Source organism: Lygodium microphyllum, chromosome 3, assembly GCF_053477565.2.
Source record: "Lygodium microphyllum isolate KBCC chromosome 3, Lygodium_microphyllum_v1.1.10, whole genome shotgun sequence".
Lineage (NCBI taxonomy): Eukaryota > Viridiplantae > Streptophyta > Polypodiopsida > Schizaeales > Lygodiaceae > Lygodium > Lygodium microphyllum.
This window is the reverse complement of record NC_141137.1, coordinates 97,684,439-97,828,617: the sequence shown is the minus strand read 5'-3', so window position 1 is coordinate 97,828,617 and position 144,179 is coordinate 97,684,439. Positions and strand designations below refer to the sequence as shown.

General features: G+C 40.9%; 2 protein-coding genes and 1 pseudogene across 6 annotated transcripts; 1 reads left to right on the top strand and 2 right to left on the bottom strand.

Annotated features, from left to right (window-relative positions):
* Nucleotides 1-1,113: 1,113 nt before the first annotated feature.
* LOC148038650 (uncharacterized) lies at nucleotides 1,114-3,522 on the bottom strand. The gene is made up of 2 exons (XM_087674022.1): nucleotides 1,712-3,522; nucleotides 1,114-1,626 (listed from the first exon to the last, which is right to left on the bottom strand). The coding sequence occupies exons 1-2, from the start codon at nucleotides 3,283-3,285 to the stop codon at nucleotides 1,605-1,607; spliced, it is 1,596 nt and encodes a 531-aa protein (XP_087530148.1). The 5' UTR covers nucleotides 3,286-3,522; the 3' UTR covers nucleotides 1,114-1,604.
* A 17,321-nt stretch (nucleotides 3,523-20,843) lies between these two features.
* On the bottom strand, nucleotides 20,844-22,122 carry LOC148038649 (uncharacterized; annotated as a pseudogene).
* A 29,628-nt stretch (nucleotides 22,123-51,750) lies between these two features.
* On the top strand, nucleotides 51,751-133,303 carry LOC148038648 (RNA-binding (RRM/RBD/RNP motifs) family protein). 5 transcript variants are annotated; one of them, XM_087674020.1, is made up of 11 exons: nucleotides 52,000-52,123; nucleotides 52,231-52,438; nucleotides 52,682-52,732; nucleotides 75,303-75,386; nucleotides 75,558-75,638; nucleotides 76,752-76,891; nucleotides 123,505-123,613; nucleotides 131,405-131,441; nucleotides 131,870-131,929; nucleotides 132,010-132,199; nucleotides 132,840-133,303. In XM_087674020.1, exons 5-10 carry the CDS (start codon nucleotides 75,568-75,570, stop codon nucleotides 132,163-132,165), a joined length of 573 nt encoding a protein of 190 aa, XP_087530146.1. In that variant the 5' UTR covers nucleotides 52,000-52,123; nucleotides 52,231-52,438; nucleotides 52,682-52,732; nucleotides 75,303-75,386; nucleotides 75,558-75,567; the 3' UTR covers nucleotides 132,166-132,199; nucleotides 132,840-133,303. The 5 variants fall into 5 exon arrangements, with proteins under 5 accessions (XP_087530143.1, XP_087530146.1, XP_087530145.1 ...); XM_087674019.1 differs by having other exon boundaries at nucleotides 52,679-52,732; XM_087674017.1 differs by lacking the exons at nucleotides 52,231-52,438; nucleotides 52,682-52,732 and adding an exon at nucleotides 51,751-51,900.
* The last annotated feature ends 10,876 nt before the right edge of the window (nucleotides 133,304-144,179 follow it).

The window sequence follows — 144,179 nt, the reverse complement described above, 5'->3', positions numbered from 1 at the left end:
TTGGTCAATAGGGACTACATTGATATTAGTGAATCGATTTGCCTTCCTCTGTTGCTTCTAGGGATGAAAACCTTACTCCAAGAATTTTTTATACCTAACCCAGTTCTCTCAAGAAGTTCCCTCTAATACTACTAGGGATGGAAGCCTTGCTCCAACAATTTTTTATACCTAACCCAATGCTCTCAAGAAGTTCATTGCTTTGACCTTCTTATTTGTTTGCCCTTTTGTTGTCATTCAAGCATTCTCTTCTCGACCTAGTCAAATTTTTTGCCTTACAAGCTTTGATCACTTCAAAACAAGGCAGCCAACCAGTTTGTGCTGCGTTTTTCTCTTGTTGCTTCTTCAAGGGCACTCCTTGTGTATGTGATGTGCCCCCAACCACCAAAATTAACACCCACCTACAAACTTACTCCTTGTGTATGTGCCCCCAACAGCCAAAATTAACACCCACCTACAATCTTGCTCTATGTGAACTTAAAGCTAACAGCGTTAAGACACTATCAGACTTTATCATCCAATGTTGACCCTCTTGCAACACACTACCACAAAACTTACATCCAATGTTGACCTTTTCAAAAGGTCCCTCCAACTTCTTCATGCACTTAATGTAGCTTTCCAATAAATCAACAGCCAATTGCAAGTCTGGTCCCAACCTAATTTGGCCTCTCCTCTTATTAATGTGGCTTGGCAATAAATCAACCACCTACTATTGAGTTGGGAGTACTTTCAACCTGAGTTTTAGCTTCTTCTCTTTAGCATCGATCAAGGACGTCCTCCCACATGCACAGCAGTCTTTGCTTTCACTCGCATCAATTACATCGTACTCCCTCTTTCATTTGTACAAACTCTTCAGGATGCTTCAGTTCTCATGACAACATTAGAAACCTAAATTCTCTATTTTTATGTTTTCAGGCTTGAAATAACAAGTATAGACTAAGTGCTGCTCCTACTCGACCTCAGTTTACAATCATTTGAAAAACATAACCTTTACAATACAAACATGTCACCATTCTCAGCCGCAAAAACAAGCACTTCTCATCTGCTAATAGATGATCAATAAATAATTTTGTGCGTAGGGTGCGATAGATGACTTGCATTGGTAAAACTAGAGACTTCTTGAATGCGTTTGTATATTATAAATGGGTGACTAATCACAAGCTCTATACAAGAATCAAGGCACAAAAATCTGTAGACAATCAGTCGATCACCGACAGAGAGGTCATGTGTACAACGAAATCAGATCCTTGTCAGCTAATCTTAAGGCAGGAACCATGTACAACACTGCCATGAGTACAACTCTACTGAACATACCACACGGCAGACCTGCAAAAGATTTTTAAGGAAACAGAACTCGATCCATCCCACTTGAGAAGGGTCACACGGAGCAGCAGAACTTCATATTTGTGGTAAGGGGGAAATTTTAGCTTTTCCTTGAAACTCATTCTACTGGTATACAGCTGTACTTTGATATGCCCATTGTTGGGGCTCTGATGCAAAAATCAATTATTGGACAGTTGCTTTCCTGATAAATACCAGATCCGTCTTACAGAACCAAAAACACGAGACATCATTCCCTCAGAGGTGAACCTCGACAGCAGGGTGCATCATTGAATAAAGCAGCACGTCCTGTAAATATACCACCCATTTCAGTAGTAGTCCGAACAGGACAAATGCAACACTGCAGAATTAGGCAGAGACCTTCCGAACTCACTTGACGAGATCACTAACCCAATCCAGGTCCGGTGCTTGCTGTTCTATGTTCTCCCTGTGAACTTCATTGAAAACTTTAGCTCTTAAAGGAGAGCCTTTCCCAGAGCCATGGACTCTCCACTGATCAACTTGCTGCCCACCGGAGAATACATTATCCGAACTTGGTAACTGTTGAAACTGTGAGAGTTGCAAACCCTGGAAAGATGTTGAGAGATTATCCAATGAATGTGCATAGCTTGATCCTTCCCCACACGTGTTTGAAGCATTTTGCATACAGTTACTTGAAATTGTCTTGCCTTTCTCCGGCATAGACCCATTACTTGGAGATCCCAAAGGGGAAAATGGTGGTGAACATAGATGTTGGAGAGTGGATGTGGGCGAGGAGTAACTTGTATCATCCATATCATAATTGCATTTCCCCTTTATCCCCAACAAGCCCGAAGATGAAAGTGTATCCAGATAGTATGGCCTATGACATACTCCACTCAAATCAGCACCTTCACTCAAGAATTGGGGAGATTCCCATGGAGGTGTATCATTATGCTGTTGGAAAGAGACGAGGTTTTCCAACATAGCCCTGTGCATAGAAGATTTAACAGCACGTGCAGACTGCCGCATTGTGTTACCTTGTGAGGAAGAGCTAACAACGGTTGAACGAGGGTCATCAGAAAAGTCACGATTAGAATCTGGGATATGTCTGAGCTGATCGGGGGTATGTGCAAAGAAGCACACCCTGCGTTTACAGTTCACACCATCCCTGCATGGCTGTGTTCTATACCTTGCTGGGTGGAGCCAGCATTCAAAAACACCATGGGCAAATTCACAATTATCCCCTTTCTTGCAAGCTCCTTTTCTGAAATCAGGACAAGGGGAGCCGCAGTACTGAACCCTCCTGGGATCCCTTCTTCTAGCTTTCTCACCTGGATGAGCAAATGGGCACTCTGTCCAATCATGGCTTCTACCCCGCATGCATCTCTTCACCTTGAAATCGTACATCCGAAACTCATCCCCAAGATGATCCATTGCCAACCAGGAATGGGCTACTTGATCATCGTACCCATTCAGAAACACGAGATTCTGCAACGCTGTCAGAGACTCCACACTAGCTTGGTTTTGCAAGGCAGCCATTTTGGCTGGTGATATCAGAGAATCATTCAGCTCACCTCTACTCCAAAAGTTAGGCGCTTGCTTCACAGAAAGCTCGTCAATGTCGATGCTTGGGTTGACTCGGTCCATCATGGGGCTGCTGCATTGACGGCAGGCACCAGCGACATCGTTTCCTACATTAACCGAGAAGGAACTGCCACCACTGGTTGGGCTGGGCTGATGACCTGAGCCAAGCTTGCGGTACTGAGTATCGTCGAAGAGACTATCATGGGGGCTGGGGGAGTAGTGAATGGTAGCAGGAGAATACGGGCCGTCAAGATTCGACATGGGGGAAGAAACAGGGATGAAGCTAAGGTCGATGAGGGGAGGGGAGCAAGGGAATGGAGGAACATTGGGCTCCAGGTCTCGGGAGAGGGGAAAATGGTGGGGATAGGGGAGGCAGGGTTGATCGTAGAGGAGGGCAGGCATGGCGGCAGGGAAAAGTCCCTTGAGAAAGACTCAGACACAGAGACACAGCGAGAGAGAGGATCCGAATAGCAAGCCAGATGAGCGCGAGCCTCGGTTACTAAACACAGAGAAGCAGAGAGTCGGTCGACACATTTACACTTGCCATGCAGTGCACCTCAAGGAAGACCCCTTCTCGAACCGAAGGACCTGTCCGCGCCTTCCCCTCATGTAAATAGCCCTCTCCGCAGCGACTCCTTCACACCCGACCACGGTCTTTCTTTCCCATCCCTAAAGTCCTTAACCATTATTTTTTATTTCCCTATTGTTATTAAATTGGCAATTAAACAATTAAGTACATATCATAAACTCGTCCCATAAAACGACACTTCAGAGATCTTGACGCCTCGCTTCCCGTCCAGGCATGTCGTCCGACGTGGCCCACCGCCCGCAACTTGACAACGATGCCCACAAGTTGACAAGTGGCAGCCCGTATCTAAACCTGGTGGTCCCCGCCTCCCTCTTTCCTACGTGGCGCTCCTGACAGCCGCTCGGCGTCCGCCACATCGCCCAACCACCCTGCGGGCGTGTGGTACGCACGGGCGGGCGTCTGTCGTTTTGGGTGCCTTGCCTTTTCAGCGAAAATCCGACAGCTTTATATCGGGAATGGATTTTCAGGGGCTTTAAAAATTTTCAGCGGCAAAAATATCCCTTATCCCTTCCACGTCAGATGGCCCGTGATCCAGCGCATTTAATAGCATGATTGATATCCCTTTTGAAATCCGCAGCCGGCCCCTTTTTTTGTTGATATAAGTTACGAATGTGGCCCCCACACACCTCTTTGTCTTGGCCCCTTGTAAAAGGAGTCGCCAAGTAGCCAGGTCGCTCGTGACGTGCCCACTTGCAACGCGGCCACGTGGCCCCATTTAGGGCTGGATCAGCAAGGGTATCTTTCAACCGCCCACAAGAAATGTTTTCCCCATCGCCCTCGAAACCAGATTACAAAATCATAAGTACATATTTTCGCGAGTGGTTCCTGGTTTCCCGAGTGGTTTTGTTTTGCCGGGAATCCCATGTGTTCACATTACAAGCGTTCTAACTTCTCTCTATGTAGAATTTTTAAAAAAGGGGGGAAAAAAAGGTTACCAAAAAAAAAACTAAGGTTAAGAGTCCAGTCACGCACAAGTCCCGTTACTTAAGCTTGGAGGGGTTTTGCCATCAAACATTGCGATTACACACAAGTCGAGACTTGTGTAGATGTTATAATACAACACCGAATAAGATGACGGCACCATAGTCGATGATTTTAAAAAAGTAGACAAGTAAATAAACGTTTAGACAGAGAGAGAGAGAGAGAAAAAGAAATATTAATATATATAAAAGGCCAATGTGGCCTATGAGACAGGACCAAAATACATAAATGTCCAATCATGAAAGTGAAAGAAAAATGCATCCCCTAGTATAAGACCAACATTTAAAGATTTATATGTCTAAAAACCGAATGTATAAAATATCTAGCTATCGTAGCTCCTCTCTAAATGTCAAGATCAGCACATGATCCCAACTATGATGTGGTCCCAAGCCGCTCTACTATTATGTCGAGGGGTGAGCACTGAGTCTCCTATGTCTCATAATGATGGCTCTAATCTGCTGACTATAGTATGGGCATGCTCGACAAAGTGCAATGGCATTGTCTGGTCTAGGAGAGAGAGAGAGAGAGAGATGGTTATATGTTTCCACGTGTGAAAACTTGCAGGACTCTTCCTAGCATAACAATTTTTGTCATGCTTGTTCCATTTGCTGGAGTCCTATAATTTTAGGACCGCAAATCAAGCAGCTAAACCACACTGATAAACTTGACTATGTGGACTTAAATAGGTTGAATGGACCTAGCCATGGCTTGGCCTTAAGGCCTTATTTCAAGACCTTTCCTAAATAAGGCCTTAAGGCCATGGCTTGGCCTTAAAACCTTATTTCAAGACCTTTCCTAAAATAATATGTGGTTTCCAACAAAGAAACTAACCAAGTTATGTTCTCAAAAGGTAGGGGGCTTTCAGACAAAACCACTTCCATGAAACCTAAAAGATTTTCTACTTTTTTGTGAAAACCACTGGAAATTGCCTCCAAGAAACCTTCATGAGGATAGCTCCACAAGGGCCTAATCAAAAATCAATTCATAAAATCACAAGGACCTCCCAAAAGAGATGTTAAAATAGTGGAACTCTATAAGAGACATGACATGCAAAAGCCAATTTTGACCTATGTGAATCATCATAACAAAGTTGAACATGTGATTAGTGCTTATCCAATTCAACTTTTACACTCACATCACCTCGACGAGTCCTTAAACTTAATAAAGTTTAGAAAACATGGCATCCCAAAATTCATGCTAGTGTTTCTCTCTCCTCTCATGTTGCCTGCACATTTCATGCTAGTGTTTCTCTCACCTCATCACACTACCTACATCTATCAAGACCACAATGACTTGAATTGGCACATGGACGTGTTACTTTGCTATAACTGAATAAGACAAATTTGCTTATGCATACCCCCTTTGCAAGTAATACTTCAATTGAGTGATTTGACCGAAGGAAAAATAGCACTGCAACTTCAATTGAGCAACCTAGAATATTTATAATTCCTACAACTTCATAGAACAAGTTTAGAGTAGCAAAACAATAGTTAAATTGTGCTATATTTTCTTTCTAGGTGACAATTATAATAGCATTGCTAACACCAAGTTATAGGATAAGTTTAGATAATGCAACTTGAAACCCCCTTTGTCACAACTTCACTGCCTAGTTGTTGGGAAAGGGAGAATCAAAACGATGGATGTATCAATGAAGACCAAATTTATTAGCATTGCCCTAATCCTTGAACATAGTGCATCCATTAACTACTTCCATCTCAATGTGATGCTCCATGCAAGTGTTCAAAACATATGTAAGACAAAAATTTCACTCCTTGTATGTTCCCACCTATCATGTGCATCATTTCTTATTGGCCCCTCCCAATATGTTTGAGATAACTCCTTGTTTTCTAAGATAATGTCTACAAGATCCCCTTTGTGATGGTACAAGTGGGGTAATTTGAGCCCACTATGTCATGATTTATAAGGCATCTTACTCAACATATCTATTTGATAGTAAAAAGATAAGAAAAGATGTAGCATCAAGTGCCTAAAAGTAAGCCACTTGATGTACAAATAATGACAACTTGACACTTACATGACAAAGTCCTTCACCTTTGAAAAATTAAGACTCAAAAAGAAAACTAAGAACCCTCTCACAGTGGTAACTATTTGCAAAGAAAACAATCATGTTCTCTCATCCCCTAAGCTTTGGTGCCTAATTAGGTGGTCCCTTTGCCAAATGCAATGTCCACCCAAAAGGCCCAAATTTGGGCTCATCACATAGGTTCACTAGCTCTAATGCATTGTCACATCAATGTGGTCCACTCAAGAAGGACCAAGGTAGTGGGCTCATCACATAGGTGCACTAATTCCCCTACAAAGCATTGTCACATCAATCTTGTCCACACAACAAATTGGGGGTCAACCAAGGTTGTGGGCTTATCAAACAAGTACATTAGCTTGCTCTTAGATAACCTAATGCATGTTGGAGCAGTAACTATAGTATGCAACCTAGTATGCAACCTCTACATCGATAGGCTTTAAAAGCTCTATTGATTTAATTAACTATGATACTTCTACTCTGGTGGGTTTTTGAGAATTTGTTGACTTAATGAATGTATGTAGGGACAGCAACTAGTTATGAGATCTCATTTTGGTTTTTGTTCTTTTGTGCACTTGAATAAGACCTATTGATCCCTTAGCATCGGTACTTTCAATGCACTTCTTTCTGGAATGTTGTAGGAACATACATCTCTCATCTAGGAAAATCCTAATTCAAAACTCACCTAACAAGAGACTTCATTTCAATTGCCCTAGTAATTTTGGAAATTTTAAACCACATCAAACTTGCCACTTTATATAGTTTATGTAATTTAGCTCCACTTATCAACAACCATGTGAACTTTTTAATGTACTAGTTAAAGTACAAGCACTATTCATCAAACACTCAAGAAACTCATCTTCATCAATTGTGATGCTCAATGTAAAAAAGATTCAACTAAAGGTCTTGGGTGGGCAACCTCAAAAGGTCAAGCCCTAACCACCCCAAAAATAATTTATGCCTTTGGTGGGAATACTTGTCAATTCATGAAAGTACACAAAAACCTAGTACTTCATCCTTGAGTTCAGCAAAGAACTTAATGTGCCAAACTAGATAACATGCTATTTTTATTAGCAACCATTTTTGAGTTGCTTAAAGTGATTGCTACTTCATTTGGACATGTCTTGTAATGGCACTCAAATACCCATTATCATAGTACTAGAACTGTGTTGCACATTGTTTTTGCTTCATGCCTCATAGCATTTTGGAACAATGCCAAGTAGTGCAAGCTTATCATGACAACTAACAAGTTGTCAAAGTAGTAAATTTGTGTTTTCTTCCACACATCCTAGTCATAGAAAAAGTGTAAACCCTTTCAAATAATGTCCCTCTAATGGGTATTACTCGTGTATGCTTGATTAACTTTATTAAAATGTTACTGTAGCTAAAGTATGCTTTTAAACTTTTTCATCATGAACTATGAAATAAAAGACATGTGGCTTAGTATATATGCCTTCATTTGTATAGGGCAACAAGATAGTGCATTACTGGATCTATTATTAGAAATGTCTCGATGCTTACAAGCAACTTCATTTATTCATTATCCTAATGTTATGATATTTTATTGCAACCATAATAAGTAAAAGAAAGTAATCCAAATGCTAATAATCCAATTCTGAATGAAAACATATTGATCATAGGAAAAATTCATGCTAAGCAAAAATATTGATTTGTTTTTTGACATAGTGTCTCAATCTCACTCTAGGTTCATGTTTTGTAGTTTTACATATCAACATAGTTTGATGTGGTTGCAACCTCCCACATGTAGCAATAAAATGCCAAGATCTTATGAGAGAACGATCAAAACGTTTTTAGTTATTCTAAAATTTGTTATTGATGGTAGGAGGCCTTCAATAGGATTGCATGCTCATATGTTTCATGTAATGTATCCAACATATCACCACATAACTACGGATAAATGAGGTTCTTGAGATGCAATATCTTTCAACCTTTTTAGATAAGTCTCAAAATCACAATCTCGTTAGCATAAATCATGTATCTTTTTTATGTGATCTATTGACCATGAACTTCTTTCCAAGATTTTTCCAATGTCTCCATGAAGTTCTTCTTAAGCACATCACCTATTTCTTGCTTTAACTTCTTTTACATTCCTCTATCTTGAAATACTTGAGATCCTTGAAATGAATCTAAGGCTACTTCTAAATTCACGACCATAGAAGTAGCAATTCACTTAGACACAACCTCTATGTTGTGTGAATGTTGATTATGAAAGTTTACTACCAAAGCGACACATGAGATTCACAAAAACACTTGGAAATTTTCCAAATTATTATTTTCTAAATTAAAATTTACATTAAATTTAGTTGTATTATGCCAAAAAGACATGGAAAAGCAAATAAAATATTTGCAAATCCTTGAGAGGAAGGTTTTTGTGTCCACTCCCAATTTCTTTCCTTTGTATAGGCCCCCAAAACTTGTTTTTTATCCATCATGGCTCACAAAATGAGTCTATTGCAATCATGAGCATATCCATTCTTAGCCCATTGTCCATGCTTGACTTTTTAGCATGCCTTTACTTGACCCATCACAAAAAATATGGTATTGGCACTTATATATTTTTGCATGCTCTTCCAAATTTGGAAAGCAATACAAAAGTTTGAACTTGGAAATGTCTTCAAAAAAGGAGAAAAGCTAACTACATCCATCCTATCATCAATGCTCAACTCATAAAGCTACTAATTTAGTGTGTAGCATTTGCAACAGAAGGGCCATGTCCCAGTAATCATGTTCAATGGAAATCCTTTTTGGGCATGGTCTTCATCAATTATTTGGAGATAGCATCTAGAATTTTCTTGCTAGTTTTATACAAAAGTAGCTTAAAACTATATAGGTATGTATATAACTAAATCATATGCAGCTATATTTAAGTAATTATAATGTCCTTGCATCTAGAGGTTTTGAAACCTTTAATATCTCCTTTCATAGGGGTGTCACTCGAACTTTGCCATCCATATGATAGTAAACCTTAGAAGGTTTGTCAATTTGAGGGCGCATGGGATTCTTCGATGCAGTTGAAAATATAAATTGATTCCACTTACTTGCAATGTGTTAGAAACCTATGCATGACAAAAGGTTCACCTCTTGTTTGTTGCCATTCTGATGTGTATCATGGTCTTATCGGCCCTCAAATCTCATTATTCTTCCTTATATGTTTTATATAAGAACTAAAAGTGGATAATAGACATATATGTCACGAGATGCTTTAGATGTTAAGAGCCAATTGATAGCACAAAATCAAAGGGGCATCGAGTACCTTAAACTAGCTAGTAGGGGAGAAACATTTGATAGATTGACATGTCTCTTACAAAGTCCTCCACCTTTGAAAACTTGAGAGCTATAGCCATTGGTTGATTACAAAATAACACACAATTAGGCTTTCTTATCTCTCAAGTTGTTAGTATCTAAATTTGCTAACCTTGAGTCAATGTTATTATCAATTTAGGAGGACCAAGGTTGGAATCATATCAAAGGGGCACTAATCCACCCTTCAATATTTTGTTGTATGAGTTTCTATGGTAGTATGATCAACAACCAAGCTCATGGACTTATCATGTAGATATAATAATTTTCAAGGTTAATGTATTACTTGCCACAACAATATGGTATCCAACCTATAATGGGTAGGTATTAGAGACTTTGTCGATGTTATTACTACATAAACTTAACAATTTGGTAGGATTTCTATTTGATTGTCTTTTTGGTGTACTTCAATAGGACATATCTATCCCTTAATCATCAATATTTTTATATAATTTACTCTAGAAATTTGAGATATCTTTCCCCAAGTTATTCTAAGAAAATATTAATCCAAAACTCAGCTAACAAAAAGGGACTTTTTTGGAACTATTAATAGATTATCTTCATATGGGCAAGGTACATGTCTAGCAAACTTGAATGGGTCAAAGTTGGGAAAGCTTGTAAGAAAATGGATTCGAAATCTCTTCAATTTTACCCACATTTGAGAAAATCAAAAAACAAATTCTTTCAATCTAAAATGCAAAAGAACTTACAGTCTAGTGATTTTTTTTCAAAGAGCTCTCTGAAAAAATTGATCATGATTTGGCAATAAGATCCTCAACTTGAGAAGTTCCCATATTTTTAGCCTGAAAAGCAACAATTTTCTTAAAAGAAAAACACTATCAACCACGTTTGATATTTTAGAAGGTTTGTCTCCACTTAATGTGAAGTAGGCGTGCCATTCACCATACAACCATTTTAAGTTGTTATCATCAATTATGATGCCTAGCATAATTAAGGTTCAAACTAGAGCTATGGAGTGGGAAACCTCAAGCTAAAGCTTCATACTTTATATTTTTAATCATAAGAGTACATTGTCTCTACCTTATTACCATTTTCTTTTATATTATGATGTAAAGATGCTTGTAGTGACAAATACTAATTGTTTCTCTATTGAAAGCTTGCACATTGATTGCTAATAATGGTCTCTTAGCAATAATGCCAAGTAGTGGATGCCAATTAGGATAACTAGCAAGTTATCAAAGTAATATGTTATTATGATCTTCTACAGAAAAGAAGTGTAAACACTCTCATTGGGTTATGATAATGTTGATATAAGGGGCCTACACTACAAAAATGACAAGTTGTTGACACAGTTAACTCTACTAAAATGTCATCATAGCTAAAAGAAGTGTATCATGTGTAGATATCCTTTTGATTTTAAAGGCAACTTAGAGTCTAGTCTACAAATGGAAATTGATGAGTTGATTTCAAATGTTTCCCTTTTTTTCAAAAGAAGGGTGATATTGTTGAGTGTTATTGTGATGAGACGAATAACCTTTGTTAATAAGAAAGTTAGAGAGGAAATTAGAGATTCACCAGATATGATGCAAATGCAAGCAAAAGCAAAAATTTTGAGCAAAACATGCAGCTCAAATGACGAGGAAAATGGGAATGAAAACTTTCAATTTTCTTCTTAAATTTTAATTTCATTTTTTTCAGTTTGGGAAAAATATAGAGACAAAGACCTTGTTGAAGCATTAGTGGGTGGGTAAGAAAATGTCATATTCAATTTATGAAAGTCATCATTGACTTGTGAGGCATGGAAGAGAACTTCAATCCAAATAAAGGGTGAAATTTTCAAAAGGGCTTACCTTTTATAAAGAAAGTACATAAATTTCTGTTTGAAAATCACATGCATTTGACAATGATATTTGAAGACATGATACGAATACATCCTATACAAGATAGAGACCACTTGGCACAAATTTATCATGTATAGAACAAATGCCACCATCTACAGGACATTTGGTAAGTTTCATGTTAATTCATACTATATATTGATTTTCCACACTCGACACTACATATTCACGTTTTTTGAAATTCTCTTTTATCTTTTGGAATTCTTAGTAATAGTTACTCATGCATATTACATTTTATGACATACATCAGTGCATGTTACATTTTATGACGTACATGTATCTTTACATGCCATTGTACTTGGTGCATATTTCATTTGGTAACGTGCATGTAACTTTCCATTCAATTATGCATTCTATGACCTACATGTACGTACGTGCCAATTTTGGTTGACCTCCACTTGTCTAGACAAATGTACATGGAAAAACTTTGGTGATGTACCAAGTTCCAACCTACCTCCAAACCCAATTATCTACCAAATCAAGAAGAAATATCTTATTGTGACAAACAGCAAGCATCATAAGATCAAAGTAGTTGGGAGTCAGAACATTTATAGGAACAACTTGATAATACACATATATCCACTAATTATCTAAAGTACACATAACCACTTAACATTTTAGAAAAACATCTAAAATTTCTTCTATGGGATCATTGCTAGACATGTTCTATGCTACATAGTTCACTTTCCAAATAATCAAAGCTTGCTCAACAACATTCTCCAAATGAACATCTTGTATCATAAAGATGTCCAATCAATATCTTAATATAGACTCCACATTGACCAAGAAAAGGTCAACATCACGGACCACAATGAACGAATGACATAGCCATTTCCAAATTCAAAGGCTTTAGGACACGTAGATATTCGGGTTCAAAAATATGAAACAAAACATGAATTCATATATGCAATACAATTAGCTTTTATGATAACTACATGTTGATTAGTTTTAGAAGGTGACAAAAATAATTATAAGAATAGTAACTACTAAAAATAGCAATCGACGTTTCAAATGCTAAAAGTAGATAGAGAAAACCAAGGTGGGGGCCAAGAAATATATGGATAAGCTCAAAGTTATTTTAGATTCTAGTGCTTCTAAAATAGAGTATTGCAATCAATTTCCATGTTTCATGAACTCTACTATCAATTTTAAAGAATCCCACAACACCCAATCAATATTCCATTTAACATCCAAGTACCAAGATCACTCACATGAAAATTATAAGTCCACCAATAAAATCAATTGTCTTCATGATAACTAAAAGTCTCATGTTTAAAACTCACAAAGTTCATGTAATTTGTGTACACCTATGAGTGAGTCTATAAATCTTGGAATAGCCATGATTTCTGAATCTAAATCTTGTTGGCATGCTATAAAGACCTATGGTCATTTGAATAGGCACAACATGAGTGAAATGGGTTGGGGCCACAAACCCATGTAACCCTATGCATTTAAAGTAAAAAAGTGTATAAAGAGCTCATCCATGGTTGTGCAAACTTTGTGAACTTCTAGTTTCTTATCTTCTTCTCCTTCTTCCTACTCTGTGTGTGTGTGTGCGTGCGTGCGTGCGCACGCATGTGTGTGTGTGTAGATAGAGAGAGAGAGAGAGAGAGAGAGAGAGAGAGAGAGAGAGAGAGAGAGAGAGAGAGAGAGAGAGAGAGAGAGAGAGAGAGAGAGAAAGAGAGAAAAAAGAAAAGGAAAATGTATGGAGTAGAAAAGAGAGCTTCCAATGATCAACAAGCATTTCTTGCATTCTCTTGTTCTCTTTTCTTGTCTGCTAGCATTCATAGGAGCATGAATGAAGTAAGAGGTAGAGAAAGACCATGCGATAGAGCCATATGAGTGAGAGGAAAATGTGCCAAAAGTGAGTGATGCCCTTGAATGAATAAGAATATTATGTTTCCCTCTTGAGGTCATATAGTACAACATTTAAGTTTTGTTCCCAAGACCGGTAGAAATCATTCACTCAATGGAGCTCTATTTCCTTATCAATTCAAGGACTAGCAAGTAATCATTGCTTAGAAGGATTAAGCAATGCTCTACTCTCCTTCCCAATAGGGATAGCTTGTAAACCTATTTGGGTAGAGTGGGAAGGCCAAATTGGAACATATCAGCATTTATTTTGAGATTTACATGCTAGGTAGCATCACCATGACAAGGCCACCACAAATCGCTTAGTGATCACCATAATTGATGGTATGATCACCATGATTGGAAGGCATAGCATCTCTATTATAGGGATATGATTACCATGATTGAATAGTCTCACATTCACTAGGACAAGCTCTCAAATCTAGGTATGAGTTGATTAAGTCCCCCACCATCATAACCTATACATTGTAGGTGGAGGCCACCCATCACTATCACTTTATTCTTTATTCTTTCTACGACAATGAAATAAGGGAAGCTAGGTCACACATTGTGATTGTTGGAGTTCTCACATACCGTCTTGCTCTCTTTCTTACTTGAACCTCCATAGCTATTTCTTCCTCTTACTTTTGCTTGTGCTCTCACTCTTGCTCCACCATTCAACTGGTATTAGAGTAGGCATTCAAGGAGCTTAGTTGACATTCACTTCAACTCGGGAAGAGAGCTTCATTCAAGTTCTCATGGTAGCCACTCATTAAGATATGCATCAGTCCCATTGCGTCTTGAATCAGACACACCTTTCAACCTTAGTCTGGACCTTTTCGCAACTGGTTTTAGCTTCAACAGGTGGTCATTGAGCTTTAGAGTAGCAATAGTGGGTTGTAAGATAGCCAATGTGGTTTGCACCTATTTGGCTACCCCTATCTCTTACATACTTTACCACTTCTAGCTCTTGCTTGAGCTCCAAGACTATTGGCTACTTATTTGGCATCCTCCTTGGCACTGAAGTCTTCCATTTGAGTAGTATTTTTGGAGTAGTTAAGGTCAAAATTTGACTTATTATTCAAGATAGACCTATTGTATACTCTTTGGGCACCAAGTATTTGATTATTTAATGCTCTTCTAGATGCTTATGGGGCAAGTTTGTGATGCGCAGTTGATGCTTTGATGCTTGGAAAAGGATTTTGAATTCCTTAGAGCTCAAATAGCTTTGTCATTGAAGGGTTGTTTACTATCATACCATGTGGACAACATGCACACATTTTGAAGTTAAATGTCTGCAAGCAATTTGGGGATGCTACATGGATGTTTTGATGCTTTGCATTGATTATTATGTTTGGATATGCTTTCTTGAGCTCTAATCTTTGGATTTGAGCTCAGTTAAATACATACTTGTAGTGGATATTTGCTTCAATGGTTTCTCATTTACAAGGTTGAAGACTTGTTGTGGGTATATGCTCCTGAATATATGGCTTCATGTCTTTGGGCACTCAGATGTTATGAGACACATATATTGAGATTTGCTTTGCTCTTAGACATTTTGGATTTGCTTTCATAGGATCTCTTTGATATTTCTCATTGTAGAGCTTGGTTTATTTGAGATAGTGGGAGTCTCTTATCCATGTATATATGCTCTATTGGTTTCGGTCTACACTATCCTTGCAAACCTTGATGATTGCAAGCTGGTTTTAGCGTTGGTTTCCACACTCAATATTTTCTCTTGTCAGATAGGTTTGTCATCTTTGGATGCATTCTTGGTTATGTACTTGAGCTTCACTATTCATACGTAGTGAGTTAGTTGCAAATTGGTGGATCTATGTTGCTTTGAAGATCTCTTATGCATAGTTGGCTTATGTACATGCTACTCTTTTGCTTGAGGTTGCATCTATGTATTTGATAGCTTTGGGTTTCTGACATCATTTGGTACGTTGGTGGGTTATGCCTTTTTTATTGCAATGGCAGTTTCATTGTATATCATAGTTGCTACCTTGATATCCTTGGTAGTGGGAGCTTTGCATTTTTGATATTTTGCCTACCATTATATACTCATTTGTTGCATTTTTATGAACAACCATATTGAAATTTAGTTTTGAGTAGTTTCGTTGAGAGCAAACATTTGTATTGCGCACTCTAATGCTTCTTGCTTATGGTGGACAACAATGTATTAGCTCAATCTTCCTCATGTTGCATGCCTTTTTGGCTCAGTTTTGGGGTTGATTTACTGCTAATCCGATAGCTCATACTCTCTTTGCGGCAGGTGTTTCAAATGCCTCCAATGATAATGCTACCTTTAACATAAAGAAGTTGGATGGTAATAACTTATAGCATTGGAAGACCTAGATTTGGCAGGTATTGGTGCAAAATAAACAACTTAGGCCATTGAAAAGCAAGGGAATAAAGCCAAAATATTGTTATAAAGATGATTGGGATGAGCTTGATAAGTTATGCAAGTCCACTATTATCTTGTCTTTGTCTAAGGAGCAAGTTTATTTCAATGTTATTGAGACTAAGGGTGGTGCTTGGTAGTATAGAATAAAATATGTTATCTCTATATAAGCAAAGTCTTGCATCATAGTTATATTTGTTGAAAAAGCTTGTGAACCTTTGCATGAAGGAAGGGATTGCTATGTTGTCTCAGATGAATGAGTTTCATTGCATTTTTTAGCTAACTTACTTTACAGTGCATTAAGTTTGAGGATAACACTAAGTCTTTATTCTTGCTTGTCACACTACCTACATCTAGGGATATATTATGTACCGCTATAAGCGCTAAATCTCTTGAAGATAGGCTTAAATACTCTGATGTAGAGGGACCTTTGCTTATAGAAGAAGTGAATAAGAAGAACATTGATGCAACCTATACTTTTCATGCACTTACAGTTAGAGGCAAACGTGATGATAAAGGATATAATGACCATCATAATTGTTGAGGGTTGATATGACTGTGTTTTTGGCTATTTTTTGTTGGATTTTTGGGTGATTTTTTGTATGATTTGAATACTAATTGATTGATTTGGAAGTGTTTGGGAGAGTTTCAGACAAGGTTGAATAGGTTTGAGAAGCTCGTGATGTTTTTCAATGGAGATATGATGTGTTGAAAGGTTCTGTTAAGTGTCCGATAGGTTCTGATTTGGTTCTGTTTTGTTTTGTTTTCTTTCTGTATGAGAGGCTATAGTGATGATTGATGGATTTTGAGAGTGTTTGGAGACTTATTGAATGATTCTTGATAGTTTTGAATGGTTTTAGTTGAGCTAAATGCTTTCTGGACGACCTTCTGTATGGTTATATAAACCCTTTGTTGACCTTCTGTAGAGCCGTTGTCTTTGTTTTGTTTTTGCTCTATATGCCTCTGTAAGTGTTATGTTGGATGAATGTGTAGATTGGGAAAGTTTTCTAATCTTTGAAAAATATGAATACAAGTTCAAAATAGCTCAAAGAAGCAGAATAAGTAGCTGTTAAAGACTCAAGTGAAGATTAAAGTGATAGTGGCATTATTGAGTTGCGAAAGGATATTGTAGTGGCTCTAGTGTTTCATAGTAGACATACCTCTTAGGAGAAGTATCCACAACCAAAGAGGGTTATGGATGATTATTCTTCATTATTCCAATGTACCATTGAGAGAGAGCATATATGAGAGAGATAGAGAGTGAGAGATAGCCAATTCTTCATGAAAAACAATGTATCTATGAGTGAGAGATCATGAGTGGGACTATGAAGATTATGAAATATGAAATCTATGTGATGATTTCCATTCAAAGTGGAGCATTATTTTGTGTTCTCTTGTTATTTTGATGGTTTTTATGAAGAATATGAAGAATGAGTTGAAGTTCTATTGTGATAAATCAATGGGAGAATTGTTATATGATATGATGTGAAGATTAATGTTGTTTTTCTACTTGTGGTGGATTCAAATACAAAGAACATGCTTGTTGATGATACAAGATAGATTTTCTTGTAGTAGGTTCCCCATTTTTGTGGTGTTTTTCTTGGGGTTCCAATAGTAGAGACTCGTAGCCCAATAGGGGCAAGTCTAAGTCTTGTATGTAGTCATGCAATAAATCATGTGGTCCTAAGTCCTCTCTTACTTGTCATTATTGCGGGTAGCACGATCACATAAGGCCACAATGCCATAAAATATGCATAGAAAATACAAAGGGAAAGTACAAGATAATGACAAGTCTTCTGATGATCATATTGTTTCTAAGTCCACTGTTAAGATTGAGGATATAAATACATTGAAGTACAATTTAGATGATTATATACTAGTTGCTTCTTCACTTGATGTTATGTTCGCTTACTCTTAGTGTTGGCTTCTTGATTCGAGGGCTTCCTTTCATGTGATTTTGCATCATCATTGGTTTTATACCTACTATACCATTATAGGTTTAGTTAGATTGGGTGATGATCATGTATATGATCTTGTGGGCATAGGTGATGTGAGATTGTAGTTTGGTACTGGTAATTCATTTGTGTTGCATGATGTACATCATGTCTTGGCTTTGATTGAAAGCCTTATCTCAACTAGACAATTGGATGATGATAAGTATTATGTATCCCATACCCTATCAGTCATTAGGTGGTGCAAAGTATTTTGTTAGAAGTCAGAAGTTTTGTCTATATTTCAATGCTTTTTTGCTACAATTGAGAACCAGTCTGGGCATAGGCTAAAATGTCTACTATTTGACAATGGAGGTGAATGTATCTTTGAGCAGTTTTGTGATGAGAGGGGTATTAAGCATTAGTTGATCACTCCTTACACCCCACCCTAGAATGATGTTGCAAAGCACATGAATAGGGCTATTATGAAAGAGTTTGCAGTATGCTTATTAGATAGGTTTACTATAGCATTTTTGGATTGAGGCAATTACTACTGAAATTCATTTGATTAATCGATTCCTATGCACTATTCTTAGTGGTAGAGTCACACAGGAGGTATGGATCTGGTAAACCTCCCTTGTATACACACTTGCGAGTCTTCAATGTGAACCTTTCTACCATATTTTCAAAGGTAAATGCAATAAGTTGGGGATATGAAGTCTGTTAAATGCATCTTTCTTGATATGGTGATATAAGTGAGATGGAATATCACCTTTGAGATTTGCAAGCTTGAAAGGTTATCTGCAACCATCGTGTTGTCTTTTGTAAGGATATGATGCATATAAGACTAGAGTAGGTAGTTGAGGTACACAAGGTGATGTTCATGAGGAACCTCCTATTACAATACAACTTGCCCCGATTAGGCAGTGTGTAGCTATTGATGATGTAGTGATCCAAGATTCACATGTTGTGTAGGATCATGATGTTCGACAGAGAAGATGGATAGTACATGCCCCATGATTAGTTTTGAGACTCTCTGCTAGAGCCTCATGTCCTCCTCATCGTTTTGAGCCCTCTATGCATTATGTGTTGGTGATAGATTCCGATAAGCCACTTACTTGTGACAAGGCTATGTGTAGAGGCGATAGTTACTCTTGGGAGAGGGCTATACAGTCTAAGTTTGATTCAATGCAAAAAAATCACATGTGGGACTCAGTTTCCTTACCAAATGGTAAATATGCATCACTATGCAAGTGGATGTATAAGTTGAAGAGTACCCCTAATCTCGATAAGTTAGAATATAAGGCCCATTTGGTTACAAAGGATTTTAAATAAGAAAGGGGAGTTGACTTTGATGAGATATTCTCTTGTGTGGTCAAGATGAGTACATTGCATCCACTGAGGCTTGCGAGGAGGCCCTATGGTTAGCCCATCTAGTTTATGACTCCTACATTGCAATTGTCCACTACTGAGGTTGAGTGCATTGCACCCACCACTAAGACTTGCAAGGAGGCCCTATGGTTAGCCCATCTAGTTTATGACTCCTACGTTGCAATTGGCTCTATGAGTGCCATCCAATGGGGATGTAATGCGGTCTTTCATGAGAAGATCAAGCACATTGAGGTCCGTTATCACTTCATCAGAGAGGGTAAGTGAGGACAAGTATATAGACCTTGTCAAGATCTCCATATATGAGAACCCTTTAGATATGCTTATTAAAAGTTTCCTAGTGGAATGTTATGCTTTCCTTAGGAAGTTGATGGGCGTAAGATGAGATGATGTCTATTCCTCAGCCTATTGTACTTATATATGCACATTGTACTTTGCCACTTTCTTCTTGTTCTCTCCTCATTCAATCACACTCGCCTTTAAGTGGGAGGTTGTTGGGGTTTAAAGTTTATACATTGCAAGTGGCAGTCACCTATCATTCTCAATTTGTTATTTATTCTTTCTATGACAATAGAATAAGGAAAGGTAGGTCACACATTGTGACTATTGGAGTTCCCACATACCATCTTGCTCTCTCTCTTACTTGAATCTCTATAGCTCTTGCTTCTCTTGCTCCTGCTCGTGCTTTCACTCTTACTAAACCTTTCAAACTTGTTAACTCAAATTGTCAAGCTCAACCTATTGGCCTTAACTTATCAACCTCAGTCTCTTAAAACATATCAACTTGAAACTTGTCAATCACAAGCTATCAACCTCAACTTGTCAAACTAAAATAGCTAGACTAAAATCATCAACATAAACCCCAACTTGTCAGCCTCAAGTTATTGATCCAAACTTGTCAACTCTAACCTATCAACCCAAAACCATCAACATAAACCTATAAACCTAAACTTATCAACCCAAAAAGACCAAAACTCGTCAACATCAGTTGATCAAATCTAACATGCCCAACCAAATTTCACAAAGCTAACTTGTCTCAAAACCTAGTTTGCTAAGTCATTAGGGGAAAATCTGTCAACCTTGCGGGAAAACTTGTCAACCTATTGGAAAATGTATCAACTTGGTGATGCTTGAACTTGTCAATCCATTGATACAAAACTAATCAATTCGCTAATGCATAAATTGAACTAGTCAATGAAACTTAAGATCTTCAAGAGAAACTACTCATTAGGGGCATCTTGGCAACAACAACCGATCAATACAATGAACCACTAACTCATAAACCTATGAAGTAGTTAGCTTATCAACTTGCCAATAAACCTATCATCAAGAAAGATCGTCGAGATAGATTAACTTATTGAAACACAAAATTGTCAACTTGAGACTCAAATGTGTCAACTTGAAACTTTTTTGTTGCCAATTCACCACAAACTTGTCAACCAAATAGCTTGGCATTAACTCATCAACAAGGGAAATTTTCAGCTTGTCCACTTGGCAATTGAAACTTAGGGTGTAATCCATTGTGAGCTAGATATGCATTGATTGACAAGCCATCAAATGTTAGCCCTCAAACTCAGGTTACTTGTCTTTGAGATCACACATTGTTTTGCGAGTGGTGATAAAAAAACAAACATTTCACACAACCCGAAGTGTCGTAGTGACTTTGTCTAAGTATATGAGAGTTGTTGTGACTAGAGGTCAGCTCCAATCTTCCATCTTGAAACAGATCTTTCATCACACGATCTAAAACTCCCGGAGGACAACTACAATTGATTATGTTATTTTTTGCATGACAGCCACTTCACATGTAGCAAAGACTTTCGTAAAAATTGCCTCCTTTGAGAAAGTGAATGCATCCAATAAAGCATGCAGTTGAGATGCAAACCTCATTTCTTCACCATGATAAAAAATCTTCCAAGTTTTTTGCAATTATTGGCATAAGTGACCATTTGTCAGCTTCCATAGTTGACACATTCTCAAACTCTACCATGTCAATAGAGCTCTCAATTAATCTACTAGCCCAGATATAGTGATAAATTGAAAACCTTTAATTGGATCATCTACAAAATACCAGTCAGGGGCAATCTTCATCCCATCAAGCTTTAACAGCAGCATCTGCTTCATAGTTTTCTTTGGGCTTGGTAGTGATGAAGAAGAACCTTCCTCCTACACACATTCAAAGCCTGACATTGGTGTGTGATAAGTTAGTCTCATTGTGAATCTCACTTTGCCATCAAACTCATGCACAGAATCTGGAAGTGAGATAGTCAATTTTGTTACAAGAAGGTTGTAGAGCCCCTCCAAATGCATTAACTTTACTAGCACTTGGGGTCCCAATGCGATCTGCTTCAAAACTCTTGCAATATGGACCTTTCAAACCTTGTATGCCTTTATACACCTTGCAACTTGGATTATGGATAGGTATAAATGCCGATCTAACACTTCCACCATTGGTGGAAAGAGCAATAGCAACTGCATTTAGCAGAAATATTGCCTCTAGAGCATCAAGTACAACCTCACTCATGCTTATTGTGCAATTACTAAGAAATGTTTTACTCTAAACCAAAGTTGCAAAAAATAAGTCTCCTCTCCAATCATCTGTGCCACCATGTCCATCAACTTCAAAGAAAAGCTCCAAGTGATAGTTTTTTTAAAACATAGGCAAAGTCATTGTGCACTACATACAACATTATATGACCATCGACAATGGCTACACTTGTAGCCATGTAGCCATGTGTAACTCTACTGTGCCATTTTCTACAAACTGCCTCACTGTCTAAGATAAGTCTCTCCCAAGATGATGCAATTGTGAAGTCAACAATTCCTCCTTGATCATCCAGGAGCAAATCTTTGGATTCTGAGACAAAGTCCATGCCAGTTTGCTCGTCTTGTTTGGGTACCACATATCGGGCTGTTTTTTTTTACATTACTAGAACTCTAAACACTATGTAGCCATTCCAGCTAATAACTCATCAACTGATGCTAGTGATTCACACTGCAAGAATTTCAAAAGATAATTGAAAGTGTTTTTCAAATTTCTACAAGAGCATGTGCCAATGACACCCTCCAAATGCATCAAGCTAGTAGAAGCTCCCTTCATAATTCTCTAAACAAAACATTCTCCCATAGATCCCCCTTGAGTTTTCTCTTGTTTTCTTCATATATACATGCCTTGTCGCAATGAAATGTGTCCTAGCAAGAATATGTAGTTGAAGAACTTTTTGCTCCATCACACATGATTTGAGGAGTAGTGCAAAGTCGAATCTATGCATGCAATTATGCAAACAATGCCCCACACAAAAAAATGAATGCACTGAAATAAATAGTGCCTAGCCTATCTATATATGCTCGTGCAAAATGCAAAATGCAAACACAATTTGTTGATTACTTTAGATCCTTAACCTCATCTCTCATCACTCACTAAGAAAAAACATATTGTATTCCCCTCCACCCTCCCAAAATCTCACAATCTCTTAAGAAAATAGTGGTCCTCAAGATGTTCACCAGAAAAATAATCCATCTCACAACTGAAGGCATCCTATACAGCCCTCATACTTACCCAACCACCTTTCCACTCAACCAGAGATTCCTATTTAGGTGGTAGAAATCCCAACTCTTGTGCATGCAAAGAATAGGGAGTGCGCAATGAAGGTGCTCTCTCAAGTGCACGTGTATTTAAAATTTATTGTATATAGCTATTGTGAGCATCATGCCATGCTAGTGCTCAATGGTGGTGCAAAATGTGCATCAACCCAACCCTTTGCATGGAAGTAATTGATAAAATTAGCAGACAACCCTTGAGTGTAGTGTATTCATTGACAAGTGCTCGTGAACCCATAATCCTTGTGATGTGCAAGAGTATCAATAAGAAAACATACATGTTCAAGATATCCAGAAGCTATCAATAATCTCTAGCTCCAACTTGTCCAAGAAAACACCAATCTCGACCAAAGCTATCGAGTTTTCACACTCTAAAATCCAAATAAAATGACAAAAACAATTCATGATCTAGAGAAACCCAAAAAGCTTACTACAAAACAATAAAACAAGCATTCACCCAAAAGACTAAGCTACAAAAATCCTACCTATCCAATGTTTTTCTAGGGGTTTTCAGTTTACGTGAAAGTACTTGACAATGTGTTTAGGAAAAGAAAGTAATTAGCTTGATTGAGCACAAACATTTATTAAATAACTTGTATTTCACTAGTCACACTTCTTAGAAGAAAGAGCGAAAGCCTAGTTAAGCACAAGGCATAGCTAAGGTTTAAGTTGCGGATTGAAATTGAGTGCAACCATTACCAACTAAGATAAAATAAATCTAAGGAGACCATCAATTATAAATGTTGACGTCCTCGTAGGCAAACTACAAAGACCCATGGACCGCTTATTGGTTCAAGCATTTCAAGCTAAGCGTTATGGCTACCTCTCGCATAGCCATGCGCACTCTTCCACACACCAATGTAGTGAGCTTACCTTTGAAGTCGATCGAGTATCTCCTCCCATGAATTCGCCGATGGCTCCACAATTCAAGATGCAACCACAACCAAACTCTATCTCTAAGCTTCGAGCTTTGACCTCCATAGCCATGTATGCAAGAAGGGGAAAGAGAAGAAGACGATGATGAAGAGAGGAGAAGAATAGCGTCTCCACGGTCCCTCACACTTTCTCTCACAATCCCTCTCTCCCTCTCTCATGCATAAGAAGGAAGTAAGAGCAAAAAGCAAGAAGAGAGCAAGTTTGGCCACACATAAAAATAAGCTTCTTTTTTTATTTCTTGACTTATATACATGTCCTTATCCCTTCCTTGGATGGCCATCCCCTTTTTGGTATGGCCTTTGTCCATTCCTTGGATGACCATCCCCTTTTTGGTTTGCCATTCCTGTACTATACTTTTTTTCCTCCTTTCTATTAGCATAGGCCTCAGCCTACACCTCTCATTCTTTATAATTTGCACGGGAGAGAGCTCGACACTCTTTTACAAAATGAATTGCAATGTGCTCGATGCTTTTCTTGCCAGCATATCATGATGCACTTACTATTCTGTACTTCCTTTTACATTCAAGACTTTTTCCAACACTTCATGTCTTCATATTTTTCTGGGTGCACCTTTCTCCTCTATCTTCCTCTTGCCTCGGGGTTGTCTTCCATTTCCAAAATTCCAACTTTTTTGTCTTGGTCTTCTGAGGGTATAAAATTACCCCCTTCCTAACTGGGTGCCAGTCCCATGGCACACGAGGATACAAGCTGAGTTTGCAGAGGATTGATGACAAATGATGCTTGGGTTTGTTGGGGAGGTAGCCCACATTGGGCATGCTCTCTGAAGTGAGTTTGGGAGGTTGTTAATGTGGCGAAGATAGATGATTGGTCGACGAAGGCCTCTATAGAGGTGTTGGTTTTCCGCATCCCCTCTTATAATGTTCCTAAAAAGAAAAAGAGTGCGCTTCCTGGGGGGTCATGTCTACCTTACCATGCAGTGCACTATGCAAGTGATGGGGTAGAATTGGGAGATGGACCTAAGGTGTTATCCCGCACTTGAGGACCCAATTCGTGTAAATGGAGGTGATGTGCATGACTTAGGAATACATGTCTATCAATCATGTCCTTCCCTTGATGTGCCCTGAGTTGTGATGTGGGGTAGGGGCTAGGGTGGTCCCTAAGTACAGTGCTTGTGACGCTCATAGAGTACAAATTTGTGACACTCATAGAGTACAAATGGGCTAATTCATTGTCGTGTTTTTTTTCTTTCCACTTCTTGCCTTCTTGTCCTTTTTCTTTTTCTTTTCTTTTCTTTCTTTTTTTTGAATTATAAAGGGAGCACACTAAGAAGCATCCCGTTCATGAGCAGGGGCCAAGTTGCGTGGCAGCTTGAGGGCTTTGCTTAGGAAGGCCTTGCTCTACAAATACCCCTTCAAGTTAGCTCTTACATTGAGTGGATTAGATGACAAAAATGGATGGTTACACCCAATGAATCTATTGTCACTCATGTCTCCTAAGAGTTTTATACAAAATTTTGGCAAGAGGGTGGCTCTCATCATGAGGTGCACCATTGCATAGCTATCTATCCCAGTATTAATATCAAAAAAGAGGGGCAACGATCGCTCTTCCTCTACAGTAGGTTTTTTTTTAAATAATATTCACAATAGATAGAGATAGTTACATGTGGGGGGGATCGAGGCATGATGAAAAGTCTTTGAGGAAACCTGCTATGGTTGGGCAGAGGTCCCTTTCGGTAAAAATCAGGTTTTCTTCAAGGGTTGGAGCATTTATGTCATAGATCATAGGGAAGTCATACCTAGCATGCATCTCCCAGTTGAACTCAACTCCAATCCTTCTTGAGTAGGGCATGTAGGTAGGATCATCCTATTCATGCGATAGGGTTCTGCAGAAAGCCATCCAAGCCTCTAAGTTAGTCCCAAATGTTTCTACATCACTTAGGCTGAGCCTTATATCCCTCTACCCTTTGGGCTACCTCCATTACCTTATCTTCTAGTAAACCGTAGGTTCCTGTGCTGCCACCTCGTGGAATGCCTTATCCATTCCTCTAGCCATCTCCTTTGTAGCCTTACTGAAAGCTTAATGATATCCTCCACCACTCTTTGAGATAGCATATTATCCAATGTACAAGTGAAGGTGAAGGAGAACTCGAAGGGGCAGCCACGGTTTTCCATTGCTCCCACATTGCAAGTTCATGGCCCTAGCTGTTGACAAGGTCGCATTCCTCACTTTGAGAGATGGCCACATGTGAAACATGCAGCACCTTGACTTGGAGCTTCCTGCAGGTGCATTCTACCTATTTTCTACATTTGTGCATCATTTCTACTATCTGTTCATGTGGCATACCTTCTTCCCCTTGCTCTTCTGGCTGTACTCGTGGCTGCAAAGGGGGGCTTGGTTTCTGCACTTGTTCTTCCTCTTATTGGTCTTATTCAAAATCAAGCCCTTCTTCTTGAATTGGCTCCATTGGCTCTTGTTGATGGCTCATTACTCCTCTACTCCCACCAAGCTGGTGCTAGGCTTGGGTGCCTTGGCATGGAGAGACACTGGGGGGAAGAAAGTAAAAGAAGAAGAAGAAGAAGAAGAAGAAAGAGAGAGAGAGAGAGAGAGAGAGAGAGAGAGAGAGAGAGAGAGAGAGAGAGAGAGAGAGAGAGAGAGAGAGAGAGAAGAAAAGCATAGAGAAGAAAAGGGGAGAGATAGAAAAAAATAAAAGAATTTTTTTAAAAAAGAGAATGAAGAGAGAGAGAAGAAGAAGGAAAAAGGAAAAAAGAGGAGAGGGAGAGAGAAGGAAAAGAGAGGAGAGAGGGGGGAGAATAAAAGGAGAGTCTTAAAAATGTGTGTTGTTGCTCTAGAATTCTTATCTTGATAGTCGCGGCTTTGCTTTCTGCCAGGAGGCATTCACTCTTAGAATGGGCTAGCTCGTAAGCTAAGCCTTTGACTCTGTCTTCGTTCTTGGCTGCCCATTCCTCTACTTTCCCTTTCATGTGCTCTAGCCCTTGATTTTGGTACCATGCTAGGGTGGCGATCACTTGCTCTTGTTCGTGCCACAATGTGTGCATTTGTTGCTGCTCGTGGTTTTTGCATTCTACTTGTTCCCTCAATATGGCTTACTCATGGAGAGCTACTTGAAGTTGGTTGTGCAAATGTACTAATTTCTTTGTGGTCTCCTCAACTCTTTGGGTCCTTGATGCTTGTAGCTCCACCCTTGCCTCTTTACTTTGCCTCTTCAACTCCTTTATTTCAGCTCTAGATGCCTATTTTCCCTAGAGTTGAAAGACACGTATGTTTTCTAGGGAAATGCAGTTCTCTCTTTCTTCATCGTATAAATACTTTAGGATTTCTTCTCCTTCCCTTGACTTTAAGGCCTCTTTTAGTGCAATTATCTCCTTGTTTATGATGATCATCACCTTCGCTTATTCTACCCTGTAGGCTGCAAATGCAATCTTCTCCTCTTCTAGCTCTACAAAGCACGACCTTTTTCTACTCGGTCATCTTGTCGAGCTGGCTTTGAAGCTCTTTTACCAATTCATTATGATCTTCAATGTTTTGCATGGCTAAAGGCACAGAAGTCTTTGACACTTCTAAGTGGGGTACCTTCAGCCCTTGGTGTGATTCTGCATCAGTTACTATTGCTGGCCTCTTCATTCCTACAAGGGGGACTCCTTCGCTAGATGCAGGCACAATTTCTTGCACTTTGCTTACTAAGCACTACACCCAAGTCATGTTGTTGCTTTCACAACTGCCCCTTTAATAGTTCCTTGTGTCGGGGTGGTTGTAGGGGTGGCCATGACTGGTGGGGTTGGGTGTTGAGGGACTTTACACTTGTCTTCCACCATTGGTCTTTAGTTTTTGCACTTGTGCTTGGAACATCATCTCATGTTGGGCTCATCAATTGCCAATTCTTGAGATCAGGAGGGTTGCTCCATTGATCTCTGAATGGCCAGGGCAATCTCCTCCTCCTCCTCTTGCCTTAGTCATTCTTCCTTCTCTTCTTATTTCTTCATGCGCTCTTCTTCAAACCTTTTCAATTCCTCCTCTACCCTTTGCAGCTCTTTGTTTTCTTCAGAGGCAGACTGGGTTCCTCTTATGGGGATTTTAAGAGTGATCTTTTTTCTCCCTCGTGGCTCGACAACTCTGAACCTTGCTACTCACTGACTATCCTCTTGTTCAAGGTTTCTTGCTTTTGAGAGGGTTGATCAGACTCCTTTTCATTAACAACTCTTTCTGTATTGTCCTACTCTTCCTTGTGGAATTTTTCTTCCCCCTGTTCTCTTGCTGAAAGTGAGATGGTCAAGCTTGTTGGGGTGGGGGAGGGATGCTCCTCTTGGCTAGGCGACAGCTCAAAGGTCTCCTCTAATACTTTTCCTTTTGCCTCCCCCATAGCTTCCTGAATATTGGCCATTAGTAATCCTCCAAAGTCTATAGTTAAAGCCTTAGAAGAAGGTTTTTTCCTCTCTAACTCTGATGTGGTAGCCATAGACTTCCCTCCTGCTACCCTTGGTGCTATGGCTAGTACCTTTGCTGATGCTTGGATTGTCTTTTGGATGTTGGCATTCCAATTTACCTCATCCCCAAGGCATTTGCTGCAAGGCTCTCCAGCAATGGTATGCCTATTCTATTCATGAGAGCGTTATATCTTTGGCTTGAGAAGAGGGTATGGACCATTTTTGCCTGTAGCTGGATGGTAGGGTTAGGAATGTGCGCCATGTTGATCCCATCATTTTTGTAGATCTTCTTTTTGTCCATTCCCAGCATCTTGTATACGTCCCTCTTTGGCCTCTTCTCCAGCTTCTCTACTAGTCCTAGGGTCTTCTCCACAATTTTTGGATTAAGGGCAACTTCCACCCTTCTAGAGGTTTCTCCTTGCCTAATGGTTACCATGCTGCTATTCCTTTGGACATCAAAAGTTCTCAAAAATTCTGTACATTTGTTGTGATCAATGTCTTGCCCCACGCTTTCTAGGTATTTGGCAAGATTACATCATTCTATCATTTGTGCCACTCCATCCTCAGATGTCACCATCCCTCCCAAATTGTGGATATCACAATATTTTAATTGATTGAATGCTAAGATTTCCATGGCTAATCCATATCTATTGTGCTCCTCCTTCGAGAAGGGGAGTCTATTGCCTTTATCCTATTGATCTATCATTTAGGATCCTATTGCCACACAATAGCCCACAATTAGTTCTCTTTAAAGGGTATCTCTTACACAGAAGGTAAAATGACTAGAAAGATTAGTGTCTGATTGATGAAGGATATAACCCACAAAATGAGAATTCTCACACCCATCAATCCACACAGTTTTACACATTCATTCTTTCCTTTAAAATTCAATTTCTATTTTGAGTTTTCGTCCATTTTTCACTTTTACCCCCTCCCCCTTAGAAAAGATGAAAATCCTTTCTAGGATTGTGAAAATCAAGGTGTATGGGCATTCACTACGTCCATGGTGTGCCTCACTCGCTTTCTCAAGAGCCACTCATAAAACTTGGGGTTATACTCTAGAGTCACATAATGGTTCATATCCTGTGTGGGTGAATACCTACTTGCATGATATAAGTTAATACATCAGTCAAGAGGTCACTAGAGTTGAGTCTACTTGCAATGTGGAGTTAAATAGGCTTTGGAGGTGTACTCATCGCTATCATCCAAGAGGCCATTGGGGACTTGGAAAGACAGGAAGTAATAGCCTCCTTTGTTAGAATCTTATCCAAGTATGGGTGAAGCATGATATTGTCTTCAAATGACCGATTCCTAGTTATGCCTAACACTCTAAATGAGGTTGGGGCCACATAGGTCTGGTTATACTCAGAAGTCTTGATGGCACATCATAGCTCCACATTGGTCATGATTTGATAACCTTCTTGAGCCCATGGAAGGCACAAATTATACCACTTGCATAAGAAATTGGACTCAAACTCAACTAGACATTGGAGTTCAAAAAGTTCCTGGGGTGGCATAGGAATTTTGATTTTCTTATAGGAGGTGATTAAGCACTAGCTTATGGCCTCTTCTTGTGAAATTTCACTACCAATTGTTTCATCTGCAATAGTGGAGGTCTTACTAAAGATGAACTCATATTTTTTCCAAGAACACGGCAAGGAATGTACCTCGCTTGCTATGGGTTTGTCAAGTAGGCCTAGGTCCAAACGTTCATAACTTCTAGCAAACAACGTGAAAGTTGAGTCTAGTTGTTAGATGCATGTTACCAAGTCATTTCCTATGTCCATGGCCAAATTGGAAGCTACTTCAAGAATGGATCATCATGGCTACGATGGCCTAAGTCTCACTAGTGGTTTGGGTTTAGTGGAACAATACAAGTTGATGCATGGTACTTCCACGCTTGAGGATTCTCAATGGGTGCGGCAAGCTTGGTTCGAGAGGTTTGGAGTTTGATTGATGCTCTGTCATCATATTTTGTAGTGGTAATCAACTTAGAGTTATTAGGCAGGGGGTTACTCTAGAGCAGTTGCTCGTGGACTCTTCATTGAGCTTTGGGTCAATAGACCATTTGAGCACTCAAGGATTGAGCACCCTTCCTTTTGGATATTCTCCTCCCTTGTTTTGGTTGACGTTTTTGAAGCTTGATTTTTGGGGTGTAAGATTAAGGATTATACATAGCACTTGGAGAGTTTAGGCAAAGACAGCAGGGTGCTACCCCAATAGTATCCTTGGGCTCTCAGCAGCATGGCTTTTGGAACCCAATGCTGCTCAATCATGAGTGAACTATAGGATTGTGAACTCCTTCCCTTAGGCCTATAGTTTGAGGCACAGAGATGATGCATTCCCAATGATTGATGTTTGTGAGATTGTGGTTTATGCTTGGGGACCCACTTGAGTGTTTGGACTGTCACTTTGGGTGTGGTTCCCAGATGCGACTGTGAAGGTACTATGGGAGTACATTGTGATGTACTACCCCCTCCTTAGGGTTGACACTACGTTTAGCTACCAGTTATACTATAGAATTTGGGACAACTGTGGTGCCCTTACTGAAAGCCGTTATTATTCTAACATTATCGATTGGCAAGGTGGATGTGCTGCAAGTCATAGTCGACATTTGAACTTATTTTTTGAACACATGCCCGAGTAGTGATTCCTTACCAATACTTTGCTTGTTAGGTAGCATGTAAAAGATGATGGATAGACTCTCAGTCTTGATAGAAACCATTAGTTTGCATTTTCCCAAGAGTGGATAGGACTGCCCTCCAAACGGTCTAAGTTTTGCATTGGTTGGTTGCAATTAGGGTTGACCAATGGCAGTCCAATGTTCATGCATTAAGACATTTGTGTGGTTTCAAGTTTCGCATTCCCTGTTCTACTAATATTACGAACCTTAAAAGGTCCCAATCCGTTGAACTTCATTTTCTGCTTGTGTCCCTTGGACACAGTACAGCAACACTAAGTCTCCTCACCCAAAGTCTCGTTGTTTGACGCATTTGTCAAACCAAATCTTGTATCGTGCCTTTTCGCAGGATTAGAGCATGAGTTGCAATGAGATGAATCTCAGATAGGTATCCAAGATCTATTAACTGATTTGTCTATGTTTCTTGGCCCTCCCATCTTTGTTGGGCTACAATTCTCAAGCTTGGAACAAACAATTCCACTGGCAAAATAGCTTTGGTTCCATAGGTCAATCTATGGGACAACCGAACTGTGAGATTACTTACTCCCACAAAAACTTGGCCATGGTCCTAGTATCATTTTTGCAAGTTGCTTGAGCTTGCGCCCACTTGGTAAGGTAGCCTAAGGCAACAATGATGTACTTGACTTGGGAGTATTGTGCTGCAGGGTTGATTGGACCAATGAAGCTAATTTTCCACTTCTTGAATGGTTGGTGCACGATCAATAGGGTCAACTTCATTTTTTCCTTACGAGTAGGGACTTTGGTCTATTGGCACTCATCGCAATACTTCACAAACTTAGATGCATTGTGGAATAGCATTGGCTACCACAATTAAGATTGAAGTACCTTGCCTCCTATAGTATCTCCACCAAAGTGCCCTCCAACAATCCACACACAGGCATCCTTGCTGCCGATGGTCTCGTGTGTGCATATGTTTGCGCGAGCCCCGACATGTGCTTGTCCATACGTGAGCTGCTAGCGAGTGTTCACGCGTGAGGACACGCCTCTGACTTGTCCGTGTGGTGGTGTGTTGCAGTCAGCCGTTCACACGCAGTCATTATCAGCTGTTCGCACGTAGCTCGAGTACCAACTTTTCATTTCAAAACCCGAAAAACACAAAAAAACAAACATAAAACACAAAAAAAAAAAATATCATTTAAAATCCAAATAAATTGCCAAAAAATTTCCTAAAAATTTTCCAACATTGTTGAAATCATTTCCAATATTTTTTAAAGTGAAAATTCAAGAAAATAAATTGCAAAAAATTCAAAACTTCAAAATTCTTTCAAAAATACATGCAAAATGAGAAAAAATCATTAAAAAATAGTAAAAATTCAAAAATACTTCCAAAAAAAATTCAAAATATTTCACAAACCCCCTTGCCCCTTTTGCCAATAATTTATCAATTGAAAATACTTCCATAAATGGCCAAAGTATTATTTGCAACCAAAACCCTAATTTTAATACCTCACCTCATAAAAATTCATTTTAAATTCCAAAAATAAGATAAAAAATCATGGATAAATTCAAACACATTGTTGACACTTGTTGGATTGCTGAAATCCCACCATTACACTTCACAACATATTCATGTGTCATATATCCCGTTTTAATCATTTAAAAAAAACAAAGAAAAGAAACAAGAACGAAGAAAAAAAAACAAACAAAAATAAAATAACAATTTCACCCAAACACTAATCAACATTGCCTATACCAAATGTGATCCCCCTAATATTGCTTTGATATTTATTTAAGGATCCATCCCAAAGTAAGATAATAGTCAACTAAGAGAGAAAAAATTTACCTAAAAGCCACGTCCCTTGTTGTGACTCGACACTCCACTATGTCAGGACTGTGAGTCATTTTTTATGTCTAAGTTTTGCCTAGAATCCTTGTTACATAATCCTCCGATGCACTTTTTATGATGTACATGCTTTTGGTATGTCTCAAACCCTTACATTCCTTGAACATATGTGCAAAATTTGCAATTGGTATGAACCAGCTTAGATGTACATTCTTTGAGCTGGTGCTTGGCTTCGTAGAGTTTAATATGTCTACGGAAATTTTTGTGCTACACATGTGCAAAATGTCACTGCTACACAATGGCCATTGTATGCTATTGGGATTTGATATATGCATAGACTCAAGGGTTCCATATTCTTAACCCCCCTTGGGAAATATGTACTTGGAGTCATAGAAAAAAAAAAGGTCCTGTGTGAGCTGCTTAGTTGTATGCCCCTCAAAGAGAAATCTACCAATTTTGAGGTGGTAACACTTTAAAAAACCTATGAAACACTCGACATTTTTCCACTCACAGCAATATGAAGGGTATACTTCTATAAATACAAGACAAGTAGTTACATAGATATCATGAAATTTCTCATTCTCAACATGTGTTTTCTTGAGCACATCGTGCATTTTGTGTTCACATATACATCTCCTTAAGAGTCCATCGTGTCCTAACCGATACAAATGACCTGTAATCAACTAATAAGGTTGGACCTTCAAGATTAGTCTTTTTAACCTAGCCTTTTCTATGGGTTGTTTTGTCAGTCCGTTCTTGAGGATGTGGACTATGTCATCCACCCAATATGGTGTGAGGTTTTCTCTAAACAAATCTCGTTCACTCGACATTCTAAAAAGATGTGCTTTTGCTAAGTCATCATTGATTCCTTGTCCAACAACTTCTCTTGTGGTATGCACTACATATGATCTACCATATCATGTTGTTTGCCCTTGTATAAGATCACAAAGAAGTCAAATTCCAAAAGCAAAAGTAATCATCACCATGCAATGTGTCCCGTTACGTAGGGTTTATTCACAAGATAAAGCAATGATTGATGATTCACAAAGAAGGTAAAGTGTGTCACTAGAAGATAGTGTCTTAACTTCTTTATGGTGAATACCATGGCTAACCCTTCCCTCTTTGTTGTGGAGTAGTTCATTCTCAAGTCGGCCTTCTCTCTAGTTTCTTGCTTCTTTTCAGGGTAGCGAGACGAGATGTACCATGGATGGCCACACATTCAACATGCGATGGTTTCCTAGTTCTGAGCTCCTCCTAGGCCTCTACCTCTTCCTCTACCTAAGGCCATGACTAGCGCAAGTCTATAGTCTATCAATATGGGATTACCCTCTTCATCATAAGAGACATAAGGTTCAAGTAAGAATCTTCCTCCATTGGTTCCTCCACAAAGTGCACTAGAACATTGCTTGGTGGATGGGTGACAATAGGTCCTGGCATTCTAGGGATTCGCATTGGGTTGATGTCTATCCTCCAGGTAGCTGGCTTTGAATTGTTAGGTGCAGGGAGAGCCAAAGGGGCTCCCCTTCCATTGCCTAACTCTTGGATAGTATTGTTGAGTGTAAGGTTGCTAGTAAGGCAATGGTCTTAGCAACCAGCAGTGCATGGTGTCATGCTCGAATCGTCCGCAATTGGCATAAGGCCTTGATCTGGGATCAAGACATTCAAGAGACAAGTGGTTCCCTCCACAATGCACACACTACACGTGAGGTTGTATTGGCATTTATATTGACTCTTGCAATGTGGCTAGCCCCAATTTTAGGTTGGCTATAGCTTGGGTTTGGTCAACACTCTTTCCTTTTTCTTATTCATTGGGGGCTACCTGCTCATCACTAGTTACTATAGCTCTCTCGGCATTTCTAAATGCATCGATACCTTGTTGCATAGCTCAATATCTTCTCTCCCTGAGTAAGCCATCTACTCGTATGGCCTCCTCAAAGACTCTTGTAAGAACATCCCTTTGCATATTCGAGCTAGTTGCAAGGGTCTTATAAAGTTATTCATTTTGCGGATTCTGTTAATAAACATGGTAGAGACCACTCTCTCATTGGGTTGCTCAACTATAAGTATCCTCTTATAAAGGCTCCTCGCATGTGTGATGTACTATCGTGTGTCCTCTTTGTCTTTTTGGTTGACATTCACCAACTTACTAATGAGGTTATCAAAGTATCCTACCTCTAAGAATCTCTTAATGAAGAGATCCTTCAATTGAGTGAAGTTATTACATTTAACATTGTCTAGACTAGTGAACCAAGTCCGTCCCTTCTCTCTCAAGCAAAGACAAATTTAGGCTTATGCTTGCTGAGCAGGGTGTGTGAGGTTGTTAGCCTCGCACATTGGCTCAAACTGCTTAATGAAGCTGTAGGGGTCATTCCCTGCTTGGTATTTATCGAGTTGCTTTGCAACTATGGGTATTTTCGTTTGGCTCTTGGTATTTGGGGTAACTCTCGACTAGTAATAATGCAGCCAAGGCTGCCCCACTTTGCTCAACACTAGTATTGTCTAGCAATATTTTTGTGAGTACCTTGCTCACTATAAGGTTAGCTTCCAAGGCTCTCTCCCTATATCGACATTGCCTCCCGTTCTATTCCTACACGAGATGGCTAGGATCCTATGAACCTCAATGAGCTCTCTCTCCTAATGCAACCTCTATGCCCTTTGTTCCTAGTTATAACTCACAATGTATTGCAATGTTGTCCTTGCCAATCTCCTCTCCTCCTCAAGGTCGGCTATGACATCGACTACCGGTCTCTTCCATGGTGTGCTATCCTCATCTGTTGGTTGTATTGTCTAACAAGTTGCCAGATGTCATCCGGGTACTTTGCATGTTAAGGTCAAGGTTGAGGTCAAGATTGTTCTCATTCCAGCTTGCACCTGCCATAGTAGTTGCCTCGTGTCCCATAATGCTTCTATGAGGTCAATTAGGCTGGCTAAAGCTGTACCCCTAATCTTGGCTATCTTTCCTTTCCTCAGCAATTTGAGATGTGTGTGTTTCCCCTAGGTCTTTGTTCCCAATGTCTTGGATCACTCGTTTGACTCTCGAGATTATACTCCTACTGATGGGTTGATTCTTAGCTTAATCCCCCTTAGCATGTTCCTTGTTCAACTTGGGTCTCTATCCATGGTAGTAGAGCCAATGGTCAATTCTTTCAGTCTCCCCCCAAACTGCTAGGTCAAGGTCAAGGTTTTTGAGTGCAAACAGTTTTATGGTTTCACTTATTGGTCTAGACTTCACCTGGTTTGTTGGTCAGCTGGGGCAGCAAGCTCTAACAAGTTCCAAAATGGTCAAAAGTCAATCAAAACAGGGTTTTGGACAACTTGTCCAAGTCCTAGACTCGGCTATCTGAGTATACTCCTTAAGGTATCTAGCCATGCGAGTGACCGGACACAAACAAGGGCTGCCCATCTGAGCATTGAGTGGTCACCAAGTGGTTAGACAAGTCGAACGTCCGAGTGGGTCAATCCGAGTGGTCGTCTGAGGCCGAGTGGTCAGACGAGTCGAACGTCCGAGTGGGTCTCTCTCTCACTAGCCCTCTCTCAATCTCATTGCATGCAAATGAGCTCTCTCTTCCCCTTTTTCACATGTTGTATTCTCTCTTTCTCCCCTCACACTCTATTTTCCTTTGTGGACACAAAAAGTCTCTTTCCTTTCTTCCCCTGGTTCCTAGTTATCAAGAGAGTTATCCTTTCCTTCTTTTTCCTTATTTTCCAAACCTTAATGTCTTGAATCTGATCAAAATACACAACTCTTATTCTAACCAATACAATGAAAACTTCCTAGATCTAAACTAATCCACAAAACAAATTAAATGGCCTTGCTTCATACCTAAAACCAAGTACCATTTCAAAGATGAACACTTACTTCATCACTTGATTTGGAGCGCAGAAGCACTCAAGCTTGAATTTGTTGGTCTCCGTGTAACATAACCAAAATGTCATCACCCTCGTAGGTAAACCACTAAGACCCTCTCACATGGCTGTGCACACTCTTCCACACACCAATGTAGTGAGCTTACCTTTGAATCTGATCAAGTGCCTCTTCCCATGAATCCCCTAATGGATCCATGATTCAAGAGGCAAGCTCAAACAAACTTCATCTCCAAGCTCCCCGATCTTTGACCTCCGTAGCCATGTGCACAAGAAGGGGGAAGACAAAAAGATGATGATGAACGGAGGAGAAGAAGAGCTTCTCCACGATCCCTCACTCCCCCACACACACTCTCTTCCTCTCTCATGCACAAGAAGGAAGTAAGAGCAATAAGCAAGAAAAGAGCAAGTTTGGCCACACACAAGAATGAGCTTCTTTTTTCATTTCTTGACTCATATGCATGCCCTTATCCCTTCCTTGGGTGACCGCCCCATTTTGGTCCCTAGCCTTTGTCCATTCCTCTACTCTACTTTTTTTTTTCTCATTCCTATTAGAATAGGGATCAACCCACACCTCTCATTCTTTACAATTTGCACGGGAGAGAGCCCAACACTCTTTTACAAAATGAATTGCAATGTGCCTAGTGCTTTTCTTGTTAGCATATCATGTATGCTTACTATTGTGTGCTTCCTTTTACATTCGAGGCTTTTTCTTGCACTTCATGTCTTTAGATTTTTCTGGGTGTGCCTTTCTCCTCCATCTTCCTCTTGCCTTGGGACTATCTTCCATTTCCAATTTTTTGGCTTTTCCATCCTAGTCTTCTGAGGGTGTAACAATAAAGATGAACAAATCTATGGAGACCATCAATGACAAAACAACCAAACAAAAACTATAAGGACAACACATAAAACCCTCAAGAAAACAACAACTAATTGATACAAAATCAAATTGACCTAGGCTTTATAAACGCTTTGTCAAAACATAATCAAACAACCTCACAAGTGTGTAATACGATAGAGAATGAAGCACTACTAAGAGATGTACCACACGAGGAATTGAAGGTAACACTTAAAAAGCTTTTGAGCTACTTCCAATAAGGATGTTAGCAAAGCATCGTCAATAGCATTAGAATATCAATATTGCACCTTGACCAAACAAAGAAAGGATACATTAGATAAGCTTTTGGATTAGACCTTAACTACCTAGCGAGAGGAAGAGAATATGCAATGAGGCATGGATGACATAAGATGATTGTTGCACAACATGGACATGCTAGATCTTTTATTGATTTGATGACTAACTCAGTGAGAACTTAGTACATGGAGGTTGTTAGATAATTTGTATTCCCTCCACATCAAAATGCACACAGCCAACTCGTTGTTGGCAAGACTTGGAGTTGCACCAAGTTCTAGGGGCTATGCAAAAATATCATTGATCGCCAAGCAGAGATATAGGTATAGAGTAGTTGATGACTTATATAGATTCGTAGAACAATTTGAACAATGTATGAGGTGCATAACCTCACTCCTGATAACAAGAGGCCTAGGACTTTGGTCACTAATTGAATGACAATCGTAGAACATGGTTCACAAACTAGATGCAAATGAAAAATGTGCCTTTCCAACCTCAAGGACCTATTCATCACATGGTTTGTCAAAGTGGGATATAGGGATAACCTCATTCTACAACTCATGAACCTGTAGCAACAAGAGGAGAAAGCATGCACAAATACATCTCCAAGGTTTGAAGCTTTTTTAAATGAATCCCTCTTGCTAAGGGGCCAAATCCCACTGCTATCTCAAAAGCATTTGTCAAGGGGATATGGTATGAACACATCCTCGAGGCCGTGGCTAGTAACTTGACACTTGATAGGTTTGACTTGAAAACTATTTTAGATAAGGCCATGTGCATGGATGATTTACATAGAGAAAGAAATTGAGACAAGAATGACAAAATCAAAACTAATGCTACATCATCAAGAAGTAGCATAGAACTAAATGTAACACAAGACCTTCTAACTACATTCAAGCAATACCAGACTAAACTAGCAAGGCTAACAGATGCATTGAAGCAACCATGACCTTATCAACCAAACATTCAATCATCCATTGTGGAGGCAACCACCTCCTATTCAAGTATTCCTAACCTCCATGAGTTTGCATGAATTGTGGACATATTGGACATCATGCTTCTTATTGCTAAGTGCCTAGATGCTTACCGTATACAAATGCATTCAATAATAATCCATACCCATAATAGAACAAGGCAACATATTACCCTAGGCCATAGCAATTAGCCTTGCCATCTTCCAACAAGTAGAAGTTGGCAGCACAAATAATAGAAATCAATCCATTTGGGATACCTTGTCCATGCCTCTCATGCTCTTTGAGGTAGAGATAATTCATGATGACAACACAATACCAATATTTGTCAGTGCCATAACAAGGGTCTAAAGGAAGAAAGCTGGTGTCAAAATCCTGGGACCATCAATTGCCAAGAAAAGAATGCTGAGAGTGCCACCACTACTCCTTGCATCGAGAAGGTGAGGCAAATGAATATTCCAACATGGAGTGATACTAAAAATAATTGACGAAGTCAAGAGAAGTGTTGAATTCTATACTTAGTATGAGTGGCATAGGGTTGTCAAGCATTGTAGTCTTGTCTTACCCTAAACAAGGATCTTAAACCAAAAGGTTAGCCTTTGATCCACCTGAAGCTAGAATGGACCAAAGCCTCACAATCCCCAAACATACTAGCAAATAGCCAAGTCATTGGTTTCACTATAAGGATGTGGAACCCAATCTTGTTTCCTCATTGGCTTTGACCAGCATGACAATGCCACTTGGATTGTTAATGCTAGTCCCCTAGACCTCTAGAGAGCATGTAAACATTGGATAGAGGATGGGGTGGGACTATAAGAATCACCATTCCACGTGATTCATAGAAATAATACAAGTGTGGAGGCAACTGTCCCTTCTCCAAGAGCCCTTAGAGTTAACACCTTTAGGAAGATGCCGAACATCACACCTTCTTCACATGGAGGTTGTAGGTGGCTTGTCAAGAAAAGGAATCGTAGAGATAGGTGTCAGAATAAGAATAATTGATCAATCAATGCCAAAGGCATGGGAAAATCCTCCCATTGAAAACATGCATTTTTTCTGATTGTGGTGGCTATAAAGTTTAAATACTTGGTGTACTAAAGGATTGGCCCATAAAAATTGTGGGGATTAAATTCACAACGAATTCTGTGGTGATGAAGGGAGTGGATTACAAATTTCTTTTAGGCTTCCGTTGGATGAAAAACACCCAACTCATCAAGGATTGGGATAACACAATGGTTTTCTTAGGGAATCAATGGAATGTAGTAAGGATAAAAATGGAGAGTTGGAAAGCCATGCCCATTGATCTCAACATTGTATCCAACGTTCTTAAAAGAGACGAAAATTATATAGCCATGTTGAAGTCCCTCAACAAATATATCCCCTACCTAGATGACGAATAAGTCTATATGCACATTCTTGCCATGCTCGACTTACAATTTATAAGACAAGAAGAGTACATAAAAGAAAATAAGACATTAAGTCAAGCTAGCAAAGATAAGCTTACTACACATAGTCGATCCTAGCACATTTGACTTGATGATACATGCCCTCGTGGTGAATCCCATACCTTCATCATAAGATTCGATGTCTGTCATGTATCACATGGTGGGGGGACTTGCTTGAGCTACTACGTTGCTTGCAAAAAGAAGCTCACTCAAGAACACAAGAAGAGAGATGGAAGCCAAAAAAATTTCTTGCTAGTTTTTCTTCCTTCTTCCTCACACAATATAGCATACACAAAGTATAGATGATATACAACATAAAGGGAAACAACCTACTAAGTGAAACATGAGGGGAGTGAGCTTGGAGTAAAAGCACACAAGCAAAAGGAAGAGATATGGTGGAAGGAGCAACAACGAGAGAGAGAGAGAGAGAGAGAGAGAGAGAGAGAGAGAGAGAGAGAGAGAGAGAGAGAGAAGATGGGGAAACTCCAATAGTCACAATGTGTGATTGGCCTTCCCTTTATTCAAATGTCATCAAAAGAATAAAGAATGAAGTGACAATGATGGGTACTCACCACTTGCAATGTATAGGTGTGCGGGTAGTGTCAATGTAGTAGTACATGAGTGGCTAGGCATAGGTGCCTTTACCTCCAATAACCTCCCACTTAAAGGTAAATGTACCCTTGGTGAGAAGAGAAAAAGAAAAAAAGTGACAAAGTACAAATGTACATAACTACAATAGGATGAGGAAAGATATCATCTCATCTAACACCCATCAACTTCCTAAGGAAGGAAAAAAAAAAATGAGAGACTTTTCGTCAATATCTACAATTGGTCAGTTGAGATCTTGACAAGGTCAACAAACCTATCCTTAATAACCTCTCGAATGAAGTGGGAACTCACTTCAATGTGTTTCATCTTCTCATGGAAAACCACTAGATAACACTCATAAAATCTAAATGCAATGTATAGACCACATCTATGATACCAAGGTCATTCTAACTAGAGAGTCTCTTTGCAAGCATCAGTGGCTGCAACATACTCGACCTTGGTATTAGATAGGGTCATGCATTTTTGCACCTTGGACATCTAAGAAGTAGAATTTTTGACAAAGGTAACGATATAGCCAAAGATGGACTTCCTACTATCTGCATGTCCTGCTGCATAATCAGAGTCAGTGTACCCCATGACTCTTGTATCTTGGCCACCACAACATATGCATATAGTTGTTGTGCCCACCAGGTACCTCATGATACCCTTGATGGCATCCTAATGCCATCTGCTAGGTGTAGCCATTTAGCATGCCACAACTCCTACTACAAATGCTATGTCAGGATGAGTTGCTATCATAGCATAGATTAAACTACCCATGGTGGATGCATAAGAATATTGGCCAGCTTGGCCTTTTTCTCATCAGATTGTGGACAATCGGCCTAACTAACCTTTACATGAGAAGGTAGAGGATAACCGATGGGCTTACCATCTTGCATATGAAACTACTCAAGGACTTTCTAGATATACTCCTTTTGTGAGATAAAAGAGCCCCTTAAAGTAATTATCCATGATATGCATCCCAAGAATGTGTGAGGCGTGCTCCATGTCTTTCATCTTAAAGCTCTTCTTGAGCTGAGTTTTCAAGGCATCCAGCCCATCATGAGCTTACCCAATAATAAACATATCATCCACATACATTACCAAAATCATAAGGCTACCATCATGAGCATTCTTTGTATATAAACATGGATCCATAACACTACGACTATATCCCTGTGAATGCATAAAAGCATCAAACTTGTGGCACCATTTCCCAGATCCTTACATAAGGCCATAAAGGCTCTTTCTCAAATTGCACACTAGGTGTTCCCTGCCTTGTTATTCAAAGCCCTTAAGCTACTACATGTAGATCTCATCATGCATGTCTCCATGTAAAAAATGTGTCTTTACATCCATTTGATAAAGGTGTGAGTAACCAATGCTAGTACCAAGCATAGGGTTGTCATTTGACCACCACCAGGAGAAAAGACTTCATCAAAGTTAACACCATATTCCTACTTGAAACCCTTAGCTACCAATCTAACTTTATAAGTAGGCTTGGGGCATCCAAAGATACTTTTCATCTTATATATCCACTTGTACATTAACGTCTTTTGCCACTAGGCAAAGGAACTAAATCCCATGTATGGTTAGTGTGTAAGGAAAACTCCAATTGCATAGCCCTATCTCATGGGTGACTATTATCCCTATACATGGACTTATCATAAGAGAGAGGCTCACTTGCATCTATCACTATAACATAATCCATGGAGGGCGCAAACCGCTCAGCAGGCTGACATCTAGCTCTAGTAGAGCATTGCAAAGCATACTGATCATGCACAGCTAGCGGGGCCTGCACCACTGGAGCACTAGCTATTGCAAGCTATCTAGCTAGTTGTATGGGAGTAGGAGGCTTCTTCTAAAATATCACCATACATACCTCAACCATCTGCTTATGTTGCTTATGCATATTATTCTCATGGAAAATGATATCATGGCTATGGATAACCTTGCAAGCCTATGGATGCCATAGACAATAGCCCATCTCACTTGCATTACCATAACCAAGAATGATGCATTTCATGGACTTAGAATCCGGCTTATTGTACTCACCCTTGTGAACATGGTAGAATGCCTCACAACTGAAGATGCACAAACAAGCATATGATGGAGGTTTCCTAGTCCAAACCTCCTTTGCAACCTAGCAATCAATAGCAGTGCAAGGGGACTAGTTAATCAAGTGTACAATAGTAGTAATTGCCTTAGCCCAAAAGTGTTGTGGTAAGCTTGCCTACCTAAGCATACTATGGACATGCTCTTGAATCATCATGTTCATGCGGTTGGCAGGCAATACCATTCTAGGGAGGGGTGTAGGGGACAATCAACTGATCCTTAATACCCCACTCACCGCAAAATTGCTCAAAAGCTTTTGAGACATACTTACCCCCATTATCAGATCTTAGGCATTTCAGCCTATACCAAGACTGGTTCTCAACAAGATCAAGCCAACATTGAAAGGTAAACAAGACATCCGATTTTTGCTTAATAGGTAAGCCCAAACCTTATGTGAGTAATCATCAATGAATGTGACAAAGTACTTTGCGCCACCTAGCTTGAGTATATTTTGACAAAGCATCAGTCAACTATGAAGCATCCAAAGAAGAAGTTGCCAAGATAAGATCATTAGATACATCAAGCTGCACCACATTAATCTCCTCAAACTTGACATTGGACTTGCTAGACACAATGTTGTGATCATCATCCTTGTCTGGCACTTTACTCTTTTTCTTTTCCTTGCTCTTGTCTTCACGCATTTTATGGCACCGTGGCCGAATATGGCCTACTTTTCCATAATAATGACAAGTAAGACTAACTTATGGCCCATGAGACTTATTGTGAGATTGTCCATGTGTCTTAGAATAGGACCTCTTAGAGTCTCTACCCCATTTCCATCTTGTTGGCTTCTCATAGTCAATGCATAGGATGTAAAAAGCATCCACATTCTTTCTATTCACCTCTTCTACCAAGAGGGCACTCTCAACATCTTGCAATTTCAACTCATCTTTAGCATAAAATATCATATGAAAAGTGTCCCATGACTCAGGTAGTACCAAGCAAAAATAAAGAATGCAAAGCATCATTGAACTTAATTTCTTGCGAAGCTAAATGGATGATGATGGAGTGAAACTCATTCAAGTATGTAAACATAGAAGTCCCTTCCTTCATATGAAGTTCCATAACTGTTTTAGCCAATACGTTTGAGATGTAGGACTTTGCTTGTCATAAAGATTCTTAATCTGTGTCCAAAGCTAATATATAATATGATTTTCAATTACAACATTGTAGTGAACCTACTTAGAGAGTGATAAAATGATTGTGGACTTATATAGCTCATTCAATTCATCGCAATCCTCGGCTATCATGTTTTTAGATTTGACACATCAATTTTTGAGTAGTCTAACTTGCAATTTTTGCACTAAAACCTACCATATCTATGTCTTCTAGTATCTGTAATTGGTCTCATCCAATTTCTCAATATTAAAGATAGCACTATTGTGAGAACCACTAGCATAATGAGATCAAGAAAGTACACCAAAGGGCAAGATAGGCTAATGTAACACCTTGCAAATCAACCCCAAAACCACTATTAAATCAAGTGGGAGATAGGAGACACTACCAAAGGAATGATCTGTCCACAAACTGTAAGCAAAAGATTGTTAAGTCTAGATGATTGCCCTCAAATAGAGTGCACAAAATTGAAATGACAAGTTGTTGTAATAAACTGCAGCAATCTGCTAATAACCAACTATGAGCAACCAAGAAGGAAGAAGCTAGGAATAATTGGCACTAAAATTGTCACAATTGCAATGTGTTAGAAACTATACATACAATAGGCATACACGTCATGCACATGGTAGGTCTTAAAGGTAAATGAAGAGAACTACCATATGCATAACCCACTGAGTAAAAGCTCAATATATAATCCAAAAGTATATAAATACCACTAACAATACCTAGACAGACATAAGTACTAGGTCCCAACCCAAGAGGTCAAATTAGCCCACCATAGGGTAACTACATCTCATAAATATCAAGAGAGCATGTACATGTCACAATGAGTCCCACTCTCTCATTATAATAAGCTCAAGCTTAACTACACAAACCAAAAGCTCTATAGTACATCCAAGCGTCAATGTGGCTCAGTACATAAAACCGAGTAGCTTCACACTAAAGCAAAATTCAAAAGCCAAATGAGCAAGCAAAGCTCAAAACATGATGTGAATGACATCTGAGTATCCAAGTTACATGAAGCATAAGCTGAGAGCATAACAATCACCAACCAATAGATTCTTCAAGCTCGTAATTGGATAAGCCATTGAAGTAAGGAGCTCAAATCTCAACTCAAAAACATGCCATAGCATATCGGAAAGTATACATAACAATAAAAGTGGCAATACATCCATTGAGTATCGTATAAAGCATCAATGAGCATTAGGCATAAGCTTTTCATTGATAAATGCTTGTTGTCCTATTATTATAGCACCGAAATAACAGTGAAATCTAAGCTATTTCAAGCTAAGTTAGTCCCAAAAGCATAACCATATCATTTGGGCACCAAAGTAGCATCCTTGAAGCATCAAACATGCATTATATGGAACTTACTATTTGATGTTGAAACCAGAATAATTATGTTCTGTGTGAATCATAGAATACAAATTTGCATAGAATCAACTCTATGAGTGCCCAAATTTGTAGCTCTCATTACACTCTTTGTTTTAGATATAGAACGCCTAAATCTGATACCATATGCAAAAGTTATGGCCAAAATATGACAATGTTGTCAAGCTACTATAGCTCTCCACATGACTTCTACATCATGCTCTGTATCCACTCAAAATGGATGAAATGGCTACTCCTTAGCTCAATATATACACTCAACAAGGTTGAGCAAGCCTTGGGAAGCTCCTCAACAAGCTTCAACTCAAGGTTGAGGATCTTCCCAAGGCTTAGTTAAGCCTTGTTGAGTGCTTATTATTGAGCCAACCATTTGAGGAGCCAACCTTGAGTTAAAGCATTGAATCCGAACTAAAGCAAATGATAAAGAAGCTCCTCAAATGGTTGGCTCTAATACTAGTTGGAGTGAGCCTAGAGTGGAAGCACATGAGCGGAAGTAAGAGCTATGGTGGAAGGAGCAAGACTGAGAGAGAGACACACACAAGATGTGGGAACTCCAATAGTCACAATGTGTGACCAACCTTTTCTTTATTCAAATGTCACTGAAAGAATAAAGAATGAAGTGGTAGTGATGGGCATCCGCCACCTATAGTATACATGTGTGTAGGTACTATCAATGTAGTAATGCACGGGTGACTAGGCATAAACGCCTTTACCCCCAACAAAACAATGCATAACTGGCTTTACTAATTGATTGGAACTATAGTCATACTAGTTGTAGGTAGGTGTAACTAACCAAATATAATAAATGATAAGTCAATGGCCATGTGAGGATGATAGCGACTACTAACATGCTAAGTGTAACTGTGTGGACCCATCTAACTAGGTGATCTATCATCAATGTCTACATATGTTGAGCTTCCATCTCAATACTTCCCCTCAAGCTCAATTGCATTTCTGTAACTCCAAGTAAGCTTCAAAATTCTTGAAGCTTCTTTGCACCCAATGCCTTTATGAAAATGTCAGCTACTTGATCTCATGTGCTGACATATACCAAGTTGACACTTATAAGTACCTTCTTTGTCACAAAATAGTAATGCACTTGTTCTAACATGGAATATTAGGTTCCTAGCTTGTTCCTAGCCAACTGTATAATGCTCATGTTGTCACATTGAATGAAATTTGGTTTATATCCTTGCACATTCAAATCACCCAGTAACTTTTGTAACCATATCACCTCACATGCCATCATAGCAACACATCTATACTCGGCCTCTATACTCAATAAAACAACCATTGGTTGCTTTCTACTACTCCAAGTGACGACTACACTACTAAGAGAAAATATGAATTTGGTGGTAGATCTTCTATTGGACATGCTACTAGCCTAATCTACATTTGTGGACCCAAACACATGTACATTCTTATTTGCTTCATAAATAATTCCATAATGCAAGGTGAACTTCCCATACCTCAATATGCATCTAACCACATCCAAATGAGGCTTCTCAGGTAATTATATAAAGCCACTTATAAGTCCAACATCGTAGCTCAAGTCTAGCCTTGTGATGGTCATATAGATCAAACCCCCTACTATCCTCTAGAACATAGTAGGGTCTTCTATCTCATCCCCAATATTAGCACTCAACTTTATATTTTGCTCAAATGGCACTAAAAGAGACATTTGTTATATCATACTTGGATAGCATATCCAAGCTAAATTGCTTTTGGGATAGCCATATACCATCAACACATTTGATTACTGCAATATCACGAAAGTACCTTAGCTCGCCCAAATCCTTCATCTCAAACTTTTACTTCAAAAGGCCCTTGGCATTAGTAATTCCACTATCACTATTCAAGTCATCCACATAGATGACTATGACAACCAAGCATGCATCACCCTTTCTCACCTAAATTGAGTGATCTACATCAGAAATATAAAAGCCAATGTTGAAAAGATACTCTCTAATCTTGTCAAACCATGCTCTAGCTACTTGCTTCAATCCATAGAGCACCTTCTTTAACCTACACACATATGTGGAATGCTCTAAATCCTCCTTACCTATGGTACTGCATGTATATTTGCATAACATAGTAATACATACATAAAGCTGGGAAGAACATAAGACAAATAGAAGTATTAGAAAGGATCAAAATATATAATTTGCAATTATGACCACACAAATGCAAATCAGAAGACATATGCTTGAATTTCTTGGGTTCAATATCTCAATAATAGGAATTTGCATCAACCCTACAAAGATCAATATATTCCAACAATTCCCATAGATAACAATGACAAAGAAACTCCAAGTTTTCCTAGTGCTAGTCGCATTGTCTGCAAGGGATTCATTCATAACCTAGTAGCAAAAGTGAAATCTATTAGAAAACGACCAAAGATATGTGTGGATACCTCATAGTGAGCAAACCTTCGTAAATATTAAAAAAGAGATGCAATCAACAATTGAATTGAGTGATCCAAATTTCAACAAAGATTTCAAATTACAAATAGACACATCCAATGTGGGCATAGGAGCAATTCTATTATAGTGAAATGAAGATAAGAAATGGCAACCAATGTCATACATAAGCTGCTCGCCAATAAAAGCAAAAGAAAAGTATGGTACAATAGAAAAAGATCTCTTGGCAATAATTTGGGCAGTGAGCAAGGTACATCCATACCTACATGGAAAGAAGTTCACGATAGAAATTGACCATCAACCTATAACCCTAATGATGCAAAAAGCACATCCCCTAGGAAGATTATTGCAATGGAGCTTATCCATATAAGAGTAGCATTTCTTATCAAATACACAAAGGGCCACAACAATGCCATAATGGAGAGCCTTTTACACATTCCAAGTACAAAATACTTAAATATGCAACATTGTCATCAATAAAAACATATTAATAGCATTAGAGTTAGCAAATCCACACATATTTGATAACATTTACAACATCAAACAAGAAACACAAAATTGAAAAGCTTTCACATAGTGACAACTTTTGGTATTACATACAAAGAGATCAAACACCACACTCCTACATGTCAACCACCTTAGTCACCATATATATGGAATGCTATGATACAAATCCAATGTTTGGGCATTTAGGATTCAATAAGCTACTAGCTCATCTCAAAAGTAAATACTATTGGCCAAGAATGCCCAACAGAATAGCACAGTTTGTCAAAGAACACATCATGTTAGCTATACAAAAGCCCTTCCACAAATCATGGCCAGTTTTGCAAACCATAAAAGTCACAACACCATTTGAAATAGTAGGACGGGACCTCATTGGTCCATTCCCAAAGTCATTATCAAGAAATAAATACATTGTGGTACTAATAGATTACTTAATAAGGTGGTGTGAAACACAAGCTCTATTGGACCGCAGCATAGCTTAATTCATGCTATAGAAGGTCATTCTACATCACCCATGCCCAGGAATCCTATTATATCGAGGACAGTAGTTTAGAAGTTAAGTCATGGAGGTATGTTTTGACTTCCCCATACTAGCCGCAAACCAATAGGCTCATGAAAAGGTTGAATAAAACAATAAAGCAAATGTTAGCAATGTACACTGATATGTTACATCAGAAATGGGATGAACTATTGCCTTTTATAACAAGAGCATATAGAACCTCAATCCAAGAATCCAGAAAGTTGAGTCCATTCAAAGCTCCTTATGGACATGACTTCATATTCCCACTAGACATCAGTGCAATGCAAATCCAAACACAAAGATACAAATGATTAGTTCTTATCCATGTTAGCAACACAACTGCTTTTGTGCTCAACTCTTCATTGAAACTTGCAACAAGCACAAAATAGGCAAAAGAGGGTTTATGACCAACATTAGAAGCATAGATATATGAGAAAGGAGACTTAGTGAGCATCTATTTTCCAATTCGTAAATGAGAGTTGTTAGAGTCTTTCATGAACCGCTAGTTGGGCCCCTATCAACCCCTATCAAATCACATAAAGGATTAGAAAGTACAAATACAAGGCAAAACACATGCAAAAAGGAACAATCTTAGCTAAACATGTACAACGAATAAAGCCCTATTTTGGACCTTTTATCAAGGACAGTCATGCACAACAACTCCCAACACTAGAAGCAATAGGGAAAATAGGCAATGGAAACCTAAGATGAACCTACAAAAGAAATAAACACCAGAGAGTATTACATGTGTAGAACAATGAATGGAGACGACATAGAAACAAAGACACTGATAAATAGAAAATACAACATACATCAAGGCAAATTGGAAGAAGGTGAAGCAACACACAGGGTGTATTTTCCAAGAGAGATGCACAAATTAGAAGTAGAAGCAAAGCAACACCAACACATGGTGCCAAATCCCATAGTGATAGCCACAAACAAACCCCACTGTGGGAGGAAACAGGAAACGAGGCAAATATGTCCATAGATACCAAGTGCAAACTCAACTTTTCCTCCACACATGGCTCATCCTTCTTTTTTGGGGGAGATGTAGTGTCTATTTGGCTTAGTAGATGCATGGAAATAGAGCTTATTCATCAACCAACAACATCTCAAGTGGGACATGTGTTGACATTCAGCACATGTCCAATCAGTTGTAGCAACCAAACAGCCTTGATGTAACACGAGATGTATGAATGGCAGAGAATGAATAGAAATGGGGTGCTACCATTTTGCCGGAAAACTTCTCTCTATTAATTTCTGTGCATCACAATATATTTCTACATTATCTAAAATTGGCTACTGTATTGGACAACAAACTCTCCCTAGGAGTAGAGAAGGTTTGAAATATTCCTAGTAGGACATCCAAATTGTTCTTTTTAGCAACCAATAAATTTGTGTTATCATTTGCAAAAAACTGGGAGCCAAGTTACTTTCCAGTAGGGAGACCACTCTAGTGATGGGGGCAACTGAGATATCTAAATACCGGGGTTTATGCTTGTGGTTTTAAGATAATTGCCGAGGGGCAAGTATTTAGATATCTCGGATGCTCACTAGGGTTGGGTGTAACATGCCACCAAAAGGTTGACTAGTTCATGACCAAGGTCAAAGGCAAGTGGGGACTATAGGTGGTTCCTTTCCACACAAGATGGTTATCTTGGATTCCATGATGGTCTCTTCGATTGTATTTATTGCTAGTATTTTGGCATTCACCACTGGAGCATGGAAGGAAGTGGAAAGGATCTTCCTTTATGTGGAAATCTGGTGATCGACATGCATGGTGTGCCATATTGTGGGAAGTCGTAACAATGGATAAGCTAGAAGGGGGCATGGCCACCCCCACCCTTAAGGAGAAGGCCCTAAAAGACTCATGTTGAGTCTAGGCAAGAGATTTTAGGAAGATCATCCATGGATAGTGATGATTAGACATTGGATGGAACATTGCAGACTTCCTGAGGGCCTTTGGGATGGAATTTGATGGCAGGATGTGCTTATGGCATAGCATGTCGATATCAAAATCCCACAGTTTGAGATACTTGGGTGTCTAGTTGGGGCATGGACGACCTCCCTAAATGACACGAAATGGGTTGGCAATAAGGAGGGGAAGGGAGTTGATTCCTTAGGGCAAGTCATATGGACTTTTCAGGGAGCATATGAAGAGAATTCTTATTTGTAGACGACTTAAGATCTCAAAAGGCCTCTTCAATAAGGGAATTAGAAGGTAGATGGACGTATGGGGTAACAGACAACTATGTTTCCTATCCTTGGAAGAAGTCACTCATAGATGGTAGATGTATGACTGTGAAGCTGATTGGATGAAAGAAGTGTTTGAAATAAAGAGGCATGGCTAACCCATAGCCCCCTTCCTGAGAACCTACCGTCCTTTCAAGTCAATGGCCTTGAAGGAAGGGGAGTACCTATGCGACGCTACTAAGAGGAAGGATTCTAAGTGCTATGAAGGTAGACACACACTTAGGCGTGCCAAATATTGGAAGAAGCATTACCCAAAGGTCAAACTTAGAACATGGGAGAAGAGGGTCTAGAGACGCCTCCAAGAGATCAAACTTTTATCTCTAGAGGACCTTGCTAAATGAGTTTTCAACTAGGCAAAGATTGGCAAAGGCAAGAAACATTTCCACCATGTCCCCTTATGCAATAGGGAGGAAGAGACATTGGTGTACTTGTTTTGGAATTGTATTGAGACTAGGCCTCTTTGGAGGGAGTTGGCAACTTGGGTGGATAGGGCGGGTTTCCACGAGGTTCTCTCTTTGCAACAGTTAGTTTTGTTTGGAGCCTAGGGTAAACTGAATGAGGCATCTTTGGCAATGTGGGATGTGATCCGTGTAGCTGGCATCTACTCTATGTGGAAATTCAAGAATAATTGGATATTCTAGGGACTTAAAAAGATTTTATGGGCTAGATGTGGCCAAATGTAAACAAGAAATTTTGGGAGACTTGAGAGGGCTTGGGAAAAAGAATAAAACGTTAAAGGCCTTGTTCGAGGCTAAGAAGGCCAATAGCTAGACTATGACTCGTCTCTACCATCAGGTCGATTGCTGCAAATATTTTCATTCTTAATTCAAACGCACTTAAAAAAAAAAACCCCTCTCCTGAGTCCATTGCCGGACAAAGAAGGCTGTGTGGGTGTGCAGGATATATGGATGGTAAGATCATATCGCTAATGGTGAAGCCTGGTTTATGATTTGATGCAAATCCGTCCACCTCCAACACCGCTCAGTTTACGTCGTCCTAAATGTTTTCAGTATCCGCTTTGGTCCAAAGGTTGATCACAACACACAGTAGCGCCAATAACAGTTGAAAAGTGGCCTTCCTTTCAAGCTTGAAGATGACAAATGTGCCTGTTTACACGGTTTGTGACGAGTCCAGGTGAGTTTTCTGTTGATGGCGATGATGACGATTGGCCTCCTGGTGAAAACTGGCTCATGATTTTGATGCAAACTTGCAAATGATCAACATTGGCCTGGATTTTTCAGCCTGTTAGAAGTTGGCAGTATTCTTTCTGTCTGCAAACGGTGAGGGATCAGACTGTAGTCATGCCTGTTGGAGAGTGGAAAGGGCGATCGCAGTATATAATGAGACCTCTTTCCTTCTCTGAACAAGAACTTCTGTAATTGATTGGACCGAAAAGGAGTGAAGTCAAGGGATCAAGCTTACTTTCGTACTTAGTGGAATTTACTTAAGGTTTGAAGGATCAACCTTAACACCGTGCTTAGAGGAATTAGGTTGCATGGCTGTAAACTCGTGGAAATGAATATGACTTATTATGAAATAATGATGACAATCTTATGTAGCCCTGCGCTTGGCCTCTAGTTTGTGTCTTCTTCTTTGAATGGCTGTGTCTCCAGCCTCTCTGCGCCTGTCATCAATGTCCTTTTGTTGCTGCCATAAAACAATAATTAAGAGTTCGTTGCTTGTCTACAGCAGTTGAAGTAACCGAACCTTCCTTTCATACTTGGCTTGAAGCTTGTTGCAAAGGTAAAGTTCTGCATGGTACAAGGCTATCTCTGTCTGTAATTTTTGGAACCTTGCTGTCCTTGGTTGGTGCTTGCATCACTCGTAGATGAAATACCTACATCCTTTAAGGATACACTAGTGAAAGAAACAACCTGCTTTAGGTTTTCTCAACCAGCGAAAGAGACAACATGCCTATAGGCTCTACAGAAAATGCACTAGGGAAAGAAACAACTTGCTTTTAGGTTTTCTAAACCAGCTGATGTCATCATCACTACTTTCCTAAGATCAGCCTTCCTTAAGGTCTCATGCGTCTGGTTTAATTTGACAGAATAAATGTGGTTTATCTTGAATAAAGCAGCTTGACATAGAAATTCTGCCTTGTGGTGGATGAGACCGCTCAAAGACTAAGACTCAGCCTGTGAACAAACTGAAAAAAAAATGCATATATAATGTGCGCGACCAAATTGAGAGTACACGCAGGCAATTACTCCACTTTGCGCTTTCTGACTGATGTTGTAATGTTTAAAATAATTGTGCAGTTTTAAGCTATTCACACGTACATTTACATTTCTGACTGCTAAACTGCCGATGATTAGGACCCCTACAAGTTTTGAAAAAGTCAGTTTTGATATTAGCCCATGCTGCCAGCCTGAGGGTAACCTAATCCTCTTTAAGCAATTATAGGTGCCCTATCCAATGTCAAAAGGCCATGTGAATATAAATTGATAACACCTTAGCTTTTTACATGGCCAAGCAATTTGGATAAAGTGGTTCAACGATTTCTCTGACATTCATGTGTAAAGTTTGGGGATTTTTGTCCAAATCGCTTGATTCAACCTCAATTTTGACAAACTTCAGCTTGCTGCCCCAACATTTTTGCATGTAAATGCTTGAACAACACCTACATCGACACTTACATCGGTTGTAACCTCTTTCCTACCTCATTCTACTCAATGTGTGCAAATATGGCACATAATAAGAACACGTTGTTTAGGATGCTTTTTGCTGATGACAAGTTGGATGGTACCCACTATTCCACTTGGTTGTACATGATGAAGCATGTATTGGTCACAAAAGGATTTTGGGAAATTATTATGGGTTCAAAGGTACAGCCACCAGGCCCTAACATACTTATAGGTACTTATGCTTCTACTTCAGGTGGTTCTACTGCCACTTCCAACTCTTTAGGAGTTACCACTGTTGCTCCTCCTATTGCCAATTAGGTATGTTGGGATTTGTGTGATGCTCAAGCACTCTCTTTGATTGTTGTTTTGATCAAGAGACTCATGATTATGCACACCCACTCATGTCGGATTGTGACAAGTGCTTGGGATGATCTTGCATCTCTTTATTAGATTAGGAATAAGGTACGTGCTGCCTATTTGAGGAGGCGATTAGATTTTGAGAAGACATATGAAAGGGACAGCATGGATGTCTATCTTACATGGATTACAGATTGGCATGAGTAGTTAGTGAACATTGACGAGGGGATATCTGAGAGCTATCTTGTCTCTATTGTGCTCGACGAACTTTCACATTCCTATTAGATGTGTGCTACCACCTTGTGATTGGTTTCTTAGGGCAATGGGCATCAATACTCTTTTGATGGGTTGACTATACTTCTATTGCAGAAGCAGTAGAGTCATCTCAACTACTTAGTTACTACCTCAAATGATCAAGCCTTTGTATTCTCTCATCATAGAGGCAAAGGAAGTCATTATGTTCTTCATTTGGCCTTTAGAAAGGCAAGGATAACTCATCATTCTCTTCTTTGCACAAAGAAGAGGATAAGCAGAAAAAGAAGAGAGAGAACTATTACCGCAAGCCACGTCATGAGATCTTTGAGTGTCACAAGTGCAAGGTTATGGAGGAGAAAAAGAAACAAGCCTCATTAGCTGTTATGACTACCACATCTAGGGCTCCTAGTGGTGCGAAGGATGAGGCTGCTCATCTTGTAGAAACTTTTAGTTCATATGTTTTTGTAGTGTTTTGTTCTTACAACCCCACGATACATGATGTAGGCCTTTTAACAGAGGACAGTGAGCAGCATTGGTATTTTGATAGTGGTTCTAGTAAGCACATTACCTCATGTAGACATCTTTTTATTTCTTTGGTTAATGCTACATAGGGGGGCATTGTTGCATGTGCCAACATGCTACTTATGTAGTCAACAGTATTGGAAAAAACCTTATCATTGTAGTAAATGGGGACATTGTCACCTTAAAAGATGTTTTGTATGTACTCGGCATTCAAAAGAACCTATTATTAGTGTTAGTCATTGCTTCTATGGCTTTGAAGCTTACTTTGTTGAGCCACAATGTGTGGTTCAACCTTAAGGACAAACATGACGATCATGTGATTGTCATCAGTGATACTTTATACCATGGCTTGTACAAACTTGATGTTTATGATAGACAACCATGTTTGGATGCTATGGTTGTGGATGCTTCTGCCTTATTTGCTGTTGAGTTATGGCATGCTCAGTTTGGACACTTGAATTTCAATAGTTTGTCACATTTGTATAGAGATGATATGGTATATGATTTGCTCAAAATGTGCGTCTCATAAGCACATATGTGTTGAGAAACCCTTCACCCTTCACCCTTCACCCGTAGTTTGCGTTTTTGCGTTTTTGCATTTTGCGTTTAGGGTTTGTAGCCCCAAAAAGGGATGCCATCCTAGACTGACTATGCCTATATATAGGCCACTCTCTCATTCATTCCTCACGGTTGATTCATTCAGTCCATCACCTCTTCTCTCCAGCCTCTCCACTACCCTTACACCCCTTCAGGAGGACATTGCGGTTCGTGGTTCGTGGCTGTCTTCACCATCTTCCTTGTGCTACGGCACCCTTGTTCCCTTGTATCACATTTACTCCATGATTCGAAACTTCATCATTTCATTCATCAGAGTTTCTTCTCTCGTCTCTTCTCTTCTCCATGTTTGCCGAGTTTCCTTTGTGTTCCTCCCCGCCAACCCTACTGTCTCGTTGGTACGTCATCTTTTGACATGGTATCAGAGCTGGATCTGCTCAAACAGTGGCAAAGATCCTCCACTCTAGTGAAGGCAAAGACTGGTGGCGGGTTCGGCATCCACTTCTCTTCTTCTTCTGTTGCATCAAAATCTCGTTTCTGCAGGTTTCACGTGTTTTCAGCTTGCTGCCCACACCCCTTTCGTAGAGGACATTGCCGTCTCAAGCTGGCCATTGCTGTCTACAACAGTCTGGCGCCTATTTCCAGCCTATCACACACTGTTCGGAGCTAATTTCAGCATATTGATTGCTGTTGCTGTCTTGCCTGCGTTTTTAGTTTTTCTCTCACTTCCTGCTTGTGTTTTTGGTCTCTCTCTCACCTGCTGCTTGCGGTTTTTAGTCTTTCTTGCTCCTGCAGGTTGTCCTGCCTGCGTTTTTAGTCTTTCTCTCTCCTGTAGGTTGTTCTGCCTATGTTTTCAATATTTCTCTCCTGGAGGCTGTCCTGTTTGCGTTTTTAGTCTTTCTCTTGTTGCTTGCGTTTTTAGTATTTCTCTCTCCTGCAGGCTGCCCTGCCTACGTTTTGTCTCTCTCCTCACCTGCGTTTTTCTACTAGTTGCAACCTCTTACTACTAGTCGCATCCTCCCACTAGCAGCTCACTTTCAGTCCTTCCACTGGTCTCCTACCCCTTGAGGCAGACATTGTGGTTTGTGGTTCATAGTGGTTGACCTCTTCTTTCTTTAGCAAGGCACATTGGTATTCGTGGCTTCTTCAATAGATGACTAGACTACTAGGTGCTTCTACTGTGGCATCATTGTACACACCACTGATGCTTGCTGATTTCGACCTTTGCTCCCCATCCCCTTCGGAGTATATGCGTCTTCCACCAGGCACTCCTTGTGTCACCTCTCCTTTTTGGGCCACAGAGATCGTTCTGCATCAACTATCAGAGTACTATGCTCAAGGCAATAAGACGCATCTGATGCGCACTAAGTCCTTTCGAGCACATGTGGGAGCTCTAGGGCACCCTAGATACCTTCTTCGGCACGATCGGCGGCACTTCCTTTGCCATCAGACATTTCGGAGTCTATGATCCATGAGTTTTTGGATTCCCTATCTACTTCAGAGGGGGATTTAGAGAGGGATGTTATTTCTTTGCCCTCAGAGGGGGCATCTACTTCTTCGACTTCAACGGGGGCCCCTCCACCTCCCACCTCAGAGGGAAACCTACTCCACATGAAGTTCTTCCCCCATCCTCTACTTTCTTAGGGTGGCTATCTTTGACTAGTCATCTCTTCTATTGATATCCAGGATCTTCAGGTACCACCTAGATCGGGACCTCGGAGGTTCAGCCGTGACTTGGTGACGAGGCCTTCGTATTCCTTCCTGCATGGATGCACAGAGCTGGTGGCTTCTCTCCCGAGGTTGAGTTTTGGGTTCTCCAGTTCACTTTGTCTACTGGTCTTTACTGCAGGTTCCCTTTGCGGTGGAAATCTTGGATCTTAGGGATCCTCTACATCTTTTCCCTTCTCTACATCTTCTTGCCTTGGTCACTTGGTCAGCATGGAGCCACCTCCCGAGATCGAGTACGGCATATCCTTATGGTTCTCGGCACCACACAAAGCTCAATATTTCTCCTATGCATTGCATGTTTTTATCATCTTTGTACTAGGATGCTTGGGCAAGTGAACAATTTTTCCAGGAGGGACACTGTCCAAGTGGCACATGCTGCATGAGCATTCTTCAGCATGTAGCATTGCATCTCCACCTCACTCTTCTCATTTCCCTTTTTGGGCCTGAGAGGGGGTGTTGAGAAACCCTTCACCCTTCACCCGTAGTTTGCGTTTTTGCGTTTTGCGTTTTGGGTTTGCAGCCCCAAAAAGGGGTGCCATCCTAGATTGACTATGCCTATATATAGGCCACTCTCTCATTCATTTCTCACGGTTGATTCATTCAATCCGTCACCTCTTCTCTCTAGCCTCTCCACTACCCTCACACCCCTTCAGGAGGATATTGTGGTTCGTAGTTTGTGGTTCGTGGCTGTCTTCATCATCTTCCTTGTGCTACGGCACTCTTGTTCCCTTGTATCACATTCACTCCATGATTCAGAACTTCATCATTCCATTCATCAGAGTTTCTTCTCTCTTCTCTTCTCTTCTCCATGTTTGCTGAGTTCACTCCGTGTTCCTTCCCGCAAATCCTACTGTCTCGCTGGTACGTCATCTTTTGACAATATGTTGGGGGGGGGGGGAGTGTTTGCTTGGCAAACTGCATAAATTCAGCTTTCCCAAGGATGGGAGTGTGGGTGCCACAAGGAAAAAGTAGCAGTGCATAGTGATGTATGTGGTCCTACGCTTACTTCCTCTCTTAGTGGATGCATCTACTTTGTTAACTTTCACAACAACTATAAATTGACTACTCTCCACATTGACAAAGAAGTGGAGTATATGTCAAAGGAATTTATAGCATTTCTTTCTTCTAAGGGCATTATTCATCATTGCAGTACACCTAATACATGGCAATAGAATGGTCTTGCCAAGGGCAAGAATAGATATCTTATGGAGATGGCTAGATGTATGCTTAAAGGAAAGTTTTTGCTAGATAAGTTTCGGTTGCATGTGTTCATACAGCTTGCTATGTGTTGAATCGCTCATCTACTCCGGTATTAAAGACTATCACACCTTATGAGGCATGGAATGGTAGAAAGCCAGTGGTTGCACACATGTACTTTTGGATGCCTTGCCTACACAGGTTCCATCTCAAAAGAGACAAATTGTAGATAGAACAATTAAATGCATTCTTATTGGATACAATATTGAGAGCAAAGACTCAAGGCGACTTGAATCCCAAACACACCCATTGGATATTCCTATCAAGGAGTTCACATGTATAAAAAAGACCCATTGCCATGCAAGCCTTTGTCATAGTTTTGATCACAATGGATATTACAAATGTTTTGAGACACTACACTCTTCTCAAGTTAGGCCATCCTCATAGTTGCTAAGCCTAGTTTCCCACTTGTCATCTCTAGCTTGGGCTGAACCACTCTTTGGATTTGAGCCCCCACAAAAGAGAGAGAGAGGACCACCATATGCATTAGTTTAGAGCTAGCATATGAATTGTCATTCATAGCCAGTGTATATGAGTGAGTATCTAGGCATCATACATCATGGTTGGAATGAGCTTGACATTAAGATTGCTTTCTTACATGGTGAGTTGAATGAGGAAGTCTATGTTAACGAGATACCAGGGTTTGTACAGGATGGTATGGAAAAGAAAGTCTGCCTTGTGTGCACGGGCATGGTACAAGAAGATTCATTCTTACTTGATGGGCCTAGGCTTTTAGAATAGCCTGACTAAGAGCACCCTTTACTTTAGACAAGAGGGCCATGATCTCCTCATTTTGATCTTGTACGTTGATGATATGCTCTTGATTGGGGGTGATGATGATATGCTCTTGATTGGGGGTGATGAGTAGAAAATTTCAGCGTCTAAGGCTGATTTACTGCAAACATTTACCATGATAGATCTTGGCCACTTAGACTACTATCTTGGTATCCAGTTTGATATTGTTGAGGGGGGTTGTTTTTTTTGAGGTAGTCCGAGTATATTGGACAGTTACTGTAGCATTTTCAATTTTGAGGTACTCTTGTTGAGTTAGGGTTCCGTTTCTCTCTTGAGGATGCTGATGATTCTTTTGATACTTCTCTTTATTAGTAGGCAGCTGTATGTTTGATCTATTTGTGCAACTTGAACATTCAATATGCTATATCCTAGTTGAGCAGATTTATGTGTAATCGAAGCTCATGACATTGGCGAGCAATTAAGCTTGTCTTGCAATATTGCAAAACCTCTAGAGTCTACTTCCTTGCATGCTTTAAGAGATAGTGATTGGGCAAGATGTTTTGACATAAGAGTGTCTACTAGTAGACATTGTTTCGTACTTGGTGATGCTTGCATCTATTGGCTTAGCAAGAAGCAATCTAGAGTGGCCACTTTGAGTTGTGAAGCTGAATACAAGGCAGCTTTTATAGCTACAGTTGAGTGTGTTTGGTTCAGATGCCTTTTATTGGATGTGCATATTGTGCTTTCGTGACTACATGTATCTACACCGACAATTAGAGTGCATTGGTAGTTGTACGAAATCGAGTATTTCATGCAAGAACAAAGCACATCGAGGTGCATTATCACTATGTCAGAGAGAGACTCCATGTAGGGGAGATTGATTTGGTCTATGTGTCTACATAGGACAACATAGCATACATACTCACCAAGGCTCTATCTAGAGAAAAGTTTAAAGCTTGTTGCAAAGCTTTTGGCTTACTTTTGTGTAGGGATTGATCAGTGACATCCTTGTTTTATTCAGGTCATTCACTCTAAGGGGATTTGTCATACTAGCCACGGGCATGTTTTAACCTGCGTGCGAGGGTTTTTTTTCCATGTAAACATATTTACAGTGTGTAGGTCTCTATAACCTTAGGGTTGTACCTTGTGCATTCATTCTTGTGATTCATGTTCAGTGAAAGTGCTCTTGCATACTTCTTCGTATGTCTATTCTCTTTCTCTCTCTCTACTCCACTTCTTGTCTATTAAGCTACCCATTCTATCCAACAAAAATCAGATCCCCAACCAAGGCATAAAGTACTGAACGATCATGGACAATCTGATCAGAAGGTGCTTGCTTTGAGCCAAGAAGATCTAGAAAATATTGTCTATGCATGTGAACAATGGATTGGGGGTGTGTAACCATCTATTCATCAACATTTTGTAGTCTCACCTAGTTCTCCCGAGTAGAGGATGCATGCAAACCATACAAGGATTTGTGGGTGTTAGTAGTCTAGTCAACTCATGAGTGAGTCTAGGCATGAGTTTTAGTGGACAGGCATTCTAGATCTTTTAGGTATTTTTTCATATGCCATTTTGATGGTGATTTATTGCTGGTTGGCTTGATGCATTTATTGCATTGTTTTTGGCCTATATATTCAAGCCCCCTCCTTTGCAATCTATTATTCATCATCTGCAAATTCTAGTGTAGGCCCTATTGGAGAGAGGGAGCTGGTGCTAGTGCCCATGCAGCCAATGACTCATTGTTGTATGCGATTGTTTCGTGTTTGGTACATGGATTCCATTTCTCAAGCACTTCTTTGAGTTCTCCCTTTGCAATGTTCCTCTATTTTTTTGTTTTCTTCTGTTTTCTCTTTTCTCTCATATTGTGCAATCTATTCTCTGTTTGCTGCAATTGGGCGATCAGTTTTTGGGACTTTTTAGCCTTCAAATCCTTGCATTTTGCTATTGCGATCACTTTCTAGGTTGTGTCAATTGCATTTAATGTTGTTGCTACTGGCGTTTTGATTTTCAGCCTCTGTGTTTTCTGATTTTCTGCATTATTCTAATGTTGGCGACTACATTTAATGCCTCTTTGACTGTGTTTTGACCTGCAACATTTGCGTTTATAGCACCTGTCATGAGGACATGTATTTTTGAAACCTCACTTAACATATAGATTAATTTTTAATCACATGGTTAAGTAAATGTTGCATATGTGAGGTGTAACTGGGGTTAGAGTAAATCTACGAGCCTGGGACCCGAAGAAATCATGAGATGCCAAGGCAAAATTTGCTTTAAGTTATGCCGCACAGGTACTTGGTGGTATCTGGTGTCAGTTGTTGGCTTGGCCTAGGTCATTTATTTAGCCATAAGTGCTAGTTGGTGACACTAGGGAAGTGGTGTTTAATGGCACCTAACACCAATCTGATGGTCAAAGATGGCACAGAGACACTCGGGAATGGAAGTTGCCTAGCAAATTTAATTATTGACTAGTCGGATTATTTTTCAAGGCACCGAAATAATTATTAGATTAATTTTTAGTGTTTAAAGACTGAAAATTAATATTTAATTATGGCTAATGTTGGAGAAACCATTTGGGAAGGCTGCCACTTCTCAAAAATGCCTATGCAAGATTGAAAAACTTCTTTAGAGGTTGGAGAGAGACATTTTTAGTGTACTTACCCTGCAAGAGAGAGGGAGGAGACGCTGCTGGTCTGATTTGCAGCCATTGGAGGATCTTCTGAGGCAGCTAGGGGCAGGAGAAGACCAATCAACAGCAGGTGACAGCATCTACAAGTTGTTGAGATAGGGCAACATCGGTAAATGACAGATTTTCTTCAGTTCTTTGCATCTACAAGCTGTTGTGGCAAGGTAGCAGCTGCATTTGATTGATTTTTAGTCATTCTTCGTGACAAAACTTTGAATTTTCTCTCTCTACAGCTTTCTCTCTCATCTCCCAGCCATTTCACAGCCTTGCTATGAAGATCTCAGCATTTGGACCCTTGGAGGCTGAGAAATTGCAAATTTCTATGTTGTAAACTCTAATTTACAGCAGAAATTAGAGTTTAGTAGCAACCTTGGGAAGTGTGCCGGGAATTGGAAGCTCTAAGACTTGGATTCAAGAGGGTTGAAGGTGAATTTCAACTAAATTCAAGTGGAGGACTAGCCAACCATTGATTTTGGGGCATTTCCTTCGTCTATGAAGTGGGTGAAGGCCAATTAAGTGCCTGAATCAAGGGGCAAAATAGATTGAAGGCTTGCTGGTCACTTTGGACAGCAAGGGGAGTTTGAATTGTGAAGGGGATCGGGAGAATCCCATTGTAAATCAACTTCTTCTTCAATAAAGCTAAAGAAATACCGAAAGGGGTGCCAATTTTGGGGCCAATCGGGTGTGCATTGTGCAAGATCAGTAGGTAAATTTGTATTTTCAGATTTGCATTGATTGTTTGCTGCTGTAATTAAGTTGTAATCAGGGATTTACCACCCATCCACGGAAGGAAGGCTGATTACATGGTTCCGTTGCCGAGAGACCATTCAATCCCTTGATTAGGTGGGCCCAAAGCACTTGATTGCAAGCCAAAGCTTTGTGCTAGTGCTGATTTTTACTCTCAGCTGAGAAATTACAGCAATATGTCTCCAGTGAGATGGATTCAAGCAATGATGATGCCTCTTAGTATGAACGTTCACACGGGAATGAAGGAAATGCAATGGCTAAGGCTCAGTAGACCATGGACAGCAAGCTGAAAATGTTGCTGTTGGGCAAGATACACGGCCTTCAGCGCATAAGGAGGTTGCTGACTAGCAAAGTGAAGAGGAATTTGATGACCAGTTCAAGAATCGGATGAGGACAGCAACAAATCTCTTTACTGAATTGGCAAAGGATCCTCAATTTACCCGATTTTTGAATGCTCCAAAGAAGGACAACAAAGGCTAGAAGAAGAAGATGTCCTCTACACCTTCGGGACAGCAAGATGCACCGAAGATAATGCCAAACCCTTCATTTGAAGCTCCCAAAGATGTTAATGAAATAAAACAGTTGGTACCTACGGGGCAAGGAATGCAAATGCAAGGCCATCACGGGGTAGCCAAGATATTTTGGTGGAAGCACGATTTTTCATGCTATGGTTGGACAAGGACCGCATACGAGAATGTTTGGCACGAATCCCTATGGTATGCAACAACCAATGCATGATGTGCAAGGCTCAATGTATTCGTGTATGGCTGGAAATATGCAAAACCCTATGTATGGCAGCATTGGCTTGGTGCTTGGGGCACAAAGTAACATGTTTGGTACTGCATCTGCACCCTTGAATGCTTATGGGACTCAAGGAATGAATGTTGGTCATGCAAATGCTCCGTTTGGCATTGGTTTTGATGTAAATTCAGCAAATGCACCCTTTTTACAGCAGCCAGTGTATGACAACTTGACACCCAAAGGGGCAGCAAAAGACTCTGATGAGGGTGGAAAAAGAGTAAAGTTTGAGTCCTTCAGTGGTGTATAAGAGGTTGAAAGCTTTGACTTTCATTCAGCAGTTGGATGCAGCCTATTCAGGGGGGAACTTCACAAAGTGCTCAAAGATTCGAAAGGCAGCCACCTTCTTGAAAGGGAATGCATTACAGTGGTGGTCCACTCTTTTGATGCAAGGTAGAGCACCGTCAACGTGGGTACAATTCAAACAAATGTTTGCATCGAATTGGTTGACAAGTAGCTTTGAGGTGGACATCATGACAGCTTGGAATAAGCTGGATGCTAAGGAATGTAAGAATTTGGAGCAATATAATAAGAAGTTTTGGGATGCATTGTTGCCTATTACTTCTTATTGCCCTGTACCCGTTCATGAGCAAGTGAAAAAATATGTTTGTGGGCTGCCCAAAGGAATCAAGGATTTTCGCATTAAATCCATCGTGTCTAGCATGTCTCAACTTATAGAGACTATTGCTACAGTCGATGCTTTGCTATGTGGGAAGGATTTGGGCTTCTTAGAGAGTGGGGAGAAACCGAATAAAAAGTTGTTTAAGCCTGAGAAAAGGGGCAGGTTTGAAAATCAGCCTGAATTGATGCTAAAACAACAAAGAAAGGGCTCGAAAACATTGGCACAATGTTTGGGAATTGATGGTTGCAAATAAATGTTTTATTTGTGAACATGAGGATTATATTGCAAGGGACTATCCCAATAGGTAGCAAGCTGGAAAATCGGAAAATCAGGGAGATTCTAGAGGAAAGAAGCCCAAAACATCAGTGGGATTGGTGCCGATGTTGTTAGTGATCAGCCCAATGATGATGCTACTGAGTTGTGCAGAGCATGGGGAAAAATTAGGGATCAGCATGCATTGATTTTCTTTGATAATGGTGTACGAGCCAATTTCATCTTTGTTGACATGGCTGCCCGTCTAAGCATTAGAGAGGATGAGATGGGACCCATGGGGGAAGTTGGAATGGCATGTAAAGGCCATGCAGAGCCCGTCACACTGCTCATTGGAAAGCTTCGATTGCATATACAAGGATATGTGGACAACGAAGAGTTCTTCATTGCTCCACTTGAAGGTTGTGATGTATTGCTTGGTATGCCATGGTGTCATTGTATGCATGTAGTGATTGATTCTCGTGCAAAAAAGATCACTATTTAGCATAAGGGAAAGGTACTCACACTTGATGTAAAGTTGAAAGGTGAAGCTGTCCCTGTTGTATCTATAGCTGCCATTTCCAAAGTAATGAAAAATCATATTTTAGTATACTTGGTTTTTACTAAGGATAAAGATGATAGTGAGAATGTTGGGAACATGTCTAAGTTAGAGAAGGATCGTAGTGCGCATGTCATTTCTGAAAATGTATGTTGATTGCTTCTCTCAGTCACTTCCGGGGCAGCTACCATCTAAAAGACCAGAAGATCATGGCATAAATCTTATCCCTGGAAGTTGCCCACTTAATAAGCCACCCTACAGAGTTAGTGCAGCCCAACAGGAGGAGATTCTGAGTCAGGTAAATGAGCTGCTAGAAAAAGGGTTGATTCAGCCGAGCTCATCTCTTTTTTGTTCTCCAATGCTTTTGGTAGAAAAAAAGGATGGTTCATGGCGTATATGCATTGATTATTGTGCTTTGAACAAGATCACAATAAAGAATCGCTTTTCGATTCCTCGGATTGATGATATTATGGATAGATTGCAAGGGGCAGCCATATTTAGCCGTATAGATTTGAAAAGTGGGTATCATTTGATACGCATTAGACCAGAAGATGTATCTAAGACAACTTTTAGGACATCTTTTGGATTGTATGAGTTTTTTGTTATGCCTTTTGGATTTACGAATGCTCTTACCACTTTTAATCGGATGATGGATCGTATCTTTAGGCCACATAGAGGATATGATTGTCTATTTAAAGAATGAGGCAGAGCACAAAATACACTTGGACATTGTGTTCAATGAACTGCGTGACCATAGACTGGTTATCAATGATAAGAAAAGTGAATTCATTTTGCTTGGGCATATTGTATTGGCTGATGGTATTTGCATGGACCTTGCAAAGGTTGAAGCAATACGATCATGGCCACTTTGAGGAATTTCTATAAGATCCGCAGCTTCTTAGGTTTATATTCTTACTACAGGAAGTATGTATGCGGGTTTGTTGAAATTGCATCTCCATTTTATGCCTTGCAGAAGATGTTAGCAGAGTATTTGTCAGCTCATGTGTGAGTCTGAGCTTGATCTGGGCTGGGCATTTTTATTAGGTATTTTAGGTATTTTTCTGGTGTGGCATTTTATGCACCAGTCGGCCAACATTAAATGCTGTCCGACCAGCATTATTGCTCCCCACTTTTTCAGCCTATTTATACTCAGTGGCTCCTCCTCAGTCAGTCACTTCATCTTCACCATCTGCAGACTCTGTGGAGAGAGGAGCCAGTGCCAGTGCCCACACAGCCAGTGACTCACTGTTGTATGCGACTGTCTCGTGTTCAGATATATGGATTCCATTTCCCGTGCATACATCTGAGTTCTCATCTGTATCGTGTTCTTTTCTTTTCTCTTTTTGTCTTGTGTTTCAGCAGTTTATTTCAGCACATGTTTATGCTTCCACTGCTGCTCCACTTCTGACATGGTATCAGTTTTCAGGATTTGTGTTTCTGCTGTGTTTTCTTGCTGATTTCAGGACTGTTTTGTACCCCTGCTGATTAGACGATTGCTGTCGCAGCTAGGCGACCTGTTTTGGGGCTGTTTTCAGCCTGCGTTTTTTGCAGTTTTGCCATCGCCTGCTGCCTCCGCACCCTCTGCTGCCTACTCACCCTCTGCTGCCTGCGTTTTTCATCTGCAGCTGCTGGCGACAGTTTTCTACCTGTTTTTCTCCAGTTTACAGCTTGCGTTTTGCTGATTCAGCATCTCTCGTGGCTGGGTGACTGTTACTTCAGGCCGTTTTCTCTGTTTTTGGCAGTTTTTGACTGATTTTTTGACTTTCTGCAGCAGAGTTTGTCTTCTATTGATCAGCTTTTGGGTTATATTGCATGTGAACTCTCTTTTTCTGTAGTCTGTGCTTGTGTTTGGGTTTGTGTTTCCTCTCTAAATTCCATCTCTTCTCTACTTCTCTTCTTCTCCTCTCCATATGGCTCCTCCGTGCACTTCCCCTGATGATAAGTTACATGAGACATCCTTGAGATTACAGGGGCGGCTTCCGGCACATTATGGAGGTGAGGCTTATGTAGCTTCAGAGAGGGATGACGGGAAGAAGAAGTCGAAGGCCCAGTGTTACCACTGTGGCAAGAAGGGACATTTGCGGAAGGACTGCAAGAAGTTAGCGGCTTCCAGGAAGAAGGAGCAGAAGACGAAGCGGGATGCTGACTCTACCGATGAGTCCTCTCCTTCATCAGACTCCGACTCCGCTCCTCCGACCAAGGTGAAGTCCAAGGTGCGGAAGGGCTCCTCTTCTTCGGATCACGGGAAGGGCTTGGTGGCCCCTTCCTCGGCTGCTTTCTAGTGATGGTGATGAGGTCATCCCTCACGACTCTCTTGTGCCAGAGAGGGAGTGTGAGCGGGTGTTCAGATGGGGCAGCCGCACCTCATCTATATTTTTATACAGGTGCACAGGTTCCAGAGAGGGACGTCCCTGACGTATCGACTTCAGTCTGGCGGAATCAAATCCTGGAGCTGGGATTGACATCCAGGTTCATGATGAGCTGGTTATCTGACAGAGAGCGGGAGGCTTTCGTCTGGAGCTCACATGAGGGGACACTTTGGTGGTCTGGCCAAAGGCGGGAATTCATGGTCACCTATGTTCAGAGGCATTTTTGACAGGATGGTCTTGTATGCTCCTGCAAGACATTGGTGATGGACACAGAGACATGCTATGATCTTCTCTATTTTCAGGTGTTTGGTACGATCGACATCGACATTAGGTTCTCTCCGAGGCACCTTGGTGGTAGCTTGATCACCCACTGCTTGGGTATCCATGGTTCTACTGGGTGGTTCTATGTTGTATAGTTTTTGATCCCTATTCATTGTACTATTGTATTGTATCAGATCACTCATGATCTGAGAGAGGGTGTTAGCAGAGTATTTGTCAGCTCATGTGTGAGTCTGAGCTTGATCTGGGCTGGGCATTTTTATTAGGTATTTTAGGTATTTTTCTGGTGTGGCATTTTATGCCAGTGGAGCATTTTATGCACCAGTCGGCCAACATTAAATGCTGTCCGACCAGCATTATTGCTCCCCACTTTTTCAGCCTATTTATACTCAGTGGCTCCTCCTCAGTCAGTCACTTCATCTTCACCATCTGCAGACTCTGTGGAGAGAGGAGCTAGTGCCAGTGCCCACACAGCCAGTGACTCACTGTTGTATGCGACTGTCTCGTGTTCAGATATATGGATTCCATTTCCCGTGCATACATCTGAGTTCTCATCTGTATCGTGTTCTTTTCTTTTCTCTTTTTGTCTTGTGTTTCAGCAGTTTATTTCAGCACATGTTTATGCTTCCACTGCTGCTCCACTTCTGACATGGTATCAGTTTTCAGGATTTGTGTTTCTGCTGTGTTTTCTTGCTGATTTCAGGACTGTTTTGTACCCCTGCTGATTAGACGATTGCTGTCGCAGCTAGGCGACCTGTTTTGGGGCTGTTTTCAGCCTGCGTTTTTTGCAGTTTTGCCATCGCCTGCTGCCTCCGCACCCTCTGCTGCCTACTCACCCTCTGCTGCCTGCGTTTTTCATCTGCAGCTGCTGGCGACAGTTTTCTACCTGTTTTTCTCCAGTTTACAGCTTGCGTTTTGCTGATTCAGCATCTCTCGTGGCTGGGTGACTGTTACTTCAGGCCGTTTTCTCTGTTTTTGGCAGTTTTTGACTGATTTTTTGACTTTCTGCAGCAGAGTTTGTCTTCTATTGATCAGCTTTTGGGTTATATTGCATGTGAACTCTCTTTTTCTGTAGTCTGTGCTTGTGTTTGGGTTTGTGTTTCCTCTCTAAATTCCATCTCTTCTCTACTTCTCTTCTTCTCCTCTCCATATGGCTCCTCCGTGCACTTCCCCTGATGATAAGTTACATGAGACATCCTTGAGATTACAGGGGCGGCTTCCGGCACATTATGGAGGTGAGGCTTATGTAGCTTCAGAGAGGGATGACGGGAAGAAGAAGTCGAAGGCCCAGTGTTACCACTGTGGCAAGAAGGGACATTTGCGGAAGGACTGCAAGAAGTTAGCGGCTTCCAGGAAGAAGGAGCAGAAGACGAAGCGGGATGCTGACTCTACCGATGAGTCCTCTCCTTCATCAGACTCCGACTCCGCTCCTCCGACCAAGGTGAAGTCCAAGGTGCGGAAGGGCTCCTCTTCTTCGGATCACGGGAAGGGCTTGGTGGCCCCTTCCTCGGCTGCTTTCTAGTGATGGTGATGAGGTCATCCCTCACGACTCTCTTGTGCCAGAGAGGGAGTGTGAGCGGGTGTTCAGATGGGGCAGCCGCACCTCATCTATATTTTTATACAGGTGCACAGGTTCCAGAGAGGGACGTCCCTGACGTATCGACTTCAGTCTGGCGGAATCAAATCCTGGAGCTGGGATTGACATCCAGGTTCATGATGAGCTGGTTATCTGACAGAGAGCGGGAGGCTTTCGTCTGGAGCTCACATGAGGGGACACTTTGGTGGTCTGGCCAAAGGCGGGAATTCATGGTCACCTATGTTCAGAGGCATTTTTGACAGGATGGTCTTGTATGCTCCTGCAAGACATTGGTGATGGACACAGAGACATGCTATGATCTTCTCTATTTTCAGGTGTTTGGTACGATCGACATCGACATTAGGTTCTCTCCGAGGCACCTTGGTGGTAGCTTGATCACCCACTGCTTGGGTATCCATGGTTCTACTGGGTGGTTCTATGTTGTATAGTTTTTGATCCCTATTCATTGTACTATTGTATTGTATCAGATCACTCATGATCTGAGAGAGGGTGTTAGCAGAGTATTTGTCAGCTCATGTGTGAGTCTGAGCTTGATCTGGGCTGGGCATTTTTATTAGGTATTTTAGGTATTTTTCTGGTGTGGCATTTTATGCCAGTGGAGCATTTTATGCACCAGTCGGCCAACATTAAATGCTGTCCGACCAGCATTATTGCTCCCCACTTTTTCAGCCTATTTATACTCAGTGGCTCCTCCTCAGTCAGTCACTTCATCTTCACCATCTGCAGACTCTGTGGAGAGAGGAGCTAGTGCCAGTGCCCACACAGCCAGTGACTCACTGTTGTATGCGACTGTCTCGTGTCCAAATATATGGATTCCATTTCCCGTGCATACATCTGAGTTCTCATCTGTATCATGTTCTTTTCTTTTCTCTTTTTGTCTTGTGTTTCAGCAGTTTATTTCAGCACATGTTTATGCTTCCACTGCTGCTCCACTTCTGACAGAAGAAGGATATGCCATTTAGATGGACAGGAGTGGAAATTTCAGCATTTGAAAAGTTGAAGAAAAAGATGACTTTAGTTCTTGTGCTTGTGTTGCCCGATCTTAGGAAGTCATTCACAGTTCAATGTGATGCATGTGGTAACAGCATTGGTGCTGTTCTTATGCAAGGCGGCCGAGTTGTGGCTTATGAAAGCTGAATTCTCCACGGTGTAGAAAAGAATTTGTAGGTCTATGAGAAAGAGCTCTTGGCTGTAATTCATGCACTATCTACATGGAAACATTATTTGTTGCGGGTTGATTTTACAATGCAGACAGACCATCAAACTTTGAGGTACTTTCTGACGTAGACAAAGTTGTTAGAGAAGCATATGAGATGGGCAAATTTTCTCTCTATGTTTTATTTTTAGATTGTATATATTGATGGTAGAAAGAATGTTGTGGCTGATGCACTGTCACGTAAGCCACAAATTTCAGCTGTCAGCATGGTTTATCACACTGAGTTGGATGCCATGAAAGAGCAATATGTTGCTGATTCGGACTTTGCTAATGTTTATGGTCAACTGTGCAATGGCCAAAGGCATGGTCACTTTGTGCTAAGAGATGGATTTCTGATGATGCATGGACGACTGTGTGTCACAAAGTAGTTAAGGTCTAGAGTTATTATTGAAAATCATGCTTCTTCGTATGTAGGACACAGAGGTATTGATGCCACAGTCAAGGTAGTGGAGTATTTCTTTTATTGGCCAGCTTTGAGACATGATGTAGGATAGTTTGTTAAGACATGCATCGTATGCCATAAGGTAAAGCATGATAGGCAAAAGATGCTGGGTTTGTTGCAACCCTTGCCTATTCCAAATAGGCCTTGGGAGAGCATTGCAATGGACTTTATTTTTGAGTTTCCTAAGACACCTACAAGGAATGATGGGATATAGACTATCATTTGCAGGTTTAGCAAAAAAGCCCATTTCATTCCGGTGAGGAAGAAAATAAAGGTTGATTATATGGCACGATTGTTTTTGCAGCATATCTTTAAGTATGGTTCTATTTTGATGGTCGTTATTGTATGGACTATGATGAGTCATTATCATTATATCATTGTATTGTATCAGATCACCCATGATTTGAGAGAGGGTATTAGCAGTCTAGTTAGCTCATAAGTGAGTCTAGGTAGGAGGTTCAATGGTTTAGGCATTCTAGATATTTTAGGTATTTTTGTATGCCATTTTGATGGTGATTTATGCATTTATTGCTGGCTGACCAGCATTAAATGCTGGCTGAATTGATGCATTTATTGCATTCTTTTTGGCCTATATATTTAGGCTCCCTCCTCCACAGTCTATCATTCATCATTTGCAGATTCTAGTATAAGCCCTATTGGAGAGAGCAAGCGGGTTCCAGTGCCCATGCAATGAGTGACTGACTGTTGTACATGGCTGTCTCATGTTTGGTATATGGATTCTATTTCGCGAGCATATCTTTGAGTTCTCCCTTTGCAGTGTTCCTTTGTTCTTTTGTTTTCTTTTGTTCTCTTCTCTTGTGTTGTGCAGTCTATTATAGTAGTCTTTTATGCTTTTATGCACTCACTTTTGACAGTGGGACTGATAGGAGTTATCCTATAGTCCCTTTGTCAAGGCTTCCAGGTTGGCTTGGTGATAAGAGCACAATTGAAAGTGCTTAACAAGATCAACCAAGGGTATAGACAATTGAGCTAGGAAAGCATCATCTGGAGACTTAAGCAATAGGGAATGAACCAAGACTAGGCAACCCTTTGCACATTTTGAATCAACTATTCAAAGTAGGCCAAGCAAAAACCTATCAAGCAACTGTTCCATGTATTCATTGAAAATTGCGTGGCTCAAAAAGGAGGAATTAAAGCATAAATAAAACTCGCCTAGATATTTTGCAAAGGGGCTATTGGGTTGTCAAGCATGCCAAACTGCAGAGGAAAGTGATTAGATAGAGTATATTGTTGCAACACCCTCATCTCCAAAATCTCCGGTAAGAAAGCATTATATTGCATAGCATATATATGATCCAAGTGACTCCTTGTCCCAATATGTTGAGTTGAATGAAAGGTAAATCCTGAAACAGATAGATAGAGCCAAGACCAAAGATCTTGTTTGAGAACTACCAATGCAAAATCATCCCAAGCTAGACCTTTTGGTGCATTTATCCCTGAGTGGTTAGAGGTAGACCATGGAGGATCAATACACATATTAAAGTCACTCATCAACAAGCTCTGTCTACCAAGGAATAGGCTTGCTTTTAGGCGATCCCATAAGTAAAATCGATGTGAGGCAGCATTAGGTGCACAGATCCCAACCAGCCATAAAACTTCCACTTCAAACATAATTTCAATCACTAAAAAGCAACCAAACACATCAATTTTGATGAGAACCGGCTGAAATCTTTCATGAACAATCATGAGGACACCAAAGTAGTGCATTGTAGTGCCATGAGCATAAACCAATTTGAACCCATGGCATTCAACAATTCTACATGCTTTGTTATGACTCTTATGCTTAACAAGACATAACACATCCCATTTATTCTCATGCAAGTCATGCTACGTATCATGCTATTTGCTACAAGAGCAAACCCTATGAACATTCCAAATGGCTATCTTCATATACTAGCAAAATGCAAATCAGTTTTGAGGTTGATCCTGCCTCAATCAAATTTTTTTTTGCCAATGCCTCGAGCACCCCATCATCCAAAAAATCAGCTAGCACTGCAAACACTCAGACTTGGATGAAGAGGGCTTATCCTCATTCTTAGAAGCTGACCCCAGGTAGTGGCAATCCCAAGGAGTAATCACTTTACCCTGCTTATTGAATGCAAGACGTGCAGGCAGGTCCTGGGATTGCTTAGCATGCGACTGCAAATGTGCAGGAGGTTAGAACCAGAAGTAGCCATAGTAGATGCATTTGACACATCTGAATACTTATCCTTTCAATGCACATCTGTACAGAAGGGCTCTTGGGAGCCTACTGATGGATTAGCTGGCTGCTCAACATCAACCTTCTTGCCTTTTTTATTCTGAACATTAATCCCTCCAGATTCCTCAAGGACTGAAGATAGCACAGGCTGCTGCCCTTAGCCAAATCTCTTTAGACAGGCTTCTCATTAATAACCGGTGCATCAACCATCGTGCCAGTGTCCATATTATGGTCAGCCCTTACATCCATTTTTCCTGGGCACTCAACCACAAAGTGGGCAAGCTTGCCACAGGAGAAACAGTGACCAGCAAAAGTGCCCTATTTTAAGTCTAAACCACAATTGATGCATATCAGTGCAATTCAAAGGCAACCAATTGGGTCTTTTCTAGTGCAGTATCCCACATCATACATATCTGATTTCCATTTGCTGCCCTCATACTTGAAGGCATCAAAATAAGGCCAATAGTTGCCATTGCATCCTTTAACAAAGACCAATAAACTGTTGGCAGTTTTCAACCTCAACCCATGACTGACATTCTCATTTAAGTAAACATTGAAAATCAGCAATGGGCCTCTATGGCACCACATGCACCAGCCCAAAAGATCGTTCTTCACTGATTTTAGCATGACCTCATAGAAGCCCCGGGGACCCACAAAGATCTCTTTCAGACAATCTTCATGTAGAATGGAGGTCAACCATTGGCGAATCCAGGAAAGCATTGGAATCTTGGCATTGATGATTATTTTCAACATATTCACCAAGCAAGGTGTCGGCAAATTCCAATAGGTGTTCCCAATCTAGATCTTGGGAATCATCATATTGGGGTAGCAACCTGTGTATAGGAAACTTGCCATGGGTTTATCTGTAGCATGCTTGGTGCGTTTAACAGCTGGCTGTACTTTGGTGCATGGTACCATTTCCTCTTCTTCAGAAGAATCTGGTCCCAGTGCCGCTACTGACTGATGTATGAAGGACACATCAATCTCAAGCATTGAGGTCTGAAAACTGGAAAGCTAGCCTGATGCTCCATAGGTCTCTGTGTCTGCCCATAGCTAACCACCAAGAACTGTCTATCCATGAACCCCAATTTAGTATGACCTGTAGCTTTTGATGTGCCTGGAGTTCCCTGTGTTGCCTGCAGCACCTGCGTACCTGTCTGCAATGGCAGTTATTGACACGCCCACAAAGCCTCCTATCATGCTTGCAGTTTCTGATGTGCACAGTTCTGCCTGTCACACTTGCAGCACCTGCATATCTGCCGCAAATGCAGTCCCTGAACACTTGCAAAGCTCTCTCTCTCTCTCTCTCTCTCTCTCTCTCTCTCTTGCATCAGATGTAGCATCAGACGTATGTTCCAAGGTTTTTAGTTTGATTAGTACCGTACTAACATCAAACAATACTAATTGGATGCCATCAGACGCGATCACCATGGCCATAGTTGCATTCATACTACGTACGGACTGGTTTGTTCCATATGGTTCATACTGTACAGTACAGTACGTATCTGTACCAATTCGTACCAAAAAATAGACTACTTTTACTCATGAAGATTGGACAATACAATATCTTCCAACTTCCAAGCCTTATGTTTATTATCATATTTTCAAGCCTTTCTCACACTCTCTTCCAACTTCCAAGATGAATACACAATTCCAAGCCTCTCTCTCTCCCTCTCTTTGTCTTTCTCTCCCCCCTTCCCCCCCAAATTGCCAAGCCTCTCTCTGTCTCTCTTTCTCTCACAACACACACACACAAGAATGAAGAGCCTCTCTATCCATCCACCCTACACTTTACTTTTTTGTATGATGTATACACTCCCATCTATCCACTTGTAGCATGTTGCACGTGTTACGCATCAGGTTTTGCCTTGTTATCCTTGTGTATTCTTCTTATTAACTTAAGTGACATTGCTATTTTAGCTCTAAACATGTGCTCTATCACCTATAGTCCAAAATGACCAAGGCAATTTTTTATTTCATACTAATACCGTACCGTACCTTATAAAATCTTAAGGTACCAATTAGTACCATATTTTATCGTATCATAATGTGTCATACCTTTCGTACCTAACAACCCTGACCATGGCTGGCTGCTCTGGTTTCTAATGATGAAGGCTCATGTATATGCATATATGCATGCATGTAGTTGGTCTGGGATATGCCATATTATGCATTATTAAGGGCTGTTATAAACTTAGTTTTGTGGTTGTCACCTTCAGAGTTGACAGAAAAAGGCTGCTCCCAAGCTTGTCACATAACACACTTTTCAACTTTGCTTTATTATGTTCATTTGAAAGGTGCATTTTCAAGAAAAAGCAACTTGTTTATACTTTTCTATTTTAGGCCTATGTTTTAATATACAGCAAATACTTAGAGCAATTTATGAAATACTGCTTATCCCATTAGTTTGTTACCTACCTGTCCGGGAAAGTTTGGTGTGATCGTTATGTGTTGAAAGAATTCATGAGTCCATTTTGTGATGTTGTTAGGTACTTGATTGTGAAGAATGTTCCTGCTCTTGGATGCATTGAGGAGCTGGTGAAACTTTTCGGTTCTTATGGGCCTATCGAAGAGTAACTCCCAATACTGTTTTGATGTCCTTGATTATTAATAAACAAGACAAGAGGCCTTTGAATTGCAAAATGTTATCTACTTGCATATTTCAATTATTACTATCGTTTGGAGTTCTCACTCTACACAAAACAGCAAAATAGATCCTTATCTAGAGGAGCTCATCATTGCAGATACAGATTAATGGACGAAGAAGATTCTGAGGCATTTACCGACATATATTGGATCAAGTTTCTAAAAATTAATAATGCCAGGTATGCATCCATCTAAATTGATCATTTCTGGTTTATGCTTTTATAAGGTGTGCCAAGCTTACTGTTAGTCAAAACATCTACAACTCCACATGTCTAACATGATAACTCAATGCATCACTTTGTAACTAACAACTTCAGAAACAGATCTTCTGCTAGGAGGAAAAGGCTATAGGTCTCACTAGGTTTTGAAGATTTGCATGCCAAAAGCCTTTTATAGTTGGATGTCCATCAAGAGCATTCTTTAAGCATTTGCATGCTATTATACCAAAGCAATGCAAGTGTGAGAATGGCCAGTTGGTACTGGATTCTGTCCAACTGTTTGAACTGTGTTATTACTTGAAGACTCAAGAGACACCAGATCTGGGATGGCCTTAAGACGTTTGAGATAGAGCTCTTATGATGCTTTTCTCAGTCATGGATGGGGTGATGGTAATCATTGCGAGTGGTTGCATGGTCTTTCACTCTAAGCTAGTTGTGTGCTTTGAGGACTATCCATGCAGCCTGGCTATTTAAGCTTCCAGTCACTCTGTGACCATTTATCCCCACTGTAGATATCTTGCAATGAGAGCTGCTGGCCACATGCATTCAGTGATTGGAGATCATCAGCGGGATGGCTGCTTGGCAGGTCCAGAAGAACAAGATGTAGATAGATGTTTTAGCAGCAAAGGACTCCTACAGTAGGAAGTATTTTGGGGATTTGGTTTGATATCATTTTCTTCTTGACGGGACACATGAGGAAACTCTAGGAGACTTGGAGAGGAATCAAGATGAAGGAAAATGTGAGGGCCCTTTTTGTGCATTTTGAAGCCATGCCCTTTCCTCCTTTGTAGAGGACCGGAGATCCATTGGCTTTAAAAATTAGCAATAACTGGCCTCCATCTTATGTATGAGGTTGGTACACCCATTAGAACAGTCAGCATGGGAGCAAGTGGTTTTTTTAAATCTTTAGATCGATGCTAGTTTTTGCAACAAGTAAGGGCTAGCAGAGTCACGGTAGCCCCTTAGGTTTTTTTAAAAAACAAGGATCTTTTTTGAGGCTGGGGGACAAAGGTCGTTCCTCAAGCAACCAAACATCAATTCCAGTTTCTGAAATTCGATGTGTTTTGTTTGCAGGTTTGCTAAGCGAAAGCTTGACAACTTCAACTTTTTGGGTAACTTGCTACAAGTTTCTTATGCACCCAATTATGAAACACCACTAGATACAAAAGAGAAATTGGAAGACAGAAGAAAGGTAGTTCTCAGCAGAATCAGATGTAAGTACTTTATATATGGATGCTATATAACAAATGGGGGACTTCTGCATGCTTGACATATGAGTTGCACCACATGTAGTGCAGTGGATGTCAAATGTGGCTGTAATTTATTCGTGGTACATCTTCTATTTGGTTAAATGTATTATGAAGGTTGAAAATCAAAGCTTAAGGACTCAGACTAGCAGTCTGAGAAGCATTGCTGATCAGACGAAGGTTGTAGCAATGACTTGTTTGATTTGTCAGGTTGATGCTACCATAGTGGGCCATTAGGTAGATGATGTTGGTGATTACTGTTTTAAACTAATCTCTGACTATCTCTAAAATTTTGTCAGGAGATTTCCTGTGAATCAGGCCTAAACAAACAGTAGGACAGGGACATTGAAGAGGTTTGAGTATGCTAATGGCATCTCTCCTTAGATCTCCTCCATTTGGGAATTACTAAGACTGGCTGTGACAGAATTTGTACTGTACTTATTGATTTCCTATACCGCAGGACAAGTATAACAATGGGGAGGCAAGACTGGTCTCTGTAACAGCAGAAGTCCAATCATTCCTGGTTCAAAAGCTAGATAGCTTGCGATATAGGAAAGCTTCTGATGATTCTACAAAGTTATCCCTGACAGAGTGCTGCTAATAACTCATATCCAGGCAATACTGTCATACATACATATCCTCTATCTCAGCCAATTCAAAAATGCTTTTGGGACTCCTATCATTGATAGATTATGTATCCAATCATATGACTAGCATAAGCTTCACTTAGTATTTACCAGTTACTCACCAATGCATTTGCAAATTTGCCTCTCATTGATGAATTGATGGCAAATGGGGAATTCCTGCTGACACACCAGCATGGAAGCATATTGAGGACATGAGGTCAACCTTCTGTTAGAGGATCATCCCCTATATGGGCAGTGGGTAGGCAGAGGGTCATTGGGCAGTTGGGCAGGAGCTGCAGGCAGGCAGACAGTTTTCGGGCGGCATGGGCAGACTAGTGGGCAGTTGGGCAGGTCTGCTGCAGTCAGACAAGGCAGGGCACCGCGTGGCAGTGCAGTCCGCCAGTTTCAGCTTGGCTGACTTGCTTCTTTTCTTCTTTTCCTGCAGCCTATATATGCTTCCCAGCCTTAGTGGTCATGTAGTCTGGAGAGTGTGATGTCAGGTTGAGTGCATGTTTCAACACACTCACTGTGTATATGTTCTGCTTTCAGATTTCAGTCTTCAGCACTCAACTCTTCTCTGCTCTTTCTCTTTTTTTAAATCTGTAATAAGTAGTTATATTATATCAAATCACATGAGGAATAAAAAAGTCATGGCAGGGAAATAGAAGAAATTACCTTATGTCAGTAATCAAGTCCTCCCTGGGAAAAAGGCCAGCTTGCTGAATGAGATCTAACTGTCAATGTCCCTTGAGCCTAGCAATATGTCCGTGGACACCAGAGGCCGAGTCAAGAATGGATGCATTCCGGGTGACCCAATTGTGCCAACAGCCCCAAAATCTGAGAAAGTGGAACAATATCTCCATATGTTGTTGTGCAAGAGTGCAATATCTTGCCTTAACAAAGACCAAGTTAGAGGGGCACACTGATAGCCCAACCACAACTCTCCAAATATTAGATAGGAGGGTTCAGATTTTCCTTGCTAAAGGGCATGAAATAAATGTGTGATGGGAGGATTCCACACTGGTAGTGCAATAAAAACAATGGCCATTTGAGATTCGGCACTTTGAAAGTGCTGAGGAAAGGGGAAGTCTGCCCATCAGCACTGTGGACCTTACATTTGAATGGAGTCTTGGTTAGCTAGCCTTCCATCACAGTCATTTTTCTCCAAACCTTAGATTTATGCAGGCCCCAAACAACATTTGCTTTAGTGACTAGCCAATGATGATCTTTGATCATGAGATGATACACATGATTAGCTGAAGACTTTTCAAGATTGAGCTTGTCCGCAAGATTCCAATCTTGCCAAGGTCGATCAAAATCAAGGGTGGGAAATGGCTACCTATTTTGCAATACCATCAAAATTAGGCCCCATAAGTTAGGATATCCACGAGGGATCTTAAAAAGTCTCTTGATTGTGTAGAAAGACATCAATACATTGTGGCTCACTAGAGTGGTGTGACATTAATGTGACATTAAAAGTAATATTTAATGTTACATTAAGGTCATAAGTGTGAAATGTGACATTAAAAGGGATATTTAATGTTACATTAAGGTAAATTTAGGGGAACATGCACGAGAGTGACCGTCCGGGCTCTTGGGCGCCCGAACGGGGTCAAGGGGAGCCTAGAGAGTAAGGGAGTCCAGGAATAGTAGGACTCCAGCAAGTTGACGGCTGGCAAAGAGATAAGATTGAGGGCCAGCACTTATCTAGGCGTGGCTGGGAGGTGAAGAACACTCGTGCTTCCATCAGTTTTCAGAATCTGAGCCCGTAATCTAACATTGGTATCAGAGCCTATGTTTCTGATCATTAAGAATCTGTCAGGCCGTCATTCAAGAAGCGGGCCATCAGTAAGAAGTGTTCTGTTCCATCGCTTGAGAAAGTGTGTCGTCTATCCTGTCCCGTCGCGTGCAGTACTTCCGCCCTGCCCCGTCACACAAGAAAACCGTCACGCGACCTGACGGAGTATTTCCGCCCTGCCCCGTCACGTAAGAAAACGGGCCGCGAAGAAAAATTAAAAGGAAAAGCCACATCACGTCACATTAATGTGACCATTTCCTTGCGGGCAGGAAACGATTACACCATATCAAGGCGACCCGTCTCGTCACGGACAGAAAAGAATAATAAAAAAAAACGTAAGGACGAGGGTCACGAAGACCAACCAGACCAGCGCGAAGACCAACTAGGACCAGGTGAGCAGCCACCAGCATCCGCGAGGACCAGGAGTGGAGTCGCCAGCATTCGCGAGGACGAACCAGCTCAGACGTGAAGCTGCCAGTATCAGATTGCTATTGACAGATAGGACTGCTTCTGAGGCGGATAAGACTGCGACTGCTGTGAGACATGCAGAAAACTTCATACATAACTGAAGCCACAGCCTGCCATAAAAATCAGGGAAGTATTTTATCTTGTATGCAAATTTCTTATTTTTGCTTTCCAATTCCAGTGTATTAATGGCAGAAAAAGGGAAAGAAAGGGTAATGGAAAGTTCTAGTTCTGGGGATCAACCTATGGTAGATCCCCATGAACCAGACATACAAGAAGAACAATGGGAAGAATTTTTTGCCACGAGAGAGGAATTTGATGATCTTTCTGCTCGTGTGCAAACTCAGGGGGTTCAAATGGAGTTTTTAACTCAAACACTAACTGAAATAAAATCTCAGTTAACTTTATTGTTGAAAAAAGACAAAAATAAGATAGAAATCTCGGATGTCCCATCCTCATCGAAAGATTTAGATGTGACTATGCGAGATCCTAAGGAATCCCAAACCTACCATAAATTGAGGGATAATCCGGTTTTAAAGGATATGAAACCACCTCAATTTTACGGGGAGGAAAAAGATAGGAATAAAGATACAATCTTTAATTTCCTCCAGAAATGGGAAGATTTATATAAATTAAAAAATACACCACCACATCTCCAAGCATTGGAGGCCAGTTTAACTTTGGGGCCCAAAGCATATAAGTGGTGGCGAACCTTAAAGGAGGCGAATAAAATACCTGAAACTTGGGCTCAGTTTGAATCTGTATTTTTAAAAGAATTTCTTCCTGAAAATGAAATGGAAAGAAATTGGGAAGATTGGGATTATGTCAGACAAAAGGGACGACCCCTACTGACATATTTGGAGGAATATCGTGAGATAATCCTCAAACTAGAAGGAATTGATGAATTCCAAAAAACAAGAGGATTCATTAGGGGACTGGATAAAGCCTGTAAAAAGGAAGTAAAACGGAGTTTACCTAAGACGCTTGAAGAGGCAATTAAATTTGCATTAATTTATGAAGATAGTATGCGTCCAGGTACACTCACCAGTCTCACTGATATGGAGCCCAAGTCTAAGGAATTAGAAACCTCAAAATTTGTGGGCAAATTTAAAAGAAAAATGCCATTTTTCAAAGGTAAAAAACAACCCTTTGAAAAGAAACCATATATGAGGCCAAAGCTAAGTCCTGATGACTTTGATAAGGCCAAAAAACAAAAATTGTGTTTTAATTGCCTATCCCCTAACCATGCTGCTTGGAATTGCCCTCAAAAGAAAAAGGGGGAAGACAAAGAAAAGGACAAGGGCAAGGGAAAAGAAAAACAAATCCATGTAGTGCAGACCTTAGAATTAAAGGGCCATGAAAAGTATAAATCTTTAGAGGTCTTGCACATGGATGTACAACATAAGTGTTGTATGTCAACTTCTTTGTGGCAGCCTACTTTTGGGCCACATGATTTACTTAGAGTACATGGATTGGTAGCTGGAAAACGGGTTAGAGTCATGGTTGATGACTCTGCCACACATAATTTTATAAATTATGCACTTGTCAAAAAATTAAAACTTCCCCAACAAAACAGTGAGCATCAATACGTTGTGCGTATGATGCAAGGCCAAGACAATAAAATATGGGATACCATGGTATCCAATTTGGAAATCGAGATCCAAGGATATAAATATAAGCTTGATTTCCAAATAATGAATATGGAAAGAGCTGATATTGCTCTAGGGAGGGAGTGGCTATGGGGATTGGAACCATCCTTAAAACGTAGCTATCACCATAATACACTGGAATTTGAAAGGGATGGTAAGACTTTTGTCATTCAAGGTGAACATGAAGTATCTGATAATCCTTTGCTGTGTTCTACTGAAGTTCAGAAGCTGATAAAGAAGGAAGTTTGTGAGGTATATATGCTATGGTCTTTTCCTATACAAAATACTTTTACTTCCTGTAATATAAAGCAACAATTTTCTTATGTTTGCGAATTGAATGTAAATAATGAATTGAACAGTTTGTTAGATGATTTTAAAGATGTGTTTCCTTCTGATTTACCTAGTGGCCTTCCACCAGATAGGGGTGAAATAAATCACCCAATTGATATAAATAAGGACACACACCCAATTTCAAAACCACCATATAGGTTAAGTGAAACACAGCATCAAGAAGTTGAGAGACAAATTAAGGATTACCTGGATAAAGGGTTTATTCAACCCAGTAATTCACCTTGGGCTTCACCAATTTTATTGGTAAAGAAAAAAGATGGTTCTATGTGACTTTGTGTTGACTATAGAGCACTTAATAAAATAATGGTGAAGAATAAATTTCCTATGCCCAAAATGGAAGATCTTTTTGATCAATTGCAAGGGGTAAAATTCTTCACAAAGATAGACTTAAGATCAGGTTATCACCAAATAAGAATTAAGGCACAAGATATTTCCAAAACGGCATTTCGTACTAGATACGGGCATTATGATTTTTTAGTGATGCCTTTTGGTCTCACTAATGCACCAGCTACTTTTATGAAGCTGATGAATAGTGTTTTACGGCCCTATCTAGGACATTTTGTAGTAGTCTTTTTGGATGATATCTTGATCTTTAGTAAATCAAGAGAAGAACATTTGGAACACTTATTATTAGTATTCCAACTGTTAAGAACACATTCCCTTTATGCGAAGAAAACTAAATGTGAATTCTTTGCACAAGAGGTCAAATATTTAGGGCATATAATCTCGAAAGAGGGAATCAACATGGATCCAGAAAAAGTAAGGGCAATTATTGAATGGCCATCTCCACGGAACCTGGAAGAGCTGCAGATCTTCCTAGGTTTATCTGGATTTTATCGTAGATTCATTCGAGATTATGCCAAAATAGCTGTTCCAATGACAGACCAACTTAAAGGGAAAGGGAAAAGTTTTAATTGGGGAACAGACCAAAATGAAAGTTTTCAAAAACTTAAGGTAGCTATTGCTACAGCTCCAGTATTATTAATAGTGGATCCCAATAAACCATTTGTGGTTGAAGCTGATGCCAGTGACAAGGCAATAGGCGCGGTCTTATTACAAGAAGGTCGACCAGTTGCTTTTGAAAGCAAGAAATTAGATCGTGCAAAACAGAATTATTCTGTTTATGAGAGGGAGCTGTATGCAATAGTACATGCAATGAAGAAATGGAGGCATTATTTGTACGGTGCCAAACTTTTGATTTTATCGGATCATGAAAGCATTAAGTGGCTTAATGATCAACCAGATTTACATGGGCGTAAAGCCAGATGGGCCGAACTCCTCCAAGAGTTCGACTATGAAATAAGATATAGAAAAGGAAAGTATAATATAGTAGCTGATGCACTCAGCAGAATGCCCATCATTAATGAATTGAGTTTCACTCAGTTCACTTCCAACTTGCTTGAATCTTTAAAAGGGAAATGTCAGGTTGATCCGGCATATTCCAACATATGGGAAGCAATAAAAAATGGGGATCCAAATGAAAGTGCTTCTACTGAGGAAGGAATATCTGAAGATGTTCAACTAGGAAATGGAGCATCAGGGGTTGCTCAAACTGGATTCAAGTGGAAGAATTTTACCATTGATAATGGTTATTTACTCTACAAGGGTAGGGTATGTGTCCCGAAAGATATAGAAATAAGGCGCCAGATACTCTTTGAGTGTCATGATACCCCTAGTGCGGGACATCCAGGAGTTAATAAGACTTATAGTCTTATTAAAAGGCAGTTTTATTGGCCTGGAATGAATAAGGACGTCCTTGACTATGTGGTCAAATGTAATAAATGCCAGGTTAATAAAGCTGAAAAATTAAAAATGGGAGGACTTCTCCATCCATTAGAAATTCCTTCGGGAAAATGGGAGAGTATCTCCATGGATTTTATTGTTGCTTTACCTAGAACACAGAGGGGGCACGACTCTGTGTGGGTAATTGTGGATAGGTTAACCAAAATGGCTAGGTTTATTCCAACTTCAACTGATGTTAAAACACCAGAATTGGCTAGATTGTTCGTAGAGAACATATACCGATTGTATGGCCTTCCCGCAAATATAATTTCTGATCGGGATAGAAAATTTGATAGCCATTTTTGGCGTGCGGTATTTAGGAAATTGGATACTAAACTTAGCATGAGTACGGCGGATCATCCGCAAACAGATGGGCAAACTGAAAGGGTTAACCAAATTCTTGAAGATATGCTTAGGGCATATGTGAGTAAAAGGCAAACTAATTGGGAAGAGTATTTACCGATAGCAGAGTTTGCATATAACAGTGCCAAACACTCTTCCACTGGATATAGTCCGTTTATGTTGATGTATGGGTTTCAGCCCAGAGCTCCTTTTGCAGTAGGACTGCATAAGGAAAAGGTTTAGGCAGCTAAAGACTTTTTGGAGGACATGAATAATATGTTAAAATTTGCTCAAGAAAATATTAAAAAGGCTCAAAGTCGAGCTAGAGCATATGCAGATCCTCACCGAAGAGACATCTCCTTTAAAGAAGGAGAATTGGTATATCTTAAGGTGCCTGAACAAACTAAAACTATGAAAAAGGGACATTGTCCAAAGCTTTCACCAAGGTATTGTGGTCCTTTCATAATACTTAAAAGGGTGGGAGAATTGGCTTACAAGCTCCAACTACCTGCTGGTAGTGAAATACATCCAGTTTTTCATGTAAGCAAACTAAGGAAGAAGCTGGGTGATTTGGATAATCTAATCTTAAAAGATGATATTGAGGAGTTATTCTATGACCAATCTAATCCACATGAACCAGAAAAAATATTAAATGTTCGTAATAGACGAACGAGGAATACTATTTATCAAGAATGTTTGGTTAAGTAGAAAGATTGTTCAGAGGAAAGCTCAACATGGGAGCGAGTAAGTACTTTAAAGAAAAGGTTTCCCGATTTACAGTTAGACCTTCCAAATATCGTTTTCGAGGACGAAACCGATTCTTAAGGGGAAGGAAATGTGACATTAATGTGACATTAAAAGTAATATTTAATGTTACATTAAGGTCATAAGTGTGAAATGTGACATTAAAAGGGATATTTAATGTTACATTAAGGTAAATTTAGGGGAATATGCACGAGAGTGACCGTCCGGGCTCTTGGGCGCCCGAACGGGGTCAAGGGGAGCCTAGAGAGTAAGGGAGTCCAGGAATAGTAGGACTCCAGCAAGTTGACGGCTGGCAAAGAGATAAGATTGAGGGCCAGCACTTATCTAGGCGTGGCTGGGAGGTGAAGAACACTCGTGCTTCCATCAGTTTTCAGAATCTGAGCCCGTAATCTAACAAGTGGTATTAGCAATAGAAGACAAACCAAATGCGCCATGTGATTAAATTTTGGTTGGTCCTCATGTTTCCCATCCCAAGAGAGTAACTTTGACATAGCCGACAATTCCATTTGAAAAGAGTTAGCAGCCAAGCGATCCCTTGTTGGATGCTAGCATGCCTTCTAAAGAACTATCTTCCATGAGTATACCAAATGAGTCACCAGAAAAGAGGAAAGATGTCGAGAAATGAGCATTAGTGTTGAGGATTTGCCACAACAAGCTTGAATGCTGGTATTACCATGTACTAGTTCCCGGTCCTCTGAAAAAATAGACGATAAAGACCCAAGGGTGACAAGCAGTGCAAGTAGTGCGAAAAAGTGATCTTAAAAGTGATCAATGAAGAGCCACCTTATGAGTCTTAGCATCTAGAATAGCCCCACCACCCATGCTTTTCAAGGTGCAAACATAGCTCCAAGAAATCCAATAGATAGTTGCATGCAAGGAGTCCTTTTTCCAAACATGAAACAGATATGCCAAGTAAGATCATTCAAGGTGGTGATAGTTGAAACCAGCCTTCCTTCTATGGAGGGGGGTAATCCCTTGGGCAATCCAAAAACCCCTGGCTGTCAATAATGACCAACAAGTCTTCAAAGCCTTCACTGACTCCTTGGGTAAAGAAATTTGCCCCAAATTTGAATGTTGGCTGGTCCCTCACTTGAAGCTTGCTAAGAATCAATTCTCAGCCCTAAAAATTCAAGTCTTGAGGCTTTAATCTCTTGGCATGCTTCTCAAGGTTGTTGTCAAACCCTAATTTTTGTTGTAAAATTAGGGTTTACAGTAGAGAAAAATACAATTTCTTAGCCTCTAGGGATTAGAATGCTGAGATCTTTGGAGCAAGGCTAGGAAATGACTGGAATGACAGAGAATGCTGAATAAAGAGAAAATTCAGACTTCCATTATGAGAAAATGGAAGATGGCTGAAACAACCCTCAAACTATTGTCACCTACTACTGTAGTCTCTTCAGGGCATGTCATCAATTTTTGAAGGGTCTCTTGTTGGTTGGAAATGGCATGTCATCCTCCTCCATCCATTTGGCATCCACCAGTGAATAAATTTGAAACTTCACCAAATACTGTTTAGAAACCTTATCCTCGATCTTTCGCTCTTTGTGTGCCAATATCTACTCAAGTATCAATATCTCATCCAACTCCTCAACCTCGGGCTGAATTTCAGTATATACATCCTCTGGCACATCACCATGAAAAGGCCTTAGTAAGCTCACATGAAAGGCGTTATGTATTCGCCAGCATGGAGGCGATTTCAGCTTATAACTTACATCACCGACCCTCTCTAATACTTGGAACGGTCCATAGTATCTCATACTTAGTTTTGATACAATCTCTCTTTGTCCTTCATCCTTTTTAGCCTTGTCTTTTCAAAACGAAGCAATACATAATCGCCCTTTGCAAACTACAAAGCACATATATGATGATTAATTGCCCTCTTTTGCTTATTGTGTGATCTTTGAAGTGCATGCTTAATCTTCTGTATTCATGCTCTCCACATAGTGATCAACCTTAAAGATTTTATCCTTTGTGTGCAAAGTAGGGGGTACTTTCTTACCACCCTCTACTACCTTAAAAGGAGCCTTACCAGTGGAACTATGCATTGTATTATTGTATACAAACTCAACCAACGGCAAATGCTGTTCCCACTGTGTTTTGTGATCTAATGTTACATTAACACAACAAATGTTAGAAAGTACAAGAACATTTAATGTTACATTAACATTACAATTAAAGATAACATCAATATAAAATGTTAATAATAAGTTAATAACCAAGAGAGAAATTTTGGGATTTCGGCTACTAATGATTGTCTACCATAGCCTCAAATTGGCAACTCCTTGGGCTCCTTCATCAGTACAATCCGAAACTTGATGCATACGTATCACCCCAACACATAAAACCTGAGCACAAGTATTGGTCTAGAAATGTACCTTCTTGTCATACACACCACTAAAAAAAATGTCCTCCGTGCATGTCCCTCCCACTGGCAGTGTCCCATACCACTCTAAACGAGATAAACTAATGATTGTCTACCATAGTCTCGAAGTGGCAACTCCCTGGGCTCCTTCATCAGTACAATCCGAAACTCGATGCATACGCATCACCCCAACACATAAAACCTGAGCACAAGTATTGGTCTAGAAATGTACCTTCTTGTCATACGCAGCACTCAAAAAAATGTCCTCTGTGCATGTCCCTCCCACTGGCAGTGTTCCATACCTCTCTAAACGAGATAAAAGCATACATGTTAGGCGTGAATCATCATGATTGTGTGAGCAAAAGTGGTTTTATGCATGTCATCAGATCTTGCATCCAATGATTAATCGTAGGTTGACGCTTTGATACCAATGGAACATCCCCTTAGGATCCAATTTGCACATGACATGATGCATGCAATATCCACAAATAAAAGAGATTCGATATTAGACTTACCTTCCAACGATAGGGCCAAATAGGCTCAGCTTCAAGCCCGGGAGCTAGCAACACTTCGAATCACAACCACATCCCAAGGGTTGGCATCCCATACCACTAGCCCACACCATTTGATGTACAGATGCGTTGGCCAACGGGCCAAGAGTCCAAGAGCGGTGATCATAGAATACTATGCAAAATAGGACCTTGAGTCCTATAAATAGAACTTGGCCATCTTAACCCGAAAGTGTATTTAGTGCATATGCACTAAGTCACCTCATAACCGTTGTGACCAATGCTACTAGCGCCCATACGAAAGTTGAAGAATATAAAAGCAAGTTAGTGCTTTTCAAAAAGTCGTCAGGCCTCCTTGGAATCCTAGCTCAGAAAAAGCTGGTACAATTCTCTCTCCAATTGAGCTAGGAATGTGCTTTGTTGCTGTGTGAGGTGTCTAAAGAGTAGCCGTACATGTGTGTGGGTAGGGGATTGGATGGACACCTCTTTGAGGAGGGATGAGCTCTAGTCTTAGAGAGAGCTCATTGTATGGATTGTTACTGTGGAAAAGGTGCACGTGCTGCTATATGTAAGGCCTCACTCAATTGTTGTGTGAACTCAAGTAGTGGGATATGGGGGTCTTGCAGTTTGAAGATCTCTCTTAAGTAGATACATGCAGTCTCTTTGAAAAAGTAATACCTCAGGTGCTTGCAAACTATATGGGGAGTCTTCCCTTGTGTGTACTAGAAATCCACTATGAATGAGAGGTAAGCATGGTCCACTGCAACTCCAATAGGGTGTGAGGAGGTTGTGAAATCTTGAATATGCAGAGTAAGCATTTGGATGGGGGGACAAGTACATAATCTACCATGCTGGCATCATGTTGATGTCTAAAGAGAGTAGCACGTGAATGCATCCGACATAGAATGCTTGCCTAGGCAATTGAATATGGCTAATCCATGTGTCGTGCTGCCCATCTCAAGGTATTTCCAATTCTTCGTGTATTCTGAACCAACCTTCCTTCCTCGAAAGAGTAGTAAGGACCTAATTAACACTTAATTACAACATGAAGCAAATTCACTTAAAATGAAATATACACTTTACCACTTAATCTTGGACAGCCGACACCCGATGGGCCCCAAAACTTGCTGTCCCTTGCTGTATTTCTTTAACTTGTATTGCAAGTGAATGGAGTACAATTGGGATTCTTCAACCTTCTCTACTAATTGAAGTGCCTGTTGCTGTCATTAATGACCATCAAGTCTTCAAATCAAATTGCCCCTTGATTTGCCAGGGGATTGGCCTTCACCTGCACTCCTTAAGAAATAAATTAGCCCCAAATACAATGCTCACTAGCTGGCCTCTTGAATCCTCCTGAAATACATTGATTCCAACTCTGAAAATTCAAGTTCGAAGCCTTCAAATTTGGCATAGTTCTTGAGGTGGCTGTCGAACCTTAATTTTTGTTGTAAATTAGGGTTTACAGCAGAGATTCAGCAAAATCTCCATCTCCAATGGGTAGACTGCTGTAAGACTTGGAGCAAAGCCAGGAAATGGCTGGAAAAAGAGATAGACAGCTGTAGAGAGAGAAAATTCATAGATTTGTTGTGATAATTTGCTGAAATTGAGTTGGAGATCCAGTTTTCTAGTCACTAATGAATTCGCCAATAGCAAAGGGAGCATCAGAGGTTGTAATCTTCAAGAGTGAGTGCATCAATTGCTATCGTTAACTTCCCCTAGTGAAGAATATGTAGCCGTCTTTACCAAAATGGTCTCCAATGGTCGAGAAATTGTCCCAAAAGCAAGCAGTAGCAGCAGCCCAATACCTCTTTCCAATAGCTCCAAAATGCAAAAACATGATTTTCTTCTCCCTTCAATTTTAATTCAGCTTTTCCAAACTTGCATGGGCAAATTTTGCCTAGGGGCAGCCTTTCAAACAAAACTTTCAGCATTACCTAGACCATTAAATTACTTTTCAGAATATAAATTTGGAAAGTTAATTTAATAATTATTTTTGTGCAAAAAAAAAAACTAACTAGTCAACAATTAAATGGCTAGGCCAATTCATCTTGAGTAGTCATTAAGTTGGAATTAGCATTAATTAATTAATTAATGTCAGTTCCCTAGTATCACCATGGATATTAATGACTAATTAAATGTGCTAGGCCAAGTTTTGACACTTGGTACCACCTACTACCTGTTAGCCATAACTTATTACAACTTTTGCCTTTGGAACCAAGTGATATCTTAGGGTTTTAGGTTTCACATTGCGAAATAATTGACTTGCACCTCACATGTGCAAGTCACATTTACATATTTGAGTAACTTTTAGTCAAATGCCAAACAAAGTAATAAAATTTCATATTCTCGTGACAATCGAGGCAATTTCAATCTATAAGAAACATCGTTGATTCTCTCCAACAAACACTTAGAAAGGGCCCATAGTATCCCATACTCAACTTGGGATACAAACTCTCCTTATCTTTCATATTTTTTGACCTTGCCTTTTCAAAACACAACTCATAATCAATCTCTGCAAATTGCAAAGCATGTCTATGGTGATTAGCTGCCTTCTTTTTTTAATCTTGAGACCTATGAAGAGCATACTTAACCTTTGCATAGATTGCATCTATGTTTTCTATATATCTATCAACCACAAAGATCTTGTCCTTTGTATGCAACATAGGGGGTACTTTCTTGCCACCTTCCATGACCTCAAATGGAGTTTTACCAGTGGAACTATGCATTGTATTATTGTATGCAAACTCTACCAAAGGCAAATACTGCTCCCACTGTGCCTTATGCTCAGATACATAGCATCTCAAGAGATCACGCACTATAGGATTTCTCTCTTTTAGTAGACCATTTATTTGTAGATGGAAAGATGAATAACATTTCAACATGATATCCATATTTTCAAACAATTGCTTCCAAAATAAACTGGTCATTTGAGGGTCTTGATCACTGATGATTGGCTTTGGCATGCCATGATACTCAAATATATGCTGCAAAAATAAGTGTACCATATGATTAGCCTTTATCTTCTTCCTCACCGGAATGAAATGGGCTTGCTTATTGGACCTCCAAATATCGGTTCATATCCCATTATTCCTTGTATGTGTCCTAGAAAACTCAAAGATAAAATCAATAGCAATGCTTTGCCAAGACCCATCTGAAATAGGCAAGGGTTGTGATAAATCTAGTATCTTTTGCCTATCATACTTCACTTTTTGACATATCATGCATGTCCTAATAAACTGCTCAATGTTCTATCTCAAAGAAGGTGAATAAAAGAAATGCTCCACTGCTCTAACTGTATCATTTGTCCCTCTATGCCGTGCATAAGGAGCACGACTCTCAGTGATCACTTTAGGTCTCAACTACTTTGTGACACATAGTCATTTGTGCATCATCAGAAAACCATCTCTAAGCACAAAGTGCTCATGCCTCTGGCCATTGCAAAGCTAATCATTTATATTTGCAAAGTCCGAATTGGTAGCATATTGATCTTTCATGGCATCTAGCTAAATGTGATATACCATAGTGAGAGTCAAAATTTGAGGCTTATATGACTATGCATCAATCACCACATTCTTTTTTCCATCTATGTGCATAATCTTAAAATGAAAGATAGATGAGAAGTTGGTCCATCTCATGGGCTTTTCAAACAACCGAGTGAGTCAAGAAATATCTCAATGTTTGATGGTCATTATAGATACATATGGGCGTACTCTCTCAAGGATATGGGTGATCATTCTAGATATATGTGGGTGATTTTTCAAGCATGTGGATGTACTTTCTCAAGCATGTGGGTGATCATCCTAGATACAGTCAAGAAATAGCGCAATGTCTTTTTGATTGTGGATGGTCATTCTAGATACATGTGGATATACTTTCTCAAGTACAAGTCTGATGCCTTTACATGCTTGGGTGCTATTGGTGCATAACGAGACTGCTTGTTGTATAGGATGTATGAGGAGTGACAGTGGAGGTGAGTTCATCTTCCATGAGTTTTCAGAGTTTCACATCGGCGTACCTCTACCAACTTCCCTTTACAGAATGGTATTGTAGAGCATAAGAACTAGACCATCATGAATATGGTACGCTCTATCCTTTTCACAGTAGAGCTTCTTGAGCGCCTTTGGGTCGAGGCTGTTAACACTTCAGTGTACATTCTCAACCGGTGCCTGAATGCGATTGTTTTTTGGAGGACTTTGTATGAGGCACTTTTTGACTCTTGGCTTGTAGTTCCCCACTTTAGAGTCTTTGGAAGTCGTGCTTACATACGCATCCTTGATGATAAGATAGGCAAGCTTACTTCTTGAGCTGATCTCCTGATCTTTGTAAGATACTCCTCTGAAGGGAAAGCCTATCATTTGTTCGATCCTCAGATAAACAAGGTGATCATTTTAGGAGAGAGAGTGTGTTTGATGAGAGAGATATTGTGCATTTTTTTGCACTGGATTTCGAGCCCTTTTCTCACATTATTCCCTTGGAGATAGTGCTTTCAAAGTCAGGTCTACTATTCGCTCTTGACCCATCCGCAGATTCTTCAGCTCCGAAGTCCCGCTTCGTGAGACCTGTTGTCTCACTAAGATCGGCAAATCATGTGGGATTTGGGGATCCTTCCACCAGATTTCACTCTGGAGAGTCCTAGAAGATCTACTTGGCTTGCTTCCTCCTCCTCCTCCTCCTCCTCCTCCTCCTCCTCCTCCTCCTCCTCCTCCTCCTCCTCCTCCTCCTCCTCCTCCTCCTCCTCCTCTTCTTCTTCTGCTGCTCCTCCTCCTCCTCCTCCTCCTCCTCCTCCTCCTCCTCCTCCTCCTCCTCCTCCTCCTCCTCCTCCTCCTCCTCCTCCTCCTCCTCCACCACCACCATTACCTAAAGGCTAATCATGGCATTGGATCCATATTGGAGACACATCACTCCAATCAAGGGATACGAGGGCTCTGGCGGTGCAACTATTGTGGATTGGAGAATTTAGGGAGTGTAACACGCGTGAAAGACCACTTGGCATGCGTTCCCAACAAAGACATCAGGCCTTGTTGTCCAGACTACAGTTTCCAGTCGTTCATTGATGTTGATAATTATTACTCAGTAGTTACTAGAGTCTAGAGACTAGTACACAGTGCTCAGTGCTCACTAGACGTTGGAGTTTTAATTCATTATTCACATGACATAGTTACATGTATCATTGTATCTTAATTTCACTTATTATGCATCTTGATTCTTGTTCCATTGTTCTTGATGTCAGTCTCCACTGTTCTTGATGTCAGTCTTCACTGCTCTTTAGATCATAGATGATTTAGGAGTTATAAATTATAATTCATTTGTTGCCTTCAGTTTTGAAAATTGAGTCTTAATTGTGTTAAGCTGTCTTAAGTTTCAACCATTGAGTCTTAACCCTTCAATCTTCACTCGTGAGTCGTGACATGTGTAATGAATCATGATTTCAATCATATAACATGGACTCAAAAGTTTTGTATGAAATTTGGGTACATGTTATTGTAGGCATTGATATATTTACATATCCACATAATACTATATTTATTTTAGTGTACAATCCGAAACATCGTTTCCCCGTTTCCAAAATTTGGCTGAAACTCCGAAACTCTAGTTTTTCTCGTTTCCGTTTCCCCCGTTTCCGAAACTCCCCTATACTATGGTATTGACTGAAATGAGACTTCGACTTTGGTGGATTGTCCGAGCTAAAAGAAAGTCATCAGGACGAAGTGGATTTTTAGGACTAAGCTAAAGGCTAATGGGATTTTAGACAAGTACAAGGCTCACCTTGTGGTACAAGAGTTTTGACAGAAGCAAGGCATTGACTATGAAGAGACCTTTGCTCCTACTGTCCAGTTGATATCATTTTGTCTGTTGGTTACACTTGCCGCTCACTACAGTTGGCTGGTTTATTAGATGGATGCCAAAAGTGTCTTTTTGTAAATAGTAATTTGGAGAATGATGTCTATGTGGAGCAACCATCCGGATTTTCTTTTGTTTACTAGAAAGATAAGGTCTTTCACTTGTGGAAAGCTCGTTATGGGTGGAAGCAAGCATTGTTGTTTTAGTTCTAGAGGATAGATGAGTTTCTTAGAACTCATGGATATCCCTTATGACCCAAACTTATATGTACTTATCACTCCAAAGGGGGTTAACTCTATCCTACTATACGTAGAGGATTTATGACAGATGACTCTGAAGAAGACCATAAAAGCCAGGGAAAGCAGTCGGGATGAATGAGCACGAGTGATTCCTTCACCTCCCAGCCTTGCCTAGTATATTGCTGGCCAGACCATCGTGATCCGATTGCCAGCCGTCAAACCTTGGTGAGTCCTACTATTCCTGGACTCTCTTTGGTTCTAGGCTCCCCTAAACCCCGTTCGGGCGCCCAAGAGCCCGGACGGTCATCCTCGTGCATGTTCCCCTTGATTTACCTTAATGTCACATTAAATGTCACTTTAATGTCACATTCAATGTTTGTGACCTTAATGTCACATTCAATGTTTGTGACCTTAATGTCACATTAGATATCACCTTAATGTCACAATTTACTTTTTACCGGCTCAAACTTTGCTGCCATAACAGAAATTAAGGGTCAACTTTGTGCTACTTTTGACATGATAGACCTTGGTTTGTTGTCTTACTTTTTGGGGATGGAGGTAGTTAGATCTGGGAAAAGTATTTTTGTGTCACAGCAAAAGTATGCTCTCTAGTTAGTAAACTAGTTTGCACAGATTAGACACGGCTTGTGGCCACATCTCTTGATCCCACAGTCCATCTCTGTAAGGATACCCTAGGTCGACGAGCATACCTATAGATTTGTAGTAGGGAAAATTTTTTCATTGATTCCCACTAGGCCAAATTTAGCTCACTTAGTTAGTAGTTCATTGCATGAAGGATCTCACATTAGATTGCATGTCTTGATGTTTTGAGATATTTTGTGGTATATCTATTTTTATGACTTGACTTATAGTTCTGATTTATGTTTATAGGGGTATACTAACTCTGATTGGGCAAGTGATCGTGACACCTGGTGTTCCCATGGCGGCTATCTCTTTACCTTAGGCATGACACCCATCTCTTGGGCCAGTAGTAAGCATGAGATGGTGGCGGCTTCCATGACTAAGACTGAGCATAACACTCTCTTTGATAGTATTATGGAGGCTATCTACTTGAGGAGCTTACCAGGAGTGCTTTATTTTCCATGCGACTCTCCTATCATTGTCTACTGCGACAATCAGAGTACCATTGTCCTTGTGGGCAATCCGCTCATCATCACAGTACGGATGTGGCATATGGGAGTCCATTCCACTTCACTAGAGAGTAGGTTGAGCTAGGCACCATTTGCTTAGAGTTTGTGCCTTCATCAGGTAGCTTTGTAGACATATTGACCATGGCGGTCAATTGGTTGGTGCTTTAGTACTTGCTATCCAAGATTGGCTTGGGTACACTCTCCACTACTTCTTTATCAGCTTGATAGGGAGAGGGTAATTTCCTCAAATTTTCCCTTTTAATTTGGGAGTGATTTTTTCTCTAGACTGAGCATAACACTCTCTTTGATAGTATTGTGGGGGCTATCTACTTGAGGAGCTTACTGGGAGTGCTTTATTTTCCATGCGACTCTCCTATCATTGTCTATTGTGACAATCAAAGTACCATTGTCCTTGCGGGCAATGCTCATCATAGTACGGATGTGGCTTATGGGAGTCCATTCCACTTCACTAGAGAGTAGGTTGAGCTAGGCACCATTTGCTTAGAGTTTGTGCCTTCATCAAGTAACTTTGTAGACATATTGACCATAGCGGTCAATTGGTTGGTGCTTTAGTACTTGCTATCCAAGATTGGCTTGGCTACACCCTCCACTACTTCTTCAGCTTGATGGGGAGAGGGTAATTTCCTTCAATTTTCCCTTTCAATTTGGGAGCGATTTTTTCTCTTGGTGGTGACAAGATGTTGCTTACAATTTCATTTTCAGACATTATGTATATTATACTTTTGTATCTTCATCAGTATCATTAGGATGACATGATTGTAAAAGGGCGTGTGGACAAGTGAATAATTCCCTTGTGAAAACATTGTCCAAGTGGCATGGTTGCATAGTATTTTGCATGAGCATGATTACACTTGCATTGCCTCTTGTATAACTCCAACACATTGATATTTTGTTTTTGTAAACTTACATCTGTGTACATTTATCTCTTTTCGGTCTTTTGGAGTGGTTAACTCTAGATCCACCATATTTGTGGCATTGCACGTGGTAGTCTCCAAGGTAGTCTCCCTTGCTTACTTAGTTTTACTAGCTTGCTTTCCACACATCTTTTTTACTTCTTCACATGCTCACCATATTTGCTTCATACACTTTTAGCTTGTTCCTTTGTCATTGATACCCAGTAGTGGTAGGGAGAGCACGCTTGCTTTGTGAAAGCCTTTGGGTCTATTGTCAATTACTTAATTAATTGTAACCCATATTTTTTGAAATAAGAACTTAAATGAAAAAGAAATAAAAAAAAAGATTCGTTGTGATTCCATCTATCTTTGTAGGACTTAGTGGGCCAACTGGGCAACCAACTTGCATCCGTGATTCCAAAAGTGACCATAAACGGTTCTCAAGCTGATAAAAAACTAGGCTAAAACTGATCCGAATTTTTGTCTCAAAATTGAGGCAAAGTTCATGCCAAATTGACCATAAGCTGATGCAAAAGTATAGTTCCCGTGCCCGGGTGGAACTCATAATTTCACTCATACTCATTTGCATACATCTCATAGTGACTAGTACATTAAGTAGTGACCTCATAGCAAACATATTGTCAGTGCAGTACCTTGGATGCATGCTGAATACATCCGAGATCCAATATATATGAGAGCCGTCCATAATTGGAGGAGTGAAAGTGCTACGTCCCTCTTGAGCATCAGGCAATACTCCGGACCCTTGCTTTGTTGAATTTGACGGAGCCCAAACTAAAGTCGGCTCTAATTGAAAGGCATCTAGATAAAGCTGCAACAACTAAGGATGGTCTGCCAAGTTATCCTGTTCCATCCATTTGGCATCCATGGTGAATAATTCTGAAATTTCACCAAGTATCTCCTGGAACTTTACCTTTGACCTTTCTTTCCTTATGTGCCAAAATCTGCTCGATTACTAAAATCTCATCCAGCTTCTCAACCTCAGGTTGAATTTCAGCAGACATATCCTTTGGCACATCACAATGAAAAGGCCTCAATAAACTGATATGAAATGCATTGCGTATTCGCCAATGTGGAGGTAATTTCAGTCGATATGCCACATCGGTGATATTCTCCAATACCAGGATGGATCCATAGTATCTTATACTCATCTTCGGATACAATCTTTCTCTTTCTTTCATATTTTTTTCAGCCTCGTCTTTTCAAAACGTAGCAATACATAATCACCCTTTGCAAACTGCAAAGCATGTCTGTAGCAATTATCTGCCCTCTTTTGCTTTTCTTGCGATCTCTAAAGTGCATATTTTATCTTTGTATAGGTTACATGTAAGTTTTCCGCATAATGATCAGCCTCAAAGATCTTATCCTTAGTTTGCAAAATAGGTGGTACCTTCTTGCCACCGTCAACTACCTCAAATGGAGCTTTGTCCGTAGAACTATGCACTATGTTGTTGTAAGCAAACTCAACACAAGGGCAAATATTGCTTCTACTGTGTCTTGTGGTTTGAAACATAGCACCTCAAAAGATCTAACACTGTGAAATTTGCTTACTCAAACTGACCATCTATTTGCGGATGGAAGGATGAGGAGAATTTCAGCGTGGTATCTATATTCTCAAACAATCCCTTCCAAAATAAATTGGTCATCACGAGGTCTTGATTACTAATGATTCACTCTGGCATACCATGATGCTTAAAGATGTGTTGTAAAAATAATCGTGCCATATGATCAGTCTTTATTTTCTTCCTCACCGGAATGAAATGGGCTTGTTTGCTAAACTTGCAAATGATAGTCCATATTCCATTATTCCATGTAGGTGTCTTAAAAGCTCAAAAATAAAGTCCATTGCAATGCTTTGCTAGGGCCTATCTAGAACAGGCAAGGGTTGCAACAAACCTGGCATCTTTTGCCTTTTATGCTTTACCTTTTGGTATACGATGCATGCCTTAACAGAGTGTTCTACATCATGCCTCAAAGTTGGCCAATAAAAGAAATGCTCCACTGCCTTGACCGTGGCATCAATACCTCTGTGTCTTGCATACGGAGAAGCATGGCTTTCAGTGATAACTCTAGGCCTTAATTTCTTTGTGACACATAGTCGTCCATGCATCATCAGTAATCCATCTCTTAGCACTAAGTGTTCATGCCTTTGACCATTGCAAAGCTGATCATAAACATTAGCAAAGTCCGAATTAGCAACATATTGCTCTTTCATGGCATCCAACTTAGTGTGATAAACCATGTTGACAGCTGGAATTTGTGGATTACGTGATATTGCATCAGCCACAACATTCTTTAGCGTCTAGCTTATTCCAAGCTATCATGATGTTCACCTCAAAGTTACTTGTCAACCAATTCGATGCAAACATTTGCTTGAATTATACCCATGTTGACGGTGCTCTACCTTGAATCAAAAGAGTGGACCACCATTGAAATGCATCCCCTTTCAAGAAAGTGGCTGCCTTTTAAATCTTTTAGGACTCCGTGAAGTTTCCCCCTGAATAGGCTATATCAAAGTGCTGAATGAGTCATTTCAAATCTTTTAGGACTCCGTGAAGTTCCCCCCTGAATAGGCTATATCAAACTGCTGAATGAAAGTCAAAAGCTTTCAGCCTATCTTGTACACCACTGAAGGACTCAAACTTCATCATCATAGTCTTTTGTTGCCCCTTTGGGTGTCAAGTTATCATACACTGGCTGCTCCAAAAAGGGTGCATTTGCTGAATTTACATCAAAACCAACGCCAAACGGATAATTTTCATGACCAACATTCATTCCTTGAGCCCCATAAGCATTCGGGGGTGTAGATGTAGTACCAAATATGCTACTTTGTGCCCGAGGTATCAAACATATGCTACCATACATAGGGTTTTGCATATTTCCAGCTATATCCGAATACATTGGGCATTGCACACTATGCATTGGTTATTGCATACCATAGGGATTTGTGCCATACATTCCCATATGCAGTCCTCATCTGACCATAGCATGATAAATTGTGCTTCTATCAAAATATCCTGGCTGCCCCATCATAACATGCGTGCCCGACTATGCAAAATCCATTGGATTGACACTTCCGTGATGGCCTTGTATTTGCATTCCTTGCCCCACAGGTACCAACTGTTTTATTTTATTAGCATCTTTGGGAGCTTCAAATGAATGGTTTGGCATTATCTTCGGTGCATCTTGTTGTCTTGAAGGTGTAAAAGACATCTTCTTCTTCTTGCCTTTTCTGTCCTTCATTGGAGCATTCAGAAATTGGGTAAATTGAGGATCCTTTGCCAATTCAGCAAAGAGATTTGCTGCTCTCCTCATCCCATTCTTGAACTAGTCATCAAATTCCTCTTCACTTTGCTGGTCATTAGCCTCCTCATGCCCTAAAGGCTGTGCATCTTGCCCAACAACAACATTTTCAGCTTGCTGTCCATGGTCTAAGCCTTGTTCAAGGTCAGACATTGCATTTTCTTCATTCCCATGTGAATGTTTATATCGAGAGGCATCATTATTGCTTGAGTCTATCTCATTGTATGAAGACATATTGCTGTAATTTCTCAGCTCAGAGTAAATATCAATACTAGCACAAAGCTTTGGCTTGCAATCAGGTGCCTCGGGCCCATTAAATCAAGGGATTGAGTTATATCCCGGCAATGGAACTATGAAACCAGCCTTTCTCCTTAGATAGGGTGGTAAATAACCTGATTAAGCACTATTTACAGCAATTAACAAATTCACAAAACTGAAATGCACACTTCACCATATAGTCTTGGACATTGGACACCTTGTTGGCCCTGAAACTGGCACCCCTTTCGGTATTTATTTAACTTGATTGAAGAATAAGTTGATGTACAATGGGATTCTCCCAATCCCTTTCGGTATTCCAACTCTCCTTGCTTTCCAAAATGACCAACAAGTCTTCAATCTAATTTTCCCCTTGATTCGGGTAGTCAATTGGCCTCCAGTGCTTTGATGGAGATGAAAAGGGCCCTAAATTCATTGATTTGCTGGTCCCTCCACTTGAATTTGACAGAAAATAGCTTTAGCCCTATTGAATCCAAGTCTTGCAGCTTCCAATTTTTGGCATGCTTCTCAAGGTTGCTACTAAACCTGAAATTTTGACACAGATTAGGGTTTACATCAAAGAAATTTGAAATTTCTCAGCCTTTGGTGATCTCAATGCTATAATACTTGAAGCAAGGCTAGGAGATGAGAGAGAATGCTGAGGAGAGAGAAATTTCAGACTTTCTTTGTGAAGAACTGAAGAAAATCTGTCATTTACTATTGCTGCCCTATCTCAACAGCTTGTAGATGCAAAGAACTGAAGAAAATCAGTCATTTACTGTTACTGCCCTATCTCAACAGCCTGTAGATGCTATCACCTGCTGTTGATTGGTCTTCTTTAGAAGGTCCTCCAGTGGCTGCAAATCAGACCAGCAACATCTTCTTTCCCTCTCTTGCAAGCCGAATCCACTAAAATACCTCTCCCTAGTCTCTAAAGACGTTTTTCAGTCTTTCACGGGCATTTTTTACAAGTGGCAGCCTTCCTAAATGGTTTTTTCAGCATTATCTATAATTAATTATTAATTTTTGGTCTTTGAATATTGAAAATTAATCTAATAATTATTTCGATGCCCTGAAAAATAATGTGATAGGCCAATAATTAAATTGGCTTGGCAAGTTCCATTCCCAAATGCTCTGTGCTATCTATGACCATCAGATTGGTGTTGAGTACCATTAAACACCACTTCTCTAGTGTCATCTACTGACACTTATGGCCAAATGAATGACCTAGGCTAACACCTGGCACTAGATACCACCAAGTACGTGTGTGGCATAACTTATAGCAACTTTTGCCTTTGACATCTTGTAATTTTCTCGGGTCCCAGGCTCGTAGATTTACTCTAACCCTAGTTACATCTTACATGTGTAACATTTACTTAACCATGTAGTTAAAAATTAATTCAGATGTTGAGTGAGGTTTCAAAAATACATGTCCTCATGACAAGCACCTTGAATCGTGGAGACATCGAAGGATTTGAAAAAGAGAACTACAATAATCGGATTCTACGGTAAGCTCACTACATCATTGTGCGAGAGCGTGTACGACTATGTGAGAGGTAGCCATTGCCACTCGCTTGAAACACTTGACTTGATAAGCGATCTGTACGGTCTTGGCGGTTCCTAGTGATAGCGACGATAGTTGATGTATGCTTTACATGACTATCATTTGGTACATCATTGCTATGTGGGATTGGTCATGCTTAGTTCACGCATTACTCTGTCTTGGTGGTTAGAACAATGTTGGGTTTTGGCATGTAGATGTATTCCTCATGGTTTTGTTACTAGTTATAATTTATATGTGTGGATTGTAACTATAGTTTAAGTGACATGAATTTCACATATAGAGGGCATGAGCATGGTTAAGCAATAGGTGCACATGTTTGACTACGATGCTAGTATATGTTTCCAATACCGACAATGGATGCTTTGGTACATTGCAATGCAATTGAGGACAATTACAATGCTAATGTGACTTGCATACGTGAGGTGCAAGTTAATTATTGCATAGTGTGGGATCCAAGACTCTAAAATATCAGTTGATGCCGAAGGCAAAAGTTGTAATAAGTTATGCTTGATAGGTACTAGGTGGATACTCGGTGTCAGATTTTCGCCTAGACCAATTTATTGGTTGCTAATGTTAGTGGTGAAATTAGAGACTAGGCATTAATTAATTAAGTAATGTTGGTCTAAGGGCTAATAACTGCTCAAGGATACTTGGAAGATAATTGGCTTAGCTAATTTAATTATTGTTTGGTGAGATTAATTTTTGTGCACTAGAATAATTATTAAATTAATTTTTAAAATTAATAGTTTTGAAAATTAATTTAATAAGCTAGATAATGCTAGGAAATGGGATTAGAAGGCTCCACTTGGCAAAACTTACCCATGCAAGTGGAAAAAACGTTTTTTAGGGCGGATGTGTCAGACTGAAGCAATGTGGAAGCATATGACCAAGATAAAGAGTGAATAGAGAGAGAAGAGGGAGAGACAAAGAGATAGTAAGACACGGAAAATCTGTAGTGAAGTAGGTTGTATAAGGATAGAGATATATACATGGGTGCGGAGAGTATCTCTGCGTATGTCTCTATCTCGAAGATCTCACTCTCCGTGAACTCGGAGGCAATCTCCATGATCAGCAGCTTGGAAACCTTGAGATCAAAACTAAGGAAGTGTGTGGAGATTGGGGCCAATAAATAGCCAACCAAAAATACAAGAAATAATGCAGGTTGGCTACATTAAATGTAGCCGACTGCAGAGCTGATGTTTGACCTGCACTGACCGATTGCAGCAAACTGTCTGACCTGCCCTATTGTGCCACGTGGCACTTGCTTTGCCTGCCACGTGTTGACGTTAGTTGTACGGACTGTCTGCCATGTGACTTGTTAAGAAATACCCTAACACAGAAACATAAACAGAAACCGTACGACAAAGCACAGATTGATAAAAGAACACAGTTAGGGTTAGGGTAACTCAGAGACAATGAACACAGTGAATAAATGAAGTGATATAACTATTGAATAATACGATGCTCATGCAGCAAACACACTTTGCAGTGAATGAATACTGAACCTCGAACTCCTGTATCTCAAGGATCATGACAGGGGTAATGAGTTGGAGAGTGTGTTATACTCCGAACGGATCTTGAATCGCAACAAGGCAGCCTCCGGATGTTGAACATCAACAAACGTAGCAATGAGAAGCTAGATCTGATACAGACAGCAGTGAGGAGAGAGAAAGACTAAAAACGCAGACATGACAGCCTGCAGGAGAGAGAAAGACTAAAAACGTAGGCAGCAGGTGAGAGGACTAAAAACGTAGGCAGGACAACCTACAGGAGAGAGAGAGACTGAAAAGGTAGGCAGGCTGTACGACAACAGGTCTGCACAAGAACAACAGTCGCTTGACCGAAATCAGCTCCAAACTGCGTGAAGAGGGCTGCAAATTAGGTGCCAACTGATGGAGATAGTAATGGACAGCTTCGGTTGAGATGTCCTCCGCGAATGGGGTGTGGGTAGTAAGCTAAAACACCTGAAATATGCAAAAACGAGATTAAAAGAAGAGTGGAGGACTGGTTGCCAATTTATAGAAAATTAGGGTTTTAGATCCTCTCCCACTTAACTCTTTTGATCCGCTCCCCATTTTAGGGTTTTGGCTAAAATAAGCCTAAATAAGCATGTTTTGGGGCTGTTTAAGTGATTAAGTGCATTTCTTAGCATAACACCCCCTCTCAGGTCCAAAATAGGGCTAGAAAAGTAGGCTAGCCTAAATTTTGATTTACCCCAAGACGTGCCATTCCAAAGTAGCCAGGGCATCGGACAAAGGGTGCGCGTCGGTTGCCCAGTGGCCTACCAAGACTACAGAGGGAATGGTTATCTTACCAAGGGAGTCCAAGTGATCACCTCAGAGAGGCGAGGGCATCGGACCAAGGGTGCACGTCGGCTACCCAAGGGCCTACCAAGTCCTACAAAGGCGGATGGATACAACAATGGACTGTGTTGGTTGTATTTTGGTTTTTTTGTTTTTTTGGTTGGAAAAGTGTTTTGTAAATACATAAGGAATATAGGGGAAGCGGCCGATTAAGTGACAGATAAGAAAGAATAAAGAGATTTTTAAACCTAAGTCATTCACAAAACTAGCAAGCCAATCCCTCACACTGACTAGGATAAGTGCCTAAGGATGATAAAAGTGTGTGTGTGTGCCAATCATGTGGTGAATATATGTAGAGGCAAAAAAGATGATGGTGGGCTTAGCAAGACAAGCAAAGCAAGCAAGCAAGCAAGGGTAGGGAAACTGCTTGTTAGGAGAACTGACATGTGTTTTGCAACAAATATGGTGAATCCTAGAGTTGACCACTCCAAAAAACCGAAGAGGGATAAATGCACATAGATGCATGTTTACATGAACAGAATGCCAATGCATGGGGTAATGCAAAGGGAGATGCAAGATGACATGCTCATGCAATATGCTATGCAACGGTGCCACTTGGACAGTGACCTCGCAGGGGAATTGTTCACTTGTCCAAGTGCCCTTTTACAATTATGTCATCCTGACAGTGCGGATGAAGTTACAAATGTCCATAATACAATACAAAAGAATAAATGAATGTAATGTCTAAAAAATGTAAGCATCATCATTGTCACTATCAAGAGTAGAAGCCGCCCCCTCTCAAATTGGAAGGGAAAGCAAGAGAGAAGCACCCTCTTCCCGTCAAGCTGAAGAAGTAGGGGGAGCATGTATCCAAGCCGATTCTGGGTAGCAGGTACTAAAGAACCGGCAAGTTGATCGCTTCGGTCAAAATGTTTGCAAAATTATCTGATGAAGGCACAAACTCTAGGCGAATAGTGCCTAGCTCAACCAGCTCTCTGGAAAAGTGAAAGTGGACTTCCACATGCCGTGTCCGTGGTGTGATGATCGGATTGTCTACAAGGGCAATGACACTCTAGTTGCCGCAGCAGACAACTGTGGGAGAGTCACATGGTAAATGAAGTGCCGCCAGTAGACTACTTAGATAGATGGCCTCGGTGGTGCTATCAAAGAGAGCCCGGTACTCAGCCTCGGCTGTGGAAGCCGCTGCTGTCTTCTGCTTACGGTTGGACCAAGAAATGGGAGCCATGCCCAAGGTAAAGAGGTAGCCGCCATGGGAACACTGGGTATCAGGATCTTCTGCCCAATCAGAATCAGTGTACCCCTGCAAACATAAACCATAAGCATATTTCAGGCCATAAGAAAAAGTACACCGCAAATAATGCAACACACAAAGACATGCAGTCCAATGTGACATCCTAGGTGCTGTGAAATACTGACAAAGTATACTAACTGAGTAAGCTAAATTTGGCCTAGTGTGAATTAACCAAATAAGTTTTTCTACAACAGAGCGATAGGTATGGTCATCGAAGGGCTGTCCTAGGGTATCCTTCGACAAGTGGATAGTAGGATCAAGAAGCGTGGTCACTGGCCATGTCTGATCCGTAGTGTACTGGTCCATGAGCTGAAGTGCGTACTTCTACTATGACACAAAAATACAGCCCCCAGAATGAACTACCTCCATCCCCAAAAAATAGGACAACAAACCAAGGTCTGTCATTTCAAATGTAGCTTGAAGCTTAGCCTTAATTTCTGCTATGGCAGCAGAATCTGAACCTGTGATGAGTAAGTCATCAATGTATAGCAGGATATAGCTAAACCCCTCTACAGTAGATTGAATATATAAGTTCGGGTCATAAGGGGTAGAATGATATCCGTAAGTCTGCAACAAGAACTCATCCATCCTATGGAACCAAGATTGCAGTGCTTGCTTCAGCCCATAAAGAGCTTTATGCAAGCGGAATACCTTATCCCTAGGGTTTCCAGAAGGAAAACTTGGTGGCTGCTCCACATAGACCTCCTCCTCGAGAAAACAATTTAGAAACACACTCTTGACATCCATCTGATGTATTGGCCAACCGTGGTAAGCGGCTAGCACGAGAAGCAACCGAAAGGAAGTCAATTGTGCAGTAGGTGCAAAGGTCTCTTCATAATCTATGCCATGCTTCTGTTGAAATCCTTGCACTACAAGGCGAGCCTTATACTTGTCTAAAGTCCCATTGGCTTTTAGCTTAGTCCTAAAAATCCACTTTGTCTCGATGACTTTCTTCTAGCTTGGACGATCCACCAATGTCCAAGTCTTAGTTCGGTCAATACTCTCGAGCTCCTTCTCCATGGCCGCTCACCATTGAGGGTGCTGAAGAGCCTCCTGCCATGTATTCGGCTCAGAATGTGCTATATAATCAGCTGTAGACGACGACGCAAATGATGCCTGAGAAGCAAGTCGGGCAGATCTTCTAGGTCCCTCCGTAGTGGAATCCAGTGGTAGGATCCCCGAATCTCGCAAGGTCTGCTGGTACCAGCGAGGTAACGGGTCTCGTGAAGGGGGCCTAGGAATTAAAGAATCTGCAGGAAGGTCAGGAGCGGAAAGTAGACCAGGCTGAGTAGGCACGATCTCCGATGATGTGGAAAAAGGAATCGGATCAAAATCCGGTGCAGAAGATTACACAATATGCCTTTCGTCAAAGATGACATCTTGCCTAAACCTTGTTTGTTCGAGGATCGAACAAATGATAGGCTTTCACCTTAGAGGAATATTCCACAAAAATAAGTAGATCAGCTCGGGGAGTGAGCTTTTCTATCTTGTCGTCAGACTCTGAAGTGGGAAAATAACAGGCCGAGAGCCAAAGAATGCCTCATACAGGGTCTTCTGAGGAAGAGTTACAGTTGGACACCAGTTAAGGATGTATACCGAAGTGCTAACAGCCTCGACCCAAAGGCACTCAGGAAGCTCAACTGAGAACAACATAGAGCGTGCCATTTCCATGACTGTTCGGTTCCTACGCTCTACAACTCCATTCTGAGAAGGGGAGTTGGTAGAGGTGAGCTGGCGAGAAATGCCATGCTACTGTAGAAACTCGGAGAACTCGTGGGAGATAAACTCACCACCGCTATCACTTCTCATGCAACCGACACGACGACCAGTCTGGCTATGAACCAGCAACACCTAAGCATAAAAGTATGTGAAAGCATCGATTTATGCTTGAGGAAGTACACCCACAAGTATCTAGAATGATCATCCACTATAAAAAAGAAGTACAGTGCGCCATTCAAGGCAGTAGTGGATGTCGGTCCACAAAGATCAACATGAATTAATCTAAGAGGTGCCTTAGCTCTATGAGAGGACTGTTGAGGAAATGGGGTACGGTGCTGCTTCCTGAGTTGACAAGCTTTACAGATATCTCGAGCGAGCTTCAGGTGTGGAAGGCCCTCAACCAGCTCACAGCGTGACAACTCATAAAGTGAGTCATAACCAAGATGCCCTAAGCGAAAATGCCAAAGACGCTCATTGCTCGTAGGCTTGTGAGAGATGGCTAAGGCTTGGAAGCTATGAAACACGGAGCCCTCGGCTGTCGGCTAGGTCAGAAAGTGTGTCATGTGGTATAGGCCATTAGGTTGTGCTTCATCATGAACAATCACTAAACCAATTAGAGAGTCAAGCATCTCGACTGTGATCGTTGTAAAGAAAACCGCTCACCCCAACCGGCAAAGCTGTTGAACAGATAACAAGTTCATCCCAAGTTGAGGGACATTGTCTAGCGTAGCCAGATCCGGACCCTTACCAGTGGCAAAATTGATGCAACCTTATGCCTGAATCTTGACTGAGGAGTTGTTACTTGTGCGGATCCGCCCCGGCTGCAGGAGCTTGGGTATGGAAGATGTCCTCTATAGGAGTCATGTGATGTGTACCTCCATTGTCCACAATCTAAACAGAGCTGAAGTGCTTGGTTGTGTCGAGTGGGCCTCTGCGGTAACCTTGTCGGGAGGCAACTCACAGATATGGACGAGACTCGCATCTGATGTCTCTATGGAGACAATGTGGGCCTCTGCAGACTAGATAGACAAACCCTTTGGAGTTGAGAACGTTGTCGACTGAGATGGCTGTGCAGTGGCAGTGTGAGTATGACCTTTAAACTGCCCCTTGCCATCACCCTGCCTCCCTTGCAAGGGGTTGCTCGATTGAGGGGTGGGGGTTTGAGACTTAGGTTTTGGTGTTGTGCCTCTTGCCTTTGATCGACACTCCTTGTCAAAATGGCCAGCCTTTTGACAATGTTGACAATACCCATTCTTTTTAGGTACATTCTGCCACCCAGGTTTGAGAGATTGGGATGTTCCTTGTGATTCCCCGGATTGATTTTGCTTTTGATTTTGATTTTGAGTTTGAGTGGAGGTTTGGTTTTGTTTTCCCTTCCCTTGTTGCCCTTTTTGAGAATGAGCAACAAAGCCCCCTCTGAAGAGGAATTCATATGAAACTGATCGAACAACCGTGCGTAACGCAACAACTAGCACTCAAATTCAAAGAATGTAGGCATGGTAGGTTTTGAAATTATGTCTTCCACAAAATTGAAGTATTTCCTAGGGAGTTTGTTTATAAATAATGTGACTAAATCGTCAGAGGACTTAGGAGTCCCCATAGTGGAGAATTCAGCGAGGAGACGTCAAAACTCAGCCAACTTGACTTTCAAGTCATCGCGGTCAGTGATTTTGAAAAGCTGAAGCTCATGGTCAAGATTAATACGACGGGTCCTATCTCGAGCCGCATAGCGGTCAATCAAGTGTGCCCATCGCTCTGACGCTAAGTCAAAATGCTGAAGCTGAGAATGAAACTCGTGCATTAAGCCCTGCATCAGCTCGACAATAGCGGAGGCATTCCTAGCCTTCCATGAGCGGACAACCTCATATGTAACAAGTGCGGGATCGGGTTGGGGTTCCAACCCCTGCACAAGATCCCATAGATTCTGGTAGTCAAGGACATGTCTCATGAAGTTCAACCAAGTAGTAAAGTTTGACCCGTTAAAACGAGTCTTGTCATTAAATGCATGCTTAGCGGAAGACGAGCTAGAACCATGAGGTGTTGAGTAGGTAGGGTAAGATGGATGTGGGGGATAAGATTGTGAAGGGTAAGATGGTGGAGTGTTTGATAAGTAGAAGGAGAAGGGGGAAAAGGTGGATAGGCAGAAGTAGGTTGTGAGTGTCCCATGTGTGCCGATTGAGGTGGAGGCACTAGAACATGAATGTTTCCATAAGGTGCCGGTGTATGTGAAGGCACTGGGACACGGAAGCCCTGTCCAAAGTGAGGCTGGGGAAAGCCATGGAGGCAAACTGTGGAGTCAACTGATCCACACTCGGGAGAGACTGGGGGGGATACCCATGCTGCAATGATTCTGAAAGTGTGTGTGAAGTAGGTGAAACACCACTCGGCAGAGGTAAGGATGAGGTCCTAAAGGATGTGCCTATGTTTCCATAAATCCCTGGTGTGATGTGTGGTGCAACATAAGGTGTCTGAAATGGAAAAGTGAATGGTGTGAATGGAAGTGGAGAAGCAGCGGATGGATGTGGTGGGATGGGTGGGTTTTGAAAATGAGGTGTAGATGCATTTTGTTCATTTTTATCATTCAATGATTGGAAATGAAAATGTGAAGATAATGATGCACCATGCAATGAAGAAAAAGGAACACCAAATTCATTTTGATTTTATGAAGTAGATATAAAAGAAGGAAGGGTAGAAGAAAAGGTACCTGGCTTTTTCTTATAATCCCCACGACGTGTGTTAACATACAAGAATTGGTCCTCAAGAGGACCTTTTCCGTAGTTAACAGACTGTACTCTTTCTTCCACGTGATCTTTACCAGAATATTGCAAAGCAGAAGAAGTAAAATAAGAAGGCACAAAAGATGAATCTAACGTACCTTGCATCGGAGTGGATGGAATAAATGAACATACTTCGGGTTTTGTTTTCCAACAGGGGGGCCCATCCCTGATGGAGGTCTTGACGGCCCTACAACATCATCAGACTTACACGCAAAATGTGAAGAGAGAAATTCATTCATATCTTCATTTAGAAGATTTTCTTGAAGGGCAATTCTTCGATCGAGCTCCTCTAGCTTCTTTCGCCTATAAGCTATGATCAGTTTATATTTTTCAGAGGTCAGCTTGCCTAGCTGTTCTTCCACGTAATCAGAAGTGTCATCCACCATGTCGAAACTTTGTGGAGCAAGTTGATCGGCCCACTCTCGCTCGGTTCTCGGCATAGTTGATTTTGGAGATTGAATCGGTGTTGTTGTGTTTAAAGTCATTTGAACCTACTGTTGTTCTTGCTTCTTGTGTAGAGTTTTCAGATCAAAGGCCTAGGTGTCTTAGAGAGTACCAGGCTTTGATACCATGTTAAGAAATATCCTAACACAGAAACATAAACAAAAAATGTACGACAAAGCACAGACTGATGAAAGAACACAGTTAGGGTTAGGGTAACTCAGAGACAATGAACACAGTGAATAAATAAAGTGATATAACTACTGAATAATACGATGCTCATGTAGCAAACACACTATGCAGTGAATGAATACTGAACCTTGAACTCTTGTATCTCAAGGATCAGGGTAGGGATAATGAGTTGGAGAGTGTGTCGTACTCCGAACGGATCCTGAATCGCAGCAAGGCAGTCTTTGGATGTTGAACACCAGCAAATGCAGCAGTGAGAAGCTAGATCTGATGCAGACAGCAATGAGGAGAGAGAAAGACTAAAAACGCATGCAATAGGTGAGAGAAAGACTAAAAACGTAGGTAGGACAGCCTGCAGGAGAGAGAAAGACTAAAATGTAGGCAGCAGAATTGTGATGACGTGGCAGGTTGTACGATAGCAGGTCTGCACAAGAACAGTAGTCGCCTGACTGAAATCAGCTCCAAGCTGTGTGAAGAGGGCTGGAAATCAGGCGCCAACTGATGGAGACAACAATGGACAGCTTCGGCTGAGATGTCCTCTGCGAACGGGGTATGCGCAGCAAGCTGAAACACCTGAAATCTGCAAAAACAAGATTAAAAGGAGAGTGGAGGGCTGGCTGCCAATTTATATAAAATTAGGGTTCTAGATCCTCTCCTACTTAACTCTCTCGATCCGCTCCCCATTTTAGGGTTTTGGCTAAAATAAGCCTAAAATAAGCATGTTTTGGGGTTGTTTAAGTGACTAAGTGCATTTCTTAGCACAACATGGCCTGCCTGGTACAATTGCAGAAAATTGCTCAGTTGTGGAACTGTTTGTCTGGGAAATGCCAATCTCTAACACCCCCTCTCAAATCTTGAACAGGGAAGAAGGCTAAGGGATTTGGTATGCTGTCGAAGTAAAGCGTGAGGAAGCGCCTTTGTAAACAAGTTTGCAAGATTGTCCTCTGCCTTGCTATAGACCAAGGCAATAGTCTCATCTAGAATCTTCTCCCGCATGAAATGGTACTAGATCTCAACATGCTTTGTCCAAGCATGAAACACAAGGTTCTTAGCCAAAGCAATGCAACTCTCATTGTTGCATTGAAGAACAATAGGACTTGTCTGCGGGTAGCCAAGCTCCTCCAAGAGCTCGCGAAGCCATACTATCTCACATGTGGTAGAAGGCGCGGTCCGATACTCCACCTTAGTCGAAGATAGGGCAATTGTGGGTTGCTTCTTGCTGCTCAAGGAAACAACATCGGTACCCAAGGTAAAGCAATAATCTGTCGTGGACCATTGATGATCCATATCGCCAGCCCAATCTAAATCACTCCATCCTATAAGTACCAAGTCTGTATCACCTATACCGGTTGGATAATAGATCCCAAGATCAAGGGTCCCCTATAGGAACCTCAAACTTTGCTGAGCAACTTGCCAATACACCATCTTGGGTTCACTCATGAACTCGGCCAGCACACCTATAGTATAACATAAGTCAATACGAGTATTGAGAAGCCGGATCAAGGAACCAACCAATTGTCTATAATGAATAGCATCTGCCAAAGGAGAATCGGAATGAGCTGTAACCTTCCAATTCGGGTCCATAGGAGTTGTAAGAGACTTGCATCCCTCCATCTCACATGTAATCAAGATCTCTTGTACATATCATTATTGGAAAATAAAGATCCCCCCGGAGTCTGATAGATCTCATGACCTAGAAAGAAATGAAGAAGTCCCATATTTGTCATCTCAAACTTCTCATGAAGTGCTGTCTTCGTTTGCTCAACCATCTTGGCATGGTCACCTATCACAATCAAGTCATCCACATAAAGGACAAACAACACACGACCTCCACCTGAGGTGTGAACATAAAGCCGGGGGTCGGCCTTGGAATGCCGATACCCCAATATCGCGTGGAGAAATGAGTCAATCTTTTCATTCCAAGCACGGGGAGCTTGCTTAAGGCTATAGAGAGCCTTCTTGAACGTGTACACCTTACCATTAGAAGAACTGAAGCTTGGAGGTTGCTCAACATAGATCTCCTCCTTCAACTCCCCATTCAAGAAGGAAAACTTTACATCCAGGTGATAAACCAGCCATCGCCTATGGCTAGCTGAGGCAAGAACTGTGCGAATAGTAGCCATCCGAGTTGTAGGGGCAAAAATATCATGGAAATCAATGCTTGGGTGTTGTGCAAAAACCTTTAGCAACAAGGTGGGCCTTGTGCTTATCCAACATGCCATCACTGCGGTACTTGGTCTTGAAGACCCATTTGACACCAATGATCTTCTTATGAGGTGGCTTCAGTACAAGGTACCAAGTATCATTTCTCTCAATCTACTCCAGCTCTTGCTTCTGCCAAGGATCATGCTGCAAAGCCTCCTTCACGTAGGTGGGCTCTTGATCTTGCATGGCACGAGTCATCAAACAGTAATTAGTATACATAAGCTCAGTGTGGTGTGTTTGGTCCCTTTGAGGACGCTGTGGGCCACATCCTGCAGCTGAACCCCCTCAATCCCTACATCACAAAGTGTGTCAAGAGCCCAATGAGGAGGCTGGATCTCACCTTGTCGCTCACCATCTGTTGATGTTTCTGGAAGGTCCATCGACTGTTGGGGTGCAATTGGTGAGTGTGAGAACATGAAGAAGAGTCTTTAAGAAGCACATGCTCTAGAGGAACAGTCACTAGTGCCCAGCTATCATTGGGATCTTTAGGATGTTTCTTACTCTCTTTTGAGGTTGGAACTTCCACGAATCGAACATCACGGCTTGTGTAGACATCCCGCTTAATGGGATAATACAATCGGTAACCTTGAGATTGTAAGCTATAGTCCACAAACACTTGTCTTTTGGTAGCTGCTTCAATTTTGTCGTGATGTGTTTTCGGAATGTGAACATAGGCATCACACCTAAAAACCCTGAAATAAGAAACATCTGGCTTAGACCCAAAGTACGTCTTTAAAGGGGTCATACCAACAACAATGGAAGTAGGAGATTAATTAAGAATGTAAACTGCAGTAGCCACAGTCTCAACCCATAGACATTGAGGTATCTATTGATGGTCCATCATGGTACGGGCCATCTCGATCACACAGCGATTCTTTCACTTCCATATGCCATTCTCCTGAGGGGTGTTTGTATTGGCAAACTCCTAGTGGATACTACGATTTGTACAAAAATGAGCAAGCTCAGTAGAAACAAATGCTCTGTCCTTATTGGATCATAAGATCTTTAGTTTTCGGCCCGATCAATTCTCCTCAAATAGCAACCAATCCATTAAGTTGGAGAAAGCCTCTAACTTCAGCTTTAAGAAATAAGCCCATGTCATCTTGCTATAATCATCCACAATTAGCATGCAATACAAGCTCCCTCTAAGGGACTCTGTCCTCATTGGTTCACAAAGATCGGTAGAAACACGCTCCAAGGGTGTTGAAGACTGCCTCGAAGCCTTGGTAGGAATAACAATACAAGTTTGCTTCCCATAGATGTAGAATATACAAGGTTGGTGGCTTACCACAATATCTGGCAAACCTTAAACAAGCTGTTTCTTAGACCTTCCGAAGGAAATCATAGTTGAGGTGGCCAAACCGAGCATGCCAAAGCTCGGACTGAGTTTGAGAGGTAAGAAGAAGAGAAGTCAAGGTAGAAGAAGAGAAGTCAAGGTAGAAGAAGACTGCAATTTATAGACTCCATTCTCCTCATGACCTGAGGCAAGGATCTGTCTCAATCCATGATCGAGAATCTGAAAAGAATCGACATCAAACTCGACCAAGAGACCGAGGGCACAAATCTTGTGGACCAAAAGTAGATGATATCCTAAGGCCAGGATATAAAGCATCTTGAATGTATGGATACCACCTCGCCCATCTAGAATAAGATGCATGTCACCCCGTTCTTGAATAGGGATAGAAGAACTATCACCAATGAGAATCTAACCTTGCGAAGGCCGCTAATGATCAACATGTGTTGAAGGAGTCATGTGCCGTGAGGCACCATTGTCCAACAATCCACTCCGGAGTGTATGGGGCCGTCAATGCAGCATCAGAGGCCTTCATGGTCAATGCCTCAACCACCTCCAAGTGGAGGAAGGCAACTAAAGAAGGTGCAACCACCGCTTCGGAATCCTTTGAAGATTTCTCCTTCTTCTCCTTATTGGGGCAATCCTTCTTTCAGTGACCTGTCTTGCCATAGATAGGACAAGTGGACTTCTTTTTCTTGTCCTCTGATTTATTCTCCTTTTTCTTCTTTTGGTCCTTCCTCTTCTTTTGAGAGGACTAACCAACCAAGGCCTCAGATCTAGAAGCATTGGTTCCTTTCAACTGCTCCTCTTGGTTCAAGACCCTGGGAACCAACTTTTCCCACCGAAGAGCCTTAGACTACCTTGAGGCAATCAAGGCTTAATAAAAACCACTGAAACGGGGCACCGGGCGGTAACTATGAAAGAAGAGTTATCGCCATGTCTTCGAAAGTGATCACATTCCTTGCATTTTGGATTTGTATCTGAAGCTGCCTCAGCTTGTTAATATGCTCTTGCATAGAAGATGACTTGTTGATACTCATGGTCCTTATCTGCACTTCCAAAGAAACTCGTTTCATGATGGTCATGCGATTATATATCTGATTAAGCTCCAACGATATGTGTCGAGCCATTGCCAAATGCTTTATATGAGAGATCACAACTGTAGTGCATGAGAGAGAAAAATGAGAAGATGCGAGCATTGAGTCTGTCCCAATGTGCTTGAGCCTTTCCTAACTCCAACTTATAACTTGAAGAGAGTCTGGACTTGTCTTGCGAAGAAGGAGGATGAACAGTCTCCGTAACAAGCTCCGCCAAATCATAGGACTCCAAAATGGTAGGTATCATAACTTGCCAAGTGCGCTAGTTCTCACCATCGAGCTTTTGATCTGATTGCAGAGCCGGTAATAGGGGCAACTTCTAGTCCATGATTGTCTAAAACTTTGTCTCGGCCTTAGAAGACATCTTCACCTACAATGCTTGCACAAAACACAAAAAGTAGTCCTCTCTGGCTGTAAATGTGGCATGTTAGGGCTCTTCTTGCTTGCCCCGCTCCTTTTTCACTCGTCGGAGGTGATGGAAATGTAAAACCTGCACTTGAAGGCCCAAAATGTAGCCTTCTTTCTTTCTAACAGCAAAAATCGGTAGCAACTTTAGCAAATGTACTCCTTTCTCGTATGCCCACACTCGCCCCTTCAGGTAGGTCCACCCTTGGTCAGTCCTTCAATGCTCTGATACCATGTCAGAGTGAAGCAGTGCGGAAGCGTATGACCAAGACAAAGAGTGGGGAGAGAGAGAGAGAGAGAGAGAGAGAGAGAGAGTATATTAACGTCTCTAAAAGGCTAATGTGGCATATGAGACCAAAGCAGTACATACAATGATGGTGTGTTTCTCATCTGGAACGAGAAAAAGATGAAAAACATGCCTATAAGACTGAAAAAGAAATGAAATAGTGTCCTATAAAAGGGAAACATGTCAGTGATCTGAAAGTGAGAGTAGAGAAAGAAAAACTCTCCATCAATGATATGTCTGTTCTCTAGGGAGGTGTATCTCTGCATGGCTGAGGCGTCTCGGCATCTGTCTCTTGTGGTGCTCAATGATGGCTTTAATTTGTCTGTGGTGTGGATGTCTAGGCCTTCATCCGGGTGGACGTGGGCGCCTAGACCGGCTAAGTGCCATTGCTCTATCCAAAGGGACACCTACAGAAAATGAGGTCCAATGATGATGTACTCCTGTAGGCTGTGTGGCAGTAGTAGTGGTATCTGCCATACTCTGTCGTGTATCAGTGAAAAAGTCAGTGACTGCTCTCTGTCTATGTGAGCCGAGCTGTGGGGGCCTCCTACTCTGTAGAATTGTTGCTCTGCGCGTCTGGAGCTCCAAGAGGAAAAATCCCAAGCATCTCTGATCCTCAAACTGCATGATCCGTCTCAGGGGTCCAAAACCCTCTCGAAACAGACAGTGGTATCTACCTCATATGTCATAATATACAGTGCATCGGCAGATGTAGTGCTCCTTTGTCTCTGGCTCTCTGTCGCATAGTGGGCATATGCGTTCTTCTGTCTGTATACCCTCCCATCTGCCTGTCTCAATCCTCAGGTGGTGGGATGAGGTGCGGGTATGACCAATAACTGTGCGTAGTCCATGAGGCAGCTGTGTGTCCATGTAATTGGGTTGGGTGATGAAACCATCCTCAGATACCTGAAGGAAGTGGGTTTGGTAGTGTGCTATCCTCGTGCCATGTAGGGAGGGGGGTCGGATCCAGGTCTTCTCCGTATCTAACTTCAGTATGTCTGCTCTGATCACATGGTTTAGCTCTGATCGGCTTAGGTCAAGTGTAGGGCAATCCAGGCTATAGTCAAAGGGGGGTAGTCTGTCAATCTGTAGCCCATGTAGACTCATCCATGTACTCATCTGAGCATACCAACAGTGTATGTCACCGTCTACTGCTAGTTGTCTAGAAGAGACCAGGGCTAGCCGTGGGTATCTATCTTGGGGGAGCTCCCATAGTCTATGTATGAAAGTCACTGCCTGGACCAAGGCCTCAGCCACCATGGGTGATGCTCCCAACTCAGCTCTGATAATCTCATGTGGGGTCGAGCTCTTCGCTCGTATCATGCGTGAGATCATCATGACCAGTGGTCTTTCCATATGCTCCCATCCGTCATAGTATTCCTTCTCTGGTCCATCCTGGTCTCCCAAAGGTTGTCTCCTCGTGTGAAAGAGACTCGGACCCCAAATAGCTGCCCCATATAGGAGTGTGGGTGTAACCAAGGTGTCAAAAAGCCACAGTTTGGTGCGCGGCTTATGAAATTGTATGTGAGCACATTGCCTCTCCAATGCACCTAAGGCTACATATGCTTTTGCCAAACGAGCCTCTGATGTCTCTCTCCAAGAGAACTGTGGTCCCTTCAATGTGACCCCCAAATAAACATACTACCTAACCATCTCCACTGGCTCTCCATCAAAAGTAAACTGGTGCTCAGCTCTTGTCACCCAAGCAGTTGAAGTGTTAAATACCATAACTTTAGGTTTCCCAAGGTTCACCTTAAGATCTCTATCTTTGCAAAAAGCTGATAATGCATCCAAGTGTCTATTTAGTCCCTCAGGTTAGTCAGATATAAGTACAATATCATCAGCATAAAGCAGTAATGGTATCAGTACTCCAGCTAGGCTGGCTCCGGCCCCACCAGTCCTATCCACATATTCTGAAATTTCATCTATATACAGCCCAAAAAGTGTCGGTGAAAGTGGACAGCCTTGTCTCACCCCAATGGTGCTATTGACTATATCTGAGATGCCCTCAGGTGTTCGTACTCTGCCTGTCACTGTCTCGTACAGGGCATAGATACTCCACTGTATCTCTACAGGCACATCAATGTTTTGCATTCTTCTCATGAGTCTAGCACGTGGCACTGTGTCAAAGGCCTTGTGAAAGTCCACAAAACAGCAATAGATCTTTTTCTTGAATGCCTTGCCTTCTTCAATGATTGCCCTCAACGTAAAGATATGTATATCCCCTCCTGAAGCCAGCCTGGCCTTTTGACCTTAGGCCATGCATCTCGGCCCATTCACTCAATGCTTGTTCCATGATAGAGCCATATATCTTGGCCAGCATGTGTCCAATCATGATAGTTCAGTAGTTACTAGGTAGCGCGGGGTCTCCACTCTTAAAGAGCGGCACAATAATATGGTCTGACCAACAGGTTGGAAATCCCTCACAAACTGCCCTATTAAAGATGTGAGCAAGCGTTGGTGCTAGAATATCACAGGCATGTATGAAGTGTTCAGCCACTAAACCCTCATGGTCTTGGGCTCTTCCATTTTTCAGTTTCCATATGGCATTCCTCACTTTTTTTTCTGTGAAAAATCTGCAATTTGCTGGTCTTGAGGTTGAGGGGAGTGGCATAGGCTCTTGGCCAGGAATATCATAGAGTGTGCAAGCATATCCATGCCAATCATCCGGCCTAGTAATTTGTAGGGGTGGCTGGTTCTCGTACATCTTTTTCCATGCTCTCTTGTTGTCCTGCCCCAAGAACATAGAATACATTTCTGTTTCTAGTCTACTCAGGTATTCCCGCTTCTTTTTGCGTACCAACCGTCTGAAGAGTGTTCGAGCATGCTTATGTGTATATATGCCAAGTGCCATCTCTCGCTGAAAACGTGCTCGTGTCTCTCTGCACTCATCATCATACCAGCCATTCTGTGGGGCATTACCTCGTGGAGGTTTATCTGACGGTGTAGTGTGTGGGAAAGTGTATGCTGCTGAAGTGTGTATTATCTCGGCCAACTGTCTTGTAAACTCATCCAGAGAGGCCTGTGTGCCTAGCTCTCTCAATGCATCTCGCACAGTAATGCTGTATATGTGTGAGGTCGCTTCCACAAAATCATAGCGTGGTAATTTTGGTATGTGTGACTGTGCTTCGTGTATATGCCCATATTGCATTGTGAAAGCTAGAATAGTATGGTCTGCTACTAATCCAATTGGTTTGTTTGAGATTTCAAAGCTTTTTATGTCAGGTAGCAAGTTGGGTGATCCGATCAAATAGTCCACCGTGCTTGACCCTTTCTTGTTATTCCAACATGTGAAGCCATTAGATCTTGGCCATTGTGGTAGCCCGTTAAGGATGGCCAAACCATGTGCACTTCCCAGTGCCAGTAGGTGTGTTCCATATTCTGTTGTCTCTCTATCTTGGGCTGATCTAACTAATCCCACTTCATCTAATGCAATATCTCTGAACATCTCATCACTAGTGTCAAAGAAAGCAGATTGTTTGTTTCCTGTGCGTGCATTAAAGTCTCCTGCTAGTAGAACATCCCCAATTCTCTTGTATCCCATTATGTCCTCATATAGTGGTGTATACGGGGATGCCTCTTTAGGGGTAAACTTAAGAGTATGCAGGGGAAAAATAGCATATGGCAATATACATGTCTCGAGTTCTGCTTGTACGTAACCTAATCCACATGTATCTTGCCTCTACATCTCTATGTACCACTTGGACTGTATCTCGGAGCTCTTCTTTAAATAGAATTGCCACACCTGATCCCCTCGTCCCTCCAGGCCGTCTAGGCTGAGGGCGATATACACTTTCCCATCTATATCCATATACATCAGGTAAACGGCTGTCTTTACATTGATGTGTCTCAGTATACATAGCAATGTCTATACCTTTGAAAGTATCCTCAAAATAACCTACATCTGTCTTAAGGGAGCCATTGCAATTCCACAGTGTGAACTTCAGGGTCTCATAGGCCGCGCACTGTCATGCCGTCCTTTTCTCTGTGATGATGACTCTTCCATCTTTGTATACAGCCCATTTACTTGCTTTCCGTGCCTCTAGAACACGTGGCATATTTTCCCTCCTATGGGCTAACTGGGCTGGGGTGAGGTCTTCATCTAGGTAGATCTTTTCTCCTTTGAGAGCGATCCTCGTGGAGAGGAAGGCTCTCTTCTTTTCCAGGTCTCCAAACTTCAAGATGAGGACTTTTGTTTTTGTGTCAGCTTTCTCGACTCGCCAAGCCCCAATGATGGGTACATTTGTAGCTCCAATTTTGGTGGCAAGAGCTGTAGCATCTTCAATTGGGGAGCTTTTCTCATCTAGTCCAACCACTCTTATGTGGAGTGCGCGTGCCGGTCTTTTTGCCTCTTCTTCCAAGGTGGCATTCATGACTTCCACTTTGTTGCCATGCATTCCTTTGTTTTTTTTTGCCACATCTATCCATTCTGCATTTTCTTTGACGGTATTCTCAACATTCTTCATTTTCTTTTGGGTGCGTTCCACCACACTTGCATAGGTGTGCATGTCCTTTTTTAAAACATCCATTTCTTTTTGTAGTTCCGGTGCGGTTTGTGTGTCTAGTTTCTTTTTGCATTCCTCTAGTTCTTCTTGTAGATTAGAGATCAATGAGTCTTTCTCTGCCATGCGTGCATCCAATGTTTGTTGCATCTCCTTTTTTAGTTCTTCCATCATTTCAGCTCGAACCCGCTCTTGTATGTCCTTTTCCATTTCCTTTCTCATGGTACGTATTTCAGCACAGAGTATGGTTAACATCTCCTCATATAGTGTTTCATTAATTTTGCGGGATGTCTTCCCATATCTACTCGACCCTGGAGAGACATTCCAATCTCGGGTTTTACGCCCATATGTTTTGTATCTTGTGTTCTTTGGCGGTGTATGAAACATTGTCTCCATGGTTGGTTTTGTGATTCCTTCATTGTCAGTTTCTTCCATCGTAATTATAGTATGCGCTATAGCATAAAACTGTTTACAGTCTGAGTAGAGTAGTAAACCAGTGACATAAAGTACCACTCTAGCATAAACTAGAGACAGTATATCATAGATTGTCAATGTGACTGTATCATAAGATATGACTGTAGCATGAAATGTTAATGCGCGTCAGTCTGAAATCACGCAGGTTTCCAGTCCACTCAGCATGCAAGGTTCACATCAGTCTGAGTACATCTGCAATCTCAGTGCATTCAGAGTGTCTGCATTCATGTCAGTCTGAGAGAGTGTCTGCAATTTGAGAGAGTGTATGCATATGTCACTCCTGCCACAGTACATTCACAGTGTCTGCATTCATGTCAGTTTGCATTCATGTCAATCTGAGAGAGTGTCTGCATTCGTCACTGCTGCCACAGTACATTCACAGTGTCTGCATTTATGTCAGTCTGAGAGAGTGTCTGTAATCTAAGAGTGTCTGGATTCGTCACTGCTACCACAGCATTCATTCGTCGCTGCTGCCACAATCTGTTCGTCATAGTGCATTCGTCAAACTACATTCGTCAGACTTCATTCGTCAAAGTACACTGCTCTGCCAGATATGTGTGTTGGTGTCACGTCTGTCTTGTTTGCATCGGGCTCGTTACGCCTGTTGCGTCAGTATCTGTCCGTCGTGCCCGTCACACCAGCATTACGCAGCTCACGGTCTTGTCTCGCCCGTCACACCTGCCAGCGTCACGCCCGTCGCGCCAGTTCCCCGTCGCGTCAGCTCCCCGTCAGAGCATACCTGTCCGACCCGTCAGAGAGACCTGTCAGAGCATACCCGTTAGCGGCCCGAGAGAGAGAGAGAGAGAGAGAGAGAGAGAGAGAGAGAGAGAGAATGTGCAGCGAAGAATGTTCTATAAGGATGTAGATATGTACATGGGTGTAGAGAGTATGTTTGCATATGTCTCCATCTCGAAGATGTCACTCTCCATGAACATGGAGGGTAGTCTCCACGATCAGCAGCCTGGAAATGTGAGATTAGAATTGAGGAAGTGTGTGGAGATTGGGGCCAATAAATAGCCATCATAAAATACAAGAAATAATGCAGGTTAATTGCAACGACTTACATCTGTTGTCCGACTTGCATTGATTGATTGTAGCAAACTGTTTGACCTGCCCTGCTATGCCATGTGGCACTTGCCATGCTTGCCGCATGCTGCTGACGTTAGCTGTACAAACTGATCTAGAATTGCGTGTCAAGGAATGTCAATCTCTAACATGATGGAAGTCTATTCTAGCCATTGTGACAGAGGAGGAGGTTGTTAGAGAGCAAGGAGATGCTGTTGATGTGATTTGCAACCATTAAGGACTGGTCCTAGAGGAGGTAACAACAGTTTGGATCCCTTGAGGTGCAAGTGACAGCTGCCCAAGGTCCTTCTAGTGCAGATGATAGCATATAGGAAGGGACAATAGTGTTTTTGATGGTCCTAAGCTATAAATGATAGCTTTCATGGCTATAGGAGTAGGGGAACAACATTTTTTTAGCCTTTCTCGCAGTGAAACTCTGAAATTTCTCTCTTCAATATTCTCTCATTCTCCAGCCAATTCTCAACTCCCCTCAGCATTTTCCAGCAATTTGAGGTATCAAAAGTGTAAATATTGGAAAATTGCTGCTGTAAATCCTAATTTATAGCAAAAATTAGGGTTTGATAGCCATCTTGAGATGCGTGCTCAAAATTGAGGGCCTAAGACTTGAATTTTTGCAATTGAAATTAAAGAATTTTAAGGAGATTCAAGAGGCCAGCCAGCCCATATCAGATTTGGGGCTTGATTTGTCTTTCAAGGAGTAGGGTAAAAGCCAATCCCCGAACAAACCAAGGAGCAAATTGGTTTGAAGGCTAGTTGGTCATTTTTAACAACAAGAGGCACTTGGATTAGCGGAGGAGATCAGAGAATCTTAGTTGTACTCCATTCATTTGCAATACAAGCTAATGAAATACTGATTTTGGGGCTGATGGTTGTCCAAGATTAAAGTGGTAAAGTGTGCATTTCAGTTTTTATTAATTTTATGCTTGCTGTAATTGTTGATTAATCAAGTCATTACCACTCTCTGTGAGTAGGAAGACTGGTTTCAGATGGTGTGCATAGTCACCTAGCTTCTCCTACCACTCTCTGTGAGTAGGAAGACTGGTTTCAGATGGTGTGCATAGTCACCTAGCATCCCTAATTATTCAGTTTCATCCTGCACCACTTAGTCTACACCATTATGTGGCTGCCAGCTCCATCGCTTGCTGCTGCCAGCTGCCATTTTGAAGGCTCTTATATGTTATGATTTGCCGCAACTGACCACGTCATTATCATGTACAATTCCATTACCAGTTTCAGCCTGCATTTTACTGTCTACAGCCTGTGGCTTGCTTGTTGGCCATCTTCTTCTGCATGTGGGACAGCTTCCTTGACTGCCCCAGCCCTTGTTTGGCTGTTCCGAGCTGCCGCCCTGTTCATTCAGCCTTGCTAGCTACATTTTCAGTCTAGACTTTGATCAGCTGACTTGCTTCTATACAGCTCTTGGAGGTCATACACTACTAACACACTCCTACTAGCTGCATTTTTGCTGTTTGCCTACTTTTCTCAGCTCCAAATGGTGGTTGCAGTGCTTGGGATCTGTCTCCAGTGGATGTCACTCCCTCAGCCCGCTCCGACGAGAGCCATTGGCTGTTGGACAGCTTTGCTTTTGATCATTGTGTACAAACATTCGTTTAATTTTCAGCATTCACTCTGTTTCATCAATCTCTCTTCCTCTCTATTTTATGTTTTTGTGTTTTTATTTGAGTTACTGTGTTTATGTTGCGTTCACCCATTTTGTGTTTTCTTAGTGCGAACCCTAGCATATCTCCATAGCAACCCCATGATATGCACAATATACAATGCTAATGGACCTTAGAATGGAAAATATTATCTTTGTCATTGGTACTTCTACAAAGTGATCTGCTTGAAATGTGGAACTTGTCCACGTTCAAGCTTTTGCCTTCTTTGCCACATTGGAAACTGCACTTGCCCCCTATAATGGTCATTACCACTCCAACAATTGGCATGCTCCTAAAGTGAAGTTGGGTCATGTTTAATTAGGTAAGTCTGACTTAGAATAATTGGGGGTGAAAAAGTGCTTGAAGGAGATTGAGAGCTGCAACTTTCTCAAGCAAAGGGTTACTTGGAGATATCTGCCAGGACTCCTTCCAGTGGACAAGGCTAAATGAGATTCCTAATATGATTGGTGCAAGCACTCTGTTGAGTGTGGTTTATGCAGTATTTTCTGCAACATTGCTCACATCAGCTAACTTTTGCTTCTCCAGGATTTATTTCCTTAGGGATCTTTTTGATATTCAATTTGTTTCTCTCTCTTAGGAAACTCACTCAGGCTGTGCAGAAACATGATTTCTGTTGTATACAAATGTGTGTCTGTTATTAGATATGTTTAACACTGAAGACGAGTGTTGTGAATAGCATGCACTAAGAGAAACCAAGAATCAGCCATAGAGATAAAATTTGTTAACTGTTACCAAAGTGTTTTCTTTATGGCTTGGTTATTTTCAGCTAACCTCCTTATAGTCCTTCCTTCAAAGTTTGTGAATTTTCCTCTCTTTGTACATTTACTGCAACTTTGCTGACTTATGCCGTTGTTATTTCTCTTTCCAACAATTCCAGTGCAGAAGCGAGAAACATCAAAACAGGTCACAGTATCACAACATGCTGGTGAAGTGATCCCTTCTTTGATGTCAATGAATCAGGTTTCACAGGTGCCTCCAGAAAATATGTAAGCTCAAAAGTTTCAATGCCCTTATTCAAAACTGGGTTTTTGAAGCTCAATACACTGGTCAAAGCTTATATCCTCACAAGATAGTTTTGCTGCTCAAGTTAGAGGGATGAAAAACATACTACATAAAAATGCTAACTTCTAACCATACTTACGGATGAAGAGGGATTCGAACCCCCGGTATTCAAAAGAATACTTCGGTTTTCAAGACCGACTCTTTAAACCGCTCAGACATCCATCCATTTTTTGGCAAGATTATGAGCCATCAATAATCAACCAACACAGGTTTTTGTAGACCTCTTTGTGAGTTGTATTACCCTTTTTATGTGCTCTCTAGTGTCTTGAGAGCCCTGTACATTTAGTTTCTCTTTTAGCATGCTTTTTTGTCTTCTATGTTTGGTTTTTTTGATTATATTAAAGATAGGATCAAGGTATACCTCAGCATATTCAAGGTGTGCAAAGCATGGATATATTGCATTACGCCCCTCCTGCTCTGTCCATGGTGTATAGGCTGCGCTGGAGTAGGAAGAGGAAGGGGGCTGCACAGGGAGGCTGCGGAGAAGGGGAGGAGCAGGTGCGGCAGGAGGAGGGGCAGCCTGTGCACGAGGCAGAGGAGATGAGTTAGCAGGCTGAGAAGAGGAGAACTGAACCTGGCAGAGCTAGATAGAGGGCCAGGAGGTGGAGATGGAGAGGCGAGTGGCTGGTGGGAGGAAGTGGCAAGGAGGGCTGGCAGCGCTTCTGCACCAGCAGGTGACGGGTTCAGCCAGGAACCTTGCAAGATGTTATCTCAGATACTGTGACTCTCTTTAAAATGGGAAAACTTCCTCATCCTAGAGGTTAGTACTGCTGGAAGTCCGGTATTTTCTGAAGAACCAGGTCCACATGCTAAACAGCCTCAACATCTTCACCCTTAAGTAAACTAGCTACCTGCATTCACACAATCCTTGATGAAAATGTACCTACCTAAGAAGCAAATGAGCATCATGCTCTTTGTTTATACATGTTAAATGCTACTGAGCACATGGACTTTTCTACTTTTCTGCCATTCAAGTGAAAATATGCTTTCTGTATTTCCAAACCATTTTCTGACATGTATGTAAGATATCCAGTGTAGAGCACAATGCCCATGACTCACTAGCCTAGGGCCCGGTTGAGATACCAGCACAGGATCCAAGCAATTTTGGCACAGCATTGTGCAGCACTACACTGAGCTCAGTCTGTTTATATTGGACCAACCCATGGTGAGACCTCATGGGATGAGGCTAATATGCTTCCTTCATTAGTGTTCTAGTTCCATACTTGTATCCATTCCATCTGGGCTTCTGTATTTGGCCGTTGTTTAACTTTGGCTTTGGATGTAATTACTTCCTTTTTCTGTTCATATTTTTTGTGTTCTACTCTCATGACACTTGGTTCCCCTTGGACATCAATACTTTTGTGTCATAGGCCATTTTGGCCTCCAGTAGATGTTAATATCTCAAGAACTGATGTGCACACATACAACTCCAATAGCCTTGGATGAAGCTCTAGCTCTTTGACACATTGGTAACACCATCAATTGTATATGGAGCTCCTATTTGGGGACCAAGACCTATAGTAGAGCAATCATCGCTAGACGGAGGGGAGATTTATGAGAGGTGGCAGTAGAAAAAAGCCCTTGATCTTTGGAGGATCATTAGTAAGTCATCAATGCTGTATGAGATAAATCAGAGGAAAGATAGAAGCACTAGCTATCATGATTCATGGATGAGGTCCTTTTCAAGATATTGACTTTTGTGCACAAACTTTGGAGCCTTCCAAGACATAGACTCTAGACTTGCTCTAGAGTCATCTAGACAAGTAGCATTGTAGAGGGACATAAAGTTGCTGATACATGCCACTGATGAGCACATGGCTACAGCTACATGCATGCACATGGATCACCTCTTATCTCTATAACCTAGGCCCCCCCTTTTCTAGAGCTTAGTTGAGAGGTAGCTCAAGAGGATCCTTAGGATGAACATCATTTAGCTACACATAGCTAGGGCATCTGTCACACCTACCAAGCTGGTAGGGATGAAGATGGCTTTTAATTGAGAGCATGTTCTCCATCTGTCCCATGATGGTTTTGTGACTTGCCAAAGATACATGGACACATAACTCTCATGGAATACACTGTGAGATTGGCTAGCCTTGCACATCCTCACACCAATTGCAGATAGAGACTGGTTCATATGGGGCAGATTCTCCCCCCTTTGAGGACTTGACGTGTCAGCTCTGTGAGCTTGAGCCAAAAGATTGGTGAGCAAGACATATGCAGGTGTCCAATATATATGAGATCCAAGGGTGCTTTCAATCCTTGTTCCAAGAGCAATTTGGACCACTATCTAGGGTGATGGACATTTTAGATGAGTGCTCCTTTGTCTTGGAGCTGTGTAACATAGACCCAAGGCGAGAATGGAAGCTTGTAACTTCCACCTAGACATAATGAGTGCCAGCAACATCATTTGGACCAGGTGAACTTTTTGAACTGGTCCCGACCTACAGGTCTGCCAGCTTTCACGGGTGTGGCTCTTTATTGACCAGCCCCCCTGCTCCACAGTATTGTGTGTCTTCCATTCCAGCCTTCCTCATCTTTCTTGCCATCATTCCCTGCCTTTGTTTGGCAACCTCGCTAATGCTCCAAGCTCTCTTCAGGGGCTGACAGATTGCAGCATCTGTACCTTTGTGTTCAGTCAGTTTTGTTCCTTTGGTTCCACTGCATTCATCATGTCTCCATCTTCTCTTTGCACTTTGTGTTCTTATTCTTTTCTGCTATGCACTCTCACATGGTATCATTTCACCAGGTGGGAGCTGGAGGTGATGGAACTGGAGTACCTTTTACTGTTGTATACTGCTGGGTGACATCATTATGGGGTTGCAGTGATGTTTTTAAATCAGGAAGGATCCTCTGGGGCTTTGCTTTCAAAAATAGCAGCTGTTTGATACCTGTGTTTGCAGTCTGCTCCTCTCCCACTGCTGCTTTGATCAGCCAGCACCTTCTCAGCCTGCATTTACTGCTGATGTCATCATTATAGGGTTGTACAGGATTCCAATGATCATTATTGCAGGCTGATGTGATCCTTACAGCAGGTGGCCATCAGCAGCAGCATCTTTTCTGTTCGTTTTGCAAGTTTTCTTAAGGACATTGTGGTGGACAAGTACAATCGGTAGGATTGTATGGATTGGGACTGTGAGGACTGCTGAAGTGACGATTGAGACTGAGAAAACCAGCCTCCTGATTGCCATGGTTGCGAGGATCACAAAGACTGCCGAGATCATGACACGGATTGACAGGAGGACTGACCTGGCCACCTTCATACTATTCTATACCTGTTCCATCTTCTGTAGCCACTAGTTTGTGATTGGCAATTATGCCACCACTCGTTTAGGTGTTCATCCTACCCTCTTCCTGCTGAAGTGACGATTGAGACTGAGAAAACCAGCCTCCTGATTGCCATGGTTGCGAGGATCGCAAAGACTGCCGAGATCATGACACGGATTGACAGGACTGACCTGACCACCTCATACTATTCTATACCTGTTCCATCTTCTGTATCCACTAGTTTGTGATTGGCAATTATGCCACCACTCGTTTAGGTGTTCATCCTACCCTCTTCTTGCTTCCAAAGAGCTGAATGGGACCAATTACTCTCTCTGGTTGTGCAAAGTCAAGTGCATCCTTGACACTTCTAATCTGTGGAAGTTTGTTATAGTCACTTATCACCCATCTACAATCCCCAGATTGGAGCAATCACGGACTCTGCAGCTTTATGGGATTGACTCAATGTCAAGGCTTGCTCTCTTCTCTTTTTGAGTTGTATAGATTCTATTCTTGTGCATGTAAGACATATCTGCTTCTAGAGGTTTGGACTAGGTTGGCATCCCTTTACTAGATTCAGACACTCTGGCATTGGATGACCCTTGAGTTGAAGCCACGACATCTCTCTATCATAGAGTCCCTATGATGTTGGACCACTTCAATCAGGTGCAGGAGATTTAGAACGAGCTTGCATTGCTAGGGAAGATTGTGGCTTTGGAAGACCTCGTTGTGATGCTTCTATACATCTGCCACCACGAAAGTATGATATGTTCTATAGAGTCTTCTCATCTCTCGTATGCGGGATTACATTACATAGGAGTTAATCCCTATGGAGCTGAGTAGGATGTGCATCACACGGAGATAGATTCTCGTAGAGCCAATGCATAGAGCTGTGCTTTTGCAGCCTCTTTATTGGGCAAAGGATAATCCAAGCAAAAGAAAGGAAAGAAGAAGACAAAGAAATGGGAGCCACTTTTTGACTCTGATAAAGACATGGGGTTGGAAGCACAAGGGATATCCTAAGTGTCCACATTGTTGCCCTAGGGTGAAGGAAGGAGTGGCAAAGCCTACTTCTGCATCTACCTCTACTTTTGCTATTACGATAGTGTCATTGTTTGTTTACATTCACTGTAGGTGGAGTCTTCTTTGGCTCTCATCTTTTGAGAGGCCTTGGCTCATCAATAGCAATGCTATGAGTCATATCACTCGTTGAGGTGATTGATTGTAGAATCTCCATTCTTAGAAAGGTGTAGCTCTTTGGCTCTCATCTTGAGAGAGGCCTTGGCTCATCAATAGCAATGCTATGAGTCATATCATTTGTTGAGGCGATTGACTGTAGAATCTCCGTTCTTAGAAAGGTGTAATCACTGCAGATGACATTTCATTGTTGCTTGTTTGTGGTGTTGGCACTTTGCCATCGTTTTTGGACCATCTATCTCTGCACTCCATGTTGGAAGTCCTCCATGTTTTGAACTTAGGCTTGCATCTCCTCTCTATTCATGGCCTTACTTGACTCGGTTCTCAGGTTGCTTTCATCAAGTAGGCCGTCTTTGTTGAGGATTCTACATCAAGATCGATTCTCGTGACATGTTGGTAGGAGAGAGGACTACATCGGCTCCATTTCTCTTCCAATGTGAGGACCCTTCTAGGTATGTTTCCATTGTTGCACCCATTCCTATCAGTGCAACCCCTATCCCATAGGTTTTATGGCATTCTTCACCACCATAAGGAAAGTAAAATCTTTTTAAGTTTTTACCGGATTTTTTCCAAAAATGCATTAAGGACTATGCTCATATTGTTGAACCCCTAACATGTTCGCTTAAGAGTATCTGAATCAAGAAGAAGTACATTAATTTACTTGTTGTTTGGACTAGTGAGCTTGATCAATGTTTTCAAACATTGAAATGGCTTGTTACCACTATATTGATATTACAAGATTATCGGTCTGAATAAACCCTTTGAGATTCATACGAATACGAGCGATTATGCTTTAGGTGTTGTTCCTTATCAGAATGACCAACCTATTGCATTCAAGTACCGTAACCTCGTTGATCTCCAACCACATTATACCGCCTAAGAGAAGGAATTATTGGCGGTCATCTATGAGCTTAAAGTATGGTGTTATTATTTGTATAACACCCGATTCATTATTTGGATGGGGACCACTACTCATCATTGAAATATGTATGTGTCATGATCTCCATGGTCGCAAGGCAAGATAGGTGGAGCTTCATGACTTCAAAATTTGCTATAGGAAGGGTGTAACTAATATAATTGCTAATGCTCTTAGTTGAATTCTTGAAGTCAATGCCTTGTCCATCTTGGAAATTTCGACTGATTTCTAACTTTCTCTCAAAGGGTGTTACCAAAACAATCTTCACTTTGGTAAGATATGGCAACTAGTTTAAGAGGGACCTAGTAGCCTAAGAAGCTTAGGCGTTCTGGACGCTTGAAGGCTGACTACTGAGAGGAAGATGGCGGAAAAGTATTCTATTCGAAATGTATTACTTTTTAAACAAGGCAATATATGTGTGCCCAATGATCACGATATTTGCAAGAAAATTTTATACGAGTGTCACAATGCACCGAGCATTGGACACCTTGGTATACACTGGGCTTTGTCCTTGGTTACACGTTTTTTTAATTGGCCGCATATTAAGACAATGGTCGAGTCTTATGTGCGTGAGTGCGTGCCCATAGTGTTAGCTTAACAAAGTTGAACACCATAGACAGGCGGGGATGTTGCATCCTTTACAAACCCTTGATAGAAAATGGAGTAGCATTTCTATGGATTTTGTAGTAGGATCACCCCTTACCAATCAAGGTCATGATGCAATCTGGGTTGTGGGGTCGGTTGATGAAAATGACTCAATTCATTCCTACAAAAGATGGGTGTGAAAAGCCATGAGTTGGCTGCTCTCTTTGTCGAACACCTTCATAGACTTTATGGTTTGCCCGATGAAATAGTTATTGACTAGGATCCTAAGTTCACTGGCCATTTTTGGTAAACAGTCTTCCAAAAAATGGGAACTCGATTGTCCATGTCATCCTTTGAAAAAAAAGGAGCTCCGTCCGCCATATCCTGCTGGTCACACGTGAGCTCCATACCCAACAGTAAATGGCAGTGGTTGTACGCTTGTCGCTCTCTGAAATTTTTTTTTTTGGGGGGGGGGGGGGGAGTGCTAGATGCCATGTGAGTTCAATGCTTGTATGGCTGAGCAGGGTATTATTTTTTAGTTCACTAGTGTATACACCTCAGGAAATTGGTGTGGCTGAATGCAAAAATAGCAGTCTCTTATGGAGAGGGCTTGTTGTATGGGGAGGGTATGGGATGGAGGTTTGTATGCGAGACTCTCTTTTTGTCACTAAAAGGCATTAGATGTATATGGAAAGACATAATATTCTTTTGGTTCACGATCCGCTTGTGTTAGAATTGATACATGAACAGGTGGAGGCTTTTAAGGTTTGTTTGGGAGCTTGTTTGTACGGTTTAACCAGATCACACACACACACACACACACACACACACACACACACACACACACACGCAGAGAATTGAACCCAAGTCAGTGGGTTAATGAAAACAAGTAGCTTACTACTAGGGTAGCCGCCTGATTACAGGGAGAGAGAGTATATAAACATATCTAAAGAGACCAGTGGCCTATGAGACCCAAAAAGATACAACATCATCATTCCAATACATATATCACATAAACAAAAGAATCCATCAGTATACATAGAAACATCTTTTTAAATTTAGTGGGCAGGTAGTCTCTAAGTGCATAAATGTTCAACCTTCGTTTAGTTAGAACGCTCAAAGTTGCCTAATAAATATAGGGTGTGATGTGGATCAGCTACTAGGGCTCAACAGCATTTTCAGAGTTTGTTAGTCGCTATCAGAGTTTGGTGTGGGCTAGCAAACTGCAGAACCCTCAGCGACTGACTATAGTGCCCCATCATGTGGCTACAAGGCAACCTCATCATGTGATTGGTTACAAGGCAACCCCACCTGCGACCCTAAGGTCAGAGCAGCCTAGAAGAGCTGAACCCATCAGAGAAGCCATCCCTAACATCAGTGTCAAAGCAGCAACTGGGGTTCATTTGTCCCTTGATGTGGAAACTTGTTCTACGTGGTTGACTTACTGAGTGGCCTCTTTGCAAGACTAGCACTAGACCAGATGTGGGACCTTGGTCAGAGACATTGTGAGAATATGGAAAAATGTGAGTTGGTGCCCCACCTTGATCCTCTGAGAGACATTTTTGCTGGATTTCATCAGGAATACAGTTGCATGCTTGCAAGCTTTTTAGGGCTCATGGTCATGCAGTCGCAGAGGTTTATGAACCATTATATGGTGAATTGTCTTTTGTGCTTTGATGTTAAAAGTTTCAGTGCTGTAGGACGGTGGTGTATATGCCTTCAGCTTCTCAAGCTCTATTGTCTATGATAACAGGGGCAAGGCTGAACAGCAAGCGGCAAAGAAAAGCCAGGTTGTTATGAGAATCTATTACTTCCAGGAAAGTCTTGCTTTAGTGAAGATTTTGCCAAATCAGTTTTAGCAATGAACTTCCTTCAAACAAGACTGTGTATTTCACATGGTTTTGTCCTGTTAGCTTGTTAATTCCAACTCAATTTTCTCAAACAAAATATGAAGTAATGTTGGAATGCCTGTGCACTTGTGTTACGTCTATTAATGTTTTAACATACGTGTGGATTGAATTATGAAAATGTTCATACTTCTCTCACTTTTCTTTGTCCCTGCTCCATCCTTTTATTTGTTTATCTTTCTGGGGGTGCCAGGGTGTGGGGCAAGGATGTTATTTGTTCAGCTAGTTGAACAATATGCCCTCTAAAGATTGTGCCTTGATGATTAATTTTAAAGTTCTTACAAGAACTGCTAATGACATCATATTTGCAGTATTTTCCATCAGTGTCTATGAATTCAACGGTTCAGACTGTGCGCCAAAAGCTGAATCAAGTGAGTGCATATCTTTTCTCTTTCCCTTTAAAATTCAAAATCTGGGCATTTCACGAGTGGTGTTACTTTCCATGTGATAGATCTCAAATTCTGGATTACTATCAGTAAGCGCTTCTTCCAACCTGAATATGTCTCATGCCAAGAAATCTGCTGCTGAAGAACATAAAAAAGGAGTTGAAGCAGAGCTGAAACCAGTTGAGAAGAAGCCACGTCTTGATAATCGCCGAAGGATTTAAGATTTTTATGGGGGTGCATTGTTTTGGTGAGCAGGTAAAACATGAGATGCACATGCAAGATTTCATGGTTTTTCCCTGTTTCATCATGACTTCCATGGTGAAGTATGAGGTGGCTTTGTAACACTAGTACAGAGTCCCCTATTACTCTTTATAAAGAAACTTGGTTCGGGCATGCACTAAGAACACACCATATCTGCATATACACATAATTCAATACCAACTACCTGCCTGTTTTCTGAAATATGTTTACTACTTCAAGAAGGTTGTTTCAGTTTTACGCCTGCAGTTGGGAAACCCGTTTGATAATATCCTACACCTAACGTCTGGAAACCCCACCCTACATGTATATGACGTTACGTGGTTCTATCCTACACCGAACGTCTGGAAATCCCATCCTACATGTATATGGCATATAACAACCCTGTCTGAAGTATATCTTTAGTAACTCCTCTCTTTTGTTTTTTGTAATAGTAATTCCTCTCTCTCTCTCTCTCTCTCTCAAAGCCCCAGTCCCGCACGCTTGCTCACTGCACGCATGGAGACATGCAAGAGGAGGTCGGTTGGTCATGTATAGACAACTCATATACTTCACCAGAACAGAAAAATCTAAATACTATATAATTTAAGTTGTTGATCATGTTGGAAATGTCTCATCTGTTGTGCTGTTGTTGCAGGTGTCCTGGTGCCCATGAAGTGTGGTTATGTACCTGACGGTTGGGATAGTAATTGGCTGTCATCACGTGGGGCCATCCATGTCAGATGATCATGTGAGAGTTGAGCCCAGTCACAAAGATTCTACAGTTTTAGATTCATACAGTCCACCAACCACATCAACAAGTGTCAAGGGACTGGTTAAACCTTGACACCTTGTGTTGTGAAGGAGCCTGTGTTGTAATCACAATGCAAACTGGATTTTGCTTGCCCGGCTTGATGTGGGGGCTCTCTTTCAACCAAGGTTTCATTGTGTAATCACACACACACGCACACACGCACGCGCACGTGCATGTATATACAAGTTCAAGGTGAAACGTTGTATGGTGGAAAACAAATTTAAACACTTGGTGTAAAGTTTGAGGAAGAACCTCAAGGCAAAAAAGTTTCGAAGTGATGATATCCAATTTAGCAATAATTTATCTAAGAATCTACATAGTCTATTATATAGTTTTTGAGCTCTGTTGATTTTCTCTAGAAGCTTCCTAATTTTTTAGTCTAGGCATTATGGCCATCTATTTGTCCGTAGGTGGGGTGTAATTAAGATCAATTGGATTTACTCTTTTTTAGTGTAATTAACCAAAAAGCCAAAATAAGTAAAGATTTTTTATTACAAATGGGTTCCTAGAGATACATCACAATGTGTCTTGAAAGAACTTCATAGTTGGACATGAACAATGATATGATTAGCTCTCTTAACATTGAAATATCTTTAACAAGAAGTTTATGTAATAGTCCTTTATAAGAATATTTAGCTAGTGATGGGTGAACCCACTTAGGGCTATTGAAAGGCTATTTTTTCCCTCTTTAGGAGGGTTTTTTTCCTTGGTCTTATATATATGCATTATTCACTTTAGGATAAGCTTAATGTAAAAAAATCTTCCACTCAATATACTTTGTTTAGTGGAAAGCATTGTCTCAAGCAATAGACTAGCTAAACTTTTGTTTTTAAGTTTTTTTTCTCCAAACTAGGTCTGTATTCCAACAATCTTAAAGTCAACAATTGATATTAGAGCGAGCTTCAATTTCTTGGGTAGGGTCATTAATACCCTTTGCTTGATTTTCTTCCACTGGGATAAGGTTTGACACAAGTGTTGGCAAGTCTATAGATATTGTAGGCAAACCTATAGAACTCGACGTTAGATTTTTAAATCGGGTTTGTTTAGATCTTTGATTACACTAGTACTAGTACTATGAAGGTTATTGTATCCTTTTGTATAGGATTTTTGATAGTGGTCACTTGTGTAAGTAACTTTTTGCCCTTTTAGTGGGAGGATAGAGTGTACTTCACCATTGAAGAGAAGGCTTCAAGGATAAGCGAGAGTTACATGTGAAGATTTTTCATAAGATGTAGATATGCTTAAAATCTAAAATTGCAAGTAGGCAAAGCAGAATATTTATCTTTATATTTATAGCGATTTTTGTGGACTTATTCTCTAGTATTGAAGTCTTAACCTCAAGAACCATGTTTTTGGTGAAGTGTCCAAACGCAAATAGGATTCTAGAGTTTGTGGACATAGATTGGGGTATAAGGATGCAAGATGGAATCTTTTGTAAGATGTAATTAGATTATGTTGTCTATGAGTATATGATTGTCACTCAAAACTTTGTCATGATATTCTCATAGAGAAGATAGTATCATGTTTGTGGGAAGTTTGTGCCTCTAGACCAAGATATAAGGGAGTTTTTTGGAGATTCAATATTAGATATTAATGTTTGGTTGAATGGTGAACTATTGATAATTATAAAGCTAGAATCAATGTGCACATTATGACATTTGAGGGGCTTGCATAACGAAGACATTCAATTTTCTACTTGTTGGCTTAACTTCTATGTTAATGGTAAAAAGGTATATTGCTATTTGCATTGCATGTTTTACTTTACATTCACATGATCAAAGGATTTTTTTGCCTCACATTATCTCTAAATTCTCTCGATGTTTGCTAGGTTCCAACAAGAAAGAAATATAGCATTATGTACAATTCTCTCGATGTTTGCTAGGTTCTAAATTCTCTCGATGTTTGCTATGTTCCAACAAGAAAGAAATATAGCATTACGTACAAAGAGATAACAAACAATGTCATGCATTTGTATTAGAAAGCCATTAATTTGACTTGTGTACATGTATTAGTACATGCTATTACACATGCCTTTGCCACATAGAAACACAAACATTGTAGGCGCCTTTTGGTCATAAGAAAGATAATTCTATTAAAAATTTGTAATCAACAAGTCTAGCAATATGAATGAGAATTACAAGTCCCCTTGAGGATAAGGGTTGAAAGATTCGAGCGTGGAGGCGGCTCAGGCTTGCATGGTGAGATTGTTGTGGGCCGATGGGGTTTGGTTTGGGATTGGTGTCAAGGTTGGGATTGGGGTTGGTGGTGAGATTAGGGTTGGGTTTGGGTTTGGAAGGGTCGACATACGATGGTGTCCTCCATATCATGCCACAAAGCTTTTAATGTCATCCCCCTCATCTTCACCCCTTATAGTCACTCGTTTAGCAATAGCAATTCCCTCTCCATAGCCTCCCTTGATTATACCCATTCTTCGACATATGTCATGTTGGCTTCAAATTATTGTCTAGCCCATTTATGCTCATGCACGACTGCTAAATTGAGCTTCTTTATTTTGGTGCTCTCTCTCTCTCTCTCTCTCTCTCTCTCTCTCCCCCCTCCCTCTCTCTCTTTCTCTCTCTTTCTCTCTCTCTCTCTCTATGTTTGCTTCATCTCCTCAAACCACCCCCTCCACATGTTGTTAGGTAACATGAGCTATAATGAATTGAAGGGCGATGATATTGAACTTTTTAATATCAAAATCAGAGAAGCTTTGTATATTAATATCATGTGTCAAAAACAAAGTTACAAAATATGAGCTTCGATTTGTCAAAATAAACATATATTGTAGAAACCACACATTTGGAAGATCAAATATAGAGTTGAGGATAAAAAATGCATTGAGATATATTCTTCATCCACAACTCATGTATTGATTGGGCTGTTGTGAGACTTGCACAATTTGTGTAGCCATCATACCCACAAGGTCTTGCTAATTAGCAAGAAGGGCCTCCATGCAAATAAAAATCTTGTGTGTGGCCCTAGAGACATGCCCCAAGTTTATTCTTGACGACATCTTCAAAGAGCACAAGCTAACCTCAAAGGAGAGACGTAGATACTTACTGTTGTCTCTTTTATGGAAGCCTTTGCCAATAGTATTCGTGAAGCAACATATATTTGTCTTCAAATCATATAATATAAAACTCCAATGCTCCCTATTCAATCATCAAACAAAATAAGAATTCCAAAGCATCAGTACCAATACTAGGATAGAAGAAGCTAGCGAACACAAACAAATAATGCTCTTAATCAAGCACTTACTGCTCATGATAGAAAATGAAAATGACTCGCACATCATCAATCCTTGTGTAGGGAAAGCTCCTCAAAAGCATGGGGTATGATTGTTCATTGTCTAATAGGGTCCTTGATATTAGTGGATCAATATAGTATACACAATGGTGTAGAAGTAGTGACAGTAAAGCTACAATATAGACATAAAAAACAAGGGGGGGGGGGGTTTAAAAAGATGATTAAAACAACATATCTAATGAGATCAAGGATCAAGATACCCAAAAAACAAGCCAAAATAACTTACTATTGTAGAGGAACGATGATAGAGTAGGTCAATAGCTCTTCATTAGGATGAGAGAGCACTTGAATGTCAACATCGTTGAGCTCAACCTGTAGTTGATTCCCTCTCAAGGATATAATGGCCTTGGTGGGGCCCTCTATATATGACATCATAGCCATGAACTTGTCAAGGATGACATTGAGTGCTCTCAAAAACATGCCTCTCCTTTGTCAAAAATGGTGGTGGTTGGTGAGCTTTATTAGGACCACTTGTAGTAGAGACTGTGTGAAAGAGGTAGGGGTTGGCAGACTTTATTGGGACCAATTGTTGTAGTAGAGATAGAGGATAGAGATTGTGTGAAAGAGGCAAGGGTTGGTGGCTAGTGGGTGTTAGTCAGGGGCACTTGGGGCTCGAGCTTGTGGGGCAGGGGACACTTGGGATTGGGGTTAGGGTTGGGGCAGTTGGGATTACGGTTGGGACTCAAGCTTAGGCTCGTAAGATGGGGGCACTTGGGCATGGGCTTGAGGTTAGGGTTGGGGCTAAGACTCAGGCTAGTGCTCGTGGAGTGGGGGCACTTGGGTTTGGGACTAGGGCTTGGGCTTGGGCTTGGGCTTGTGGTGTGGGGGCACTAGGTTTGAGGGTTGGGGTTGGAACTTGTGGATGGGGGCATTTGGGTTGGGACTAGGGCTCGTGGGCTAGGGCTGGGTCTAGGGCTTGGGGGTTAGGCTTGTTTAGCTAGGTGTGGGGTTGGGGTTTGGGCTCATTGTTGGGTGGTAGGATTAGTCTCGTTGTGGGCTCGGACTGGGCATGGGGCTAATAGGGGTGGGGTTTGGGCTTGTGGAGCTCATTGGGCTCAATATACTCGACAGGCTTGTGGGTCTTAACGAGATGGGTCTTTGTCTAGGGGTTGGGCTGGGGTACCACTCCTACTCTTCACAAGCATCAACGTAGTTTGGCAGACTTTGTCCTGGGCTTAGGATCTTCCACTACTAGTGCTCTTTGTTGTTAGTGTGTGTCCCTCTCATGCCTATGGGGGCATCTCAATCTAGCTCATCATCAGTGAAGAGGTTGGATAGTAAGAATATTCCACATGTGACTGTCTAAGATCTCCACAGGATTCATAAGCTTGTTTAACCAGAGTTGCAAGTGTGTGGCGCAAGCTATCAAAATCTTTGGGCATAATTGTCACCTTGTGGACATGGGCCATGAGAAAATATGTGTCTTCAAAAAATTTGATGAGAAAGAATTCAACAATCTCTTGAAGTATGAGAATTGCCAAGATGGTCCCCATCATATGTATATGGCCTAGCAATCATAGATTCCCTAAACCAATCTTTGAAAGGGCAAGCATGGCATTATAGGTTGCATTTGGCTCTCTATCCTATGTAGCTCACTAAGTACTATGAGGTGAGCTTGATATCTTCTACACCTTCTACGAGAGGGACTCGGGCATGCCATGAACCCTAAAACATAGACCCTAATGAGTCACCATGCAGCTACAAAGACTACCACGTTACATTTATGGACAGCTTGGTGGTGATCCTTGGTGACAAGGACACTAGACAAGGATCACCATCAAGCCATAGATATTTCCCATGGGCAAAGGGTAGCCATGAGATGCTTAGTGGTGACCCTTGCTGATAAGGACACTAGACATGGGTCGTCATCGAGTGATAGAGGTTAATCTCGAGTAAAAGATAGCAACAAGCCACTTGATTGTGACTATCAAAGATGAGAACACTAGATGAGGGTCACCACTAAGCAATGGAAGCTACTCCTAGGCAAAGGATTGCACGAGCCTCCTTGATGGTGACCATAGAATACAAGGACATTGGATGAGGGTCACCACCAATGATGGAGGATGCCCTTGACAATGGGTAGCCATGAGCTACTTGGTGGTGACCCTTGATGATAAGGACATTGTATGGGGATCACCACCTAGCGAAAGAGGCTACACTTAGGCAAAGGAGGATAGCCACAAGCCACTTGGTGGTGGCTGATGATGAGGATACTAGACAAGGGCCAAGAGCTTTGAGGATGCAATCGAGAGAGATCTTTGCCACCACTATTGATATGGCGATGTGATGGGAGTAGGAGAGCATGTGGATCACAGCCACATGGCATGTAAAAAAAAGTAATAAAAGGTATTGCAAGTTGATAATCCTAAAGCCCTCCCTCCTACAAACAAAAAAATAGAGAAGCTTAGAAAAGTGTCCCTTTCATTAATTCCAAATTCCAAGACCTAGGGACTAGCAATGTGTCGAAAAGGGATAATTACATTAACTCTATGGAGGAACCACTGACCGTACATGTATAGTTTGCATTGCCAACGATCTCTAAAAAAGGTCTAGGGTTCAAAACTTTGGCAAGATTCTCTCTCCTACTACACATATACTTTCCTCGTCTCCTTTGATCATGCTGGCTCTCTTGATCTCTCTTGCATCTAATCTCGTCTAGCTCTTACTTCACCCTTACACTCATTGTTGTTGTGCTAGAGACATAATAGATCAAATATCTCTAACCTAGTGATGGATGCTAACTCTTTGTATGACGTGCCATCTAACTATGCAGCAGGTGTGGGCTATTTCAAGCTTGGTGATATTTCTAACCAAACTCAATAGCAACTTTGTACATCTAGATGCTCATCAAAGGGATGTGTGTAAGGGGATGCCCTTAATGGGTAGGCTAGCGCTCACAAAAAACCGTCCTTTGGTATAATTTTTTAAGGCAACTTTTCAAAACACCGATTGAAATTGAGTTTCATCTTAATAAAAGCCTACTTTTTTGGCCATTTTTGTTATAAAACTAGCTATTTCCCCCCAAAACTAGCTGGTCTTAAGCCACTTCCTTTTTTCCATTAGATAGGCTTGTTCATGATCCTCGTGTGGTGTAAACCCACAATGAGTCGCCACTAAGTGATAGGTGCCTCCACTAAGCGAAGAGTCATAATATTGCTCTCTAATGACCTTGGTGTGGATTAAACCTCGAGCTAGCCACTAGAAGTTAGCAAAGGCCCTCCCTCGTGGAGGGCCCTCGTATCACTTATTGGCAACCCTTGTGTGCGGTGAAGCTTGTAGGGTCACCACCAAGCGAGGGAGATCCTCATAACCTTTGACAAATAATCTCGCTTTATACATTGTCACACTTCCATTCACATTATATTTTACTTTGTAAACCACTTGCAACCTATAGCTTCCTTTTCCTCCGGTAGTGGGACCAAATCCCAAGTGTGGTTTGTATCCAATGTAGCCATATTCAAATTCGTGGCTTTCTCCCAATGCATATGACCAATAGTCTCCTCAAAATAAGTGGGCTCAATTAATTTTATGACCTTTGCCATATAGATGCAATGGTGAGCAATGTAACCATCATATTTCAACTTGTTAATGGGATAGTTTACTCTTGTTGACCTATGCACTTGTGGAGCACTCTATGATCCCTATACATCAACCTTGGTTTTCCTCACACTAGGTGTATAAATAACTAGAATACTAAACTTCTTATCCATACTCTAATCTAAACCATTAGAATCACCATCTACATGTGAACAACCTATAGGAACATCTAGCACACCAAGTGACTCAACCACCTTTTCTTTTCCCTTGTGTGATACAATTTCTGTACCTATAGGAGTGCTATTTGCATGTAACCTATCATTTCATGGTCCCTCAATAGAACTATTAGAGGAGGACTCTTTTAGCCCACTCAATGTCTATAATTGTGGATCCAGATTTTTTGCAATCACCTTTTCTTTCGATCATTTGCAACAATATTTTTTCCAACAACATACTAACTAGTCATCTCATCAAACACATCTCTACTCAGTAGTAACTTGTGTGCAACTAGATTATAATGACTGTAACCCTTTTACTCAATGGAATAGCCAACAAGTAAATATTTTTGAGCTTTTAGATCCAACTTCTTTCTTAGATCCTCATAAGCAATGCATCCAAATATTTTAAGATGTGACAAATCTAGTTTCTTACCATTAAACTTCTCTTGTGGTATCACATCATGCACTGCAATAGTGGGAGTCTTGCTCATAATATACACACTATAAAGATAACTTCATCTTGATAATAATGAGTCATGTTCATTTCAACCACCCATCAAGGCTCATACAATTTTTGTAGTGTGCCTATTCTTCCTTTCAGCAATACCATTCTATTGCGAAGTGTACCTATATATAAATTGCGTCTAAATTCTATGATTCAAAAAATTATTAAATTCATTAGAAAGGTACTCTGCCCCTCCATCTTACCTCAAGAACTTAATCTGTACACATTTTTTTCTTCTCAACTAGGTATTTAAAATCTTGAAAGTGAGAGAACACCTCACTTTTCTCCTTCATGCCATACCTTCCTCGTATGACCAACAATAAAGCCTACATAATACTTACATCCAGCCATTGATGCAATATTTGTAGGACCCTATACATCTAAATGTACAATATCATATAAATGCTTGCTTACATGTTTATTATAGGAAATACATACCTTATTTGTTTTTCAAATTGGCATGTTTCACACTCTTTCTGCATATTAGCCACTTTTGGACTTTATGCAAGTCTATTACAATTTCATGTGAATGAATATTCTTTAAACGGTACACATTTACATGACCAATACATTTATGCACAAATGTCAATATCAGACACAACTCCTACTCTTTATGCAAACATAGTAGCATTTGGCTTGGGTACATTTACATCCAAGGTAAACATCCATCCCACATGCTTGCCTTTTGCAACCAGTTTACATCTATTCTTGGAATCTTCTATGAAACCACCACTCTAATTGGACTTATAATCCTTGCTCAAACCATTTGCCCAAGAGAAACCATGTTTTTAATGATATTAGGCACATGCAACACATCAAGCAAGCACTTTAACTTTTCTATCCTGCATAGAAAATGGAATAATCCCAACATTCGCAATGGATAGGATCTGATGTATTGTCATCTGTTTTTACAAAACCAAGCATTTTAATAATTTTCATTTCTTTAAACCATTATTTATGAGACATCATATGATTAGAGGCACTTAAATCCACATACCATACATCATTAGCCATTATTGATGATACATCTACATTTACTCATCATGTGCTGATAACAAACAACTTCTCATTATCAATCCGATTTCTAATAGATGCATAATTGTTATGATGTCTTCTCCCATTTCTCTTATTTTCACCTCTTTTTCTCTTTTCCGGACAGTTATATGAAATATGATATTTTTTACCACAATTATAGCATTTTCAATTATAATAACTTGCATTATGTCTGCCATATCTTCTATGTCTCCACTTGTCTCAAGACTGGTCTCTACAACCTCTATGTGACTGCTCTTGTGAATCATGAGATTGCCCCCTAATTTTACCCATAACAATCACCACCATGGCCCGTACCACCATGATCTCTACCTCTACTTGTGTTAGAGTATAACACTTATTCTGAATTGTTCTTACTTTATGATGAAGATACAACAAGTCCCAATATTTTCTCTTCTAATATTGACATAGATATTAGATCTATAAAATCAAGGATGGTGTTTCTTGTCTTGATGGATGAGAGTTGATTTTAAGATGGATTTCAAAGTGCAAAAGTGACCTAGGAGTTGTAAGAGTGGTGGTTTTGGCAGAAAATGTACCAATTCACAGATCGAGAAGCTGGAGTTTTCTTAGGTTCATTTCGTGCCGAGAATCTAAGGTAAGTGTCTGTTCATCAATCACAGTCCATTTAACCCCCCATTTAGTGGCCACAAGGTTTGGCATTATAAAGCAACTACCTGATCTAGAAGCCATAAAGCAAGTGACAGAGGCTAGAATAATAGCCATCAATGTCAGGAAGCCGCCCATCCAGTCAGATTGTGAATCCGAGGCTATTTACCCCTCTATTTGGCCTGAAACTAGTTGTTGCCGACAATGTGAATGCGAAGGAGATGAACCAGTTAATTTGCTAAGTAATGTTTAATGAAGCTTCAAGAAGCTAAAAACTCAAGAAACTCAATGAGGAGAGGCATTTTATGGCGCACCCCTTCATGGCCTCAAAATTTTGCTTTTCCATTCGGTTGAATCACAAGGAATAGCCTAGGAAATGGATTCCTATAAAATTTTACTCCAAATCAGTGCAACAAGCAAGAGAAATTGTGTATTCTATTGAAAGTTCATATTTTAGTCATTCTCTCTCCTCCTCTCTTGCCATAATTGTTGTTTGTATGGGATGAGAGGATGAGGGACAATGGGTGGAGTAAGGAAGTATGATGATAGCATCAACAACTATTTGATGGCATCACAACTCTATTTTTTTGAAACACGATGCGTCACATGTTTGGGATTAGTGTAAGTATCAATTTATTACATATTATGTCATATCTTTTGTGTCTATCATAAAAAATGGTTGAAAATTCTTGATTATGTTTGCTAATGTCTAAAATCATAAAAAACTCAATCAATTTTAGTCGTTTACATAAAAAAGGTTAAAGTGTGAAAACTTGAGATGCGAGATTTAATGCAAAAATGGGGATTTTGTTGGGTTTGGAGGGTTCAATGTTGTTCACGTGGAATAATAATTGATATGATAATGGATCACAATCCATACTAGTCACATAGATCATAAAATTAAGAAAAAGTAGTCAAATAAATGAAAAAGCCATGACAAATAGTATTTTTGAAGGAAAATAATAGAAAAAATTTAGTTTTAATGCACTAAAAAGTATAAAACTTAAGAGTGTGTATGTGAATGTATAATGAGGGTAGTGCACGAGGATTTTTCTCAACCTATCTTCATTTATGTGTAAAAAGTGTGTATTTATTGCTTATTTGTACCTAAAAATGACGACGAAACCCTTTTACATCTATGCATGAAAGTAAAACTTGAGCGGTAGGGAGAAAATGGATAAAAAGAGATGAGATTTAAATAAGTTCTAATTTCATTGAATATTATGGCATATAGCCTTTGGTTTATTTAAGTCTAAAAAGGAATAGTAGTACGAGTTAGCCCAGTACTGTCCCTCTACAACACAACATAATGTTAGAGAAAAGAAATCATGGAAAGACTATTTTTACATAACACTTGATTGATATATAGTTAAATTTTTTTGAGCACAATGAGTCATACACATTGCATTTGCATTTGAGCACGGTGTCAAAAGGAAAACTACTGGATGTATATCACATGTATGCCTAATTGTGACCAACGTTGAGTGTGTGAGGTTCCTTTGCTCTAGGGTAGCACGACGATCTTTGGGGAGACATTAAAACACCTGGCTTGCCCTATACAAAACCTATTGATGATGGACCTAATTAATTGTGTAGAGCATGAACCCTCCACAAGAGATAATTCATGTGATATGGAAAGTAACCATTTAGTGGTTATTCCGTTCTCTGGTACGATGGCATGGGCCAAGGTTTCGGTCTCTATCCAAGAGACATTGTGCACAACTATCCATCAACCTAGAGGATACACATCAAGTATATTGGAACCCACAACAGTCATGGCATCGACTAATGATCATGCTAAAGTCCTAACACCATGGAAAAGTACCACCACATAATGGAGTTGAGTTGTGGTTGAAATGTCCCATGTGGTGGGTCACCATGCTAAAATATTAGGCCTCACAAGGACGTTAGAAGCCTTAGTTGCTAAGGGGAAACCATTCCTCAAAAGGAACGGCT

Bases quoted from the DNA above. Each gene is read 5' to 3' on its own strand.
- LOC148038650 (XM_087674022.1), bottom strand. From the start codon at position 3,285: ATGCCTGCCCTCCTCTACGATCAACCCTGCCTCCCCTATCCCCACCAT. The intron at 1,627-1,711 runs GTGAGTTCGGAA...GTATATTTACAG, and splicing joins TGGGTTAGTGATCTCGTCAA to GACGTGCTGCTTTATTCAAT.
- LOC148038648 (XM_087674017.1), top strand. From the start codon at position 52,083: ATGACAAATGTGCCTGTTTACACGGTTTGTGACGAGTCCAG. The intron at 52,124-75,302 runs GTGAGTTTTCTG...TGATGTTGTTAG, and splicing joins ACGGTTTGTGACGAGTCCAG to GTACTTGATTGTGAAGAATG. The intron at 75,387-75,557 runs GTAACTCCCAAT...TCATCATTGCAG, and splicing joins TCTTATGGGCCTATCGAAGA to ATACAGATTAATGGACGAAG.